We start from the raw sequence: 114,680 nt of genomic DNA, 5'->3' as shown, positions 1-114,680 counted from the left end.
AAAAAAAAAACAATCACATTTAACTATACATTACACAATCATTTATTAGAACATGTAACAACACCAAAACATCTGAGGGTCACAATCAGTTCGAACCTTAAATGGGATGTGCTGCGCGTTTTGTTACCAACAAATACAGAAACACCTCAAGCGTTGGTAACATGTTACAACATCTTGAATGGCGCAGTCTCTTTGACAGAAGAAAATACTCCAGATTGGTAATGTTTTATCAACTTGATTGAACAAGAAAAGGTTGCAATACCTAAAAATAATAAATTTATCGCACAAAAAAAGACAAACAAAACATTCTAATTCGAACAGCTTCCAAATTCCATCCTGTAAAACACAGTACAGAAAAGGATCCTATTTTCCAAGAACTATTACCGACTGGAACAAACTACCGGATAACATTTAACTCTTTCAAATCTTCAATTTCTATTTTTTATGCCCCACCTACGATAGTAGAGGGGCATTATGTTTTCTGGTCTGTGCCTCCGTCCGTCCGTCCGTCCGTCCGTCCGTCTGTGCCTCCGTTCGTCCGTCCGGTTAAAGTTTTTGGTCGAGGTAGTTTTTGATGAAGCTGAAGTCCAATCAACTTGAAACTTAATACACATGTTCCCCATGATATGATCTCTCTAATTTTAATGCCAAATTATAGTTTTTACCCCAATTTCATGGTCCACTGAACATAGAAAATGATAGTGCAAAGTTCAGGTTAAAGTTTTTGGTCAAGGTAGTTTTTGATGAAGTTAAAGTTACATCAACTTGAAACTTAGTACACATGTTCCCTATGATATGATCTTTCTAATTTCAATTCCAAATTAAAGTTTTTACTCCAATTTCACGGTCCACTGAACATAGAAAATGATAGTGGGAGTGGGGCATCCGTGTACTATGGACACATTCTTGTTTTTAATTGTATTAACTATGTCTTGTTGTGAGTTTCCTCCTGTGACATAAATCTTCAATTTGTTGAAGGCGGTCACTATATGCACAGGCACTCGTCTCAGAATTACACCCCTTTAATATATACCTTAATATAACACGTGCCTGTGACTATATGGTAGAGTAGAGACTAGAATCAGAGGCAGATTACCCTGCCCCCCCCTTTTTTGGACAAAATTTGGTTGCTTATATTGGGAATCACTGAAGCGTGACTGGAGCGGGTCCTCTCTTAGGTCAGTCAGTGGGCCCCCACTTATGAAAATTTCTGGATCCGCCAATGAGAATAGTTTGCACGTGTAAAATATTGGACATCACTTAATCGTTGACATCCCCTTTCTCGAATGGTACTTCAAACAAATCACTTCAAACGGGATAACGTTTCCACACTCAAAGTGCCGCTGGTATCTATGGGTCACTTAAGGAATGTCAAATATGTAAATAGAAGGGGGCAAGTTTACAAAAGAAATATGTCAGTGAGTAGGACTGATGTCAATGAAACATAAAATGTTCATCTTGTTTTGATGTTCTGATTTTTTTTATCAATGATTATTGATTTGAATAGTAAACTACTAGAACACACCCGTATATCGCGGGTCCGTGACTGAATTAAAGTATATAACTATGCGCAAGCCTTTTAGTATTAGTATTGTCATCTGATAAAGTCATGCTGATTATAAGATACACAGTTTTCTCTGCTTTCAAATCTTTCTGTTTGAACCGTCGAAATGGAACTTATCAATTATTGATAATATTAATTATTTGGAAAACAAAAGGTCCTGGAATGGAGTATTTTTTAATCAACAGCATTGTCCTATCATTAGTTATAAATATTGAATTCTTTGATTCGCTGTTTTACGTCATGCCCGCTAACAAATTGAAAACTGTACCTATACGCCTTATTTTAGTCCAGATTTTTAGTATTCGTATTGTTATCTTAGAAAGTCTAACTGATTAAAATACTACAATAGGTAACAATTTGACAATTAAGTAGTGTCAACCCTGTGATTATGACCCGTGTAATACTATATAGCATATTAATCCTGAATACACCGTTTGGTGGTGCGCCTGTCAGATGCAGAACGTACAGATAAGGTAATCGGTAACAGGTGAATATACTATTGGTGTCGGTATCGGACTCGAGCCGGAACTTCTTAATTATTGGCAATATTAATTACGTGGAAAACAAAAGGGCCTGGAGTGGTGTAATTTTTAATCTACACCTTTGTACTATATTAGTTATATATAAAGTTGAATTTTTTGATTCGTCGTTTTTACGTGATGACGGCTGACAAATTGGACCTCGTAATTTTAGTATTATAGATATATATACAAATCCCTGTTTTTATTTGACAATAGTAAGACGATCAGAGACATATTGTATTATATGTCTCTGACAATATGAATGATCCAATGTGATTAATGTCTATGTAGATGTCAGGCTGGGGTTTGATATCCTCTGCATATACATTTGTATTTCATAGGAAAATAAAAACACCAATTAATATGAGGGGGGGCTAGAGGGTGTCTCATCCCGATTTCCCGGTTTATATATCAGAAAATCCCGAAATCCCGGACATATTTTGTTAAAAATCCCGATCCCGATAAATTTGTTTCAAAATTTAAAAGTTTAAAGTTTCAATGCTTACGATTTAAACGTCTCGGATATGATTGATGTTCAATGTCTTTCAGCGTAACCAATCCGAATATGTATTATCAATATTACTGTGATGTCAAGCTGCATATAAGCATTTTTGTTCACATAAATCTTCAGTAGCCAGTCAGAAAATTGGCCAAATTTCAGTTCAAGTCAATACAAGAATTTGGCTTGATAAGAAACTGGATGCACACGTTTAGGGAAAAAAAGGGGGATAATGTTTTGTATATATACAACTTTTATAAAAATTCAAACGATATTTTCAAGTTGATTAAACATGTTAAATGAATACTTATTAGTACTATAACAGAAAGAGATAATTTTCTACATGCACCTATCAAATTTGATCTTTCAGTTTGAAGGAATGTTTTCTCGTGATCCCATTGATGCTGTGTATAAATGGAAAAGTTTATTACTTTTCCTTTGTCATCTTTGTATTGCCGTCCTATCTTTGTATGAACATTTCTCCCCATCCTTTTTTCACAGGCCGATTCATTAATTCCAAAATAATTGATAACCTGATAACATATTTTTTAAATTTGTTTAAGTCAGTGACTGAAGCTTTTGCTGTCCTTTTAAGCACAATGTTTGTTTTTTCCTTAAGGAAAGGTCAAAGAATGTTCGTCTTTGTGGAACAACAAAAGGGTTCTAATTGATATATTTTGAAAATCTTCTGTCATGATGACTTTCAAAAATGCATCGTCTGCTACAGGAAGTTTATATAGTGTAATTAAATCAAAATCGTTTAACTAACGGTATAATTGAAGACCTGATCCGAGCTCAAAGCTTATCTCTAAACTTACTGTACTCTTATTGATTTGATTGATTGTTGGTTGCTTAACGTCCAGTGGCAAATACTTCATGCATATTCAGGACGAGAACAAGTTCACAATAAATACAATATGTAGGTCTTGTCATAATAGAGGCCCTTTGGAATGATGGTCAGAGATATTTGGACTGCCACTGGAAAATGAGGGTAGATTGGATAGGCACAGAAATTTTGCCTTGCAACAGGCCTCAAAGAGTTGGTGCAAGGGTTCTTAACGTGCAAAGAGCGTGGCACTCTCTTTACACAAGGCATTCGATTTAACGTCCCCATTCTGACCGACGTGACTGCGAACTTTGATACATCTCGCACAGCCAAACGGACGCCCAACTTCCTCAAGCGTTTTTATGCCAGTCGGGAGAAGACCAAGTAACCTCAGTCCGCCTTGGGGTTTATATATACTCTGATCTGGATCTACTCTGTTTCTAAATGCGATTCTGATTGAAGTATAATGAAAATGGCACTTTTATCTGTCCAAGGAACAGTTGTTTGTCAATCCCGTTATATTTCAACATAATAATTAAATCCCAATTTCCCGTGGCTAAAAACGTGGCTTTCCCGTATCCCAATGTTTTTCTATCCCGAATTCCCGATCTTGAAACAAGGCAATCCCGATTTCCCGTTGCTAAAATCGGCCGATCCCGGCGTTTCGAAAATGGTCTAACCCCCCCCTAATATAGATTTTCCAGCTATCAATGAGGCCAGGGTTTTTTGATTTGTTGGTTTACGGATTTCCCCCCGGAAAAGTTGGGTTGGTCGGTCGATTTTGTAAGGGATTAATGCATTTCATTTAAAAAAAAAATAATAATTAAATTATTTTTTAGGGATATTTCATTTGTTAGGGTCTGCGGGAATAAAAAAGCATGAAAAGGCAATTTTATTTTTATTCTGGAAATTGGCAAAATTGGGTTGGCGGATCCATAAACCAACAAATTATAAAATCCTGGCCTGATAGTATCATGACGTCTTTACACTCAAATTTATATGTCAAGAACTCTCCCCTACCTTTGAGATTGGTTCTTAGCTCATGATGGCTGTTGTATAAGCGCAGACTCTTTGCATCAGTACTAATTGATAGCAGCAAGGAATTGTATACATGTATTTAAAAGGAATGGAAACAAAGCTTGAGACAAGCTATAAATTCAGAATGTTATAAAATTAGACATAAGATCGTCAGTTGAAAAGTGTGAGTGTTTTGTTCATTTTTGAAAAAATCATGTATGTCCATTGCCATGAACAAAATTTACATTGTTATAACCTTTGAAAACCATCAATGACCTAAGGAATAGCCAATGGAAATGCCTAAATATATCGTCTTATGATGGTGAATAAGCCAATCTAGTATTTAACACAGATATTTGTAATTGTATCACTTTTTTGTATCACAGCAAGAACATGAAGAAACAGATGACAGGCGACAACCATAAGAGAAAGGCATATATCCATTGTAAGTTCAGTTATTTGTTTAATGTAATAATTGCTAATAAATGAAATGCCAATTATAAATAGCTCACAAGTGCCTGTGAACTTTCTTATGAGAAAAAGAAACAGATACAAAGAATGTTATCAACTTTTTTCTTCCAAGTTGGTAAGACTATTGACCATTGACCTTTGATTTTGTCTGTCACAATTATTTTCAAAAAGTTAAACAAACCATATATTTATCATAAAATGAATCCAATATGTACTTTTTAAGCTAATAATCATGATAATAGTAAAATATTATATAAGTTGATATGGACTCTGAGAAAATAAACAGCTTTTAAGTATATATATATTTAAATTGATGACATTGCAACTATTATAGAATATTGATTTAGATTAATTTCAAAAAAATTGAAAAGTAAAGTGTAGCTTTGATTTTATTGGTTAAAACATTTTCATTGATAAAGTTTATTGGACTAGAAAAATGTAAAAGAAGAATTTGCGGAACTAGAAATAAAATATTTTTTCTTATTATTGTGCAATAAATTAAATTTTAGAGGTAAAGTACTGATAATCTGTGTACTAACCATATAACTGAAGGAGATTGATGGTTTTAAATCATCAATAAAGGTAAGAAGACCATAAGTTAATCTTGAACTTTTGAAGTACTGTTATTTCTAATTTTATACAAGTCAATTAAGTTATCATCTGGTATGCTTCTTCATTCATGACAGAATTTTATATGAAATCGATTTATTTGAACTTTAAAGGTAGGCTTAGTTTCACTTTTAAATTTCACCTGTATCCTATATACCAAATTAGATTATTATAAAAGATGGAGTTATGATTCTAGAATAAAAAGGGTAAATCAACTTTACTATCAGTTTTAATTATATTTTCATTTGATGGCGTTATTGTACTGTTTTAGTATTTTAGTGTGCATATAGGAATCAATAGACAACATAGCAACAATTTCTGTGTTTCTAACCAAATTAGTAACAGACAAACCTTTTGAATAGTAAAAACCCATTTCACTCATATCAAACATATACATTCATGACAGTTAAGTTATAGGCAATGTAGAAAAAGAAATATTCATGTTTTCTTTTAAATAAGAAGATAAAATGTAAATTAATTAGAATCTTCTTTATAAAACTTGTTTGATATTTAATCATCTAAAGGACTTGTCAAATGTTCTCTAAAGTACTTATGTTACCGAATAAACAGTGCAAGAGAAAACTGACCAGTTGTAAGAGAGATGACCTTAACCTTTGAACTGAGGTTTAAAATGCATAGGTATTATATTCACAGGTGACGAAAAGAGTGTTACCTGACAGGCTTAGAATACTATAGATCTTCATAGGCCACTCAGCGCCAGTGAGGGCCCCTTATTATACCTGTAAAAATTTGATTTATTAAAAAGTTCAAAACATATTACAGGAAAACTTATAAATCATCAAATTTTAAAAATTCTATTTTAATTTCAGAATGGAAAGGTTGATAGAAAAGTATGATTATGCTAATTGTACTGCTGAAAACAAATTCACATTTGAAGCAGAACTCAAAAACCTGAATAAAGATGAGCTGGCAGAAAAGTTAATATTGTCAGACCTAAAGAACATCATAAATGTCTTCATTAAGAAGATTTGTGTACCAGAATATGCAGTAAAAATATCAAGAGATTCAGCAGGGAGATGTATGACTATTGGTACTTGCCAATGTATCTGTAGAATAGCAGAGTAAGGAAAGGAAACATTACTACAAGTAGCACATATTTATGTTTAAGTCCCAATGGACAAGTAGCACACATTTATGTTTAAGTCCTAATGGACAACTTTTACATGAGTTCTTTGCACTTTTTTTGTCAATTTTTTATTATTATTTATTGAAACTTGCAGTAGGAGTTAAACTAATTTCTTAATACACATCTTAATGGTCTTAAAGCTTTATAATCTTTGCAGGATGTCTAAGTGTTGCATAATATACTTTTATATCAATTATTAATTTTGAGGGTTTATGAAGACTCAGATTTTTTATATGATTAAAAGTTAAAAGGATTTCCATATTCCTTACTTCTTAGAACTTAATCAACACATAATGACAAAAGTATGAAATCTGAGTAATACAGAGTTCAAAATATGTCTGTCTTAAATAGTGTACCCCATCAACACATGTATCCTAGTTGAGAATAAGGGAGTACAAACCTTCTTTGAAAAAACTGACTGATTGGCGTTCAATTTTTTGGAATCAATGTGTTTATACGTAGAATCTTACACCGACTACCCTAGACTCCTATCATAATTGTAGATACCCCACCACCTATGAAAATACCAATATATGGATGGGTTGTTCATTGCTGTCTCTTTTTATCTCAATTTAACCATAATCTATAGCCACCACTTCACATTTGTCATTGTCTGCTGTTGTGCTCAGAATTTATAGATTCTGCCTTCTACTGATGTCCACCAATATAATATGATGACTCCTTATAGTGGAATTCAAAGTTTCCCCTAAAAACTGACCATCAGAACATACACCAGTCCCATGACAGAAACTATCAATTGATTGAATATCAGAGTTATTTCCCTTTAGACAATTTTAATATTTTTAGATATTTTCTTGAAAACATTATGTAAAGAAAGAAACTGTCTTAAAAATCTGAAGAACAGACAAACTGATTTCTTCATCTCTGATATTGTAATAACATTTCAAGTAGTTGCTTGGATTTTTATACGACCGCAAAAATTGAAAAATTTTTGGTCGTATATTGGTATCACGTTGGCGTCGTCGTCGTGTTCGTTGTCTGAATACTTTTGGTTTTCGCACTATAACTTTAGTTTAAAAGTAAATAGAAATCTATGAAATTTTGACACAAGGTTTAACACCACAAAAGGAAGGTTGGGATTGATTTTGGGAGTTTTGGTTCCAACAGTTCAAGAATTAGGGGCCAAAAAAGGGCCCAAATAAGCATTATTCTTGGTTTTCGCACAATAACTTTAGTATAAGTAAATAGAAATCAATGAAATTTAAACACAAGGTTTATGACCACAAAAGGAAGGTTGGGATTGATTTTGGGAGTTGAGGTCCCAACAGTTAAGGAATAAGGGGCCACAAAGGGGCCCAAATAAGCATTTTTCTTGGTTTTTGCACCATAACTTTAGTATAAGTAAATAGAAATCTATGAAATTTAAAGACAAGGTTTATGACCATAAAAGGAAGGTTGGGATTGATTTTGGGAGTTTTGGTCCCAACATTTTAGGAATAAGGGGCCCAAAGGGTCCACAATTAAACTTTGTTTGATTTCATCAAATTTGAATAAATGGGGTTCTTTGATATGCAGAATCTAACTGTGTATGTAGATTCTTAATTTTTGGTCCCATTTTCAAATTCGTCTACATTAAGGTCCAAAGGGTCCAAAATTTCAAGTTGGTCCAAATCGGGGTCCAAAATTAAAATTTGTTTGATTTCATCAAAATTTGAATAAATGGGGTTCTTTGATATGCAGAATCTAACTGTGTATGTAGATTCTTAATTTTTGGTCCCATTTTCAAATTCGTCTACATTAAGGTCCAAAGGGTCCAAAATTTCAAGTTGGTCCAAATCGGGGTCCAAAATTAAAATTTGTTTGATTTCATCAAAAATTGAATAATTGGGGTTCTTTGATATGCCAAATCTTACTGTGTATGTAGATTCTTAATTTTTGGTCCAGTTTTCAAATTGGTCTACATTAAGGTCCAAAGGGTCCAAAATTAAACTAAGTTTGATTTTAACAAAAATTGAATTCTTGGGCTTCTTTGATATGCTGAATCTAAACATGTACTTAGATTTTTGATTATGGGCCCAGTTTTCAAGTTGGTCCAAATCAGGATCCAAAATTATTATATTAAGTATTGTGCAATAGCAAGAAATTTTCAATTGCACAGTATTCAGCAATAGCAAGAAATCTTCAATTGCACAGTATTGTGCAATAGCAAGTATTTTCAATTGCACAGTATTGCGCAATAGCAAGAAATATCTAATTGCACAATATTGTGCAATAGCAAGAAATTTTCAATTGGAGTTATCTTTCTTTGTCCAGAATAGTAGTTGAATCAACTTAAATCATTGTCAGTGGCGGATCCAGGGGGTGGTCCCACGGCGCACCGGACCACCCCCATGACGAACCTCAAATTGTTTTAAAGTGTCTATTTTTTCAATAACTAGCTAATTAACAAATTAACACTTAAGATTAATCCTTTCATCGCACTAATTGGTTATGGATTACCTGGAAACCTGGAGGTGTCACATTGATAGAATACGGATCAATGCGTTTCACCTGTATACATGTAATTTAAATTGTCAAAACAGCTCGTCAATATGAAGAACTGTATGGCGTTCACCAGAGGCTTGAGCACAAAACTTCAGGGACGGACTTTAGACATCATAGCAGCTTATAAATTTGTCTCAGTTGTCAAAGAAGCTCTAAACGATGTACGCAAAACTATCGACGAACGGTTTATTGAATGGTTTGCAGAGACCAAAGAACTTGCAAAGACCGTCGCTGTAGAGCCCTCAATACCTAGACGGTGCGGTCGACAAATTCAACGGGAAAACTGTCCTGCAGACACACCAGAAATTAACTACAGACGTGTCATCGGTATCCCATATCTTGACGATGTATTGAGTGGCATGGAAGCAAGATTTTCACGCCTTACATCAACAGCAATTCAAGCACTGAAGTTAGTACCGGCATTTGTACAAAGCGCAACATTTGATTAAATTAAACATTTTGTAGACTTTTACCATACTGATTTGCCGAGTCCATCTACAATGCCGTCCGAACTGCGTTTGTGGCAAAAGACTTGCGAGTCAATGCTTTCAAAACCAGAAACTGTAGCCGGTGCTCTGAAAGTATGTTGCAAAACAGACTTTCCAAATATTTCGGTTATCTTAAAAATCATAGCTACCATGGGGGTGACGAGTTGCGAATGTGAGCGATCCAACAGTGAGTTATCACTTTTAAAAACCCACCTGAGAACAACTATTGGACAATCGCGTTTAAACGGACTTGCGTTGATGCATGTGCACTACAGTTTGGAACTAAACATAAAACATATTATAGATAACTTTGCAAGGAAACACCCGCGACGCATGATGTTGAATGACCTGATAAACGACTCTTTGTTAAATTAGTAAATTTTGAACAATTTTACGTAGAACTATTTTTACCGATTCGGAACATTTTAGCTAAACTTTTTTTTACAGCTTGCCTAATTCAGATGACAGTTGTATGTTGTGCTATTTTAGATTGCAAGATATTGTATAGAGTCTTAAATAAAAATCAGTTTTACATGTCTTTAAATTCCTTTACCTAGGAATATGTTCATTGCATGGTGTTGTCCAAATTCATGATCTTCCATAATGTCGAAGGTATTTTTTAACCTTTTTCATACCATTCAATATTCATTTGGGACCACCCCCAAAAATTTTTCTGGATCTGCCACTGATTGTTTTATACAATATACAATGTATATTCACTTTTACTACTAACTGATAAATTAAAACAATCTTTACCATTCAGTGATAACAAGCACTTTTTTACATTTTAATATTTTATGATGTATTTAAATGTGTAGTTATTGTTGCAAACTCCATTAGAAATTAGAATTGAGATCAGTTTTGGAATAAGGTATAGGTGGATGTGAGAAAAAAAAATTGGGGGGGGGGGGGGGGGGGGGTTCAATTTTTCTCATTTCAGATTTCATAAATAAAAAGAAAATTTCTTCAAACTTTTTTTTGAGAGGATTAATATTCTAAGCATAGAGAATTGCTCAAAGGCAAAAACAAATTTTTGAGTTCATTAGACCACATTCATTGTGTCAGAAACCTATGCTGTGTCAACTATTTAATCACAATCCAAATTTAGAGCTGAATCCAGCTTGAATGTTGTGTCCATACTTGCCCCAACCGTTCAGGGTTTAACCTCTGCGGTCGTATAAAGCTGTGCCCTGCGGAGCATCTGTTTTTTTTTTATTCTGTTTTTTTTTTTTTTTTTTTAAATAGACAGCACTTAAGAAAAACGATGGTTTTGAATTCATTAGAATGGGGTTGAAAAGCTGCATTTAGAAAAAGAATAAATAATTTATTTATCTCAAAGGCATTAAAGAGTCTATAGTTAATAAATAAAATAAAAATTGTATGTTGAATTTGATAATTTTGTTTGTCTGTTTTACAGAAAGAGTATTGAAAATGGCAGAATAACCCAGTCAGATTGTCACGATTGTTTGTTTGATCTTTACTTGGCCATCATACGAGCAGGACCTGGAACATCTCATTATGAAGTTATAGAAAAGATAGAAAAAACAGCCGAAATGAAGGAATTTCTGAAGGTTTGTTATTGATATAAATGTCATGAATGTTGTTTATAAGTATTTAAGAATTAATAAGGAGATATTTTGATTATACCCACACTCTAGAAGTGGAGTCTATATTGCATTTACCTTGTCCATCTGTCCAACAATTTTAATTTTCAGACTTCTTTCAGGTATTAATGAACAGAATTGCTTCTAATTCAGTAAGCAGCATGACAGTGATTAGCTTTAACAAGATAGCACAGTGACTAAGCACTTATTTTAGATCTATTCAGACACATGCTTCTTGTTTGCTAATACTTTGAAATTTTTGATCTGTTGAATGAATTTCTCAAAAAGTACTGACCAGAATGATTCTGTATTTGGTAAGCAGCCTACAGTGATGATTTTGTAAGGTTTAGGTGCTCTTCACATCTATCAGTTAATTGCTTCCATATTTAGTATTGCCTCTCAGTTTATATGTATAAATTTTTGAACAATATCATATTTCACATAATTCTTTATTTTCTGAACAAATTTATACCATTTGAGGAAAATCTGAAACTTTTAACATCACAGGTGTAAAGTTTGATGTTATGTTACTTAAGTAGTAAAAATAAGTCATTTCATTTTAAAAATTTCAGAATTTGAAAGGTGAAAAATTGGAAGAAATGGCCTCAGCGCTGAAGGATCAGAAACATGTTAAAGAAGACATAGATATGGAAAGTTACACAAGGTTGATGAACTCGTACATGACACGTATTCCTAATGCATTTGCTCAGTAAGTCAACATATTTGCTGAATCAAAGGGATATAATGGCTTAAGTTTTTTGCAAAATTGACATTAAGGATATTAAATGCATTTCATCTAGATACTGATAAAAAGTTGCAGTTGTACATTTATTGCATGGATAAAAAAAAAATTGGGGGGAATTTAAAAAAAAAATTGATATCGTCACCATCCCCTAATAGTATCCCAGTCATCTTTAGATAGTCAAAAGCTCAATATCAACAACAAACAAACCATGTACTCTCCTCTAGGACCAAAATACCAATCAGCATATTTTCCTCCAATGGATTCAGTGCAAACATGTCATATGCAGCCCAAGGAAATCATGACCCGGCCTGTGCTATGCAAAAGTTTAAGTATCAACAGTATGCAGGACCTGAAATGTAACTATCGTGACAGATTCACATGTCTACTCACATATCACAGTTTGAAAATAGAACCTCAAAAACCAAATGCTTGTACCCATTAAAAAATTAAGCAAAGGATTTAAAGAACATGTGGCTACATAATCCTGACAATAATTTAGCATACACTTATAACCCTACATAATCCTGACAATAATTTAGCATACACTTATAACCCTGTTGTTCACTGAAATATAAAGATTCACAATTGGTAAAATTTTATATGTGATGCATACCTTATCTGCTCATGCAACTCTGATTTTGTTTGCTAGTTGATACATGCTTTTTATAGTAAGATTTCAAGAACTTGATCATGTTGATATTCTGTATGTCATTCCAATATAACTTCCATTTGAACTTTTATTAAATGAATTATATTTTCAGGGGTAGAGATGATGCTAGAGACTCAGAAGTGTGGGATGTTTTCCTGGATTTATACCTTTTCTACCTCCTTCACACAGGAGATGTTCCAGATGAGTTACATGAAGGCATGAATAGTTGTGCCAGTACCTTTTCTAACCTCTATGACAGAAATCCATATAAAGTGAGAGAGCGTTACTACTATACTTTTCTTCTGTACTACTTTTAATGTGTTGTCTTGCATTTTGCAGCTGTAGGTATCCACACAAATGGGTTAGATTCTGTGTTGCTGTCATGTTACACTTTGATATTCCTAATGCTTTGAAAACTGTTTGACAGACACAAACATACACATTCTAATGCAACAACGTTTGTAACGTTCATTTTGATTGGATAACGTCACCTTTTTACATGGCATCAATTGACAATTGATGCTATGGGACTTATGCGCAAGCGCAGACGAAATATTGTAGATTTTAATTACATGTTTTAACGTTGATTTCTGTCAGTTTCATTAGAATGGAGATAACAATATTGTATTTTAAGCTCTGACGGCATCAATTGGGGATTTGATGGTCGCAAGTACCCGTTTACTGTCTCCGCTAACGCGTCGCCAGTAAACTTAATTTGCGACCATCAAATCCCCAATTGATGCCGTCGGAGCTTAAAATACAATACAGTTATCTCCTAAATGTTAATTACTGATATTTGACAAAGTAATCTTGTGAATATTTGATAAATGTATTAAAATATTAAATGTCTTACAACACCAAATGATATATGCTTAATTAAGAAAATAAGAGAAGCATACTAGACTATAAATTGAAGACCAATATGATATCAGCTTATTTAAAAAGTTTAAAGAAAGTACAGAGGACAGGAACTTATACACTGCCTTGTCAAGAATGTTGGGGGAATCAGGAATTTGGGGGAATCAGGAATTTTATTTCCAAATGTAATGAGATAATATAACCCATGTTTTTTCATCATTTGGTAATGAGCATGATCATATGCATTGTTGTTCCTTTTTAGGGATATTCAGACTTAAAGGTGATTGGTCAACACATGCAGAAAATATCCACTTTTATTACTTCTCCTGTCTTCCCAAGAGGTAGTCAACTGAAGCAAGTGAAAAAATATGTAGACAATTTTACAAGTATGGAGTAAGTCTACATTAATGATAATACATTCAGCAATATATATCTTAACTAATAGAATGGCAAAAGACACTTTTTTGTTCTTAAAAATCTTTAAGAAAAACCACCTTAAATTCTCAAAATATTAAAAATGTTAAGTTTTGCTTTTTTTCTGCTTTTGTTAGATGCTATATGGAGTACATTCTGTAATTGAAAGCAAAAAAAAAGGATTAACTTTGCATGTTTTGGGGAGGGAGCCATTTTATTGCAGCTTAATTTTATACAGAAAAATGAATCTCACCCTTATTGTGAATGATTGAATTATTCAAGTTACTTGCTATTTGGAAGTTGTTTGAACCAAGGAAAAAAATTAGATGTCTTAATTTTGACAGCAGCATGAATATAATCATTATGTTTTATTTTTAGAGGTGACCAGATAGAAGCTTTATGGCCAGACTTGATGACTTTACTTAAATCCATTTCTTTGTCACCAAAAGCTGAAGAAATGTATGCAGTGTTGGAAAGTTTCAAGTCCTTGTTTCAGAAATTGGGTGATAAGGTTATTGAGGTAAAGTTTCATGTATTCACAATTCTTGCATTAAGCTACAAAAAACATTAAAAAATACTATCATACTATCTTATGATTATTTTTTGCTCACTAGTAGATGTTATGGTTAAGTCATGTATGAATAGTTTAAAAGTCCTTAGACATGACAACATGAAAAAGACATTCAGTAGCTCATTAGATTTTTAAATAGGATAGACAAAGAATGGACACTTATAAATCAACAAATATATTATAGTGGTACTATTGAATAGAATATATATTACCTTAAATTTGGTCAGCACCTAAACATTGGTCATTTGCAATGTGTGTGCATCTTTTTGATCTGTTGGTCGCCATATTCCTTAAGTGTTGTTATACCACTGTTCCAGGTTAGGGTGGGGTTGAGCACTCACACATATGATGTTTAAGTTTGCCACATTTTGTATGTGCCTGTCACAAGTCAAGAGCAGGAAATTCAGTTTTTATACGACCCCAAAATTTTTTTTGGATTGTATAATGGTATGATGTCGTCGTCTGCGTTGTCATCTGAAGACACATTGGTTTCCGGATAATAACTTTAGTTTAAGTGAATAGATCTTTATGAAATTTTTTCAGAAGGTTCAATACCACAAAAGGAAGGTTGGGATTGATTTTGGGGATGATGGTCCAAACCGATTAGGAATTAGGGGCCCAAAACAAGCAATTTTCTAGTTTAGGATAATAACTTGTGTAGAAGTATTTCAATTGCTCTGAAATCATACCGCAATGTTTAAAACCACAAGTAGAAGGTTTGGATTCATTTTAGAGGTTATGGGGCCAAAGTTTCGGAATTAAGGGCCAAAAAGGGGTCAAAACAAGCACTTTTCTAGTTTTAAGACAATAACTTATGTGTATATGTATGGATCTCTCTGAAACTGTACCACAATCTACCATATAACAAAGGGGAGGCTGGGATTAAGTTTTTGGATTAATTGCCCAAAATATGTAGGAATTAGGGGCCAAAAAAGGGCCAAAAAGAAGCATGTTTCTAGTTTCCAAACAAACATGACAATAACTTGTGTTGAAGTGTATGGATCTCTCTGAAATTGTACTACAAGGTTCAATACTGCAATGGAAAGCATGGGATTGAGTTTAAGGGTTATTGCTCCAAGGGGGTTTCAAAAAGTTGGAGGGGGAGGGAGATTTTTTGTTTACCATTTTTTGAAGGGCTTCCTTTTTTTCAAAATTTTTCAAATTTCGAAGTTTGAAAAGTTTCAAGAAGAAATCTTCAATTGCACAGTATTGTGCAATAGATTTGTTAGATCTTTGACCACATTAATTTTGTGACAAAAACCTATATTATGTCAAAAATTTGATCACAATCCAAATTCAGACAAAATCAAGCTTGAATATTGTGACCAAATTTGCCCCAACTGTTCAGGGTTCAACCACTGGGGTCGTATAAAGCTGCGCCCTGCGGAGCACCTGGTTGTCATTTGTTACTCTTGTTTTATAGATTTTTGTTTCTTGTTTTGTCATTAATCAGACTGTTAATTGGTTAAAACTGCTTTACATTTTGATTTATTTATAGAAAAATCATGAAATAGTTGAAGGCTGGGTAGAAACTGTTAACACAGTTCTCGAAAAAATTACTGATGCCAAACTCCTTGATAAAGTGATATCTAGAATGATCTATGATCTAAATAAGAAGTACAAACCAACAAAGTAAGAATTTATATGTAGAAATCTGTCCACTTTCAAACACACAAAACAAAAGCTTTTATAAAAGACATAAGAGTCTTGTATTTTATGAGAACATATTAAAACTATCTATCTATTTAAATTTGATGCACAGTTGGTTCGAGACCACAATTGTCGTCCCTTGATTTTCATTCTTCACAAATATAGTCCCTAGTGTTGACAGTGGGTTACTTGCCATTAATTTTTATACCCCTTCCAAATTTATTTCTCCATGCTTAATGCCTTAAATTGCAAGAAGGGGGGGAAATTACACTGTAAAAATATTTGGGTCCAGAATTTTGAAGGAAAGTAGTAATTTGGTCCAGCTGAAAAAGGTTAAAAATTAGCACTTCGGAAGCTGTCAAAAGATTTCAAGACGCCCCTAACATAAAATTTTCCATATTTTGAGTTAGAGCCGATGAAGTTTTCTATAATTTTGATATAATTTAATTGTCCCAAAAGTAGTACAACACACTGAAAAAATTTCTTTGAGACAGCGCAGGTGGGATTTTTTTTATTTTCATTTATGTTCTAAAAGAAATGCACTACGAAATAATTGTGGTCTCGGACCAGTTAGTTATACCCCATTTGGGTTCATGGCATACATTAATTTAAAAAGAAGGTGGAATACAGTACTCCATGTATACGACATGTAAAAAAAATAGCAGAAGATTGTTTCAGAACAGACATTTTTTAGAGAAAAAAATAGTTTGTTAGAACATTGTTAATATATGTTGTGTATTCAAAGAGAATTTAAGTGAAATCAATTATAAAATATAAAAACAGATTTTGGTTTAAAAAAAAAAAGATTAATTAGAATTAAGGTAATAGGTGTAAAGTACATTTGTTCTAATATTATTGCAGAGGAGATGAAAAGTATTGGTTTCCACTGATCAAAGCTATGTGGCTGGTTCCAACAAAAGAGATGCAGCATAATGTAAAAGCCATCCTTAAAGATACTAAATTCAAAAGAATGTGGAATTGGAAGGTAAGAATGTCATAATTTACTTTATGTATAATAAAAGTTTAAAAAGTTAGGAAGATGCCCTAAATGCTGATTGTATTTAAGAAATAGATAGAAATTAAAGAAAACTCTTCTTTGCATTACTTTCCACATACACAAAGATATATTGCAGAATACTGGTAGTAACCTTTTGCTTTTGAAGTCCTTGGTTACAGGTACTAAAAAATGTGTGTTTTAAATGAAGATTTAGGATAACAACATCTTTATTTTAGTACCGTAATTAACAACTCTCACATTGAATAGTAAAACATTGCTGTTTCAATAGTTGTTTGTTAGAATTCAGAAAGGTCTCTTAACAAAATGATTTTTTGGTACTTCGTACCAGCAGACAAGGGACAAATAATATCATCAAAATGTCTGTATTATTGCCCATTGATGAACCAGATGGTATATTTAGAATAATTTCAATTTCAGGAAAATATTCATCAAGCCAAAGAAATGATAGCTAATGTAGAGAAAGTAGATCTTCCAACAGAAGGAGATGAGTGGGAACAGAGAAACAGTAATTCGAAATGTGGGGATGCTGTCAGAGAACTCATTAAAATGTTAAAGTATGCTATCTTTATAACTACATAAAATGTATGTATAGGGATCATCATAGCCATTAAGTCAAGTGTTTGTCGGTTTTGTGGATGTATAGCAACATATTGATATAGGAAGATGTGGCCTGTGTGAGTGCCAATGAGACAACTCTCCATCCAAATAACTATTTATAAAAGTAAACCATTATAGGCCTTCAACACGGAGCCTTGGCTATAACTGCTGTGAATTTTTGACTTTCAGAATTGTTTTTTTTTTATTAACTTCCAGTTCACCGTATTAGTATATATTTTTTTCTTAACAATTTCTTAACAATGGTTGTATAGATGAAACAAGCATATTAATGCCATAAAGGTAAACTAATAAGCTGCCAATATGAGTGCTTGTTATTTTCATTGTATGAAGATTGATCAGTTGTTGATTGCCTAATCTTCAGTGGCAAATATTTCATTGTATGTTGAAATTTGATATTCATTTGTATTACAGAATACAGAAACTAGAACACCACATCATGCCAGATATTGGTAGAATGTCTATGACCCACATGGAGAAGGGAACTGTCCTTTCTAATAGTATGGTGACACAATATAGTGGAGAAATTGACTTTCAGGTACTTTATGCATGTGTATAAGTATTGTGTCTAAAGGGTTGCAAAACTTATATGTCCTTTATTTAAGTTATTAATAAAGATAAACATTGGTTTAGATGTTGGACTAACCAACACTAGTATATAAGAGTAAATCGAGATCATCATCTTCTTAGATGATTATTGTATTTGCTACACCTTTACAGAATATTACATAAAAATGATATAAATCACAATTAAAAAAAATATATTGGACAGTACAACAGACAACTCAGAACATACATTAATAATAATAGCCTGACTTGGTTCAGCCACAAAACATTTTTGGGTTAATTTGTTTTATTGAATGCACATGAGTCATTGTTCTACATGCCTACATCTAATAACACTTCAAACAAGTGTACTAATGACTCTGCTACTCTTTGTCAATTGCCCCATGCTTGCAAAAACTACATCTTATTTGGATTGAGTTAGCAATAGTGGGAATCCATACTTAGAAAGTAAATAATAAAGAACTCTATTTGAAAGATTACATATGATATGTCAAAGGTGAAAATTTAAGGATACAAAAGATAAAAAATAAAGAGTTACATAATGATTATGTGTTACTGAAACAAATATAAAATGTTACATTAAAATTCATAGAAACAAAACAAAAAAGATGTATTAGGTTACAAATAGCAAAAAAATAATATAAATTTTAGGAAATAATCATAAGTAAACAAACTCCTCACTAAAGTCTGACTACTTATAACTTCTTCTCCAAGTCAGCATCAGAAAGATTGGTAAAACTTCCTTTGATGCTAAAACAGTGTAGTTAATTAGAATTAACTTTGTAGAAATGTACAGAGGTTATTCCAGAGATAGCAAAACGTCTTGAACCTCTTGTAAAAAATGTTGATTATCCATGGTCAGATGGTTGGTGTAGTGGAAATTACATTAAATTGTTTAAATGCTTGATAGAACCATACAAGTAAGTCAATATTATTGGGATCTCATAGTATTGTAAATATCTTGTGATAGAGGATTCTTATAGTGATTTCATATTTATTTTAAATATCTTGGAATAGAGGGAACATTTTAAAAGAACTTAATTTGTGTATCATTATGAAACTCAGTAATGCTTTTGATGCATAAAATATATTATTGTACATTTTGTCCAAAACAAAATCACAAAATGACTATCAAGATGTGCTTGATTGAAGAATTTAAATTACTGCTAATAATTAAAAGACTTTATTTCTTATTTTGAGTCAAAATTTTGTGAGGTAAATGAATTCACAACCTATTAGAGAAAGGTTAAGAGAAAGTTTGGCTGAATTAACAATATGCCAATTTTTTGAATCAAAAAAGATGTCTGACCTTCCAAAGGTTTTATACGTCCATCAAAATTTTGACGGGACGTATTATGGTATACAAATGTCCGGTGTCCATCTGTCTGTCTGTCCGTCTGTCTGTCCAGCAAAACATGTCGCACCGTAACTTGAGAACGACTCACCGAAATTTCATGAAACTTAATATAGTTGTTTCTTATGATGGTCAAATGATCTGTATACGTTTTGGTGAAAATAAGATTAAAACTTTTTTAGTTACGGCACTTTGTAACTAAAACAGGGGTGGTTTTTAAAGGCAGTGCTTTAAGGCCTGACTTTCAAGTCATGAGGTACATCTTTTCATACGCGACATCCAACAAAATCTATGTAGGGGGTCTTTTGGCCAGAAATAGATCCGTAAATGTTCAATTTTCTCCTCTCCTCTTTATGGTATGATATGGTTTTTGTTTCTTTCATTTACATTGGGAAATAAAGAAACGATCGATGTGTATTGTTCGTTTTAAAAAACTTGTTATAAATGTGTATTTTGCATTATAAGCAGTCAACCTGATTACAAACTATCATTATTTGTATTCCGTGTGGAAAGAGGTCGGGTCAATTTCGAGTGTTATCTGACATCTAAAGATTTTTTAATCAGTTCAGACGTTGATATAACAATGAAAGTTCGACTGAACATGATAAATATTGCATTTTCTATAATTCAAAGCAGAATTCGGTTTATGAACCAGATACATTTTGTACCGTAAGCGTTTTCAATTTCGTTAGTTATGTATGTTGTCTACGTATTATCCTGGTTCCCGCTACTACGTTCCGGGAGTTAGCTGTTTGATATATGTGTAACATTACGATCGGTTACCAGTCGATCTACGCGTGTATGTGTATATGACACTAGTACAGTACGTTCTACGTTGGTGTTGGGGAGAATTTTGATTAAATTCTAGATGCTCATAGAATAAGAAATATAATCTAAACTGAATTATGTACCTCCTTCTGAATAATGTATTGCAATATAAATATAAATCCCTTTTGACAAGAGAAATCTCACTTTTGTCAGAAATATGTTTTTCACATGTGCAAAGGTAATCACGTGTGGCGGCCATATTGGTTTGTTGACAAATTTTTGAAGAAGCCTCTAGAACTATGACCTAAACATTGATAGTCTTCCGAAAACGTAAACTTTATGTAATACTATTTTATCAATCATGATTATTTTCATAAATTTAAATTTTATAATTTAAAGAAATAAAATTATAACAATTACGATTTTAGATTAGAGATTTTACACAGACATGCTTTGATCTATTTATAGCCAAATTAGTTTACCTGTGTGAAAATGTAAATAATGGATATTAATTTTTTTACTAAACAAGTAAAGACAAACTATGGATGGAAGATAATAATTCACAGAATATTTCAGGACATTTGATTTATTTTAAAGAATATAGGATTTAAAAACTGCAAGTGCAAACAAATTTAATCATAACATAATCAGCTGATAATTTTTTAAGCAAACATCGCAAACATCGTGGTGATGTAACTGATACAAATCACTCTATCAATCCTCCAGCCCTTTCACATATTAAGGTTCATGTGGACCCTATGGCTAAAATGGCTGTATTTTCACCTCAAAATTTTCTCCGAGTACAGGAAAACATGTGCATCTGGAAAAGTTTTAAGGGTATCGGGACCGTTCGCCCTAATAACATGTTCGCCCTAGGTCCGTTCGCTCTGAGTTCGTTCGCCCAGAGTCCGTTCGCCCTACTATAAAAATATTAATAAAATATTCAGGGCATTGAAGTTGAATAAACTTATTCAGATATTTCTATGGTATATATATCATGTATATTCTTGAAATTTATGGAAACATTGAAATATTTAAAAGTTTATGGCTTGTTTATGATCATTAATTGTTCAATGACAAAATAATTCGGATAACTGATTATTGTGAAACTTGTCTTTTGATGGATTAATAATAAAAACAAATGTTTTATTTTGATAAAATATTCAGCTTGAAATTAATAAAACCAATGATGTACGAACTGTAAATTATGAAACGGATTTACAAGTTCATTAATTTATACTGCATACTTTCGTGATTGACTGATTACAATGATTTTGTTAACAAATATCAATAAAGATAAATACATTGTATTCCAGTATTCTACTCTGCAAATCAAAGGGAAAATGATAAATTGATTGCGGCAATATTAATATTCTGTCAATTTTTCAACAAACTTTAACATATTTTGTTCAAATACTTAAAATAATGCGACTAGACAACAATTAGAAAAAAATAATAATCAGGGCGAACGGACCCTGGGCGAACAGGTATCAGGGCGAACAGGTACTAGGGCGAACATGAATCAGGGCGAACGGACCTGGATTCAGTTTTAAGGCATAGCATGCCCTAGATAAAATAGAATTCAAATGCATTGTTTGATTTAGAAAATTCGTAACTTAACTGGATTTTGCCGTACACTTTTTTTCGTCTGTGCAGAAGATGATAAAATTTACAAACAGTTGAGTTTACCTTGATATGGTCCACTCCGGTACACAGTTTAAATAACAAGTTATTGTCAGGTATCTATTGTCCATCTAATGTCCATGTCAATTAAAAAAGCTCACTTTAATTTTTACCTGTGGGGAAGTTCTCAAACCTGTTTCCCAACTTAATTTATTTTGGCACCTTCTGGAGGAATGAAAAAAGTGCACGGCAAAATCCTGGTAAGCTTTTATTTTTCTAAAACATAAAACATATTTAAAATTCATTTATCTAGGGCATGCTATGCCTGAATTTTTTTTACAGATGCGCAGGTTTGTCTGTACTCAGAGTAAATTTTGAGGTGAAAATACGGCAATTTTAGCCATAGGGTCCACATGAACCTTAAGCAATAGATCTACTTATTATTGTAGAATATTCAATGAATAAAGATTCATCGGGTAATCAGATATTTTTAGCTGAGTATTTTTGGGTACAAGTCAAATCGACACCTGGTCAAATCGGCACCCATAGAAAGTCAAATCGGCACCTGGTTAAATCGGCATCTTGTCAAATCGGCACCTATTTAAAGTCAATTCGGCATCCAATAATATTTGATATAATATATGGGACTGGGACTATTATGCTAATTTATTGACATAATACTTGTTGTAACATATTATATTTTTGTATGCAATTTAAAAATCATTTAAAGGACAATGCACTATTCTTTTTTTTCACAAAGACCAACAAAGTGGGAAAATTCATTATATTTGGAACAACTTTTCTAAATGAGGGGTCATATATATATTAATAAAGAAGATATATATAAGTTTAGAAACATCACAAAATTCTTTTGACATGTTTAAATTTTTGAACATTTAATACTTAATAAATGCATAGTTCTTTGGCTGGGAAAAGTTTCATCAAATAATAAGAATATAAAGGTGCTCATTTTTAACAGCGGGTTGTAATGTTCTTCAAATGAGGGTTACCTCTCATTTGGAGTGTTGTTCCCAACCTGTTAAAGGTCAATCTTTGTGCATAATTCAAAATTGGAAATTTCAACAAGCATCTAATATTCTTTAATACACAAATAAATAAACCCTGGTCTGCTAGCTACATGTTCATCTTTTCTACCGATTTAATAACTAGAAACATGCAAACAGACTTAAGAAAAAGGCATGTAAGTTCATTATACAAATATGACACTTTTTCTAGACAATCCAGATCGTGCAAAATACTTTGCTAAAAATTGTAATGTTTGAAATTGTTGTTGCGCACTAAAAAAAACATGAAAACTTTCAAAAGTTGTTGGGTATCTATGTTACAAGTCTTACTATCTTTATGTCCCATTTATGGGCATTATGTTTTCTGGTCTCTCCGTTCTTCCTGCTTGAGGTTAAAGTTTATGGTCGAGGTATGTTTTTATGAAGTTGAAATCCAATCAACCCAAAACTTAGTACACATGTGTTCCTAATGATATGATCTTTATAATTTTACTGCCAAATTAAAGATTTTACCTAATTTTCACAGTCCACTGAACATAGAAAATGATTGTACGGATGGGAAATCCATATACTTATGACACATTCTTGTTTGAAGAAAAAAAAATACATCATAACGATAATGGAACAAAGCAGCCTGCTTTTATGGTAATTCAAGTTACCTTTTATTCACCTTCTTCCACCTCAGAGCAATCAGCTCTTTGATTTGTATCTGTTAAGAGTCGTATACTAAATATTATTTTTATATAAATAAATTTATATTGTGTAATTTAAGAACTTGTATTTTGCCAAAGGATGCATAAATGAAAGTGGTGCAATTCATTTTGCTTTGATATCACAGGCACTTGTCTCAAAATTTTTTTTCCCTACATATACCTTAATGTTAAGGTATATAGGAATTTTATTTTTTGAGACAAGTGCCTGTGTTTGATATATAGATTTGAATTACAGTTGTAAATGATATTGTAATGCATATAAAAATAAGGAGATGTGGTATATACATGATATTTAGTGGTTTTATCAAACTAAAGTGCATAAAAAATGGATATAAGCAGTTACAGGTACTACTGTACAATCACCAACAATGAGAAAAACTCATACCGTAAAGAGAATTTCATAATTTACAAGTAAGTTTTGTTTTTGCATTGCATCATTATCTTCTATTGTCATGTTAGTCTTAATTGCAAATATGGGAAGTGGTTAAAATGCTAATGAGACGACTATTATATATGACCACCAGATGTCATTGTTTTCTAAATGAAAAACTCCTTTTTCAATCATACCGGTAAATTACTTTACCATGTTTATACTGAAATATAATTTTGCTTTGAGTTAAAAAATATGGTCATCAAAAAAGTTGACATGTAACTATGCACATTTACCATTATGTTTCTTGATGTTCTTGCAATACATACAGTACGGTGACTAGTCAGTCTTTGTCAACTACTTTTCATAGGATGGGAGTCATTGAATATGTGTATATAATCAATAATTAAAAGACGTCTATTTATGTAAATAAGAAAAAAAAATCTATGTCTTAAAAAATTCATTTCGTGGCGAGGTACAGAAAATATACTGAAACAGTAGACTATGAATATAGGTGAACTAGGTACAAGAGAACTCTTAATCTTAAATACTACAAACCACCTCTGTACTATGGAAGATAATGATATACTATAGTATCTAGACTAGAAATACACACAACCTGTAATTAACTGCCTTTACAGCGCCTTCGCGCTTTGATTTTTCACATGTCGCACCGTATCTCAAAAACGATTCTTGATTATTGCTTAAAACTTTACACACTTCTTAGTTATATTAATCTTAAGATCTGTATACTTTTTGGTGATGATTCAAAATTTCATTTTTAAGTTATTGCGTATTTTGTAAAAAAGGGGGAGGTTTTTTTACATGTCGCGCTGTATCTCAAAAACGATTTATAATTCTTGCTTTAAACTTTACACACTTTTTTGCTATATTAATCTAAAGATCTGTATACTTTTTGGTGATGATTCAAAATTTAGTTTTTGAGTTATCGAGGGTTTCGTTTACATGTCGCGCCGTATCTCAAAAACAATTTATGATTATTGCGTAAACTTTACACACTTCTTTGTTATATTAATCTAAAGATCTGTATACTTTTTGGTTTTTATTAAAAATTTAATTTTAGTGATATTTAGTTTTTTGTATAAAAAAAAGGGGGGAGGTTTCACATGTCCCGTCGTATCTCAAAAACAATATATGGTTATCGCTTAAAACTTTCTCAGAAACTATTTATGATTATTGTATAAAACTTCCACACAAGACGTCGGGCGTATCATGTGCTCATGGCGCAGTTGTTTATTATTATTTATGAGAAACCATCAATTTTCCAGGTCATCAGAAGAAATACCAAATGAAGTAAACCAGGTTGTAGTTAGAATTCTAGAGTTTTGTATGGAAGATGACAGAGAGATGATCCGTATAGAGGATGGAAGACAAACCATTTGGGGAGTTCTTATACAACTTTCTATTATGTTTATTGCTAAGGTAAAAGGATTCATGTCAACCAATAAGTTAGTAAAATTTAGTATTTAAAAGCAATAATTTCAAGAATAATGATCGATAATAACTTTATACTTTTAAACCACTTGTTTGAATTTTTTGCTACGGTGTTCTTTAAGTCAAAGGTTTCTTTAGTCACAATCTTTTCTTTTGTAAGTTTATGCTATTTAGCTTGTATAGTCCATTTTATGAAACCAGTCAATGCAACAGTTCCAGGAAAGTGGCTGTTTAGCATGGAAGTTGAAAAAATTATATATATTTTTAGCTCACCTGGCCCGAAGGGCCAAGTGAGCTTTTCTCATCACTTGGCGTCCGGCGTCCTGCGTCCATCGTCGTCCGGCGTCGTTAACTTTTACAAAAATCTTCTCCTCTGAAACTGCTGGGCCAAATTAATCCAAACTTGGCCATAATCATCATTGGGGTATTTATTTTAAAAATTGTGTGGCGTGACCCCGCCAACCAACCAAGATGGCCGTCACGGCTAAAAATAGAACATAGGGGTAAAATGCAGTTTTTGGCTTATAACTCAAAAACCAAAGCATTTAGAGCAAATCTGACAGGGGTAAAAATGTTCATCAGGTCAAGGTCTATCTGCCCTGAAATTTTCAGATGAATCAGACAACCTGTTGTTGGGTTGCTGCCCCTAAATTGGTAATTTTAAGGAAATTTTGCTGTTTTTGGTTATTATCTTGAATATTATTATAGATAGAGATAAACTGTAAACAGCAATAATGTTCAGCAAAGTAAGATCTACAAATAAATTAACATGACCGAAATGGTCAAATGACCCCTTTAGGAGTTATTGCCCTTTATAGTCAATTTTTAACCATTTTTTGTAGATCTCAGTAATCTTTTACAAAAATCTTCTCCTCTGAAACAACTTGGCCAAATTAAACCAAACTTGGCCACAACTATCATTGGGGTATCTAGTTTAAAAATGTATGGGGTGACCCGGCCAACCACCCAAAATGGCCGCCACAACTAAAAATAGAACATAGGGGTAAAATGCAGTTTTTGGCTTATAACTCAAAAACCAAAGCATTTAGAGCAAATCTGACAGGGTAAAATTATTCATTAGGTGAAGATCTATCTGACCTGAATTTTTCAGGTGAATCGGACAACCCGTTGTTGGGTTGCTGCCCCTGAATTGGCAATTTCATGGAAATTTTGCTGTTTTTGGTTATTATCTTGAATATTATTATAGATAGAGATAAACTGTTAACAGCAATAATGTTCAGCAAATTAAGATCTACAAATAAGTCAACATGACCGAAATGGTCAGTTGACCCCTTTAGGAGTTATTGCCCTTTATAGTCAATTTTTAACAATTTTTTGTAAATCTTAGTTATCTTTTACAAAAATCTTCTCCTCTGATACTACGTGGCCAAATTAAACAAACTTGGCCACAATCATCATTTGGGTATCTAGTTTTAAAAATGTGTGGCGTGACCCGGTCAACTAACCATTATGGCCTCCACGGTTAAAAATAGAACATAGGGGTAAAATTCAGTTTTTGGCTTATAACTCAAAAACCAAAGCATTTAAAGCAAATCTGACATGAAGTAAAATTGTTTATTAATATCTGCCCTGAAATTTTCAGATGAATCAGACAACCTGTTGTTGGGTTGCTGCCCCTGAACTGGTAATTTTAAGGAAATTTTGCTGTTTTCGGTTATTATCTTGAATATTATTATAGATAGAGATAAACTTTAAAATACAATAAATGTTGGCAAAGTAAGATCTATAAATAAGTCAACATGACCGAAATTGTCAGTTGACCCCTTTAAGAGTTATTAGGGCCCAGCCATAGGCGGGTCCCCCTATAGTGATCAGTCTGTCCGTCCGTCTGTCCGTCTGTCTGTCCGTCTGTCCGTCTGTCCGTCTGTCCGTCCGTAACACTTTCGTGTCCGCTCCATATCTAGAGAACCATTATGATTTCATACTTTATACTTTACATGTATATTAACCACCACCAGAGGGCGTGTCATGATGTATGTACAACTTCCTAGGTCAAAGGTCAAGGTAAAAAATCTTTGGTTTCAGTTGACAACCCTGTATCCTGTGGTGAAGATCGTGTCCGCTCTATATCTTGAGAACCATTATTATTTCAAAGTTTATACTTGACATCCATTTTAACCAACACCAGAGGGTGTGTCATGATGTATGTACAACTTCCTAGGTCAAAGGTCAAGGTCAAAAACTTTGGTTTCAGTTGACAACCCCGTGTCCTGTGGTGAAGATCGTGTCCGCTCCATATCTAGAAAACCGTTATGAATTCAAGTTTATACTTTACATCCATTTTAACCAACACCAGAGGGCGTGTCATGATGTATGTACAACTTCCTAGGTCAAAGGTCAATGTCAAAAAAACTTTGGTTTCAGTTGACAACCCCGTGTCCTGTTGTGAAGATTGTGTCCGCTCTATATCTTGAGAACCGTTATGATTTCAAATATTATACTTGACATCCATTTTAACCAACACCAGAGGGTGTGTCATGATGTATGTACCACTTCCTAGGTCAAAGGTCTGTCTGTCTGTTGGTCTGTCCATCGCTAACAAATTTGATCCACACTATATTTTGAGAGGACAGCTGTTATTATTTCATACTTTATACCTGACAAACATTTTCAACTTAACATATATATTAACCAACACCAGAGAATGTGTCATAATGTATGCATCCTAGGTCAAAGGTCAGTCCGTCGGTCTGTCCATCCGTTCGTTGTTCTTAACAAATTGTGTCCGCTCTACCTCTCGAGAACCGTTAATATTTCATACTTTATACTTGGTGGGTCATAATATATTGAAGGCATAATTCTAAAAATATGTGACAAATATCAATTGGGCAGCACCTTTAAACATATTGTTCAAACATCAATCCATATATCCAGAAGTCACCTTAGAGTAGTCAACAATGAGTTCACATCATGCAGTCATATCACTATTATACTATGAAAGTAAGTTGAGAATATTTATCAGTTTTAACTTAAAATCTTAGATGAAAATCACAGTGAGACTATGTAATAACTTCAAATAATGCTTCATATCAGATTATCCATACAACTTATTTACCCCACGTTATTGACAGCGGGGCCCACAGAGATGGCTCCCATCTCAATGATATCTAGTTGCCCTTTATAGTCAAGTTTTAACCATTTTTTCGTAAATCTTAGTAATCTTTTACAAAAATCTTCTCTGAAACTACTGGGCCAAGTTAACTATAGATAGAGATAATTGTAAGCAGCTAGAATGTTCAGTAAAGTAAGATGAACAAACACATCACCATCACCAAAACACAATTTTGTCATGAATCCATCTACGTCCTTTGTTTAATATTCACAAAAACCAAGGTGAGCGACACAGGCTCTTTAGAGCCTCTAGTTTTATTCATCTACCTATTTACAGGTAAATAAAACAAATTGAATAATTTTAGCATATTTCCCTTAATATTTGACAACACTTTTTAGCTCACCTGGTCCGAAGGGCCAAGTGAGCTTTTCTCATCACTTTGCGTCCGACATCGTCGTCCGGCGTTGTCCTCGACGTCTGTCGTCGTTAACTTTTACAAAAATCTTCTCCTCTGAAACTACTGGGCCAAATTAAACCAAACTTGGCCACAATCATCACTGGGGTATCTAGTTTAAAAATTGTGTCCGGTGACCTGGTCAACCAACCAAGATGGCCGCCATGGCTAAAAATAGAACATAGGGGTAAAATGCAGTTTTTGGCTTATAAAATAAAAACCAAAGCATTTAGAGCAAATCTGACATGGGGTTCAATTGTTAATCAGGTCAAGTTCTATCTGCCCTGAAAATTTCAGATGAATCGAACAACCCGTTGTTGGGTTGCTGCCCCTGAATTGGAAATTTTAAGGAAATTTTGCTGTTTTTGTTATTATCTTGAATAATATTATAGATAGAGATAAACTGTAAACAGCAATAATGTTCAGCAAAATAAGATTTACAAATAAGTCAACACGACCGAAATTGTCAGTTGACCCCTTTAGGAGTTATTGCCCTTTATAGTCAATTTTTAACCATTTTTAGCTCACCTGGCCCGAAGGGCCAAGTGAGCTTTTCCCATCACTTTGCGTCCGTCGTCCGTCGTCGTTGTTAACTTTTACAAAAATCTTCTCCTCTGAAACTACTAGGCCAAATTAAACCAAACTTGGCCACAATCATCATTGGGGTATCTAGTTTAAAAAATGTGTGGCGTGACCCGGCCAACCAACCAAGACTAAAAATAGAACATAGGGGTAAAATGCAGTTTTTGGCTTATAACTCAAAAACCAAAGCATTTAGAGCAAATCTGACATGGGGTGAAATTGTTTATCAGGTCAAGATCTATCTACCCTGAAATTTTCAGATGAATCACACAACCTGTTGTTGGGTTGCTGCCCCTGAATTAGAATTATCTTGAATATTAATAATATTATAGATAGAGATAAACTGTATACAGCAATAATGTTCAGCAAAGTAAGATTTACAAATAAGTCAACGTGACCGAAATGGTCAGTTGACCCCTTTAGGAGTTATTGCCCTTTATAGTAAATTTTAAACCATTTTTCGTAAATCTTAGTTATCATTTACAAAAATCTTCTCCTCTGAAACTATTGGGCCAAATTAATCCAAACTTGGCCACAATCATCTTTGGGGTCTACCTGTCCTGAAATTTTCAGCAGAATTGGGTAACTGATTTTCAGGTAAAATGCCCCTGAATTGATGATTTTAAAGAAATTTTGCAGTTTTTGGTTATTATCTTGAATATTATTATAGATACAGATAAACTGTTAAAAGCAAAAATGTTAAGCAAAGTAAGATCCACAAATAAGTCAATTTGACCAAAATTGTCAATTGACCCCTTCAGGAGTTATTGCCCTTTAAAGACTTTTTTCACAATTTGTTCATCATGTTGACTTACTTTAAAAAATCTTCTCCTTTGAAACTGCTGTATCAATTTCAGCCAAACTTAGGCTAAATGAGTTTCAGAGTATCTAGTATAAATTTATATTTTATTTCCTTGTATGTCAAGAAACATAGCTCCTATGGCTAATTTAGAACATAGGAGAAAATGATTTTTTTTTTTTGCTTTTGAAGAAAATAGGACGATTCAAAGAACATTTAAATAAATTGAAAAGCCAAAATAATCATTGATGAGAGATTTAACCAAAAAAATTAAGGTGAGCGATTCAGGCTCTTGAGAGCCTCTTGTTCGTAAATCTAGTAATCTTTTACAAAAATCTTCTCCTCTGAAACTACTGGGCCAAATTAAAGCAAACTTGGCCACAATCATCATTTGGGTATCTAGTTTAAAAATTGTGTCCAGTGACCCGGTGAACTAACCAAGATGGCCACCATGGCTAAAAATAGATAATAGGGGTAAATTGCAGTTTTTGGCTTATAACTAAAAAATTAAAGCATTTAGAGAAAATCTGACATGGGGTTAAATTGTTTATCAGGTCAAGATCTGCCCTGAAAATTTCAGATGAATGGAACAACCAGTTGTTAGGTTGTTGCCTCTAAATTGGTAATTTTAAGGAAATTTTGCTGTATTTGGTTATTATCTTATCAAATGATAATATATAATATTATAGATAGAGATAAACAGTAAACAGCAATAATGTTCAGCAAAGTAAGATCTACAAATAAGTCAACACGACTGATATGGTCAGTTGACCCCTTTAGGAGTTATTGCCCTTTATAGTCAATTTTTTACATTTTTCATTAATTTTTATAGATTTTTAGAAAATATTTTTCACTGTAATTACTGGGCCAAGTTCATTATAGATAGAGATAATTGTAGCAACAAGAATGTTCAGTAAAGTAAGATCTAGAAACACATCACCATCATCAAAACACAATTTTGTTATGAATTTATCTGTGTCCATTGTTTAATATGCACATAGACTAAGGTGAGCGACACAGGCTCTTGAAAGCCTCTAGTTTACTTCCTCACCATGCTGAAAACTTATGGTCAGGTTACACTAGCCATTAGATGATATTAAGGGCATACGATAAAGTTACAGGGGAGGTTATGACGTTGTTAACGTAAAGTGTTATTTTCGCGACGTCAAACCAAGGCTTCCAAAACGGTCATATATTCCGGACATGACCGAAACTTTTATAAAAAGTCCGGCTGCTCTCAGCCTCAAACGGTCAATAGAATTGGTTTGCCACTTTTTGTTATTCAAGGCATTTTTCATAAAACGGTCATTTCAATTTTGACCAACTATCGATCATTAAAAATGTCTGTTTGGGTTTTGGACATGTCCGCTTGGGCATACTATCTCACAAAGATATTTCGGTCATAATTGGGTTTTTTACAACAGATGCAGCATATTTAAGATGCTTTGAAGTGTCTCAGTTAGTCTAATTCTCTAAGCTTGGTCTTTAGCTTGTGTACATCAATAAAAAGTAGAAAAAACATGTTTTCTTTTATTTAAATAACAACAAGCTGTCAAACAAGTATCCCTTCAATAAGTTATATTGAAGCCATAAATCATTCACTGATTACAGGTTTGTTACCTTTGATGAGGTGTTCTTTATCAATAGAACTAATGATGCATAACAATGTACATAAAGGTGATCAGGTAACGAGGTCAAATATGTAAGCGTGTACGGAACAACATCCTATTTAATTACACTTTATAGATATTATTTTAAATGAGCATTCAGTTTATCAAAGTTTCCTGATATTTAAGAGTTATTCTTCAAATAAGTATATTTATAAATGAATAAGTATGATATCAGATATATATTATTTATTTAACACTGTACATCGTGTTAAATACTGGGGTACTCTAAAGGGGAAAATTAATTGTAATATATAGTAAAAACATCAAGAATAGCTTTGCTTGGGTATACCAAGCTGACTTGTCCTATAAATAAGAGGGGCGTCGAAAATGTAAATATTACTATTCTTGTTTTCATATTAAAAAAATATTTTTACAATTGAAATCATAAAGAATAATATCCAATCATGACTATCTCCGACTCTTATAAACACTTTTTCTGAAATTGAACTTTATAAATCTGCCGTCATGGGCAAATGTGTACAAAGAAAAATGTTATCACTGTTCAGTAGAATTTACATGGTTTAAAACAATATCCTTCATTGGGCCTCCTCAATGTTATCTCTAAATACCGCATCAGTTGTAAAAGTCATGTGGTCAAGTAATCAATACACAAAAAGAAAAGTATCACTTGTATCAAGTTGTACTACAATTAAAGCCAGTTGTCATCAACAGTTTCAAATAAGATGGCCTTAATTAACAAAGTGTGAAGTACTCACAGAGAGAAGATAGATTATTTAAACAAAAACAAAAACATGAGAAAAGTCAGGTACTCAGAAGCTGACTGATGCAATGATGGTTCCTGTATTACGATAAACACAGAAAAATGACACAATACCGAGGATAATATTTTTTTAATTTTTAGAATGAAGAAAACAAAACAGGTTTTAATAATTAATTACATATAACACTTCTAATTACTTAAACACATATATCTATGCATCCTCTCAGTTACATTTAAGTATCCAGCTGATCATTGACCGTCAAAAATATTCTTTGTTAAATGTCCGGCTGTCGTCAGGAAATTTTGGAAGCCTTGCGTCAAACTGTGACATATCAGGAAAAGATGCATTTTTCGACTGATTTTTATCATTCAAACTGATTTAGTTTGAAATCGAGTGCATGGACCCCTATTTTTTAAAACAACATTTTGTTTCCTTTTGCAGGGAGATTATGTGGACCAAATTTTATAAAACTGTAAATAGTGCAATTTTTTTTAATTTTGATAAATAATACAGCAAAAAATTATGTTTTTTCTCAATTCATGACCATTTGATAAGTATGAGTTATTTGTGAATAAAAAATGCATAAATTTTTAGAATACTTATAAAAATCAGATATTACAAATTATTTAACCGAAAACAATTTGTATTTATCTTTTAAAACAAAAAAGTTATGTCTTTCTTTGAAAGAGAAAATACGACCACAAATCCAAATTTGAGTAAATAAACAAAATTTCAACCTCATTTAACAAAAAAATTGCACATGAAGGTATATTTTTTATTCCATATTTGATTTAATCAGGCAAAAAATAGCCTATATGGAAATTTTTATCAAACTTTAAATACAGGATCAAAACTGTATCGTATGCCCTTAAACAATATTTTAATGTAAAAATATCTATATTTCATTTTGTTGCTAGCATTGTAATGGAGGTACTGGCCATGTCTGTACACCAATTCTGAAGGGATTAATGAAGTTCCGACATGCAGAGGAAGAATTTTTAAGATCAGCTTGTAAAAATGGCATGCAGATTGTTGGTAATCGTTGTCCTGAAGTATGTGCAGACTTCTTTGGACCATTGTTGGATTGGTATATTGAAGAACCATCCATGGATTTGATGCGTATGTATTTCTAAATGATAACTGTTCATTTTATGTATTTATGGAACTAAATATATTAAGATGTTTCTAGATATCAATCAGGAATATACAGCCAACAGTTATCTGAAACACAAAAATTTACCAAAGACGCAATGAGCTCAATGAAGTTGTCAACTGTGTCTTGTGAAAAATATGCTTTTGAAAAGATTGTTTTATGGTCAAGCCAAGCATGAGAAGAAAAGACAGATTAATGTGAATGTCGTTATTTATACCTAATATTTATAAGCAATATATATTTATGGGTATAAAAAATTTACAGTTACATATTTACAGTAGATATTCATAACTTTGAAGCAATTTTGTATTGAAATATATTTTGTGAAATTCATGGCAGAAGCCTGCAATAATAATTATGTAACCCTCTTGATAATTATAACACTCATTGAATCAATGAAAATATTTTTTAAAAATATCCCTCATGATTTCTGTGAAAATTCTAAAGCTAATGGGGTTCTTTTTTCAGAGATATTTCATAGAATTATTGAGATTAATCCTGATGCCTTGAAAAATAGAATGGATGAATTCCTTGATTCTTGTAAAGAGGACAAAGGAACATACAACATGCAGATTCAAGTATTTTATGGTCTGTCTAATAAACACCCAGAGGTTTGTTCAGATGTTATTATTGATGAATATGAAGAAGTCTTTAAAAAAGCTATTATTAATGTATTAGTATGATAATTAATCCCCCCCCCCCAAAAAAAAAAAAAAAACACAAAAAAACACAAAAAAACTGCAGAAATTCATCCAACAAATAAAGACAATTATGTAAATTGTTTTTTATGATTGCTGTATAATTTCTTCATTTTTTTTCAATGTCCAATTTTGATAAAAGTGTATATGTGTTATAAGTTACAGGGCTTAGTTTTATGACTGGTCTCTGTTGTCAATTTAATTCAACTTGTACAAGTAAGATCATCTGTAATATATTTTCTTTTATAATATAATTTTTGCAATTGACATTTTAGCTAATATAGATAGGGATGCCTTTTCTATATGTAATGTATGCCCTTATTTGTGATAAGATGATATAACAATAAATCTTTCATTAGTCTTGCTTTTATTACATATTAAAATTTGGTAAGACACATAAGAATATCAGTAAGTTTGCACTCTGACATTTGTTGCCAAGGGAACTAACTGGAATTATTTTTAATTGAAAACTATCTATTGGAATTAATTAATTTTCATGTTATTTTCTCAATATTTTGTTGATTAAGTGTTTAATTTACTTAAAAAGATAACCCATTATGTACAAGTTTAAAATATAAAAGCACATGATGTTTAAGATAAAGTTTGAAAAACAATAAGAGATGAGATGTTTAAACTTGACTATTGTATCTTATCCTTTATATGTTTTAAAAGTGACTTCATGCTCAAACATTTTTTTTACAACAGATGATAACAGATAAAGTGGTGGAAGTCATGATGGATAATCATTATGGTGATGGGAATATCAGAATACAGGTCTTGATGGCTATAGAGAAAGCTACAAAAGTTAACACTAAAGTGTTTGAGAAATATATGGACAAACTAATGGCAGAGGACACCAAGCCATTAGAACAGCATTTTGTTAATGGTATCCTAGTAAATGTTGCAAAAACCATTGAGGTATGTCTTTTATATATATATATCATATACCACATATAACATTGTCAGTGCTATTTTGCAATCACTTTTATTTATATCATCTCAATATGGTCCATCACAAAAATATTTTCTGCTCTCTAACTTTTAACCCCATTGAAAAAATCTTATTTTGATATTATTTCAAGAGTTGATTGAGCATTATTTTTCTTTATTTTAAACCTGCTAATCTTGCTACACAGCTACTTTTGCATAGGTACTATTTCTGTACTAAAAATTTGTAGTACTGGAAATCTACTTTTAATATTCAGTACTATTTTTTTACTCTAAAATTATTGTAATATTTAGGTACCTGTATCTTACAGTATTTGTACTTGAAATTTAAGTACTACAGATTTTTGGTTACTACTGTTACATTTTCAGCATTTTGAAAGTTTTTCTATTTCAATTCCTTAAAGTTATGATTTTCAAACATGGAATATTGTATTATTTCTGTACCAAAATATTTAGTACAAATCAACTACTGTAAAATACAAGTACCTAAATATTACACTAGTTTTAAAGTAAAGAAATAGTACTAAATATTAAAAGTAAATTTCCAGTAGTGCATTTTTTTAGTACAGAAATAGTACCTATGCAAAAGTAGCTGTGTAGGGGACACAGCCATGCAATTTCTTATGAATTCCCCAAATTAAACAAAAATGTATAAAAATGACAGATGTATTATACATTTTCAGATAATGTTTTTGATAGTATGGAATATTTCTAAAATTGCTCGTTTCATATATGTTTTTACAGAGGTTCAGAAATCCAGTGTTCAAGTACCTGCTGGGTGTACTGAAGGTAGCAAAAGATGACACTCAGATTTCAAGTACATTAACAGGTCTACGAGATTTATGTGGTATATATGGACCTGGAATGTTTGGACCACACAAAGAATATCTTGTAGAAAGAAGAGATACTGAAGAAAAAACAAATATTAAGGGACAGTTGTCTGCATTGGTAGACCAGATAGAAGGAAGAAGGTATTTAAAATACATTAGAAAATTTGGTACTGTGATGATTCAATTAAATATAATTACAGGAGCATATCTAGAATTTAAAAATGATTGAAGCATTTTCAGGATGGATTCATTTAATGAGAGTGCCACAGGTTAATCAGCTGGTCGCCTATAGTAATTAGCTTTTCCATGGATACATGGGTTGGTGGGTCTGTCACATAATTTTTTCTGCTCTAACTTTAAAATGCATTTGAATTGGGTTATGAAACTTGGCACAGATATTCACCACTGTTAGAAGTTGAATCTTGTAGAAGATTGAAAATAATACTATAAAAGTCATTTTCATCACAATTTGCCCATTTATTCAAATGGACGTTCTATGATGACCCCAACACTGTCCTTAGTTAATTTATATAAAACATTTTGTATCAACATAAAGTTTGCATATTTTTATTTTTAAGTTTGGAAACAGTAGTCCAAGATGTGAAAGAAACTAAGGATAATGTTGAACAATTAGACCAAAGAGTGACCGGTACAAATGTGGCTGTAGTAGGGCTGACCACTCGAGTGGACATACATGATGAAAACATTGAGGAGTTAGGTGAGGGGCTTGATACTGTCACTCAGAGGGTTGACTTTGCTGAGAAAGATATTGAGAAGACTAAAATCAAAGTGGAAGAAGTTGATATGAAGGTATTTATATTTGTGCTTTTAAAACTCATTTCCTGGACACTATACTGTTATTTTTATAAAGAATGAAACTGTAAACTTTTATTGTTATGATTCAAATGATAAGGCAGCTGTAAAATTCAATTTGTAGTTTTATACAAGGAAATGTGTCTAAGTTTTCTATCTATGAATTCGAAGGAATCAATGCCCTTTACCGTCAGACATCAAACAGTCATTTATAACTTACTTAGCTTCAAATTGGTTAAAAATTTACCATGTTTCCTCTAAATATCATTATCATGATTCGATCAGAGGTCTAAAAAAATTAAAGATACCGTTTTATTTCGCTAAAATCTGACTTGATTTGTCAAAATCAGTTGATTTTTTTCGTCTTAATAAAAGTGTACATTTCATTTTCGTGCACCAAAAATTACCTTCAACTTCAATTTACAAGAATTTTTATGAAGGTACTCCCTATTTGACCCTCATCTATTTTCATCATGTCCATGTCATTTGATATGTTAGAACCATTTTCGTCAATAGATGGCATTTTTCATATCATCCTTTATCATTGCTATACATCTCAGGCAAAAGGGTAATATCTGTTTTGAATAGAATACAGGTTGAGGAATGCTAAATACTGAATAGAAACAAAAGGATAAATACTCTACTTATGAAAAAATTATAGTAGCCAACATTTTTGGTTTGAAATAATAGTGTGAAGGTAAAAAGTATGGACCACGTACAGCACATATAGCGCCTATACAGTATAAAATTGTGTATATATCTAAATATTTTTTCAGACAATGACCAATGCACCACGATGGTCAAGAGATTTAACAAAAATAATGAATCCACAAACAGAACATGATTGGAGATTAATGGCCCAACGTCTTGGTTACGGTAACGATGACATCAGAGCATGGGCATCACAACATGATCCTTGTATGGCTGTTCTCAGTGAATGGTACGCTACACACAAAACAAGGGAGGCAAACTATGCTGTCTTAACAGCACTACAGGAAATGAACAGAATGGATGGTGCTGCTATTGTAGAGAATGCTATGAAAGCTGTAGGTAAGGGAAGTCATCATACTTTGGTACACAAACTATGCTGTCTTAACAGCACTACAGGAAATAAACCGAATGGATGGTGCTGCTATTGTGGAGAAAGCTATGAAAGCTGTTGGTAAGGGAAGTAACTCATACTTTGGTACACAAACTATGCTGTCTTCACAGTGCTACAGGAAATAAACCGAATGGATGGTGCTGCTATTGTGGAGAATGCTATGAAAGCTGTAGGTAAGGGAAGTAACTCATACTTTGGTACACAAACTATGCTGTCTTAACAGCACTACAGGAAATAAACAGAATGGATGGTGCTGCTATTGTGGAGAATGCTATGAAAGCTGTAGGTAAGGGAAGTAACTCATACTTTGGTACACAAACTATGCTGTCTTAACAGCACTACAGGAAATGAACAAAATGGATGGTGCTGCTATTGTGGAGAAAGCTATGAAAGCTGTAGGTAAGGGAAGTAACTCATGAACAATATAACTAAATACCATGTGTGTCAGTATGTGGCAAAGTCATTACGGAAAATGCTATGAAGTAAGGCAAATAACACAGTTCATAGATGAGAGGCAGGTATTTGCAGTATTTATTTGATCAAAATAATGCGACCAAAAAAAAATTGAATCATCATTACTTGTCAAATTTCCAGTGACAAATATTTTTCATGTATATTCAAAACAAGAACAAAGTGGCAAGGTTGATTCTGTGAAGTTGATCCACCAAGATAAGTGAATAAATTTGTCCTATATGAATAAATATAGTGATGAAAAGATTTTAACATTTATTTTCAGTTGATGTTGTAGAAGATGAGGAAGTAGAGTACACCTCCCCTCCTGCAGTGTTCCTTAGTTACCAGTGGGGTCATCAGGAGGAGGTCAAACTAATCCATAACCACCTACAAATGGCCGGATATGAATGTTGGATGGACATTGGTCAAATGGGGGGAGGAGATAAATTATTTGAAAAAATTGACAATGGCATCAGAGGAGCAAAAGTCATCATTTGTTGTGTGTCAGAAAAATACGCCAAGTCTCCAAATTGTAATAGAGAGGTACATAAAAAAAACAAGGAACACAGTGTATAAGAGTTTCTTTTTTATGCTGTTGCGATTTACCACAAAATCAGATCAAGTTCAAATTAAGGCAGCATCACTTTTACAGTTCTTGAGTTATGTCCCTTTATAACATTTTATGCAAATGGGGGCATCCATCATCTGTGTCCCATGGACACGTTCTCCATTTATTTGCTGAAATTTTCACATTACTTTTTAATATCTCTGTGATAACATTTTATTTATGAACTGAATCTTTTTTTCAAACTAGAAAATAGATTATGCAATGTGGTATTGCATTTCTTTGTTGCAATATTTTTAATTCCTTAATTTGTATTTAGCATTAATTCTCTGCATAATTTGTAGAATGCAAGAATGTAAAGTTGGCTTAACGTTTTAATTATGTTGTGTTGTAAAAAGAACAGTAAGCTTCTCAATGATCAAAATTGGTGTTTGTCAAATTGCTATATAACCAGTGTAATTTTTCTGACAAAACAGTTGGTTCAAATTTTTTAAAATTTTTATATTTTTGTTAAGTGTCAAAGTAAAATATTTGACAAATTTTATGAAAATTAAACGAGCCAAATTAATTTTAGTGAAAGTGTTGGGTACCACCTTAAAGGAACTTTCAGCTCTTCAAAAGAACATATTGAATACTAAAGCTTTTGATCTTTTAGAATTTCTATGATTTCTTTCAGGTAAATTTATCAGTAAACTTAGGTAAACCAATGATACCACTGCTAATGGAGAAAATGGCTTGGCCACCTAAAGGATCTATGGGACCTATCTTCAGCGAGTATCTTTTTGTCAGATTTTTCCAAAGAGCTGGAGAAGAGACTGATGATAACAGAATTTGGCCTGTTGCCAAGTTCCAGGAAATGTTGATGCAGCTGAATTGTTATGGTATACTGCCTGATGAAACATTGATTGATGATAGTAAGTTAATTGTTTTCTCTTAGATTGTTCGAAAGAAAAAAAAACTTTTTCAACATAATTCAATAAATAAGAATAAATTTATATCAGAATTGGTAATTTAGTTTTTTTGCTGAACATCTATCGAATAATGAAGTGATCCTCATTTGTCATGGAAAAGAATTTCTGTATGATATAAGCATAAAAAGTTCTGAGCTTATGTCCTGTGTAATGAACATATATATGTAAAAAAAGGATAAGCAAGTATAAGCTAATATCTCAAGGAGTCATTGTTATGATTATTTGGAGAGCTCCAGATTATTTTACTGAACTCATTAAGTCAAAGTTTAAAAAAAAAAGGATTTTTAAAAAATAAATTGTGCAAATTGGTGAATAAGATGAGACCCAATCTATATGAAATGACAGAAATTATGTTTAAAATTAAAAAAAAAAAAAATTGAATCAAAATCCAAATCTCTTTATAATTTCCATCATTGAATGTTTAGATTAGATCATTGTAAAATAATATTAAACAGTGACAGGAGTTTTCTTTTATATCAACAGTGTACAAAGATTGGTGGATACCAGTGCAAGAGATAATAGTAATAGATAAAACAAAGAAAAAACAGAACCAATCCCAGTCCAAACAGACAGAAATCCAAGAGCAGGTACATTGTTTTCTGATTATAGTGATGCATATGAAATGAGGATCTTTTTTGGTGTTCAATTTGACTTCATAGGAAAGATTTTGATATTTTGGATCTGCTGTCAACAGATCTTGTAACTAAAATTGTAAGTTTTGATGTAATAATTCAAGACCAAATCCGTAAATCCCTTTGATAATTCTAAAATCAAGGAATAGGTCATGTTTTGCTGTTATATAAAAAAGGTCAGAGTTTTTTCTTCAGCATGGAATAAATGTTCACACTTCACTGCATGATTCTCTACCACTTGTTTGAGAAGATATTGGATAAATATACAAACTGAAAGATGAAAAGAAGAAGTTTTCTTAAGAAAACATACACACACCTGTTTTCTCTAGAAAAATCAGGAATTTAAAGCTTGGTTTAATAAACAACAAATTTCATACCCTTGAATTCCAAGTTAAGTTTTATGACCATAGGCCCTGCAGTTTAAATTTTTGAAACAAAGTTCCTGTAGTTGCCATATATTCTTAACTTCTTTGAAATCACATATTTTTCTTTATTGTTCAAAAATTTTCTTTTAAAAAAAAACCCAGTTAAATATAACAGAGATATGGAGAAGACGTTCTAAGTTGCAAAACTTGTGTCCAATCCTATTGTCAATGTTTTTTTGGACAATAAAATATGTTTAAACTAACAAAGATGTGGTTTTAAGGAAATTAATGTCATCCTCATTAAATGGTTTTACCTAGATACTATTCTAACTCTTTTTCAAAAAGACTTTAGTGATTTTATTGTAGCCTGCTTACAGCTAGCTTGAATTACAGGTATAATTTAAACCAAAGCTATAACTTTTTTATGATAATTATTTGTTTGTCTGCGTCAAACCTTCCAAGCAAAAGCAGTACATGCAAGCATTACATATAACATGGAAAAATAGTTTTACGAGTATTACTATTTTGTGTGTTTTATAGTCATTAGAACTTTATCTTCTTCTTTTTATAATAGGAAAAGAAGTGTCCAGATGTATTCATATCTTATCAATGGGGTAAACAGAAACAGATTATGGCCTTTTATCAAAGGTTGACAGGAATTGGTCTAAGTTGTTGGATGGATATCTACCAAATGGGTGGTGGAGACTCATTGTATGAGAAAATAGATTCTGGTGTGCGAGGGTGTAAAGTAGTACTAACGTGCATCACACAGAAGTATTCCCTCTCAGCAAACTGTCGAAGGGAAGTGAGTTTGGCCGATGCTTTGAAGAAGCCAATTATTCCGTTGCTATTAGAGAAAATGGACTGGCCACCTTCTGGGCCAATGAGTATGGTCTTTACTCAGCTCCTATTTATTAACTTTTATCGTGACGAAGAAGAACAAATGACATGGACTGGACCAAAATTGGATGAATTAATGGAGAAAATAGGACTGCATATTCCGATGAATTTGTCAATTGAAGAAAACAAGGATAGAGAAGTTACAAAGAACAGTCAACATTCTGATCAAGAAATTGACAATAATAAATCAGTTAATACTAATGATGAGAGAAATCTTACCAACCAGAATACAGTTCAAAGATCTGTAAGCTCAGAGAATACCAGAAGTGCAGGTAGTCCACAACTGACAAATAACAAGCCATCTTCTGTAATACCTGTGGCTGTCACCAACATGAAAGCTGAATCTTCACCAACACAACAGAAAGGTTCTCGGGAAAAAACACAATCTCAAGACAATAACAAACCACAGGAACTAAAATCTAAATCTTGTACTGTTTTATAGAATCATTATACAATTTTCATGTACAGCTTTAGATAGGCTGATAAATTTTCATTAGATTTTTAGAGGGTGTTACTGTAAACCAACTTATTATCACGCATACTTTATTTTTTATTAAACCCTTTCTATTCCATTTTAGCGCAATTTAATTTCCTGATTTTCAAATTTACTTGAAGTAGTTGAATAAGGAATTAACTTAGCTTTACATATTTGCTGTGATTTAATTTAAACATATTTATTTATAGTGGATTGGGAAACTTATATTAATCCCTTTCCACTTTGCTGGTGCTAGTGCTGCCTTGTAGCAGCATTAGCCTACTCTTTTTCGAAATCTACAAGGGTGTCTTTAATGTGCAAGAGATGTGCAAGAGATGTGACTCTCTCTTAACACGTGTCAGCCATTCATTGTCCCCTTCCAACGAACTTTCATCATTTCCTCACGACCATACACCCAATGGTGTCAAAGGAGAGCTGAAAATTCAGTCCCTGAAATTTTCATCCCGAAATGGGAATCGAACCAGGAACTTTTGTGTTAATAGTCTGATGCACTAACCACTACACCACGGCTCTCTGATTTATATTCCAGTTATTTTTCTACGGGCAAAAGTCGCGAAAAATAAGTTGGTTTACAGTAAATTATTTATCTCGAAAGCATTTTAACTGATGATGTAACGTCATGATTTTATTAACTTATAAGGTTAAAACTCTTTATCATATTCAATTTAATGGCAATATTAGATAATAATGAAATAGAATGATATTCATGAAAATGAATTTAGTTTGACAAAATTAATGGTCATAATAGACAATCTGTGCAAATATTTTAATTACTACAAATGCTGATTTTTTTTACTTGTTTTTATCATTGTTGCAATTTTATTTTGATAGGTCTCGCAAAAATTAATCTGGCATTTATTGTTGAACAATTGCAAATTTTTTTATTTATTGTTTATTATTTTCCTTTGTTTGCAGACAAATTCCTTAGTTTACCAAATTTCTGTTTCAAGTTTTTTTATAACATATTTTTAATTATTTGCAGTGATCATTAGGTCAGTTTTTGACAAAAACTTTTTGTTCAGATTCCTGAGGATACTAGTTAACATTTTTGAGTTGTTTTAACTGTAAGGATTTTATTTTTGCCTATAACTTAAAAAAAATCATAGATATATAGAAACTTCAACTAACAAAAATGGACAGTAAAACAAGATCTACCCTAATTCAACATGGCAGAAATTGTCAGATAACTCTTTTCAGGAATTTTTGCAATTACAAGATGATTTTTACCAATTTTTAGTGTTAAGCAAGTCAATATTGTTAAAATATAATAATTTATTTAATATTTTTCACAATTTCAACCATATTGTGACCTTTCTATTTTGTCTTTTTACAAGAATCTTGTTTGAGATTTGAGCTGTGCTGAGGACACAACATTTTAAAGTACATTTGCTTCTTTATTTATTTCCTGTTATACAAATACATGTTAATTTACTAACTGTGATAACTTATTACATATACATTTGTTACATTCTGTAGATGCCATATTTTATGCATGTAATAGTTAAATTTAATAAAAAAAATAATCAAGTGATGATTAATGTTATTTACAGTTCATTCCATTTTCAGCCAATTGTCATTAAATGTAACGGCTTGACTTAGTATGGGAATTAATATGCTTTAAAAAAGGCACATTAGAAATATTAAAGTCATCTTTGTTCTCGTTAGATCCTCAGAAAACAGAAAGAGCAAAATATTGCCAAAAAATGATTGTCCAATCTTACAAAATTTTAATCTATTTTGAAGCCCAATGCAGTAATTTTCTCATTTATTTATGCACAATCTAAATTTAAGTGCAAAAATCGAAGATAATTAAAGGCATCCAGATATATGGTATCATATTATTAGACAATTTGGAGCTTCTGGTATTGGATTTATGAGGTCAGATATTCAACTATTTGAAGAGTCATAGTGTTGTACAGATATGAAAATACAATGTACTGTCATTTAGATGGTTCATAAACCGGCAAAAAATTATATTTCTGAACAGTAGAACCAACACAAGACTTCTTTGAAAAAAGTGACATGTAAACAAAGGCAAACAAAACAATAATGCAATGTCTATAAAACCTGATGTGGTTCATGGATAAAATGTGGTTGTATTAAACAAGTCTTATGTGCACACATTTAATCTTCCTTCTTTCCTTTGTCTTTCTATACCTTAAGTATTCAACTGTTGACACTAATAACTAGAAATGATAGTGTCAAATGTCTTATTTATACAGGTTTATAATTTGAACATTTCATTAATCTATTTGGACTCAACCCTCATATTATTATGTCAATGGACTGTGGATGACAAGCTACAAATTATTAGTGTAAACAAGTAATAATGGGTGCCACAAGTTGACCAGGAGCAGAATCTGCGTAACCTTCCGCTATTTTTTTTTTATAAAAGATCACTTCTGGTTATTAGTGTGATTTATGTTGATCTGTCTTTAGTTTTATGTGTTGTTTTGTAACAACCAAAATATGGTTAAACTTTGTACAAGTTGAATAAATCAATTAAATTAGAAAAAAAATAATTTTAAAGTGTATAATTTGAAATAATTTCAGTCTTCATGAGCTATCACATTTATTGCCTGCTAATTATTGAACTCTTAGGCTAAGCTCTATGATTCTATAGTATAGTCTTTGCCCTCCAATCTTTTAGTTTTGAATTGAAACCTGGTTGCTTAAGTAATGCACCATAAGTGTTATTTATGCTATCAGGAATCTATACTAGATAAAGTGTTAAATACAAATCAATATATCAGTCAAGAAAATAATCCAACTACTACAAATAGAACTTTGAGAAAACTCAAAATAAATATGATTATCTCCCCTTTAACATGTTGGACAACAGTTATATTCTTTCATATGGTAAGGTTGATAATTTTAAGAGATGGGCATAATAAAAGAACATCATTTGGCAAAAAAACAATTTTTAAAAATTTTTTTGCACTCTTACAATTGATTTGTGATTAATGATTAGAGGTTTTTCAGTTGTATTGTATTCATAATTTACCAAGGATAAGGATAAACCAAAAGCCTATATTTAGTTTCTCTTTGAAACAAATGATGAATTCATTTTATTTGACAAATGTTTGTTAGAAAAAATGTTGATGGCATGCAATGATGACAAATATATTTTGAGAGTTGTTGAAATGGCCTTACAGTAATTTTCTGGAATGTTGATTTTATTCTACTAAAGTTAACAGTTATATTAAAGGAAGGAAAAGTGTTTTTTTTTCAGTTTTGTTAATGTTTTTTAAATTTTAACAACTTTATGTAAATTATCTTATGTACACAAATGTTAATGAACAAACAAATAGAAAGGCACAATTCAGGAGATTTAAGCATAAATAGTCCATGAATAAAAATCTTATCATGACCGAAGTATTTAAATTTACATTTTAAACATAAAGCAAATAGACAAATTCTTTTCTCAATTACAAAATAGCTGATGTGATCTTTCAAGACCAATACCTCCATATAAAGTATTAACTCTTTGATAAATAATAAATACATATAAACATGTTTCTGTCCCCACAGATTTAAACAGCATAAAGTATTAGAATTGCTGCTATTCTGTATTGCTGCAATTAAGTTAAGAATCTGTCAAATCTGTTTTCATTCTGTTAAATTCTTTTAAATGATAATCTTTATTTTTATCTGAGAAAAAAAACCAGTAATTGAAATAGTTTAAATTCAACCTTGAATGCAAATTTGAATTCAATAGGTTTGTTTAAATTAGCTGAGGGTTTAATTTCTGACAATTCCTGTGTACTATATACCTTAGTAGGTACATTATTGGAAAACCAAACTTTGAAGAATAATGTACACGATTTGTATTTAAATAGATAGTGTATGTATGTTATGCTATTGAACATGTCTCAGCTTAAATGATTTTGAACTATTTAAAAAAAAAATAGGGTAGGTCTTGAATTAGATCTTATTGGTAATATTTGAACTACATTTTCAATGATCTATTTATTGAACTCTTATAGACATTTTTAATGCTGACAGACTTTTTTCATTTCAGATACTTGACCACTTTTTCTACTATGGCATGCAATAAGACTATTTTAGTTACTTACAGAAATAATTAAGGATATATGATTAACAGAGAGAATTGATTTAATAAAGGTAAGTAAAATATTCTGATTATTGTTCAGTTTTTGTAATGCATTCAAGGTATTCATAAGTCTACAAGTAAGGTTTAAAAATAGACTAATTTATTCTCAGGTACATTATAACCCTGTACTTAATTTAAATCGATCAACAAGATCTTTAACTCATAATTTTATTGGTTTCACTTCATAAATGTGTCTCTTGATGATATATTGGCATAGGACATGTATAATTGTTTTAATTTAGTATTTTAATAATAACTCAGGTGGAGGTGAAATACCTGGTTTAATTAGTTTGCCTTGATTTGTATTCTTTTTTTTATTTTATCAATGCAATACTTGAGGTATAATGTAGAGACAAAAATCAATAAATATATTAAATGGTTAGAAACAATTTTCCTATGTTTATACCCAAATAGCAACAGGCATTGTACAGAATTGTCACCTTTTTGTGTTAGGAACAAAATACCGAATTATCTGTTTACTTTTCATAATGCTTTCATCACAGATAATAATTTTATGTCCTTTTATGAGAAATAAATGAATCTTCCATATAAGGTTTTAAATTGACAATCAACCTGTAAAACCAACTTAACCTATATAAATGTTGAACTTTAAAGTGAATTTAAGACAATTGAATCGACTAATAAAATGCATGCTAACCTATATTAATGATGAACTAGTGCAAAATAAGACCATTTGTTACTGTAAATTCAGAAATTATTGCGTGCAGAAATTATTGCAATTTTGTCATTTTAGACTAAAATGCTGTTTTCATTATTGCGATATTGAGAAAACCCTGTTTATTTCATATGCCAGTTAAAATTATTTGCGATTTTAACCCTGTCGCATTTTTTCGCAATAATTTCTGAATTTACAGTATAATCTATTTTTCATTTTCAGCATTGAGTACTTACTAAATCAAGATGGAAAAAATAATATCAAAGTATGATTATGCCAATGGTAATGATGATACTGAGTCTGCTATTCAAGATGAACTGAATGACCTTGACATAGATGAAATAGGGGAGACAATCAAGATATCAGACATTAAAAACATCATAAATATTTACATCAAGAAGATTTGTGTGGAGGAATATATACAGAAAGTACCCAGAGATTCTCCTGGGTGTTATATGGCCACCACAACTTGTCGGCATCTCTGTGATCTTATAGAGTGAGTTCCTAATTAATTTCTTTTACTTAATTCTTTTGCAACCTTCCAAAAAAAATATTACTTATCTTTAGAAGACTATTGGCCTTAATTTTTTATACCACCGCAAAAATTGAAAATTTTTTGGTCGTATATTGGTATCACGTTGGCATCAGCGTCGTCGGTCTCCTTGTCGTCGTTCGATTACTTTGGGTTTTCGCACTATAACTTTAGTTTAAGTAAATAGAAATCTATGAAATTTAAACACAAGGTTTATGACCACAAAAGAAAGGTTGGAATTGATTTTGGAAGTTTTGGTCCCAACAGTTTAGGAATTAGGGGCCAAAATGGGGCCCAAATAAGCATCTTTATTGGTTTTCGCACCATAACTTTAGTATAAGTAAATAGAAATCTATGAAATTTAAACACAAGGTTTATGACCATAAAAGGAAGGTTTGGATTGATTTTGGGAGTTTTGGTCCCAACAGTTTAGGAATAAGGGGTCCAAAGGGTCCAAAATTAAACTTTGTTTGATTTCATCAAAAATTGAATAATTGGGGTTCTTTAATATGCCGAATCTAACTGTGTATGTAGATTCTTAATTTTTGGTCCTGTTTTCAAATTGGTCTACATTAAGGTCCAAAATTAAACTTAGTTTGACTTTGATTTAAACAAAAATTTAATCCTTGGGGTTCTTTGATATGCTGAAACTAAAAATGTACTCAGATTTTTGATTATTGGCCCAGTTTTCAAGTTTGTCCAAAATTAAACTTTGTTTGATTTCATTAAAAATTGAATAATTGGGGTTCTTTGATATGCCAAATCTAACTGTGTATGTAGATTCTAAATTTTTATACGACCGCAAAAATTTTAATTTTTCGTCGTATATTGCTATCACGTTGGCGTCGTCGTCCTCCTGCGTCGTCGTCTTGCGTCGTCGTCGTCCGAATACTTTTAGTTTTCGCACTCTAACTTTAGTAAAAGTAAATAGAAATCAATGAAATTTTGACACAAGGTTTATGACCACAAAAGGAAGGTTGGGATTGATTTTGGGAGTTTTGGTCCTAACATTTTAGGAATTAGGGGCCAAAAAGGGCCCAAATAAGCATTTTCTTGGTTTTCGCACTATGACTTTAGTTTAAGTGAATAGAAATCTATGAAATTTTGACACAAGGTTTATGACCACAAGAGGAAGGTTGGGATTGATTTTGGGAGTTTTGGTTCCAACAGTTTAGGAATTAGGGGCCAAAAAAGGGCCCAAATAAGCATTATTCTTGGTTTTCGCACAATAACTTTAGTATAAGTAAATAGAAATCAGTGAAATTTAAACACAAGGTTTATGACCACAAAAGGAAGGTTGGGATTGATTTTGGGAGTTGAGGTCCCAACAGTTTAGGAATTAGGGGCCAAAAAGGGCCCAAATAAGCATTATTCTTGGTTTTCGCACCATAACTTAAGTATAAGTAAAAAGAAATCTATGAAATTTAAACACAAGGTTTATGACCATAAAAGGAAGGTTGGGTTTGATTTTGGGAGTTTTGGTCCCAACAGTTTAGGAATAAGGGGCCCAAAGGGTCCACAAATTGAACTTTGTTTGATTTCATCAAAAATTGAATAATTGGGGTTCTTTGATATGCTAAATCTAATGTGTATGTAGATTCTTAATTTTTGGTCACGTTTTCAAATTGGTCTACATTAATGTCCAAAGGGTCCAAAATTAAACCAAATTTGATTTTAACAAAAATTGAATTCTTGGGCTTTTTTGATATGCTGAATCTAAACATGTACTTAGATTTTTGTTTATGGGCCCAGTTTTCAAGTTGGTTCAAATCAGGATCCAAAATTATTATATTAAGTATTGTGCAATAGCAAGAAATTTTCAATTGCACAGTATTCAGCAATAGCAAGAAATCTTCAATTGCACAGTATTGTGCAATAGCAAGAAATTTTCAATTGCTCAGTATTGCGTTAGCAAGAAATCTTCAATTGTACAGTATTGTGCAATAGCAAATATTTTCAATTGCAAAGTATTGCGCAATAGCCAGAAATATCTAATTGCACAATATTGTGCAATAGCAAGAAATTTTCAATTGATTGGAGTTATCTTTCTTTGGCCAGAATAGTAGTTGAGTCAACTTAAATCATTGTTTTATACAATATACAATATATATTCACTTTTACTACCTACTGATAAATTAAAACAATCTTTACCATTCAGTGATAACAAGCACCTTTTGTTACATTTTAATATTTTATGATGTATTTAAATGAGTAGTTATTGTTGCAAACTCCATTAGAAATTGAATTGAGATCAGTTTTGGAAAAAAGGAAAGGGGGACGTGAAAAAAAATGGGGGGGGGGGGTTAAATTTTTCTCATTTCAGATTTCATAAATAAAAAGAAAATTTCTTGAAACATTTTTTTGAGAGGATTAATATTCAACAGCATAGTGAATTGCTCAAAGGCAAAAAAAAAATTTTAAGTTCATTAGACCACATTCATTCTGTGTCAGAAACCTATGCTGTGTCAACTATTTAATCACAATCCAAATTTAGAGCTGTATCCAGCTTGATGTTGTGTCCATACTTGCCCCAACCATTCAGGGTTCAACCTCTGCGGTCGTATAAAGCTGCGCCCTGCGGAGCATCTGGTTGGTCCTGTTTTCAAATTGGTCTACATTAAGGTCGAAAGGGTCCAAAATTAAACTAAGTTTGATTTTAACAAAAATTGAATTCTTGGGCTTCTTTGATATGCTGAATCTAAACATGTACTTAGATTTTTGATTATGGGCCCAGTTTTCAAATTGGTCCAAATCAGGATCCAAAATTATTATATTAAGTACTGTGCAATAGCAAGAAATTTTCAATTGCACAGTATTCAGCAATAGCAAGAAATCTTCAATTGCACAGTATTGTGCAATAGCATGAAATTTTCAATTGCACAGTATTGCACAATAGCAAGAAATCTTCAATTGCACAGTATTGTGCAATAGCAAGTATTTTCAATTGCACAGTATTGCGCAATAGCAAGAAATATCTAATTGCACAATATTGCGCAATTGCAAGAAATTTTCAATTGGAGTTATCTTTTTTTGTCCAGAATAGTAGTTGAATCAACTTAAAGTATTGTTTTATACAATATACAAAGTATATTCACTTTTACTCCCAACTGATAAATTAAAACAATCTTTACCATTCAGTGATAACAATCACTTTTTTACATTTTAATATTTTATGATGTATTTAAATGAGTAGTTATTGTTGCAAACTCCATTAGTAATTTGAATTGAGATCAGTTTTGGAATAAGGGAAAGGGGGATGTGAAAAAAAATTGGGAGGGGGGGGGGGTTCAATTTTTCTCATTTCAGATTTCATAAATAAAAAGAAAATTTCTTCAAACATTTTTTTAAGAGGATTAATGTTCAACAGCATAGTGAATTGCTCAATGTAAAAGATATAACTTTATTTTTTTGATATAACTTTATTTTTTTCTAAAATTTTAACCAACTGCCTAATAAAACAAAAAACCTGAACAAATAAGGAAAAAATAATTAACTTAAAGTATAGTTTTATTGTCTGTTGGGACATAATTGACACATCCATTAATGTTTTTACAGGTGTTAGTGCTCACTACTTCCATTTTTTTTGTTTGAAATTTTTTAATACTTGATCTGATTAATAAATGATAGAATTATTGTCAGGTGAAAACACAAAACAGCTTTGTAACTTAGGAAAGTATATTCATTTCTCTTTAAATTAAATGTTAGAAACAGTTTATTGTAATAAAAGATATTTTGTATTGATGAAACTTCTGACGTCACCTATTGTTTACTATGCATATTGTTTGTAATATTATGCCATATGTATACACTGTACATGTACTTGTTTATACTGATGAGCTGTAAGGCTCAAAGTTAATAAAGAATAAAAATTAAAAAGCACATATTATACACGAATTTATGGGAAACCAAATTTATTTAATTTGTCAATAAATGGAATCTGCTTTTAACTTCCATTTTGAATTAAGTGGGCTCCTATATTTATGTCAACCATCAAAGTCAAATTGGAACTAAATGTTTTTTTGCATTTGATTTTCAATGTAGTTATGTAAAAATATTTGGTAAACTTATATGAAATTGGAGTTAATATCAGAAGTTTTCAATCAAGGAAAAAAAATGCTTTCAAGGCATATTCTTGTATCATACGAGCTCAATCTCACAAAGAAATATTGGAGAGGCAATTTCCTGTAGTAAACTGTTAACAAAATAAAACACTTGGTTATAAAAAATTGTTATATAGGTGATACATTTTATCACATAAACAAGGTCGCATCATTGTTAATACTAGTTTCATGATTTTTCGTTCAAGCTTTACTGTTTCTTATTTTCATCTGGTCTTTCAAAAATTATTTTCATATATATACAAGATTTGTAATCAGCAAGTAATCAAATGAATTTTATCTTACAGTGACTTGACTGTAAGTGTTGCTATCCACCAATTGCAATTCATTCAAAATTTTGACCAAATTGCAATTTGTTTTATTAAACCAAATTGTTCAACTGGTCAGAAATTTGAACCAACTGCTGTAGAAAAACACAGTCAAGTCGTGAAAGTGCAAGGTGATAAAATAAAACATACTTACAATCCTATAAGACTTTAACTCCACTTTATTGATGGTATTACTAAATCAGTCTATCAATCTGTATAGTTATATTATAGCCATTACAATACTAAAGGTGAACTGTTTTATTTTTAATTGCTATAAAAATGTCCAAACTAAGCTTTTATATAGTTTTTCTTTCGAAAAGTATTCTATATTCATAAGAATCACACATTATGTGAATAAAAACATTTCATATTCAGTAAAATATTTGTGAAATTGCAATATGTTTGTAGGAAGGGGAGATAATCTTTTTTGGTTTCAAAAAATCTTTATTCAAAAGAATAGTATTTTAGGTTATCTCCCCAAGTAAACTTATCAATAGCATATTGTTATTTCACACGTATTTTACTGAATATATGATGTATTATTTTAAATGATATATGATTCTTATAAATATAAAATCCTTTTCGAAAGAAAAACTATATAAAAGCTTAGTTTGGACATTTTTATAGCAATTCAAAATAAAACATTTTACCTTTAGTATGGTAATGGCTATAATATAACTATACAGATTGATAGACATATTTAGTAATAACATCACTAAAGTGGAGTTAAAGTCTTATAGGATTGTAAGTATATTTTATTTTATCACCTTGCACTTTCACATTTTGACTGAACAATTTGTTCAATATTCTGACCAGTTGAACAATTTGATTTTACAAAACAAATTGCAATTTGGTCAAAATTTTGAATGAGTTGCAATTGGTGGATAGCAACACTAACAGTCAAGTCACTGTAAAGTAATCTAAAAGTAATCATGATTACACCTGTTTTTTGCAATGTTTGCTGCAACCCAGATTTGGTTTTTATTCTGACACACAGAAGGGTTTTTTTAATTGATGTTGTTTTTTCCTCATACATTTTCTTAATTTTTTTTTTGTGTCAAAAATATGCTTGTGCTGGTGCATCATATAAATTGATGTAGAGAAGAATTTAGAAATGCATATTCTCATGTAAAAAAAAAGTTGTGCACCTGAAAAAATAAAGTTTTTAACATAAGTTCTAAATATTAAGCATTGAAAAGCTATTGCTGATCGAAAACTAGGTCAGTGGATTATTGTTTAAATTTTTCAGACAGCTCAGAAAGTAGAATTTTGCATACCTCAATCTTAATTTTATCCTAAGAAAACTTTATAGAAGCAGAAACAATGGCAGGAGGTTAATAAAGTATTCTGGACACGGATTATTAGAAATTTAGAATGCAAAATGAATATTGTTTTGATATTCTATCTTTCCAAAAAGTGATTGACGGGTTACAAAGTTAAAGAGATATTTTGCAAACTGGTTGAAGGCAGTAAGAATTTCATCAACCTTGAGCTTTAACTTCAAAGGATAATTGGTATTTGGTTGGAGGCAGCTACCACATGAAAACTAATACACAAAACAAAATATGTGTTAAACTAACTTTATCAATAAGTTTTTCTTATAAGCATGGAATTCTGAAATATTCAAAGACAAACATATGCTTATATCAGGTTGAAGGAATATCTACATTTTAATAATAAAGAAAGAAAAAGAAGACACAAAATTTTTGAAGAAAAAGTATTTGAATTATTTGCTGTTATTTGATTTACAGAATAAACATTTATATGGATTTTTTTAGCACTGGTGTAGAGAAAGATAAATTGTCAAAAACAGAATGTCATGAATGTTTGTTTGATCTTTACTTGGCCATCATACGAGCAGGACCTGGAACATCTCATTATGAAGTTCTAGAAAAGATAGGAGAATGCATTGACATGGACAACTATTTAAAGGTTTGTTGTGTTCAAAAAAATGTTGCAGAATGATTTAACTAAAGGGGTCTAGTAGAAAGAATACACCGGTAATTGAAAGAGAAAAATTACTTATTTTAAAAACTAAAGTTCCTACACATAGCTTTAACCAAAAACAATTGTAAATGTTATGTAATTTTTTTATTCAAAAGGAATAGGGATCGCTGATGAACTTTTGATGATGAAAAAAGTTATGAAGTTAGTTAAAGGGAAAATAAGCAAAAGAGCATATATTGCTTATTTTCCCCTATCAGAAATACTTGTTTTGTAATTCCAAACATACATGAACTAGTGTAATATATTATTACATGTAAAAGAAATTTAAGGTGCTGTGATTACTTCAACACCAACTAAGATATTAGGTCTTGTATTTTAGTAGCTTTCTTTTTTACAAATTTGCATAAAACTTTGGCGACTTGTTTATATCTATTGACTTGAGCTTTCTTTCATTTTTTATAAATTTTAGATTTTACTTTTACAAGTTTTGGTGTTTTATACATTACAAAAAGGGGGATTTTCCAGGTTTTTTTTGGACAAAACCTCAAAAACACTTTAACCTATTTGCAATAAACTTGGGTGAATTGTTTATATATATTGACATGAGCTCCCTTTTGATTTTTACACATTTTTAACCGGATTTTTGTGACAAAAATGTCGGTTATTGATTTGGGGATGTACGGCGGGCGGGCGGTCGGTCGGGCGGGCGGTCGGGCGGGAATCAAATGTTGTCCGTGCATTAACTCATGAACCGTTCAACCGAAGCTTTTAAAATTTTAATATGTTGTTACTGACTACTAAGTGAAGGTCAAGTTCAATAATGGTGATTTTGACTTTTACCGGTCAGGAGTTATGGTTCTTGAAAGATTGAAAAATGGAGTTTCCAGTCGTGTCCGTGCATTAACTCATGAAAAGTTCAACCAAAGCTTTTAAAATTTTAATATGTTGTTACTGACAACTAAATGAAGGTCAAGTTCAATAATGGCGAGTTTGACTTCTACCGTTCAGGAGTTATGGTTCTTGAAAGATTGAAAAATGGAGTTTCCAGTCATGTCCGTGCATTAACTCAGGAACCGTTCAACCAAAGCTTTTAAAATTTTAATATGTTGTTACTGACAACTAAATGAAGGTCAAGTTCAATAATGGCGATTTTGATTTTTACCGATCAGGAGTTATGGTTCTTGAAAGATTGAAAAATAGTGTTTCGAGTCGTGTCGGTGCATTTTCTCATGAACCGTTCAACCAAAGCTTTTGAAATTTTTATATGTTGTTACTGATGACAAAATAGAGGTCAAGTTCAATAATGACGATTTTGACTTTTACCGTTCAGGAGTTATGGTTCTTGAAAGATCGTAAAATGGCGTTTCCATTCACGTTGTTGCATTTACTCATGAACCATTCAATCTAAGCTTTTCAAATTTTAATATGTTGATACTGATGACAAAATGGAGGTCAAATTTGATATTGACGATTTTAACTTTCACATTCATCAGTAATGGTTCTTGTGATATTGCCAGGACACAAATAAATGTTAATAAATCCGGTTTGCTGTCGTTGTGACAGCCTCTTGTTTATTTTGTTTCAGACTTTTGAGGATTTATTCATTACAATAAGGGGAATTTTCTAGTTTTCAAGACAATAAATCAAAAATGCTTTGAGCAGTTTTCCAATAACTGTAATCCTTTTAGTGTTTTGAGCTGTTTTCAGTTAACTTTGGTGACTGATTAATATTTATTAAGATAAGCTCCCTGAAGTTTTTCTCATAAATTTCGGATATGACATTGAGAAGTTATTGAACTTTATTCTTAGAAAATTTGACGGGCGTATCATGCTCTCGTGGCGCAGCTGTTTATTTTAATCCATTACATTTCAATAGTGCTGATTATATTTATAACAGAATTTAAAAGGAGAAAAACTTCAACAAATGGCTTCAGCTGTAAAGGAACACAAATACACCAAAGAAAGTATGGAGATGGAGGATTATGCAAGTTTGATGAACTCTTACATGTCCCGTATTCCCTCAACATTTACTGAGTGAGTATAGAAGTGTTGACCAAATAGTTTGATGAACTCTTACATGTCCCGTATTCCCTTAACATTTACTGAGTGAGTATAGAAATGTTGACCAAATAGTTTGATGAACTCTTACATGTCCAGTATTCCCTCAACATTTACTGAGTGAGTATAGAAATGTTGACCAAATAGTTTGATGAACTCTTGAATGTCCCGTATTCCCTTAACATTTACTGAGTGAGTATAGAAGTGTTGACCAAATAGTTTGATGAACTCTTACATGTCCTGTATTCCCTTAACATTTACTGAGTGAGTATAGAAGTGTTGACCAAATAGTTTGATGAACTCTTAAATGTCCCGTATTCCCTTAACATTTACTAAGTGATTATAGAAGTGTTGACCAAATAGTTTGATGAACTCTTACATGTCCTGTATTCCCTTAACATTTACTGAGTGAGTATAGAAGTGTTGACCAAATAGTTTGATGAACTCTTACATGTCCCCTATTCCCTTAACATTTACTGAGTGAGTATAGAAGTGTTGACCAAATAGTTTGATGAACTCTTACATGTCCTGTATTCCCTTAACATTTACTGAGTGAGTATAGAAGTGTTGACCAAATAGTTTGATGAACTCTTAAATGTCCCGTATTCCCTTAACATTTACTAAGTGATTATAGAAGTGTTGACCAAATAGTTTGATGAACTCTTACATGTCCTGTATTCCCTTAACATTTACTGAGTGAGTATAGAAGTGTTGACCAAATAGTTTGATGAACTCTTAAATGTCCCGTATTCCCTTAACATTTACTAAGTGATTATAGAAGTGTTGACCAAATAGTTTGATGAACTCTTACATGTCCTGTATTCCCTTAACATTTACTGAGTGAGTATAGAAGTGTTGACCAAATAGTTTGATGAACTCTTACATGTCCCGTATTCCCTTAACATTTACTGAGTGAGTATAGAAGTGTTGACCAAATAGTTTGATGAACTCTTACATGTTCCGTATTCCCTTAACATTTACTGAGTGATTATAGAAGTGTTGACCAAATAGTTTGATGAACTCTTACATGTGCTGTATTCCCTTAACATTTACTGAGTGAGTATAGAAGTTTTGCCCAAATAGTTTGATGAACTCTTACATGTCCTGTATTCCCTTAACATTTACTGAGTGAGTATAGAAGTTTTGACCAAATAGTTTGATGAACTCTTACATGTCCCATATTCCCTTAACATTTACTGAGTGAGTATAGAAGTGTTGACCAAATAGTTTGATGAACTCTTACATGTCCTGTATTCCCTTAACATTTACTGAGTGAGTATAGAAGTGTTGACCAAATAGTTTGATAAACTCTTACATGTCCTGTATTCCCTTAACATTTACTGAGTGAGTATAGAAGTGTTGACCAAATAGTTTGATAAACTCTTACATGTCCTGTATTCCCTTAACATTTACTGAGTGAGTATAGAAGTTTTGACCAAATAGTTTCAAAGTATGGTATAGTAAAATAAATGCCAATCTAAAGCAGTTTAAGGAACTTTATAATGAGTTTTCCAGACATTTATGAAATCAATACAACAAAAGTCTTTTTGTGTGTATCAAAAAGTTCAATATGTACAATTTTATACATTTATTCATTGAATGTTCACATGTCCTTGTAAAAAGAAGTCTATTTTTTAGCTACATGTATAGGCTGAGAAAAAATGGGCTGTAATAAGTTTGGTTATGTTTGTTTATTTTATTATATATTTATTTTATATATTGTTTCCAGTGATAGAGAAGATATTAGAGACCCAGAGGTATGGACTGTTTTCTTAGATTTATATCTTTTCTACCTCCTCCACACAAAAGATGTTCCAGATGAATTACACGAAGCCCTTAATTACTGTGGTAATACTTTCTGGTACCTGTATGACAGAAACCCATATAAGGTGAGACTTACTTTTTGTACCTGATTGTCCTAATTATGCAAGAAATATTTCCTACTGAATGTTTGGCACAAAAAAATCCTTTTTTCTGGCATGTGTCTGATTATTGGACACCAGAACGGGTAGCTATTAGGTTGTTTAACAGGTTGGGTATAAGTACCTGAATAACAGAAACCTATGTAAGGTAGGAATTTCAAGGTCAGCATAAAGTATTATGCCAGTAAGAAAAAAAATGCTGTGAGACTTATAAAGCAAAATAATTGTTCACCTGTGTTGAAATTTTATGAAAATTTTGAAACTTGACAGATTTGGATTGCTTGGAAATTATGAACTCTACTGAATGATTGACATGTGAAGTTCAAACTATTTATTGATGATGTTTAATGAACATTAATTTGACAATTGTGGGGAGAACAAATCGTAAAAATTTAAGAAAGCTGCAGTTAACGATTATTATTATTAATTTTATCTTTAATGACCTGTTCAGTGGACAGTGGTACAAAATGAGGGGGACATAGTATGCACATAGAGAATGGAACAGTTTATTAAATGATATTAAGGTTAAGAAGTCTATTTTTTGGTTGTTGAACTTTCTCAGTAATATACTGCTTTTTATTTAACTGTAAATGTTTTTTAGGGATTTCCAGACACAAAGGTTCTTGGACAGCACATGCAAAAAATGGCAGCATTTATCCTTTCACCAGAGTTTCCCAGGGGCAGACAACTTGAAGTGGCGACAGATTATGTGGAATATATGGCACAGATAGAGTAAGACAATGACTGATTATCAGTATTTCAGTTTTTGGTTGAGTTTTTTTAACTGCATGGCCAAGATTTTTCGCAAGCAAAAAAGTAATGGTAATAATGCTATACCAATACTCAATGAGCATTGGTATATTTTATACTCGATTTTAAGATCTTACCTAAATAGCAAAAAAATGTTCTTTCTCTATGTACGAGGGGGATAGGACTTTTATGGGGACATCGGGATGGGGTGTTTTAAAGTTCTGGATTTCGGGATTTGCCCTTTCAGGATCCAGGAATTCTTGTTTTGAATTTCGGGATGTCAGGATTCAAATTAATTTAATTTTCGGGACTACTGGATTTCGTGTTATTAAGTTATGAAGACTGGGATTTCGGGATCAGGACCCCTCCAACCACCATCCCCCCTTGTAAGGATCTAGTTTAGTATAGTGAATATGTTTCTCCTCTTACTATGATTCTGCTGTTGTATTCACATGGATTTGATTAGTATAGTGAAGTATACCTTCTCTTTCTAATGATCTATAGTCATATATCAGCACTATAAATGGGGAATGTGAGTGCAGGATCTTCTCACTTAGTACTGAAGACCCATAATGGTGGCCTTCAGTTGTTTTCTGCTCTTAGGTTAGATTGTTGTCTCTTTGATACATTACCCATTTCCATATTCAATTTCATATTGTATATATTTCAGAGGAGACACATTAGTAGAAGTTTGGCCAGACATGATGGCTTTATTCAAAGCTCTTAGCTTGTGTAAGAAGGCCAATGAAATGTCCAAGATGATAAGAGGATTCAGATACCTGTTTGATAAGCTGGATGATAAAGCTATTCAGGTAACTCAAAGCACCATTGGCTTTTATTTTCCTTGTTGGGTCTTTAATATTGCATTAATCTGTGTTTAGAGGGCTGTACTGGAGTCCATGTCATGTATTTGGAAAAGTTTGATATAAATTGAAAATTCCAAGGAATGAAAAAATCATTTTGTCCTTTGAAAAGTGTAAAAAGCCTATGTTCACGTCAAATTGAAGTTTTTAACAACCTTGACTGGCTATACAGCCTTTGCACAGTTAATGTCCATAAAATATGTTAGATTATATAAAAATAAAGGTCAAGCACTGGGACATGTCAGATATAAATGAGCAAATTGGTCAAATGAAAATAATTCTGTTTCTCCTGCTTATGATATATAGACATTTTGAAGGGAAAAAAATGTCATAATATATCTTCTAAAATCAGAAAATATGTGCCTTTGTTATACATACTTCTTCAAGTTGCAACTATTTATATATATCAATTTTTGTATTATAAATATGTCTCCAATAATATTTTTTATCACAATTTTCCATACTTAGCATATCATGATCAGTTTGGTAGGTTTTGTTGAAAGGAATATGGTTCCTTTGATCAATGCATATGATGACACAGGTGCTTAAATATTTGAGCTGTGTGGAATAGAAATCAAATATATACAATTTCAAGTACAAATTAAAACAAATTAGACTTTGGTGAATTTGGGAACATTCAAACACGAAATAAAAGATGAATTTGGGCCTATTTTAAGGGTTTGATAACAATTAAATTTTCAAATAGTTACAGACTTTGCATAGAGAGTCTGTCAATTGTCAATCCGAAATAAGTAAGAAGATACATGTATTGATATTCATTTGTATAAGGTCGTTTTCTATCCATCACAGCTCATTTGTAGCTGTGTCCATCTTTTGATTTTAATTCTACACTTTTAAAAATGCAAAAATATCTAGTTACAATTTTTCCTCAAAAATCACTTTATGTGGTAATTCTGACACAATGCCATCAAATTGTATATTTATTTTATTTTGAATAATGCATTACAGAAGAATCCTAAGATCTTACAGTGCTGGTCAGAAACTGTAACTGAGGTGGTAGAGAAGATAGAGAATTTCAGATTGCTTGATGATGTAGTTCCTAGAATGATTTCTGATATGGATGATAAATATAAGCCAGCCAAGTAAGAACACTTTACACAATACATATATAACCATCATGTTTTGGATACAGTGGATTCATTATTATTCATTGGATACCAATGTTCGTGTATTTCGTGGGTACATGGTAAACCACGAAATTTAATGTTCAACAAATAACAAATTTTCTATCGGATTGTATGCATACTTCAGCAAAACCATGAAATCAAATATCCACGAACTTGTAAACTTTCCTCAATTCCTGAAAACTGATACCCATGAAAATAAATGAATCAACAGTATTCATAGCTTCTAAGGTGTCATAATTGTTTTGTTATGTATACCTAACAGTGGAAGGCCCTTTTGAACCGTTGAAGAAGCAGTAGTAACACTAAAAAACTAGGTAGGATCACAAGTGCTGTGTAAGCGAAAGCAGATCATGTTAGTTGTAGCTTCTTAAAAAGCTTCTATATAAAATAAGAAAATGTGATATGATTGTCAATGAGACAACTATCCATTAGAGAACAAATGATTTAGAATTTAGAAACTAGAGGTTGCTATACAGCCTTCAAAACCTACACTGTGTAGCTGGGGAACCGTAGCTCATAGGTTCATATGTTATTTTTTTACTATTAGGGGACCACAGATCTTTGGTCTACAAATGGTCAAAAAAATAACATAAGGACCTATGAGCTACGGTTCCCGAGTTAGTTCATTCATAATTCATACAATTTAATGAGGAAAATAGAAATTCAAATGTAAATAAATGTATGGAGGTATTTTTTTTAACTTTATTCTTAAGAATTCATAAAAAATAGATTTGATAAACTTGTGTCTTTTGCAGTTACTGTCTGAATATAAAATCTTCTTTTAATTACCGGTATATACAATATTGTGATGTTATCATTACAGAGGAGATGAGAAGTATTGGTTTCCTCTGCTTAAAGCTATGTGGTTAGTTCCTACCAAAGAGTTTCAGTATAGAGTTAAGAACGTATTGGATGATACCAAGTTCAGACGGATGTGGAACTGGAAGGTAAGAATTTCTCAGACAACTGCTTCTGACTTTGAAAAATTGCTTTGTGGATTATTAAAGTAAAATTCAATACTGCTAAAGAGTGGGACGTTTTATAGGTGTTTATAAAATTAAGGAGATGTGTATCATGTGTTATGAAGACAAATATCAATCAAAGTTCATTTGAGGTAGATGTAAACAATTATAGGCAACAGTACAGTTTTAACAATGAGAAAACCTATACTGGCAGTCATCTGTTGATTTAATATTTATTACAATCATGTAATATGTCTAAGTCACAATAAACTTTTTACCCTAAAACAATAAAGACTAGTCAAATCATTGTTTGAAAAATGGAAGTAAAGATGAAATGAAATTTTAAAATTTCTTTAAAATAGTTAATTGAGCTTTCATTTTGTAAAACATCTTTGAAATATTTAATCCATGCCACAGCCACATTTTTTCTCCATATTACTCAATCTCTACTTAAAGGAATGATTATATACAATGTATTTGGTTTGAAACTTGATTATGTATTTAACATTGAGTGACAATGTGTAGGGGATTTTTAGATATGTCTTTATGCTGCTTTCTGATATGAGATATTTATTTAGATTCATAAATTTTTAAATAAGAGCCATTATTAAGCCCCTGTCAGAAATTGCAAAAAAATGATAAAATTCTTCAATGGTATTCACATAGCTTTAGGAAAAATTAGTTTTGAGCCTTTTAATAAACTTTTGAAAAAGCCAGATATATGACAAAATGAGAGACAGAAGATACATAAATGTAAAACTAATTTCAGGAAAATATTCAAGAGGCCAAAGACATGATAGCTAATGCAGAGAAAGTAGACCTCCCACTAGAGGGAGATAGTAAAGAGAGAGATGTTAATGCTGGATGTGGCAATGCTGTCAAAGAAATCATAGAAATGTTCAAGTAAGATGTTAATTCTGAATGTGGCATTGCTGTCAAAGAAATCATAGAAATGTTCAAGTAAGATGTTAATTCTGAATGTGGCAATGCTGTCAAAGAAATCATAGAAATGTTCAAGTAAGATGTTAATTCTGAATGTGGCAATGCTGTCAAAGAAATCATAGAAATGTTCAAGTAAGATGTTAATTCTGAATGTGGCAATGCTGTCAAAGAAATCATAGAAATGTTCAAGTAAGATGTTAATTCTGAATGTGGCATTGCTGTCAAAGAAATCATAGAAATGTTCAAGTAAGATGTTAATTCTGAATGTGGCAATGCTGTCAAAGAAATCATAGAAATGTTCAAGTAAGATGTTAATTCTGAATGTGGCAATGCTGTCAAAGAAATCATAGAAATGTTCAAGTAAGATGTTAATTCTGAATGTGGCAATGCTGTCAAAGAAATCTCATTTCTCATTGTTAAAACTGTACTGTTGCCTATAATTGTTTACATCTACCTCAAATGAACGTGATTGATATTTGTCTTCATAACACATGATACACATCTCCTAAATTTTATAAACACCTATATATATAGATGTTAGAGAATATTATTGGAGTGCAGTCTGTGAAGTGCAAAATTTGATTCCAAACTGCTGGACAGGTTTCAATCTAATATGCACAAATTCTTCAAAAGTTGTGAACCTGCATTTTTATGCCCCACCTACGATAGTAGAGGGGCATTATGTTTTCTGGTCTGTGCGTCCGTTCGTCCGTCCGTTCGTCCGTCCGTCTGTCCGTTCGTTCGTCCGTCTGTTCGTTCGTCCGTCTGTCCCGCTTCAGGTTAAAGTTTTTGGTCAAGGTAGTTTTTGATGAAGTTGAAGTCCAATCAACTTGAAACTTAGTACACATGTTCCTTATGATATGATCTTTCTAATTTTAAAGCCTAATTATATTTTTTATCCAATTTCACGGTCCATTGAACATGGAAAATGATAGTGTGAGTGGGGCATCCGTGTACTTTGGACACATTCTTGTTTTAATCAAAAATTTATATACATATGCTTTATTTAATGCTATAAATTGCTTCATCGTCTGTGTGCATTTGTTTTAGAAGAATATGAGGTGCCGCCATATTAATCGTATATCACTGACTATGAAATGTTATTCACTGTGTAGTAGTCGTTAAAACAAAATTTTATCATGTTAATTGATTTTAAATCTAAATTTTATGAAAAAAAATCCAATCTTAATGGGAGAAATACTACCACTTTTGAGAAAATTTAAAAAAAAAATGTATCATTAGTCTTTTAAAAATAATGTTTGCTTCTCAAGGCCTGCATTGTTCCACTTTACTATTTGGAAAGATAAAAATATATATAATTTTCTTTTCATTTGAAAATCCACCAAACATTTTATCAATAGCTTCAGGTTAGAGTTATTTCCAGTTGTTAAACAAAAAATTTCTGAAACGTTAATTTTATGGTTCAGGTCAATTCAGGTGATAAACTTTCTTTAAAATGACAATTTGAAAGATGGAAAAAAAGGTATACATGCTCCTAGAGAATTGTTTTTACAAAATTATTTTAGGAATTAGAAACCAAATGGTTTTATACCAGATTAATCCTCTCTTTACCAAATTTACTGGTATTTGTTTATACACAGATCATGTTATTATGAATCAAATTTAAAAATATGGTTTTTAAATTAATCATTACTTTTTATGGCTTTTTGTGAAATTTTTTAATTAAATTTGTTCATGTAGAGACTTAACATTATTTCTTAATGTCTGCTGTGTATTGCAGGATTCTGAAAATAGAGCACCTTATAATGCCTGACATTGGACGAATGTCTTTGTCACGCATGGAAAAGAGGTCAATTCTCCAGAATTATATGGTCGAGCAATACTTTGGAGATATGGATTTTCAGGTAAAGTTTGTTAACTGCTCATCTGTAACTACTTTATAAAGGATTTTGTTATATTCGTTGATAAATAAATATGAATTGATTTAACCAGAGAAGGAACCTGTAATAAAATTTAATATTGCAATCACTGCGACCATAAATATCTTTCCCCTTTGAACTTTCCCTATATGTTAGTTCAAACTAAAAGTTGAAGACAACATAACAAAAGTTTGTGGTTTATGAAAACATTGTTGGTTTTGGGGTTTTTGAATTTGTGTTGTTATGATTAACATATTCAGGAACAATCAAAATAATTGTTTTCATTTCGTACTATCTTAAAGGCACCATGAATGAAACAAAATTCATAAGCCTTACAGACTTACAGTAGTAGGGAAGCATATTGTTGTCGTTTCTGGGATTCTGATAATCAGTCCATCCTTTTGATCTGTTTCAGTTTTTTTTTAAATGACTTGATAAAGTTGTAATCAACGAAGTTGAGGTCACACATTAAATTGAAATTAATTACATATGCTGATTTTTATCGAGCCTGCGACTTTTGTTGCACAAAGCTAGACATAGCGGTCCTGCAATCCTTGATCGTAGACGTCCACAAGTATTTACTCTGTGGTTAAAGTTTTTGAAATTTTAATAACTTTCTTAAAATAACTTGGATTTCTACCAAACTTGGACAGAAGCTTGTTTATGATCATAAGATAGTATCCAGAAGTAAATTTAAAAAAAACACTTTTTTTATCAGTATTTTACTCATAAAAGGACTTAGTTTTTCTTCCGGTTAACATAACATTTACTCTGTGGTTAGAGTATTAAAAATTTTAATAACTTTCTTAAACTATCCTGGATTTGTACCGATCTTGGACAGAAGCTTGTTTATGATCGCTAGTATCTAGAAGGAACCTTTTTAAAAATTTATTTCCTGTTTTTCAGTGTATAACTTATAAATGCACTTAGTTTTTCTTCCAGTTAACAATACATACAGTCTGTTTTTAAAACATTTATTAGATTCATAAACCATCCTGGATTTTTACCAAACTTGGACAAAAGCTTAGTACCTAGAGGGAAATTTTTAATATTTTTTTTCCCCATTTTTGTTGAGCCTGCAACTGTTTTACAAGCTTAACTTTTTTCATACATTTCAAACATTTTATTCTGTAAATCTATTAAGTGCATTCCCTGATCACACTGAAAACATAAACAACAGCAAAAGTAGGCAATAGTTATCAAAAGTACCAGGATTATAATTTTATACGCCAGACGCGCGTTTCGTCTACATAAGACTCATCAGTGACGCTCAGATCAAAATAGTTAAAAAGCCAAACAAATACAAAGTTGAAGAGCAAGATACTGGGTTCTGTTGAACTCTTACAATTTTTTCATGTGAACTTTATTTTAGATGTAAGGCAAACAGTGTCCAGTGAACACATATTCTTGTTTGATTATCAACCTTCTTAAACTTTGATATATTTTACAGAAATGTACAGATGTTCTTCCAGAGTTAGCAAGACGCTTTGAACCTTTGATAACAGATGAAGACTATCCATGGCTAGATAATTGGGTTCGCAGTAATGGGGTTGACTTATTTAACTATTTAATAGAATCTTACAAGTAAGTTGTTTTGTTATGAATTTATCACTTGTAAAAAGTCCAATATATGTGTAAAGACTCAAAAAGCGTTTAGTTTTTTTTAAATATTTTTATCAACTCTAGTTATTTGATTTATATAGAAATAATAAACTTGCACTGCTTGTTTATTATTATATTCTAATTGAATATCTCTAGTTGATATTAAGCGATATCTTATTCTCATATGTTATGAAACTTACAAATGTTGTTATCAACTTTAAGAATTATGGTTGGTAATCCAAACCTAAAATATTACTGAGAATGGATAATTTGATGAAAGATCAATAGATAATTAAAGAAAAAACTTAGCAAAAAAAAACAATTGCTTGACATAACAAATCATAAATAATTATAAACCAGAGTCAGAACATCCAAAAATGTCTTGCCAGCTTTGATGGTCATGATGGAATTTTATGTTGAAAGTCTACTTCAGGTATGTAAAATGAGTTCAAAGTCAGATGAACCTTGGTGGACATAAACACCTTACAACTCATTCTATACACATTATAAAGTTGACTGTATGCTTTAAGTATTAGAGAAATATACTTGCTAATGTCCAATTCATTTGAACTTTGGTGGATATTCGTGTCTCTTATGCAGTCGTTCCAAATCCTGTTTTTATATTATTATGTTAAATAAAACACCTTATAACACCCCATCTAGAATATAAAGCTATTGCATAAGAGCTAGCCATTGCTTTGAAACAAAATATATGTGTCTCCTTGATAAATGTCTACAATACATAATAGATTATGATTATGTTTTAAATTTTTTTAATGCCTATGGAATATGATTAAGATTGCTGTTTAAAAGTTAACAGGCTGCTCTCAGCTATACTATTACTAATTATAGATATTAGGTTTAACATATTGCCTTCAACAAACAGTAAAACCCCTACAACAGACTTTATTAAGTGAATTTTACATTTCTTTTGTTGTAACTTTTAGATAAAGATTTAATATTTGTGATTTAGGCTCACAAAAAGCATCTGACAATCAATTAGATCCCTGAAATTTGTTTTATTTACTTCTCAAAATATACCACTGTTATACTCTTTTGATTTTGGTTGAAACAATTTCAAAATTATAAACAGGCAACTTTTAATTAAATCATTGGTGACAAAGATTGTTGGCTGTAGATTCTGATTGGTATTTTCAGATCCTCAGAAGATATACCAGATGAAATAAACCAGATAATGATTAGAATTCTTGATTTCTGTATGGAGGATGGGAGAGAACTGGTCAATTTAGAGGATGGGTCAGATACCGTTTGGGGAATGTTAATTCGTAATTCACCTTCATTAGTGGGAAAGGTATGAGGTAGATAATTTAAGTTCAAAGTGAATAATAAGTTTGATAAATATTGATAACAATAAATAAGCTTTATTTAGACTAAAATAAGTATACAAAAAACAAGGACATAACATAACATAATATCACAAACTAGTCAAAACATTTACTAAATTTTATCATTGGTATAAGGACATCATTCTGAAATATAGCTCAGCATGCAGACTCCTTATACGTTCAGGTATTTCACATCCAATATTTTATGGAAATATTCTTTAAAAAGCACAAAAATGTCAGTATTCACCTCAGAAGCTAACAAAACCTTTAAATAGACTTATTAAGAAGGGTTATAGTTATGATACTGTTGTCAGGTCAGTAAAGATTGCATATTTTGGCGCTAATATTGATTCACTTATAGGGTCTTTGCATCGGAACTAAACACATTTATTAATAATAAACCAGTTGACACGGGTTATGTTCTTCTCATATATGTTATGATGGTATGATACTAAACTCCTCACTGGGAGGATTGTGCCTGATATTCATATGATGAAATCATAATTTTTCAATCAGTTTAATTGAAGTCTGGAGCTGAAATGTCAGTTAACTGCTAGTAGTCTGATGTTATTTATGTATTATTGTCATTTTGTTTATTTTCTTTGGTTACATCTTCTGACATCAGACTCGGACTTCTCTTGAACTGAATTTTAATGTGTGTATTGTTATGCGTTTACTTTTCTGCATTGGCTAGAGGTATGGGGGAGGGTTGAGATCTCACAAACATGTTTAACCCAGCCGCATTTTTGCGCCTGTCCCAAGTCAGGAGCCTCTGGCCTTTGTTAGTCTTGTATTATTTTAACTTTTAGTTTCTTGTGTACAATTTGGAGTTTAGTGTGGCGTTCATTATCACTGAACTAGTATATATTTGTTTAGGGGCCAGCTGAAGGACGCCTCCGGGTGCGGGAATTTCTTGTTGCATTGAAGACCTGTTGGTGACCTTCTGCTGTTGTCTGCTCTATGGTCAGGTTGTTGTCTCTTTGGCACATTCCCCATTTCCATTCTCAATTTTATAAGGTCTATTTAGCTTTTAACATACATGATGTTATGGTATTTGTTTTCTCCTCTTAAAAGTTATCAATATCATGCAGTTCTTACATATTCATAGCTATATTGTCACCTACTGTCAACAACTGGGATGTTTTAGTGTAAAAATTAGATCATCAAGCATTTATGTAAACATACTAAATACTGTGTCATGTATTCTCACATTCACATTACTTGTCAATTTTCTGTTTTCCAAATACTTACCGGTATATATATATATTCCTACACATAATAACCATGAATGAAATGTTCGTCACATTTTTCTTGTGAATTGCATATTGAAGCTTTTTCATAAATTTTATTTTGCTTTGTGACAATTTTGTCCCCCTTCCAATAATTTTTTTTTTAGCAGTGCTTTTTATTGATCAATTGAATAATAAATTTTGTTTAGACATACTATTATCGTTTGTTTTTAGCATTGCAATGGTGGTACTGGTAAAGTTGTGATACCTGTTTTAAAGAAATTGCTTAAATATCGTCATTCAGATGAGGAATTCTTGCGAGAAGCATGCACAAATTCAATGCAAATAGCTGGTCATATATGTCCTGAAATATGTGCTGATTTTTTTGGACCATTGTTGGATTGGTATATTGAAGAACCTTTAATGGATTTGATGAGTAAGCTAATTTCACTCCAAATAGTTCACTTTATTTAAAGGCTTTGATGTACACCTGTACATATGACCATTTGAAAAAAGTCACCTGCATATCTGTACCGTTCAACTGTTTGCATAGATTGTTTTTCTTGTCTGCCATATTCAGTAATTTTTTATATCTGATATTTAATTAAACAAAACCAAACATAGTGGAATTCAGTAGCAAATAGTTTTCATTGAAACCCTACAGAAAACACTTTAAGGAACTGATAGCTTCATTGAGTACCATGCTATTTTAACATAACATCTGGCATTGCAGCAATTTAGTCAATATTATGTTTAGATACATCAGAAGAGAACTACAGGCTGCTATAAGTCTCTAAATTTATATATCAATAGTTAAAACACAAATTTAGTATAAAGGATGCATAGTGATCTTATATTGGAAGAAAAAGTTTGGCATTTTAAATTCTTTCATGCTACATAATAATGGAAAGCAACATCCCTTGCCTTATGCTATATATACAAGATGTTTTTTTTTCTTTTCAGGTTTTTTTTATAGAGTTGTTGAACTTAATCCTGATGCCTTGAAAAGCAGAATGGATAAATTCCTTGATACCTGTAAAAATGACAAAGACACATGGTCTCTTCAGATCCAAGTATTTTATGCTTTGTCAAATAAATATCCAGAGGTATGTTAGAAGCATCGTTAGAAATGCTTTCACTTAAAATACAGACATTTACATGTAGGAAGTAAATTGCAAATTGTTAATGAAATGAATTTTTTTTTTTGGTTTAAATATTTGAAATGAATTAAAGTATTTCAAAACTCATGTGTTTTGAATATATAATAAATATATATATGCAGTGTCTAAAATGTCCAAGGACAGAAGACAAAATCCTTTACGAGAAGATGATGAAAAAGGTTAATTTGAAGTTTAAATACTGATGATTCTTAGACGAAATATGCATCTGGCATACAAAATGTCAATCCTGGTATCTATAATAAGTTTATTTAGCCAGTTGTATATTTAACACTAATAAATTTCACCTTAAAAATGTATTCCAGTGATTTAAGAGCATAGGTCACTATTCCATGTTTACACTGTTTTTGAGTGTACTTTTAAGTACTAAACTTAACAAAAAAAGTGGTTTCTGATGACTTTATATTTTATTTGTCAGAAATTGATTTATAATAACAATTATATATTATAATAGTGTTTATCTTCTGTCTTGGTTCTATTTGCTGAAAGGTGGTAGAAATACCATATCATGTTATCTTTAGGATCGTCTTTGTAATTTATTAATTTTTTGGTTTTCACAATAGATGATAACTCAGAAAGTGGCAGACACGTTGATGAACTATCATTATAGTGATAGCAATAGCAGAATACAAGTCCTAATGATTATGGAGAAAGCCACTAAAGTCAACCCAAGCATTTTTGAAAAACATATGGACAAGTTGATTGGAGACAAATCAGTTGCACCAATGGAACAGCATTTTGTGAATAATACAATCGTGAATGTGTCCAAGGAAATTAAGGTTGGTAATTTGTCATTTGATCCTAAAAACATTCAAGATAAAAAAAAACGTCAACTTGCATTTATAGTATCTCTGCTCTGTTAACAAAATTTGATAAATCATACAAAAGTAAGGAGATTTTATTTAAGGGCCAGCTATAGCCCACCTCTTGGTGTGGAATTTTATTGCTGCATTGAATACCCATTGGTGGCCTTTGACTGTTATCTCCTCCTTGGGTCCGGTTGTTGTCTCTTTGACATATTCCCAATATCAATTTTATTGGTATGATTGCAAATGAGACAATTATCTACCAGAGATAAAATGGTATGGATATGTAAGCAATAAAAAGCCACTGTACAGCTGCTGCCTTCAACAATAAGAAATAACCATACCATAGTCAGCTATAAAAGGCCCCAACATGAAAATGTGAAACAATTCAAATGAGAAAACTAACTTCCTAATTAAAAACAAAACAATTATGGTAGACAAGAAACAACTACAACCACAACTAAAGTCTCCTGACTTGAAACTGGCACATAAAGAATGTGCAGGGTCAAACATATTGTGAGCCCTCAACCCTCCCCTAACCTGGAATAGTGGTGTTACAGCCCAACATAAGAACAAACTATAAAAATCAGTGACAATTGGCTTTAATGGCTTGAAAGATTTGTATGAGGCACAAAAACTACTAACAAAAAACAATAGACATAAAACAATGAAAAAAGAGTAATCAAAGTTACTGAAAGCTAGTGCAAAGCCAATTATAATTTTGGAAAAGATAAAATGCCTGATTTTAAGGATAAGCTTTAAAGTGAGTTCATGGACTCCTCTTTTGGAAAATGTAAATGAAAATACATTATCCATGAAAATACAAATTTTCCCTATTCGTCAAAAAATCGTGTCTGCACTGATATTTGGCACAGCTGTAATGCTGAAGTCTTGGTCTTTTAAGTACATTAATGATTTTATCAATTGATCAGTTTGATAAGATGCTTCAAACTTTTTTTATCTTGTCACAGAGACAAGTGTGCATATCTTACAGTCAAGTAACAGATTAAGGATTACATTTTAATATTGTTTTGCTATGTAATCCTATAAATTTCTATCAGTAGATCCATTTATAAATAACTAGAGATTGCAATGTAAAATGTGTTTTACAGAAATTCAAAGATCCTGTATTCAACTATCTTATGAGTGTGTTGAAGGTAGCTACAGATGTTACTCAGGTCTCAGTAACATTGATAGGACTACGGGATCTGTGTGTGGTCTATGGACCAGATATGTTCGGTCCACATATGGACTATCTTACACAAAGAAAACAGAATGAGCAAAGTACAACTATTCAACAACAGATAGTGGCATTGATTGATCAAATAGAAGGCAGAAGGTAAGCTTAAGCTAGAAAAATGAATGACAAAAATTTTATGCAAGTTGTAAGAGGATAGCCTGGTACAACAACAGCCTTATTGGCTCCATTTATGTCTTATATAAAGTTGATTGAATTTAAAATTAGACACATTAGATTTGGATAAATGACAACACAGAAAAGGCAATTTGTGAAAATGGATAGGGATGCTGCCTCAAATTTCTGCATTTTTTTTTGCTGCCGAGAACAAATAAAAAATTAAGCACACGAAAAAACCAGCTATACATTGTTTACATTTACACCTTTTATGGTTACATTTTTTTAGATACTTTCACGTGCATATTCTTGCTATTGATATTTCAATGTATAATTTACAACTTCAGTTTGGAAACAGTAGCCCAAGATGTGAAGGAAACTCAGGAGGATGTGGACCAATTAGATGAAAGAGTGACCAATACAGAGGGGGCTGTAGTAGGGCTGACCACTCGAGTTGATGAACATGATGAAAACATTGAAGAATTAGGGGAGGGGCTTGATACTGTCACTCAGAGGGTAGACTTTGCTGAGAAAGATATCGAGGAGACTAAAATTAAAGTGGAAGAAGTTGACATGAAGGTATTTATATGTATCTTGAAATTAGGTTTTAAACTAATAGTATTTGGATATTTTAAAAAGAACATGAATATTTTGAAAAAAACACCTATATAAGATTTTTTATAGCAATATTATGGGAAGACAAAAATACTGAATCATTGCCTTCATAACTTTACAAATATCATTTAAAAATTTAGATATTAATGGCAGTTGTTTAAATTCATCTTTTTAGACAATGACCAATGCGCCACGATGGTCAAGAGATTTGACAAAGATAATGAATCCACAAACAGAACATGATTGGAGATTACTGGCCCAACGTCTTGGTTACGGTAACGATGACATCAGAGCATGGGCATCACAACATGATCCTTGTATGGCTGTTCTCAGTGAATGGTATGCTACACACAAAACAAGGGAGGCAAACTATGCTGTCTTAACAGCACTACAGGAAATGAACAGAATGGATGGTGCTGCTATTGTGGAGAATGCTATGAAAGCTGTTGGTAAGAGAAGTTATTCATACTAGTTTCACAATATAGGGTACTGCCTTAATAGAATAAGTTGTAAAGGCAGGAGATCTGTTAGTTCATTTTTTCATTGAATAATAAAAAAGGGCACCTACTTTGATTCAACTGTATCTCAAATAGTGTCGGGCAGCCAAACAAAGTTCTGCGTTAAAAATCATTTTTTTTTTTTTTCAGTTGATGTTGTAGAAGATGAAGAAGTAGAGTACACCTCCCCTCCTGCTGTGTTCCTTAGTTACCAGTGGGGTCATCAGGAGGAGGTCAAACTAATCCGTAACCACCTACAAATGGCAGGATATGAATGTTGGATGGACATTGGTCAGATGGGAGGAGGAGATAAATTATTTGAGAAAATTGACAACGGCATCAGAGGAGCAAAAGTCATCATTTGTTGTGTGTCAGAAAAATATGCCAAGTCTCCAAATTGTAATAGAGAGGTAATTTATAGACAGGTGTTAATCATTTGTTCATATAATTATTTAATTATCGCATAAGAAACCAATAGAGCTCATGGCTGTACCAGAATTGACATGCTCTTTTTTTTTTAACAAAACCACCCATGATATAAAATTCTAAGAAAAATGCAACATGATCTACAATTAATAAATTTGAGTGCTTTGCTTCTCTACCCTTTCTCCCTGCCCTATCAAGACCATTTTTACAGCCTCTAATCATAATTCATTAATTCTTGATTTGTTTCAGGTCAATTTATCAGTAAACTTAGGTAAACCAATGATACCACTGTTGATGGAGAAAATGGCTTGGCCACCAAAGGGATCTATGGGGCCTATCTTCAGCGAGTATCTTTTTGTCAGGTTTTTCCAGAGAGCTGGAGAAGAGACTGATGATAATAGAATTTGGCCTGTTGCCAAGTTCCAGGAAATGTTGATGCAGCTGAATTGTTATGGTATTCTGCCTGATGAAACATTGATTGATGACAGTAAGTTTAATTCATTACAAGAACTATACAATAAAATAAAACATTTCTCACTTTTCCAAAGAAATTGTAAAACAAAAATGCAGTGTAAAGACAAATCAGAAAATGAAATTTCCATGAAAGTAAACAAGTGTACTTATTTTAGTATTGCCTATTTGTTTGATTTCTTTTGATGTTTTATGTTTAAACATCATTTGAGAATAAAAGTTTGTTATTTGAGTTGTTGATGAATTCACACTTGATTTTTTTTCCCATAAAATATGAAACTTTTAAAATGTAATTATAAGGTAATATTACAATCTGATTTATGGAAATGTTTGGTTTTGTATGTAATCATATTTTATATCACTTTTGTGTATATGAAAATGGAGAAATCAAAGGTTTTGAAATTTAGCAAACCCCATTCCTTTTTATAGTCAAAGAAAAAATTATTGGTAATAATGACCGGAGTCATTTATGGTACAGTCCATTTCAAAGTTATAAAGAAGTGACACACTGAATGTTTTTATACCCCAAATTTTTCTTAAATTCAGTTATTTTGTATTAACAGTGTACAAAAAATGGTGGATTCCAGTACAGGAAGTAATACTGATAGACAAAAATAAAAAGAAACAAAGTCAGAGTGAGGCCAAACAGAAAGAAATCAAAGACGAGGTACTATAGCAAGTGTTTTTATATGCATTTTAACCACATAATTTTATCCCTTGAATTTTAAGTCTGTTCAAAATAATTGAACAGCCATTTCATAAGTAATACTGGAGGGTGGTAATGGGGGTACCTTCATGACAAATAAGGGTAAAGTTCTTGCCAAATGACGTTAACGGTAGTTTTTGGTGCATGATGATAAGATATGCACTTTCTTTTAGAAGATAAAAATTTGGAATGATTTTGACGAATCATGTTAAATTTTTTCCAAAAACAATTAAATGGTAAATATTTGAGACCTCTGACGAATCACGATAAGGATATTTTGACGAATCAATGTAAAATTGTGATCAATTTGATGCTAATGGTAGCCAAAAATTGCTGTTTGACCCCTGACGGTAAAGGACATTACTACCCTCATACTGATGTTTGACTTTTCTTGACCTTAATACACATACATCAAGTTTACAAGGCTTCAATGAATACAAGAAACAGATTTTAAGATGCATATAGTAAATATTATTACTGGTTTTTTTATGGAATGTATAATGTTTCCTGTGTTGTAAACCTAACCATTATGGAGCACCTCTTTGCATCCTAAATTTTAAATGGTGGTTTCAAATTGGAAAAGCTATATATGCTATACTACTCGAAATATAATTGTACACATTCTGAGTGAGTCAAAAACTCAGAAACTGCTTATAAAGTCCAGGAAAGATGGAAATACTTATAATGGTGACTGGTCATTGATTCAAGTAAGGCTTATTACTTTTTGGCTGACAATTTTTCCATTTGTTCAGTTATTAGAATCTTTGCCTTTCCAAATGGAATGCATGGGGAAAAAACATGTTTAACAGTAAACATTAACAGTTTTTGTCATCACACTATGAATACTTGATAATACTGGATGTTCAAGACAGGACATTTTGATTTGGCAAACAGTGCTTGTTTGTCATATCTTGTTCTGAATGTAATTTGCAACACATGTAAATGACATTTACAAATATTTATTTGTTGAAGCTGAACTATGCCTTATTTATAATTTTAGGACAAGAAGTCACCAGATATTTTTATATCCTACCAATGGGGTAAACAGAAACAGATTATGGCCTTTTATCAAAGGTTGACAGGAATGGGTCTAAGTTGTTGGATGGATATCTACCAAATGGGTGGTGGAGACTCATTGTATGAGAAAATAGATTCTGGTGTACGAGGGTGTAAAGTAGTTCTAACATGCATCACACAGAAGTATTCACTCTCAGCGAACTGTCGTAGGGAAGTGAGTTTGGCTGATGCTTTGAAGAAACCAATTATACCATTGTTGTTAGAGAAAATGGACTGGCCACCTTCTGGACCAATGAGTATGGTCTTTACTCAGCTCCTATTTATTAACTTTTATCGTGACGAAGACGTACAAATGACATGGACTGGACCAAAATTGGATGAACTAATGGAGAAAATAGGAGAACATATGCCAATGATTACGCAAAGTGAGGATAAAAATGGAGATAAACAAATCACTAAGGAAGAAGATGATAATAAAAAATCTGAAAGTGCAGAACCAGAGTTGAAACCAGCAAAGGAAGAAGATAATAATAAAAAATCTGGAAATACAGAAACAGAGTCAAAACCAGCAAACCAGAGTATGTCTCCACGACCTGTCAGTTCCAGAAATACTAGAGGGGCAGGTGGTCCACAACCAACAGAGAATAAACCATCTCCTGTAAAACAACCTAAACCTCTTGCTGCCACCTTCACAGCTGCTGCATCTCCACCAGAGCCAGCCCATCAAAATAAACAGAATGCTGCTCCAAAACAGGAAAAAGAACAAAAGAAGTCAAAATCTTGTACAGTTTTGTAATTTTTTTAGGAGCAGCTTTAAATGATACAGTTTTAACATCACATAGACTGGTACCTCAAAATTATTGAACAATTGTTATTCTGTAAAATTTTAGTACTAATACACTAATATGATTAAAAAGTACTTTTTCAGTACTATATTATGTAGAAACATTTTCAGCATTTCAAAACTATTGTACTAAAAAAGATAGTGCATATTCAAAAGTAGCTATGAAAGCATTTAGACTGTTTTGTTAATGACCTTCTTTATATATAAAGCATTTCTGAAGATTGATAAAGGTGAGCATACTATTTATTTGTATAAATACTTAATCTGTCAGGTTTTATTTACAACCACCCAAGTGTCATTGACATGTTTGGGTCAATCCGTCCAAATAGGCATTTTGATTGCAAATTATGGGGTTAATAATTACTTGTTGAGACCAATGGTATATTTTTACTCAAAGCAGAATGCTTTTGGATTTTTTTAAAAATTTAATATACATATTAATTTCAGGGATTTTTTGGAGGGGATTGAAGGGGGTAATTTATTTTATAATTTATAATATAAATACTTGGTTTGTATTTATTATGTTATTGATATTGACTTCTCAGAACATTGTTGATGGATTGTCTGTGATATTTTTCTAGAATAAAGCATTATCTGTTATATATAGTATTTTCATATCTAACAAATATGATAAAAAAAAACTTCAAGCAGCCATTGGAAGCAAGATTGATGGTTGTCACTTTAATAAGTTTCCTACCAGTTACAGTGAGTTGACTATGGGTGTTACTGTAAAACTTTACCTATAGCTCAACGTGTTTTTAAAATTGACAATACAATAGGGACATTTAAATTGACCAGTTGGTATTGTTAGATTTAAATCTACCTTGATTCTACCTGTAGTTTTTTTTTCATTTACCAGTTTCAACCTTACAGCATGCTTTTTTCATGAATTTTTTCTTTACCTAAGATTTTTCTTTTTAATAGGGAAGAAAAAAGTTTTGGTTTTCATTGTTTTAAATCCCCAATATATATGATTTATCTCTATTTTACCTAAAATTCTAAATCAGTAAAAGATTTGATAAATATTTCTGTGTGATTTAAAAAAAAAAATCACTTTCCTTGTTTTTTGTTTGAGAATCCTTAAACAAGTAAAGCAAATAAACATTGCAATTACAATCTTTTTATTATTGAAATGAGTGTAGTCATAGAAGTAATTGGTCATACAATTGCCAAAGAAACAATATTCAGAAGGAAATAGAGAGATTTTTATTTTTGTCATTTAAAATATTAGGAGTGATCAAGCCAAACATGAATGTCTAGGTATATGTTATTTTCTTGCAGTGTATTTAAAATTGCATGGCCTAAAATGTTTCACTCACTTTAATCGCTACATTATTTCATTTGTATTGTTGAAAAAAAAACTTCTTTTTTATCTTTCTTTGGCCTTTTCTAATGGGAGATAACTCAATATAATTTGCTTTTGCTCTTGTGGAAATCTTAATAAATTTATTATTTCCATAATTTGACGAATACTTATTGACATGTTCCTTGTACAAATTGTTTATGCATATTGAAATATCAAAATCATAGTTGAATAAACAATTTTATTTATTTATTGAATAATATTGACACTGATATTTGACATCTCATCCAGAATTCCAAAGATTTTAAATAATTCCCAATTTTATTCATTTTTCACTACGTCACTAGATTTTTTTCTAAATCCATAGTATATATTCTGATTAACTTCCCATGATAATACATCCTAATTAAACAGGTGCAGAATCTTTATATAATTCAGAATCTTGTAATTTTTTTTATCATTTCCATCACTATATTCCAAAAAGTTATCCTACTTTACAAATATTTTGTTAAATATTATTCATATTTTTGCTATATCACTTTATTTAACTATATCCAGAGTATACATTTTTATTTCATTTCCTATGATAAATTTCCAAATTAAGCAATATTTGATCCAGAATTTTATAATGACTATTTCCAATTTCACATTCACTTAAAACTTATCCTCACGTTAGGAATATTTTACTTTCATTTTTCACTTTATCACTAGATTAAGACTATATCCACTGCATTAATTCAACTTTTATTTCATTTCCAAGATCCCGTTTAAATGGTGAATTATCTTAAGTTTGTAATAGATCCCAAAATTAATAAATGAATGTTTTTAAAATCACATTTAAAGCCACAGAAACATGTTGGATGAACTCGCACTATATCTCCTACTTGAATTCCAGTTTTGAAATTTTTTAATCTTTAACATAACTAAATCCCATCTTATGAAAATTGAATTTCTTTGTGTGAACACCTCATTTTATGCACTAACGTCCTACTAATATAATAGTAGATTTCAAAGAAAAAACACTGCAAGGTATACTCCAAAGTTATTTCGAATGAATTATTTCCTTCTTGATACCTTCATGGCAATAAATTCTTGAAAAAAACGAAGCAAAATTACTATAAAAATTCTGAGAAGTGAATTCAAATAAAATAAATCCAATATTGTATGCACGATGATACCAATAGATTTCAAACATTGCAAATAATAATCCTAAATGGAAATCTTGAAGGGTCATGTGAAGAAATGAACAACATATCCATCTGAAAATTTAAACTGTAAACACCTGAACAGCTATTTTTTGTTTCACTGGCAGCTGGACAATACTATGTATAAGGGTTAGAATTTTAAAGAAAGATTCAGCTTGTAAAAACAGTTTAAATTTTCAAACATATTAACACGTAGTTAATTTAATCTTTTACTGATATAGACATTTAGGTAAAAATTAGATGAATCATATATATCAGGGATTTAAAACAATATAATTACATTAGATGTATGTTTCATTATAATACGTTACTCTGATTGGCTAACTGCACATCACGTGTTGTTCCTTAAGCAGTTGTATCACACAATAAAACTTATCATTCATGATGACACGAGGTCCCATAATAAAGTGCACAGGTAAATTAAATAAAAACTTGATGTAAATCGTGTTTTCATGATCCTAGCTAAAAAATGTAATTATAAGTATTGAATGCTTCTTTTTGTAACTTCATAGGGTTGTAAAAGCGTTGACCGTGCGCACATTTTTAGAATGAAGCGCGGAAACAAAATGTACTTCGGTCAACGCTTTTACACCCCAATAAAGTTACAAAAAGAAGCATTCAATTCTTAAGTAAACCAAAACTATTTTCTTCCCTATCAATTTTTTAATAGAATAATCCAAGGTAAAGAAAAACTTCATGAAAAAAGCATGCTGTAAGTTTGGAACTGGTAAATAAAAAAAACTACAGGTAGAATCAAGGTAGATTTAAATCTAACAATACCAACTGGTCAATTTAAATGTCCCTATTGTATTGTCAATTTTAAAAACAGGTTGAGCTATAGGTAAAGTTTTACAGTAACACCCATAGTCAACTCACTGTAATAGCACTGCTAGTTGACTGTCATTCAAGCTAATCTTTAGAGCTACAATATTGGAGATCTACCTCTTCCAAGTTCCACCTCTGGGGAGAGAAAGCCTGACAACCCTTTTTTATTCAGAATTTTGTATTAAGATACAAAGAATTTAAATATTTAAGCACAAGTTCTGTACCAATGTATAGATATGCAGCCACATCTAGTCATAGGGGAAAGGAATATCAGATGCCTTGCGTAGAATGAGTGCCACACTCAGCACGTCAATAAATAATTCTGTGGGGTCTTCGAGTGGCCTGTTGCATGGCAGAATGTCTGACTCTATCCAACATACCCTCAATGTTACAGTAGCAGTCCAAATATATGTCCTTTATCCAAATGCAGAACTTACCTTTCATATTATTGTTAAAACTGAGAATAGAAACAGGAATGTGTCAAAGAGACAACAACCAGACCAAAGGGTCCAAAATATCTGCCACTACACAATACATGACATATTTTGCCACTAGACAATACATGAAATATCTGCCACTAGACAATACATGACATATTTTGCCACTAGACTATACATGAAATATTTGCCACTAGACTGTATGAATATTTGCCACTAGTCAATGCATGACATTTTTGTCATTAGACTATACATGAAATATTTGCCACTAAACAATGCATGAAACATTTGCCACTAGATAGTACATATCATATTTGCTACTAGACAATGCATGACTTATTTGCCACCAGACAATGTTTGAAAAATTTGCCACTAGACAAGTATTGACATATCTTACTAGACAATACATGAAACATTTGACACAAGAATTAAATCACAATCAATTAAGGTGGTACCTAACACTACAGGGAGATAACTCTGTAAAATCAGCTAAACGTTTTAATTACGTTGTGTTGTAAAGGGAATATTAAGCTTCTCAATGATCAAAATAAGTGTTTGTCAAACTTCTATATAACCAGTGTAATTTTTCTGATAAAACGGTTGGTTCAAATTTTGGGAAATTTTTATATTTTTATCAAAGAGTCAAAGTAAATACTTTGTCAAAATTTTATGAAAATTAAACGAGCCAAATTAATTTTAGTTAAAGTGTTGGGTACCACCTTAATCATGAACATGACACCTGTAGCTACAAAATTGGTGAACTGCATGGTGTTATGATGGAAACCTTTTAGATTTTGTTTGGTGACCATTCTTGTAATTGTGTAAACTATGTTTAGTGGATGAAATTGAGACTGGAAATGGGGAATGTGTCAAAAAGACAACAACCCGACCAAAGAGTAGACAACAGCCGAAGGCCACCAAAGGGACTTTAATGCAATGAGAAACTCCTGAACCCGGAGGCGTGCTTCAGCTGTCTCCTAAACAAAAATATATACTATTTCATTGATAATAAACGTCATAATAAACTCAGAAATATACACAAGAAACTCAAATTAAAGATTTAAACTATTTCAAAAATTAATTCAAAGTCTATAATGTAAAAGTACAAGCAATGAAAATATTAAAAATCATACAAGACTAATCAAGGCCAGAGGCTCCTGACTTTGGACAGGCGAAAACATGCGGCTGGTTAAACACGTTTTTTTTAGATCTCAACCCTCTCCCTACCCGTTATACATGTACCTCTAACCAATTTAGAAAAAACAAACACACAACAATACACACAGTTAAACTCAGTTCAAAAGAAGTCTGATGTCAGAATAGGTAACAAAAGAAACTAAACAAAATGACAATGATATATAAATTAACAAAGGACTACAGCAGTTACTGACATGCCAGCTCCAGACCTCATCAAAACTGATTGATAGATTATGTCTTCATCATATGAATATCAAGTACAATCCCCAGGCCAGTAGCCAGGAATTTCAAAAGGGGGGTTCGTTTGACTCAAAAACTCGACTTTAACAGTCACAATTCGAACAGAACATTGACTTTAACAGTGCTTATTTGTTTTCAAGGGGGGGGGGGGGTTCGTCCGAACCCCCCGAACCCCCCCTGGCTACGGGTATGATCCCTCCCATTAAGGGTGTAGTATTATACTAACAAAAAATATATGAGAAGAACATAGATGCAGTTCTTTGATTTCAAATTATGTATAAAACTACAGAATAAACATCCAATTAGAAATCTATTTCTTTTTACATTGAAGTTATGTCTTTAGCTTTGTTCCTCAGTGAAAACCATCTTCAATTTTAGGTCAGCAAAAAAAATATGCGTAGGACCAACCTATATTCATCCATGTCAAATAGATATACTAAATATATATATTTATGTGTTCCAAGGAAAAGCTGTTCCAAATTTTGTACTGAGGCTTGTATAGGGTATATTGGGATACGGGATATTTGCCATTTTAATTTTAGGGATATGGAATATTTGTCCTAAAAGTAAATGGGATATGGGATATTGATGCATTTATAAGGATATTGAATTTTTAACATGAAAAAAAATAAGTGGAATTTAAAAGTTAAGTACAGAAATATTTACATCTCACTTGATAAAATTGCCCAAAAAAGTTTAATATTAAAGGTCATTTTAGTGCTTTGTTGATTTTAATTGAGTTTATGGTCGTTTTATTTAAAAGTCATCCAAACCCAAGCGAAAAGTATTGATCTATTTTCGATATTTATATGCTCATATGTACTGATAATTTTAAAAGTATTTGTTTTGCTTTCCATACTTTGTTCTTTATTGTTAATTTTCCTTTCTTGGATGGTGATGTTCCTTTGGCACTATCTTACGGTGTTTGTATATCACAACACCTCCGCTATGCCCGTGTCTGTTGTAACGTTTTGGATTTTAATGAACGAAATCTATGTATTACTGGTAAATTATTAAGTCAGGGATTTTGTTACCACAAATCACTTAAAATCTTTACTAAATTCTAGATTTGGTTTTGAAGTTTGGTTCTACCTGTAGAAAACTTATTTCATTTTCACGGAGATGTTGTTTACCGTGCCATTGGATGCTGGATGTGTAATGATTGATAATTTAGTCTCAGATGCATTACTTTTTATTAGTTGTAATTGGCTTTGAACTAGCTGTCCGTAACTGCGAGTACTCTCAGATCTGTGCTTAGTGTCTTTTTGTTGATGGGATGTACAAGTACTCGGTCACGTCCACTCTCTGTTTTTGTCAGATGTATTTCTATTTGTATCCATCTGATGAGTTAAGCCTTTTTCAACTGATTTGTATAGTTCGTTCTTATGTTGTACTGTTACACCACTGTCCCAGGTTAAGGGGAGGGTTGGGATCCCGCTAACATGTTTAACCTTGTCACATTCTGTATGTATGTGCCTGTCCAAAGTCAGGAGTCTTTAATTCAGTGGTTGTCGTTTGTTGCTGTGTTACATACTTGTTTTTTGTTCATTTTTTATACATAAATTAGGCCGTTAGTTTTCTCGTTTGAATTGTAACAGTTCTACATTTGTCATTTCAGGACCTTTTATAGCTAACTATGCGGTATGAGCTTTGCTCATTGTTGAAGGTCGTACGGTGACCTATAGTTGTTAATTTCTGTGTCAAATGGTCTCTTGTGAAGAGTTGTCTCATTAGCAATCATACCACATCTTTTTTTATATTTTAATTCTGCTCATTTGCATTGATAATTTTCTTGAAATAATCATAGATTTTTGTTAGATGTATCCATCTGATGATTTAAGCCTTATTGTTGTCAATGTTTTTATTTGTTTTGATGCTTTATATGATTACAGGATATTTTCTTGTGTTTTACCTCTTATTTTTTACGTGGCGAGGATCTTCAGAGGTCTCCACGTTTCACAGATTGCTCTGATGTGCAACGGCTGTTGCCAGACAAGCTGGGGCCGAGGGACGTCAGAGCACGTCCCATATCAAAAAGTAGATATTTCGCCGTATAAACTATGTTAATAACGAATAATTACTAAATAATCAATGTAAATTAATATATTTTCTTTCTATTACTGGTGTTGTGAGGAAGGAAATTAAAAAAAAGTAACAAAAATATTGGGATCTATGTAATTCATAAAGTTCAAGATCACAGAGTCAAATGTTGTGTTATTTCTTTGCAAAACGAGGGCTATGCAAATTTTGCCTGCTGTAAAAATATTGCAACAGTTACAGTTAAGTGTAATGTAGGTACATTAGCAGAAAGCTTTCTTGTATTAAATTTTGAGTTATTGAACTTGCATGCTGAATATCCACTTTTTGATATGGACGTGCTCTGACGTCCCACAGTCTCAGCTTGTCTGGCAAAACAGCCGTTGGATGTCAGAGCAATCTCGGACAAGAGACAGAGTTGAGTCCTTCTGTTCTTTCCAACATAGGTTAACGTGTAGGATGAAGTTTCTTATCAATGAAAGAAGAATGCTATCAAAATGAAATTTTACAGTCATATGCATCACGGTTTGAACAATTAAGAAAAAAGTCTGAAATTAGACCCCTTACACTAAATTGATCGTTTAAGATCACATAAAAAGAGATTGTTATACAAGGCTCTAAGATGGAACACTTCATCGTTTGAACACTGGAAGTATGCACTGTAAATTTCCTTTAACACAGTTTGTTTTCCCAGTCAAAATTGTTGACGTTGTGATGATGAGGAAAAAAATGGGCTTGGGAATGAATTTATAATGATTTTTTGGGAAATTTCAAAATAGTTTTAGGGATATGGGATATTTTTAAAAAATATGTATTGGGATATTAGGGGTAAACATTATATGGATACGGGATATTGGGATAAAAACTTAATGGGATATGGGATATTGATACCACCCCTAAACAAGCCTCTGTACGGGTGTAACTAATTCTGTTAAAATTACCACTTTTGATTTCAACCTTTTTGCTGAGACCTACATGAAAACTATTTTGATATAAAAGGTAAAAAGAAGAAAATCTAGTAATCATCTCTTAAGGAGTTAATTTTACCCATTAGTTTCTAAGAAGAAATTTAGTTTTATGTAGCATTTCAGAAAAGACTATTCATATATATTATCATCATCTCTGATTTTTCTTATCAGGGACAAAATCACAAATTACATAAGTAGGACTATCATATGTGTATAATGTTAGTACAATCTTTCAAACAATTGCTTGGGAAAAAAATACCAATTCAATCGGTACCATGTTTTCTGAAAATGTCTCAGTTTTCTGCATAACAGAACCCATGATTGGAAAGAAACAATTTGTTATTGCACTTGAACAAAAACGAATTCCGGTAAAGCTTTCCGAAAAACATTTAAAGTCAGGGTTTTGAGAGTCACTGTTTATGAACAGCAAGGTAGCAGAAGACTTACACTTCACTTTAAACTAGCTGGATTTGACAGGAACATTGTTTTGCACAAAGACAAGTTATGTGTATTAAAATCAAACTAAATATTATTCTTAGTATAATAGTCCCAGCTTGAATGGATATAAATTTTACTACAAAAATGTGTATCATGATATAGACTTTCCTATAGAACAAGTATTAAAAAGTAGATCCTTAGTATATGGTGACATTTTGTCCCTTTTATATGAAAGAAGCAACGAGTCGATGGTTTATAAATTTGAGTTATGGACCTTTTATATCGTATAGTGTAACTAAACTGAAAAACTGTAAATAATGGTGAAACTGTCACATACCCCAGAGGAGGTGATTACTATCTCTTCAAGTTATATTTTTTAAGAGTTATACCTTTGAAAAAGCATAGATATAATCTGAGACTACTATAAAATGTGTTACAGTAGTCTCAGATATAATAAGCTATTTTATTGGTAAACGGAAAAAAGTTACAGGAAAAAAAGTCACTGGAAAAAAAGTCACAAAATCCCTAGGAAAAATTGTCACAGGAAAATAAGTCACAAGAAAAAGAGTTACAGGAAAAAAAGTCACGATATATATTTGTTAACAAAGTGGGTTAAAACAGTTAACAGCTTTAATTTATCTCAAATAACAGTTAACAACACCTCGAAAAGGACCAAAACAGGTTAACATAAAAAGGTATTGCCCCCCCCCCCCCCCTCTTGGTTGATTTACACAAATACAGTGATATACGGACATAATACATTATAAAAAAGTTGGAACAAATTGTTAAGTCTGATTAATAATAAACTAAACAGTTGGAACAAATTGTTAAGTTTGATTGATAATGAACTAAATCAGTTGGTACAAATTGACCATTAACTTGGTACGAATTGTCCAAATCTGGAACGAAGTGGCTTGGAACGAATTGACTAGCATTCTTTTTTTATATGCATGTAGTAAAAAGTCATAACATACTTGTATCAACCCCCCCCCCCCCCCCCCCTCTTGGTTGATTTACACAAATACAGTGATATACGGACATTATACATTATAAAAAAGTTGGAACAAATTGTTAAGTCTGATTAATAATAAACTAAACAGTTGGAACAAATTGTTAAGTTTGATTGATAATGAACTAAATCAGTTGGTACAAATTGACCATTAACTTGGTACGAATTGTCCAAATCTGGAACGAATTGACTAAGTTTGATTGATAATGAACTAAATCAGTTGGTACAAATTGACCATTAACTTGGTACGAATTGTCCAAATCTGGAACGAATTGACTAGCATTCTTTTTTTTATATGCATGTAGTAAAAAGTCATAACATACTTGTATCAGATCAATTATCTTTTTTTTTCAAAACTGATCTATGGTAAAAGTTAGTTCTCATGATTTTATACGGATTCATAAGTCTGGTGGTTCTCCTGTCATAGGAGGAATTTGCATTACAGGTGAAAATGTAATAGATAATAATGGTTTCATTCCCCTTATTGAAAAGATGCCTGAACTTTTCTTACATAAAGTAAACAACAGAATGAAGCATGAAACATCTTGTTAAGCAGCTTCTTTGGAAAAATGTTAATCAAGGCACCCGTTTAGCATGTAAACCTACTGTCTGCATTTTCACCTCAAAATTCAAAATTTACTCTGAGTATAAACCTGAGACTACTATAACACACGCCTCAACTGAAGAAGTACAAAAACATGTATTTTTGGTGAAGTGTATTTCTTGGTGTAACAAATCTAGTTGTATTCCATTAAATGTATAGTGCAGTTCCAGGTTTAATGACACAAGATGTTCTATATGAAGAAAGCTTCCAGGTTGCATGACTAAATAATCAAAATATCATACAAATTATATGTGTGTAAACAACGAGATTTTTTCAACACGAGAAATATGGACCCTCTTTCGTTAACCCAAACCAGGAGCAATCTGCTGACAGTTTTCCATGTTAAAATTCTGAGAAGCAAAAACATTGCAGAATGTATAAAGATGAAGCAAGGTCAGATCTAAACAAGAATATAAAATATGATAGTACATGATGATGTCACTCTTTCTGTCAATTCAAATTCAATTCACAACTCAGCTGTCAATGATGAATATTTCATGTACAGTCAGTCTGATGACCCCGAAATGAAACATTTTACAACTTGTTTAAAGTTAGTTCTGATTGTGTTGTTTCACCTATGTTTCAAGTCAGCATACTGTATTTCAGTGGTTTTTCAGTGGTTGGGTGTGGTTCATGTCTGTCATATCTGATTTTTTATAAATTGCTTTGTTAATGTAGACTATTCGTTTTCTCTACTGTAATATACCAACAGCTCCTCTTTTAATATTATAAGTATTGCTTAAAGTGGCTTTCCCTTTAATATATCAAGATGTGTGGTTACTTGTGTGTTTTTTAATTGACCTGTCATTCAGACTGAGCATGTTTGTAAATTTCTGCAATCCAGTCTTAGAAATCATCGACATATAAATAAACATGTATATCAAAATACATAAATATTTATTTCTCCATATACTGAGACAAGCATAACAATATGACAATGAAATTCTAAAAGATAATTATTTTTTTCACTTTGCCCAGTAGACTTCAACGTTCTTCCAAATCCAATGCATGATTTCTTTCTGGGATAATCCTACAATAAAGAATATATTATCAATGAAAATGTATAGAACCTTTATCATTATAAGATCTCATAATATAAAAAGAAGATGTGGTATGATTGCCAATGAGACAACTGTCCACAAGAGACCAAAATGACACAGACAATGTCCCATTAACAACTATAGGTCACCATACGGCCTTCAACAATGAGCAAAGCCTATATCGCAAAGTCAAAAATAAATGTCTGAATTTCTTAAATTTAAAATTTTAAATGAACCTATCATTCATTATCAGAACTCATGTTGTGTATGGACCTTGTCACGTGTGATTCAGAATTTCTCAGTTCTGCATCATTCATGATTGCAACAAAAACACAGAGAAAATGGTATTCCATAAAATTACAAATTTTACATACTTACAACGTTTTATTACAAAGGCTTGCATTGCAATTATCCAAAAACCGATTGTTCATCTGATTTGAAAGTTTTAGCGAAGTTGCTCATTGACCCGGTCGTAGGACCGGTAAAAATTTGAGGTTACATTCCAGTTTAGACAGTAAATTCAAGTCTATAACTGCACTTTTTTTATTCAAAGTGTAAATAAACAAACATTAATGATTATTACAAATCTTATATTCACACTTACCGAAACTTAAACCTCTCTAAACAGCCACATTTGCTTTTTAAATAATTCTCTTCAGCAGTCAAAGATGGCGGATCTTGTTCACCTTGTCAATCACCTCAGATTACGTGACTCGGATGTTATCGATGACCACAAAATAATTACGTTTTGACTGGTCAGTGTAGGAAGTGACCAATCTCTGTGTTATGTAGTAGTCTCAGGTATAACAGACAAACCTGTGCACGTGCATCTGGAAAAAAAATTAGGCATAGCATGCCCTAGATAAATAGAATTCAAATGCATTGTATGATTTAGAAAATCATAAATTAGCTGGATGATGTAGTGCACTTTTTTTCGTCCCTGTAGAAGATGATCAAATTAACAAACAGTTGAGTTTTCCCCGATATGGTCCACTCAGGTATACAGTTTAAATCGCCAAGTTATAATTGTCAGGTATCTATTGTCCATGTCAAACAAAATAGCTCAGTTCAATAATTGCCTGTGGGGAAGATCTCAAATCTCTTTCCCAACTTAGTTTATTTTTGGTACTTTCTGGAGGAATGAAAAAAAGTGCACTGCAAAATCCTGTTATTAAAATTTTTATTTTTCTAAAACATAAAACACATTTGAAATTTATTTATCTAGGGCATGCTATGCTTTAAAAAATTTCCAGATGCACAGGTTAATCTGCACTCAGAGTAAATTTTTGGGTGAAACTCAAGTGATATTTTAATTTTTTCCTGTGACATCCAACTTGTGTATGAAAAAAGTAAAATCACAAAAATACTGAACTCAGAAGAAAATCCAATCGGAAAGTCCATAATCACATGGCAAAATCAAATGACAAAACACATCAAAAACGATTGGACAAGAACTGTCATATTCCTGACTTGGTACAGGCATTTTCAAATGTAGAAAATGGTGGATTGAACCTGGTTTCATAGCGCTAAACCTCTCACCTGTACGAAAGTCGCATCACATTTAATAATATTGATAACGATGCCTGAACAAAACATTTTGAGTGTCTGTGTTATGAACTTATGACTTATGAGAGATATTCTTAATTTGGCATAATTCTCTCCTCTAGGGACACAGAAATTATCCCCAATACACCTTATTGGTATTTGGAAATCTGCCCTGCTTGACCCGAGAATCTGTCCAGCTTTAACTTTTGATGTCATACAACGATCACTTTATTTTCATTGTGGCGTCAGATATATTCTATTATTGTCCTTCCCTACGCCTATATCATCCTGCTCTGTTGCTCTGTAATTCTCGTATCAAGGCTTCAAAAGGAGACCAAGCATTATCGGTGACGTCACAATGTGAGAGGAGAAGTTATCGGTGACGTCACAATGCCAGGGGAGACGTTATCAAGCTTGCTATCGCCAAGTGTAAAACTGTCTTGGGTAGAGGGAAAGGACCAGTAATAGAACAATAAACAGATAATCTGGTTTTCTTCATAAAATTATGTAGATATCGTAAAATATCAGCCGCTCGACACAAAGTGAAACTTTTTCCATATTTTTTTCCTTGATAAAGAAGAAGACTCTGAGTATTCCTACGCGTAGAATAAAAGATACTGTTGAAGTCTCAGTTGGTCATTTACATGTAGCTCCTAACATTTTGGCTTCGACGCATCTCTGGCTTTCATTATTGCTCAAATGCTTAGGTTTTACTTTTAGTGTTCCTGATGAAGATTAATCTTAAAAGTGCTTCAGATGAACACAATTTAGAATCTGTTTATTTCATTCAATGCTTACATATGTACATGACATACATTTCTTTTATCTGATTGCACATTTATTTCTCATGTATTAAAAACAATTATTTTCCTAGGTAGAAGATGGTTAATGGCTGATGTCACCCTAGGGTTAGACAGATTTAGAAAAAATGTTGTGAAAACTTGCTCAAGTTTTAAGAAGGAAAATATGAGGAAAGGTAGGGATATTTTTTTTTAAATACATCTGAATACATAAACAACATAAACAGAGACATCAAATAGAGAATGGAAATGAGGAATATAATAAAAAATAATAAATAAATAAGCTTTATTTAGAGTCGACAAGGTATACAAACAGAGACAAACATAAGCTCTAATGAGCTTTTAACCGACATAAAAATATGTCAAAGAGACAACAACCCGACCAAAGAGCAGACAACAACCAAAGGCCACTGATGGATCTTCAAGGCAGCTAGAAAATCCTGCACCCGTAGGTGGGTCATCTGACCCCTAATTAAAAATGGTACTAGTTCAGTTAAAATGGACGTCATACTAAACTCAAAAACATATTACTGAACTAAAAACATACAAGACTACCTAAGGCCAGAGGATCCTGACTTTTTGGACAAGTGCAAAAAATGTGGTGGGGTTAAACATGTTTTTTTGATATCTCAACCCTCCCCCTATACCTCTAGCCAATGAACATAGGTCCTGGTTATTATTTACCTCATGCACTTGTTATCAGTAAATTAGAAAAACAAACTATGTATAAATTATAACTTTTTATTGATACTCAATATCCAGCATGTCTAACATCCACTTCACCTCTAAATTTAATTTAATTTATGTACACAATGGAGTATAACACGCCTACTTCTGTTGTCGGAACCATTCATAGCAGGCCTTCCCAAGTATGTCAACCATACTTACTTCGTCTACTCACAGCTGATTGGAAACAACTAAAGCCCTGGTCACAACAAGCCCACGACACATATATGCAGCGCCACGACATGAAATTTGGTCAAATCGTGGGTCATCTGTGATCGTCATACGACAGTCGCACGATATATTTCAGCATCGTGGCGTCTGTCGTGGGACGAAAATTGAACATGCACCTTTTTTGCTCTACAATATTTTGTCGTGTCACTGTCTTGTGGCTGTCGTGGGAGTGTCTTACCACAGTCGTGGGACTGTTGAGCAATAAACACATTGTCATGGGTACCAAAATAAACCATTTTAATAAAAACCATCGTAGGACTTTGGCACAACTGTCATACGACAATCTCACGACTGTCGCAAGACACTCGTAATACAATCGCACGATTGTCTGAAGATTACCAAATTTCATACAATGCTCACACAACATTGATTGTCTGCCGTACGACAGTGGTACGTTCATCTTGCAACATATTTTCGTTTTATTTAGAAAAATACAATTCAGCGGGGATGTCAGTAGACTATTCCACTCCTGTCACAGTGACAAAATTATCAGCAGGGTCGTCTCAAGCAGTTTCCGAATCATCATATGTTTCAGCTTGTAGCAAGTCCTCCGTCTGGTCAATATCACCCACTTTTACTGCTACCACATTTCTTTTGTTAATTTTTCTTTTCGGGGGCATCCTGGTTTAAATTCGCTGAACAATTTTAATATAAACTAATACGAAAAACGTCGTTTATTTGGACTGAACTTAGAATGACACTGAACAATATTGAAAGCAAATGGCAAATGGCACTCAATAAATCGGACCTTCTTTATATACAAGCAGTTTGAAGTCAAACGCACGAGTGACCGACGACTGTTGTGCAACAGTCATTCACGACGGTTACACACCCATCCCATGACATGAAAATCTGGAAATAGACCCAAACAACTCATGATTGTTGTACAACAGTCGCACGACTTTCACAAGACTCACTTGCGACAAACCCACGACATTACAATTACAATTCTTTTTTCCTTTACTGTACCCATCGTGGAACCATCGTGGACATGTCGTAGCTGATGTGACCACTCGAAATATTTTTTTGACATTTTGCACGACAACTATTTTATAGATCTTCCATGACAAAAAATCGTACGATCTGTTGTGACCGGGCTTAACAGATATCTTCTTTATTTTAGTAGTATAATTTTATCAGTATTGCCATTTAATTTATATGTAATTTTTTTCAGACATTTTATTTAAAAATAAGAAAGCAATTCCAGAAGATGAAGTAGATTCACATCTTCTAAACATGATCTACATAGCAACCACTGACGAAGAGGTCAAGGTCTGTGCAGAAATAGCAAACAGATTAGTCTTTGAGAGTGGTCAGCATTTAAGGGTACTATAGTGTTTTTAGCTTTGTCTACCCATTTAAGAAGTAGGAAACTGTGTATTACAATTTATTGTAGATTGTCAACTCAAATAATGCTTTTTTAATATCAGTTTTTTTTAATATCAGTTCAGCTTTGAATCTAAACCTTTTTGATTTTATGTTTATGCATCTTATTTTTCCAAGGAGAGGGTCAAAACAGTTTCTCTTTGGTTCAAGTTTGAAATCTTTAAGCCACTCCTTATTGAAAGAATTTCCCTTGAAAGATGTTATTACCATTTTTTGGAGTCTTTGTGCTTATTATCTTGAAAAGTGCAATAGACATGATAGATGCAAATTTATGTAGATAGAAAATTTAAAAAGCAACAATGATCAGAAGGTCAAGATCTACAAATATGTCAAAATGACTGAAATGGTCAGTTTACACTTTATAGGGTTATTGCCCTTCATGATGATTTTTCACCAAAAAATGGCTATTGAAAGGATGTAGTTGAGCGAAATAAGCTCTCTAGAACCTTTAGTTAAATAGAAAAGTTTTACATATTTGCCAATTTGATTGGTCAAATATGTCTCTTCTCATACCTCATACCTCCTGCTTTTCTGTGAAATTCATAGATATAATATTTATAAATTGCTGTGACACAATAACAAAAAAAAATCTATTAAAAATAAAAATTCATAATGTTCTGCTTGAATGTTCATGTTTACCTAATACATGTAACTCAAGAAAATCTTCCCTTTAAAACAAAATTTCTTCACTGGATTCTTTAATTGGACTTCACATGACCTGAGTAATATTTTATGTGATTTTCAAAAAAGAAAATAGCTTCTCTTCAAATTAAACTTCTACCAAAAAATTAGTTATATTTTTGTTCATTTTACAGAACTCAATACAACAGACCAAGAATTCCAAACAAACCTACAATGACTGATCAATTCAACTATGGTCCGTTACTGATGAGAATGGTACATAATTTGAGGAAACCTCATATAGCTGTTTCTTTCATGGAGGACAAGGTACAATCATGACAATGTAGATACAAATTAAACCTGCTTAATCATGATGACAAAAGATGACACTATACAACTCTTATGATAAATCTAGAGAATATTACATTTCCGTTCTCTAACTTAAGTTTTCCTCAATTAAATGTTATGAACTTTATATACACAATGCTTATTACCTGAAAACACAGATAATGTTTGAATTTGGGTTACATTAACCATTCTAGAGTTTTGCCCCTTTACAAATGGATAAATAGGAAATTTTTGGTTTCTGTTCTCAAATTTAGTTTGCCCTAAGAAACAGTACCCTGCTACAATGCTTATTACCACAGTACACTTATCAAGTTTGAGATTTCTCTAACTTAAATAAGTTTCCCTCAACAAAATGTTATGAAACTTATACACAATGAATATCACCTGTGGTCCACAAAACTCAGATTTATAAAATTTGAGTAGTGTCACTTTTACCATTCTTGAGTTGAGTTCCTTTATAACATTCAATTCAAGCGGGGACACATTCTGCATTTTTATAACAGTGCAATTTCAATTCCTAATTAACATACGAGGCATAAAATATGAAGAAATAAATTTTAAAATGGTATGAAAAAGATTGCAACTAATACAATGTACACAGTAAAAACTATATTTGTAGACACACAAAAATTAAAGAACTATAACTATGTTCTCAGACCTAATATGCAAAATAATGGTCCTGATAAAAATTTGACATTTTTGCTGAACATGGAAATTTAAAATGTGTTAGTGGTGCAAAGTGTCCTATGGGCACAGATTCTTGCTTTGAGAAATGACACAGTTCTCATGTTAAATTATATCATATCTGTTCAGGATTTAAAAGAAATGTTGCATCATCCAACCACATGTCTTATTTACATGGATCTTCTCTATGAAGCTGGATTGTATGAGAAAGTCGTAGAATTTTACGAGAACACATTCAAAGAGATATTCAAAAGAGCCAAAAGTAAACAGAAAAGTGCTGGTCTACTGTTGTATGACATGAACCATACTACAATAGCAGTGGCAGCACTGTACAAACTGGTACTTATATATTTTATATACTTTACTGTTATTGTATTGGACACTTTAAAATCTAACATTAATATATCAAGTAAAAGGAGATACCGGTAGTGAAAAAGTCAATGAAAGCAATAAACATTATAAATGAATCCAATTATGAAATAAATCATGTGAATCAATAAAAGGAAGAAGATAAAACAGGACAATTACAACTTAGAAAGATAGAAAACCTCTGTAGCTAACTCTTTCCTTCACAATGCATGTTAGTGTTATTTCATTTGTCACCAGATTTGACAGAACACAGTACTAAACCAAATGGAAAGCAATCATGTTTTAGTTATGATTTTTTTTTCAGAATTCACAAGAATCATTACAAAAAGTAGTGAATTTACTTAAAGGAAAATTACATGATGATGAAGGATTTTTATCCAATCGCACAAGGGCATTTGCAGCAGCTTTGGCACTAAATCAGGTATGAAGTTATGAACATAATCGCACATGAATTACAGCATCATACATACATAATTAAATGATGAAGGCCTAGATCTGCTGTTTCCTGCAGCTTTGATTGTCAACAATTCAATAGAGATTGTAATTATTGACCACTCTCCCTTAGTCATATAGTCTAGTGACATTAAACTTTTGTTGCATTGTTCTCTTTTTGATCTGTCCCCCTTTTAATTTTATCATTTACATATAGTATTCAGAGGTGAACTTTCAGTCATTTTGTATGCTTGTAAGCTTTTCTCTTTCTGATTCCCCAGACAGACACATTGAGATTTAAACTTCCATGTGTATACATGAGGCAGTAATCTGACCAGTTACTCCTCTGTTCCATGATCCAACTACTGAAATTGTTATTGCATTTTTCTTAGGAGCTTCAAAAGATCACAGCTAATTTGGTAAAGCCTTTATAGTTTTTGCTAATTCAAGCTTATATCATAAGCTAGAGCTCACAGTTGTTCTATTTGTTTTACAGAATGAACCAAAATTGGCATTAGATTTTATAGACATTGCAGAAACCAAACCTTCTGTATTTAACAAAAGTCTTAAGGTGAGTTTGTTTTGACATGCATGGTTTTGTTGAAATAAATCAGTAACTAGCAATAGCTATTTACTTTAAAATCTCAATAATGCCACTGATTAGGTTTATTTTGCACGGGGGATGGGGCAGCAAACTTAACTTTATTGAAAAATGTGATACTATATAAATAACACATAGCTGAGAGGTTGATAGAGCAGATTGTTACCCCGAGAAAACATTGTCAACCGCGGCGAAGCCAAGGTTGACAATGCTTTTCCCAGGGGTACCAATCTGGTCTATCAACCTCTCAAATATGTGTTATTTAATTTATTATACTGAATGTCCTATCATTATTGTCTTTTAAAGATTAATTTTATTTCAAAAGTATTTTCTATAACGTCACGTACATAACAACAGTACAGGTATCAGAAAAAACAAAATAAGTGAGGCAAGATGTTTATTTTTTTTTTATTTTGACAGTCAAATAATAAAATCTGATCCAAAAAGTAGAACTTAAGCATTGCGTTTTATTACTTTTTTTTACACATTGTCCTTCTAATGATCGATTTTTGATTGGTCTGTACGAGAGGGTGATATTCCAAAAAATTGTCACCCCCTCAGCTATGTGATAGAGTAAATTAGCACCCTCGTATTAGCCAATCAAAATATGGCATTTTAACGTGAAGTATAATTATAAAATATTTCATTTAGTAACATAACAAAAATACGGGACTCTGAGGAAAATTTTAAAATACATAAAGTCCAAAATCAAATGGCCAAATCAAAAGCTCAGTCACACCAAACAAATGGATAACAAATATCATATTCCTGACTGACTTTTGAAGCACAGAATTGACACATTTATGTAAATTTGAGGATGAAAAGTTTGGGTTTTTTGCAATAAACATGCTATATCAACTCTTTTCTCATCAACCTTTTGTTGATGAACAGGGCTTTCCATTGAAGCCAGTAGCCGGCGGAAATCCGCGGTTTCAGTGGCTTCAAGTGCCGGCTACTTCACTGACAAAAATATAAATTCAAAAAGAAAAAAATATCTTTTTCAAATGTTTACAGGCAGCCGAGGGACATATTTTTGCAAAGTCGCAGTCACGATAAACCAGGATGAAAAGTCAGTGTTTACCTTGGGCTAAATATAGTTCACATGAATACAGGTCACTGATTGGTTGTCTATTTAAAGTCAGAATGCATCGTTTCTTTTCAAAGATAACAAGAGAGACGTTCCGGTGGTCATTGGACGATAACAATAGAGACGTTCTGATAGTCATTAACTCATTGGCTTTTTTTTTTTGGCTTTTTAAAACGTGATGACAATCAGATAGGATGACAATCTTATGTTATGATTAATAATATCAGTCAAATTAAAGAAAGTGTAGTAGATCTTATTTTTCAGAATCTGGAGAACAGTATCTTTTGAAGTTCATTTTTCAAAACCCATGTGGTGTTCAGAGAATCAAGGTGCACGAAAGTAGAATATTGTCCACTCGACCTCAAATAAATAACATTTCCAAATGATTTATGTATCCGACTTATTGAACAGTTTACAAAAAAAAAGAGAAAATCAGAGGATATATCAATTTTCTGTCAATGCTTGAGCAATTTTTGTATGATTTAAATATGCGTAACAGTCTTTAGAGAGAAAAGGGGGGGTCATTTGTTTAAAAATACACGTAGTTATGCAAAATAAATCGATCAAGATTTCTAACAAACGGAATTATTATATATATAAAACTCCTTTAAAAGTAAATGAATTTTAAGCATAAGGTAATAAAAATAAAAAAACTATAACATAAAAAAAATGGAATTTCTTTGAGATTTTTTTTTATTTCTTGAAGCATAAGGTAATAAAAATAAAAAATGAAATTTCTTTGAGATTTTTTTTCTTTCTTTAAGCATAAGGTAATAAAAATAAAAAACTATATACATAAAAAAAATGAAATTTGAAAAATAAAGAAGTTCAAGTCCAAGAACACTTCAAAATTTTTGTACATGTGTTGAGCATATAATATATCTGAATTTCAAAGATAAAAAAATGGTCATTTGAAAGATGAAATTAGGTGCCAGGAGATTACGAGAATGCAGGATTTTTCTCTATTTATGCCAGAGCTTCTGGGGGCCTTGAGCGGCCCCCAGACCCCCCACCGTAAGGCACCAAGCTTACAGCTTGGTGGGCGTCCAGCTTCGCCGAACGCATGTTGCAGCCGCCTATAATTTTAATTGAGCCTTCTACTTCAATTTCAAGGGAAAGCCCTGGATGAATATCATAAACAAATTTTTGAACAGCTAACAGTAACTTGACAAATAAAGAGAGGCATACGAAAACTGACAATATCTAGATACTTTTTGGTTAACCTGTAGTAAACCTTTTCAACAACATATCTCTGTAATAGAAACAAAAAAAAAACAATTGTAAAATTAAAACATTATTTAGTGTAAACTCATTTTTTTTCCAATTTCAGATAATAATCTTGTCAAAATTGGACAGAGCACACCAAGCTTTAGATCTACTAGTAAGGATGACATCTGTAGGGATGGTGGAACAACAATTGTATATATTCCCAGACTGTGTAAGACTGCATTTAAGTTTTAATTCCGAAAAAAACATTTACTGACGATGGGATGAACGAACAACTTTTTTATATATACATTTATACCTAATTTTTTCACAAATATTTCATTTGAATGAACATGTGGTTAAAAGACCTCTAAAAAAATTGCATGGAGCAGGATCTATTTACCCTTCCGGAGCAACTGAGATCACACCAGTTTTTGGTGGGGTTTGTGTTGGTCAGTCTTTAGTTTTCTATGTTGTATTTTGTGTACTATTTTATGTATGTTGGTCTTTTCCTTTTTAGAAATGGCTTTGTCAGTTTAGTTTCAATTTATGAGTTGGAGTGGCCCTCTACTATCTTTTGCCTCTCTTACTGTATCTTCTATGAAGATTTAACTCTTTTTGATTAATTGATGATACACTGAGTTTCAAACTAAGTCAAATTTTTTTATTTTCAGCTTGAAGCTCTGAAGGAAGTTGTAGACAAGTCAGAAGACATGGAACTTATACAAATATATGAAGAAAAAGTCGAACATTTACAGACCAATGGAAAAATACAAAAACGATCTTTGTTTGAAGCTTTGAATGAAAATCTAATGAATTCTAAGAGAGGGGCAATACGCTATAGATTTACACATGTCTCTGGAAATAAGGACATGAGTGAAAGCAGAAAAATTGATGTAAAATCATTTACACAGGAGTCAGAAATGTCTTTAAAGTACCGTCAGATGGACAATGTGTACAGATACCAACCAAAACCAAAGCAAAAACATAGTAAAACATATGATAATCTGTTGAAAGTACTGAAAAGTGATAAAAAATAGAGTAATGTTGTTTTCCTTTTACTGTAAATTGATAAAGCGAGCATGATGAATGAAGTGTCTTGATACATCAGTTTATATTGTCATGGTTTTTAAGAGTGATACATTGTTATTGAAATATTAGTAGATACTTTTTATGAACTGTCTAACATATAAATTCCATATAAAATGCTGACTCAACATTTTGCAATCAATATTCCATATTTTATTTATTAAATTATAATCCTGGTACCTTTGATAACAATTTAAAGTAAATATGAAAAACTTTTTCTGTGATCATGATTAATATTCTATTGGTATAATTCGAAATTTGAAATTTATTTAAGTCTTAGATTAATAAAAAACATCAACTTTTAAAAGGAAGGAATTCACAAAGTGCACAAGATGGTTTGTCCTGCAGTAAAAGTTTTACATTATACTTTTATAAAATTTATGCAGATTTTGTTTTTAACAATAACTTAGGTCAGTTTGAATTTGAAAACTTTTGTTTGTAAATACAATGTGTGGACGAAGATGGTAGTTTTTAATGATCTTGACTGGCTATTAAGCATGTGCATGGTCGGCTAAACTATGTTTTGTAATATGTTTTATTTCTTTTATACCTTTTCTCTGGATAGTCTTTATATATTTTAAAACTTTTTTTTTTTTAATTTTTTTATTAAATTTTATCATTGATCATTTTTTGTTGTATCAATAAATTAAAACTGTTATATTTCATTTTTTCACTCCTATTTTTATGCTGCATCATGATTGTAATTAGGACATCTACATTAACTATTGTAAACCTGGCTAAATAAGTGGAAGAAGATCTCAAAGGGATATCAAAATCTTATATGTCAAAGAGAATCTCTCAACCCATGGCAAAAATCGAAATTGACAAAAAGACCAAGGCTTCAAAGCACTCTGAAACAACTAAAAACTAAGTGACATGAACCCCATGAAAAAGGGGTGATGTCAGGTACTCAGGAAGAGTAAGCAGATCCTGCTTCATGGGTAACACCTGTCGTGTTGCTCATGGTAAGTCAAACTCGAGGGTACCTCTCAAAACTTGATGTCTTACAATCAAGGAAAAGAAGACAGTGCGGTTGTAACAAACATTAATATTGGAACCTATTTGTGGCTATCTGTTAAATTTATTCCTTAACAGTCAACTACATCATAATGGCTTCAGTAAAATGGTTAAATGGCTGACTTAAACTTTACCACTTAACTAGAACCTTGATTCAACGCTTTTTTGTTGGAACAATTCTCTATCAAAATATCCATGATAGGAAACCGAAGCTTGGGAATATTAGATCAATTGGAGGATGATATTCACTCCATATTCAGGAGCTGCAGGAATGTTGGTGCATAGACATGGAATGTTAACAATTTGAAGCTGAAATCATGTCTTTTGTAGTAAAGTGTTTTGTTTTCCACCGACCATTGTTGTCTATTTCTAGATGTAAGTCAACATATGAGGCTTATACTCCAGTATTGTGTCATGTTTGATTCGAAAGGTCTTTAAAAAGGGAGGTGTTTGATTCGAAAGGTCTTTAAAAAGGGGGATGTTTAATTCGAAAGGTCTTTTGAAAAGGGAGAAAGGTCTTATAAAAAGGAAGATGTTTGATCCGAAAGGTCTTTTAAAAAGGGAGATGTTTGATTCGAAAGGTCTTTAAAAGGGAGATGTTTGATGGGAAAGGTCTTTAAAAAGGGAGATGTTTGATTTGAAAGGTCTTTAAAAAGGTAAATGTTGGATTAGAAAGGTCTTTTTAAAAGGGAGATGTTTGATTCGTAAGGTCTTTTTTAAAGGGAAAAAGGTCTTTTAAAAAGGGAGATGTTTGATTCGAAAGGTCTTCTAAAAAGGGAGATTTTTGATTCGAAAGTTCTTTTGAAAAGGGATATGCTTGATTGAAAGGTCTTTTAAAATGGGAGATGCTTGATTCAAAGTTCTTTTTAAAAGGGAGATGCTTAATTGAAAGGTCTTTTGAAAAGGGATATGCTTGATTGAAAGGTGTCTTTGAAAAGAGAGATGCTTGATTGAAAGGTCTTTTAAAATGGGAGATGCTTGATTCAAAGTTCTTTTAAAAAAGGGAGATGCTTGATTGAAAGGTGTCTTTGAAAAGGAGATGCTTGATTCAAAGGTCTTTTTAAAAGGGAGATGCTTGATTCAAAGTTCTTTTTAAAAGGGAGATGTTTGATTGAAAGGTTCTTTTTAAAAGGGATATGCTTGGTTGAAAGGTCTTTTTAAAAGGGATATGCTTGGTTGAAAGGTCTTTTTAAAAGGGAGATGTTTGATTCGTAAGGTCTTTTTAAAAGGGAGAAAGGTCTTTTAAAAAGGGAGATGTTTGATTCGAAAGGTCTTCTAAAAAGGGAGATGTTTGATTCGAAAGGACTTCTAAAAAGGGAGATGTTTGATGGGAAAGGTATTTAAAAAGGGAGATGTTTGATTTGAAAGGTCTTTAAAAAGGTAAATGTTGGATTAGAAAGGTCTTTTTAAAAGGGAGATGTTTGATTCGTAAGGTCTTTTTTAAAGGGAAAAAGGTCTTTTAAAAAGGGAGATGTTTGATTCGAAAGGTCTTCTAAAAAGGGAGATGTTTGATTCGTAAGTTCTTTTGAAAAGGGATATGCTTGATTGAAAGGTCTTTTAAAATGGGAGATGCTTGATTCAAAGTTCTTTTAAAAAAGGGAGATGCTTGATTGAAAGGTGTCTTTGAAAAGGGAGATGCTTGATTCAAAGGTCTTTTTAAAAGGGAGATGCTTGATTCAAAGGTCTTTTTAAAAGGGAGATGCTTGATTCAAAGTTCTTTTTAAAAGGGAGATGTTTGATTGAAAGGTTCTTTTTAAAAGGGATATGCTTGGTTGAAAGGTCTTTTTAAAAGGGATATGCTTGATTGAAAGGTCTTATAAAAAGGGAGATGCTTGATTGAAAGGTGTCTTTAAAATGGATATGCTTGATTGAAAGGTCTTTTTAAATGGGAGATGCTTGATTCAAAGTTCTTTTTAAAAGGGAGATACTTAATTGAAAGGTGTCTTTGAAAAGGGAGATGCTTGATTGAAAGGTCTTTTTAAATGGGAGATGCTTGATTCAAAGTTCTTTTTAAAAGGGAGATGCTTAATTGAAAGGTCTTTTAAAAAGGGAGATGCTTGATTGAAAGGTGTCTTTAAAAGGGATATGCTTGATTGAAAGGTCTTTTTAAAAGGGAGATGCTTGATTGAAAGGTCTTTTTAAATGGGAGATGCTTGATTGAAAGGTCTTTTTAAAAGGGAGATGCTTGATTGAAAGGTGTCTTTGAAAAGGGAGATGCTTGATTGAAAGGTCTTTTTAAAAGGGAGATGCTTGATTCAAAGGTCTTTTTAAAAGGGAGATGCTTGATTCAAAGTTCTTTTTAAAAGGGAGATGTTTGATCGAAAGGTTCTTTTTAAAAGGGATATGCTTTGTTGAAAGGTCTTTTTAAAAGGGATATGCTTGATTGAAAGGTCTTATAAAAAAGGAGATGCTTGATTGAAAGGTGTCTTTAAAATGGATATGCTTGATTGAAAGGTCTTTTTAAATGGGAGATGCTTGATTCAAAGTTCTTTTTAAAAGGGAGATGCTTAATTGAAAGGTGTCTTTGAAAAGGGAGATGCTTGATTGAAAGGTCTTTTTAAATGGGAGATGCTTGATTCAAAGTTCTTTTTAAAAGGGAGATGCTTAATTGAAAGGTCTTTTAAAAAGGGAGATGCTTGATTGAAAGGTGTCTTTAAAAGGGAGATGCTTGATTCAAAGGTCTTTTTAAAAGGGAGATGCTTGATTCAAAGTTCTTTTTAAAAGGGAGATGTTTGATTGAAAGGTTCTTTTTAAAAGGGATATGCTTGGTTGAAAGGTCTTTTTAAAAGGGATATGCTTGATTGAAAGGTCTTATAAAAAGGGAGATGCTTGATTGAAAGGTGTCTTTAAAATGGATATGCTTGATTGAAAGGTCTTTTTAAATGGGAGATGCTTGATTCAAAGTTCTTTTTAAAAGGGAGATGCTTAATTGAAAGGTGTCTTTGAAAAGGGAGATGCTTGATTGAAAGGTCTTTTTAAAAGGGATATGCTTGATTGAAAGGTCTTTTAAAAAGGGAGATGCTTGATTGAAAGGTGTCTTTAAAAGGGATATGCTTGATTGAAAAGTCTTTTTAAAAGGGAGATGCTTGATTGAAAGGTCTTTTTAAATGGGAGATGTTTGATTCAAAGTTCTTTTTAAAAGGGAGATGCTTAATTGAAAGGTGTCTTTGAAAAGGGAGATGCTTGATTCAAAGGTCTTTCTAAAAGGGATATGCTTGATTCAAAGGTGTCTTTAAAAGGGAGATGCTTGATTGAAAGGTGTCTTTGAAAAGAGAGATGCTTGATTGAAAGGTCTTTTTAAATGGGAGATGCTTGATTGAAAGGTCTTTTTAAAAGGGAGATGCTTGATTGAAAGGTGTCTTTGAAAAGGGAGATGCTTGATTGAAAGGTCTTTTTAAAAGGGAGATGCTTGATTCAAAGGTCTTTTTAAAAGGGAGATGCTTGATTCAAAGTTCTTTTTAAAAGGGAGATGTTTGATTGAAAGGTTCTTTTTAAAAGGGATATGCTTGGTTGAAAGGTCTTTTTAAAAGGGATATGCTTGATTGAAAGGTCTTATAAAAAGGGAGATGCTTGATTGAAAGGTGTCTTTAAAATGGATATGCTTGATTGAAAGGTCTTTTTAAATGGGAGATGCTTGATTCAAAGTTCTTTTTAAAAGGGAGATACTTAATTGAAAGGTGTCTTTGAAAAGGGAGATGCTTGATTGAAAGGTCTTTTTAAATGGGAGATGCTTGATTCAAAGTTCTTTTTAAATGGGAGATGCTTGATTGAAAGGTCTTTTAAAAAGGGAGATGCTTGATTGAAAGGTGTCTTTGAAAAGGGAGATGCTTGATTGAAAGGTCTTTTTAAAAGGGAGATGCTTGATTCAAAGGTCTTTTTAAAAGGGAGATGTTTGATCGAAAGGTTCTTTTTAAAAGGGATATGCTTTGTTGAAAGGTCTTTTTAAAAGGGATATGCTTGATTGAAAGGTCTTATAAAAAGGGAGATGCTTGATTGAAAGGTGTCTTTAAAATGGATATGCTTGATTGAAAGATCTTTTTAAATGGGAGATGCTTGATTCAAAGTTCTTTTTAAAAGGGAGATGCTTAATTGAAAGGTGTCTTTGAAAAGGGAGATGCTTGATTGAAAGGTCTTTTTAAATGGGAGATGCTTGATTCAAAGTTCTTTTTAAAAGGGAGATGCTTAATTGAAAGGTCTTTTAAAAAGGGAGATGCTTGATTGAAAGGTGTCTTTAAAAGGGATATGCTTGATTGAAAGGTCTTTTTAAAAGGGAGATGCTTGATTGAAAGGTCTTTTTAAATGGGAGATGCTTGATTCAAAGTTCTTTTTAAAAGGGAGATGCTTAATTGAAAGGTGTCTTTGAAAAGGAAGATGCTTGATTGAAAGGTCTTTTTGAAAGGGAGATGCTTGATTCAAAGGTCTTTTTAAAAGGGATATGCTTGATTCAAAGGTCTTTTTAAAATGGAGATGCTTGATTCAAAGTTTTTTTTAAAAGGGAGATGCTTGATTGAAAGGTCTTTTTAAAGGGATATGCTTGATTGAAAGGTCTTTTTAAAAGGGATATGCTTGATTGAAAGGTCTTTTAAAAAGGGAGATGCTTGATTGAAAGGTGTCTTTAAAAGGGATATGCTTGATTGAAAAGTCTTTTTAAAAGGGAGATGCTTGATTGAAAGGTCTTTTTAAATGGGAGATGCTTGATTCAAAGTTCTTTTTAAAAGGGAGATGCTTAATTGAAAGGTGTCTTTGAAAAGGGAGATGCTTGATTCAAAGGTCTTTTTAAAAGGGATATGCTTGATTCAAAGGTGTCTTTAAAAGGGATATGCTTGATTGAAAAGTCTTTTTAAAAGGGATATGCTTGATTGAAAGGTCTTTTTAAAATGGAGATGCTTGATTCAAAGTTTTTTTTTAAAAGGGAGATGCTTGATTGAAAGGTCTTTTTAAAAGTGATATGCTTGATTGAAAGGTCTTTTTGAAAGGGAGATGCTTGATTGAAAGGTTCTTTTTAAAAGGGAGATGCTTGATTGAAAGGTCTTTTTAAAAGGGATATGCTTGATTGAAAGGTCTTTTTAAAAGGGAGATGCTTGATTCAAAGTTCTTTTTAAGAGGGAGATGCTTGATTGAAAGGTGTCTTTGAAAAGAGAGATGCTTGATTCAAAGGTCTTTTTAAAAGGGAGATGCTTGATTCAAAGGTCTTTTTAAAAGGGAGATGCTTGATTGGATGATGTCTTTGAAAAGGGTGATGCTTGATTCGAAAGATGTCTTTGAAAAAGGAGATGCTTGATTAAAAGGTCTTTTTGAAAGTGAAATATTTGATTCAAAAGGTGTTATATAAAGGGAGAGTGAATTCATTACAGAACATTGATTTTTATCTTTGTTCAATTATATCTCTTGTTAAACAGCAGTTTGTGCAATAAAGGATTTATTTTAGTGCTAAAAACAACATATCTTTTGCAGTTTCAAAGCAGAAATATAACTATCATAAATAGTCAACATACACCAGAAATAAAATGGCCATTGTTTTTATTTTATTAAAAATTATTCGATATGTGTTATAAAAGTAATCACAATGACTATGCCAGAATATATATTTTTTTGCAAAAATGTTGACACATGACTTTACATTAGAAAGTATATTTAAGGAAATCCTTTTTATAATTCTTATCAGACTCCTAAATCTCTTATCAGACTCGATAAAAATGTCGCTGATATTCTCCATTTAATGCAATTGTGCACCGCTATTTTGTTTTTATTTCAATTATTTTTTGGAGGTCTGTTCCCAAGTACTTCTCAAGTACTTTATACGAGGAGAGGGTATATAAATGCGTGAATTGCTTGCATTACCTGTAAGACATGTAATACAATGGAGTGAACATACAAAATACTCATGAAATGCATTTTAAGTTTGCATTAAGGCCAAATCGAACACAAATGTAACTTCTGAATAAAATATTTTTGTAAAGACTAATGTTATCCTGGTAAACTGTGATCAACAATATAAGCAGAACTTTAGAAATACTTTTTATCGTATATATGTGAAAGTAGGAAGATGTGGTATGATGAAACAACGCTCCTGTTGGGGTAGCAAGAGTGTTAAGATGTTCAACGCACTTGTCCTTAAAGTACTGTGAATTATAATTTTCATTTAATAATTTCATAGCACAGTTTATGTAAATAGTATTCAAAAGCACAATATGAATTTATAGCTTAATGACATGCACAAGTATTTGCAATTATTTACAATAATATATATAAGTAAATGATATCATTTGAAATATCAATGTTAAATCATTCTTTAAACCAAAGCACTAAATTTTGAGTCACACTAAACAAAGCACCAAAAGTATACTAAATTGACATTATTCATAGCACTCACATAGTAATACATTGAACATGATTGAACATATAAGAGAATACAAAGTCTTAATCAATGTGCAGGAGATGAGAAGCAGCATCTCCATACTCGACTGGAGTAAGTTCATCATTCTGTAATCTTATCTTCAGTGTTTGGAGTCTGTCATCTATTTCCCTATACTTCCTCTTCCTTTTTTTCTTGGCATCCTTACGAAGGATTTTTCAAAAAATAAAATCGGTTTAAGAACTTTTAACCAAGTATCAATACTCTACACAAACAAATAAAACTTGAAATTTAAAGATTGAACTATAAAAAAATAAACATTATTAATTAAGTGTTATAAATATTTCAGAAACAATTCTTTTAAAATCCAGGACAGAAAATTGTATTCAATTTGATTGGACAATTTGCGTCTTTTTGAATGTCAAGACGAATAGTCTCGTGACCCACCTCAAACGAAGTACTAGACATATTATATACAATTGCAGACACTTATAATAGTATGACGCATACCCTTCTATATACTTAGTATGTTCGTTGGTCAAACAACACAGAGTGTCAGAGTGCAATGTACTTTAAGAGGATTTTTAATATATTTTGATTTATGTGCATTTCCAACGTTAATTCATTGTTGACGTTTTATCGAAACACATATCAAAGATAAAAAAATGTCAATTGAATGCAAGAGCAATCGAGACGTAAGTATATTCTTGTAGGTTTTCTAATTCTTTTAAAATATTATTTTCAACTGATTTTTTTTCTCAGTTTTTTGATAGACTTGAAAATTGTTTTGCGTCAGAGGAGCGATGGTTCATTAGTTTTTTTTTACCATGATGTAGAAAATATTTTATTTTGTACATTATAGATAATTTATAATTTCTTTTTTAACATCCTTTTTGGTTATGTTGCAAAAATACCCTTTTGGTTTTAAACTATTTTACCAGATAAAGCCCCAAACAATATCGTTTTTGTGTGTAAAACTCATTACATTAACTGCTTGATAAACGAATTAGTTATTGACAAATCACTTGGAAACTACATATACCCTAACGACACTTACCAAAGAGGAAATCCTGGATAATCATAGGACGTTCTATGTTCCTTTGGAATTTCAACCAAAGATGAAGAACTGGATCTTTCATCACTGTATTGGATGCCTTAACTCCATAAGTGTCCTTACATACAACGGTATATTGCTGGGTCTTCCAAGTGCTCAACGAAACCTCTTTCTAAATTATTAACATCTATTTTATCAGCAATCAAAGCCGGGCATCAAAGTTATTGTGAAACTGTTTTAGTCTAGAGGTGGCGTGAATCAGATGCATGTGGATACTAAAAAAATTCAAAGATCTTTTAGAGTACATACAATCTAACTCTCTTTCATCTTGCAATAGTATTAAAACATTTGACTTTTCTACACTTTACACAAGTATTCCACATTCCAAACTAAAAGACAAATTGAAAGAGTTGGTATTTTTTTTGTTTCATAAAAAAAAATGGCCAATGTAGATACAAGTATCTTGTCTAAGGGAGGGTAGTGGCGTCGGCGTCTTCGTCTTTTAAATTGTTAGGTTTCCCGCCGATGTAGTTTATATGTCAATTCGGATTCTTTCATAGCTTACTATGCGGTAAATGTTTTGCTGATCTCCTTATTTTATTTAGCTACCGGATCCCGCCCCGTGCTCTTCCTTCGATATAATTCACTGCGATTCTACATAGATACTAGGGAACAGGACAATTTTTTTTTGCAGTAAGTAAAACTGTTTTGTAAATCTCCATGAATTGTTACAGGAGTTAATATTTTAGATCATACAAGATTTTAAAAAATGGGTTTTTTTTTGTAGATGCTTTGATTTAATAAAACAAAATGAAGCATCTACAGAAAAAAAAACACTATTTTTTAAATCTTGTATGTTACAGAAAAATTGACTTTTTATAGTCAACATAAATGATTACAATTTTACACTGACAGCAGCAATCTTATACAACAGAAGGTTACGTTGAATCCTACACGAATTTATCATTATACTGATTCCATTTGAGAACTAAGGAAAATAAACAGCCCGACTAAATGATGAGGGTATATCCCCCTTTTGTCCAACATAGAATGAAATTCAAAACAGTGTAGCTGTGGCCATTGATTGACACATTAAAATCATCCATTGACTGGGACAATTTACTTGAACGTTTGTCTGTAACGACGACTGTTCACGACGTACATACGATAGACATTTAAACTGTGGGGTCACCAAAGGTTTCTTAACGCCTTTAATTATAAAATAATTCGAAAAATTAATCAGGAATAACCTTTGTGTTTTGATTTATATAATTGATATAAATCAAAATATCGTGTTATTTCTGATTAATTTTTCGAATTACTTTATTTAGGTGTCGAGAACCTTTGGTGACCCCATAGTTTAAGTATCTTTAAAAAGTACATAGTGAGCATTGGTCGTTACATACAAACGTTCACCTAAATTGTCCCAGTAAATGGATGATTTTAATGTGTCAATCAATGGCCACAGCTACACTGTTTTGAATTTCATTCTATTGTTATTTTTTTAGTACTTTTTTCTGATATTGAAAATCATCATGTCGACTTCTTATTACTATGTCATTACATTTATATTAGCAAGTCGACATTGTAATGCAATTATTTCTTCATCATTCCGACAAGTTGACTCAACATGATGCTTAGATTCCAGCTTATAACACACAACATAAATAATAATTCCGACTTATTAGCAACAAAATAACTTTACAAGGGGTGTACCATATGCGCTTCCATATTATAGATACATCCTACTTTGTAAAGGATCACTCTGATTCAAACAAAACATTCTCTAAATCTGACATTATCAAGATGTTTGATTTCTTTATTGACAACATATTTGTTACGTTCGGAAGACGTGTTTTTCAACAGACTGTCGGCATTCCAATGGGAACTAATTGTGTCCCTCTTCTTGCTGACTTGTTTCTTTATTATTATGATGCTGACTTCATACAGGAACTTCTTAGGAAAAAAGATAAGAAGTTAGCAATATCCTTTAACTTTACTTTCTGCTATAAAGATGATGTTCTTTCAGAAATAGTTAAAAATTTGGTGACTATGTTGAACGCATCTATCCAATCGAACTAGAGATAAAGGATACAACAAATACAGTTAAGTCGGCCTCACATCTTGACTTATATCTAGAAATTTACAATGAGGGTCGGTTGAAAACAAAACTTTACGACAAAAGAGATGATTTCAGCTTTCCAATTGTGAATTTCCATTTTTAAGTAGCAACATTCCAGTTACGGGGTATACATCTCCTAATTGATATGATATTCCCGTGCTTGTATTTTCTATCATGATTTTCTTGATCATGAGGGTTGCTGCTCACAAGGAAGCTATTAAACCAAGAGTTCCAAATGGTGAAGTTGAAATCATCCCTTCGCAAATTTTACGGACGCCATCACGAGTTGGTTGACCGTTATGGAATAACCGTTTCACAGATGATATCGAATATGTTCCTTACGTTGTAACTACAGTCCCCTTCCCTTTCATGAATGTGACCTACCGAATTAGACTATTTACCGGATTTGTTATAACATGAGCAACACGACGGGTGCCATATGTGGAGCAGGATCTGCTTACCCTTCCGGAGCACCCTAGAACACCCCAGTTTTTGATGGGGCTCGTGTTGCTTATTCTTTAGTTTTATATGTTGTGTCATGTGTTTGTTTGACTGTTTGTCTTTTTCATTTTTAGCCAAGGCGTTGTCAGTTTATTTTCGATTTATGAGTTTGACTGTCCCTCTGGTATCTTTCGTCCTCCTTCTTAACCAAGTATCATTCACTATACAACAGACATATCTTAATTTTAAGTAAGTGTCGTAAAGTGCCATAAAAATTTGCAGAAAAAAAATCTATAAAAATCAAGGACAGATAATTATATTGTATGAAATTGAAAATTTCTAGTTAATGGTTTTTTTTTCTCAAGAAAATATGGACTATGAATAACCTCAATGGATTATAATAAATATTAAATAAAAATTCAAGAAATTTATGACAGTATGATACAAAACCTTCCTTATACATTGACATAACACAAAATGTCAAAGTACAATGTTCTTTAGCATTTCCTATTAAAGAGGAAGAAGACTTATAATATATTTTGATTTATGTGTATTCCCATGTGAATTCTTTGCTTACGTTTTATCAGAACAAATATCAAAGATAAAACTGTCCATTTAATGCAACCAGAGCAAATGAACTGTAAGTGAATTCTTTTAGTTTCTAATTCTTTTAAATGTTATTTTCAATTAATTTTTTTGCCAAATCTAGGGGAATCATGTTTTTTCGGTCTGTGTATCCGTTCATCCGTCCGTTCGTCCATTTGTCCGTCTTCAGGGTAAAGATTTTTGTCTAGGTAGTTTTTGATGAAGTTGAAGTTTATTAGCTTGAAACTTAGTACACATGTTTCCTATGATATAATATTTCCAATTTTAATGCCAAATTAGAGTTTTGACAACAATTTCACGGTCAATTGAACATAGAAAATGGTAGGGTGAATGCGGTATCCGTGTACTTAGGACACATCCTTGTTTTATTCTGTTTAAGTGATGTAGACTTGCATTAAGCAGCGACAGAGATAGATTTTTAGTTTTTCATTTTCCCTTTTCTCCATGATGTAGAAACTATTTAATCCAGTATAACTAGACTATGTAGCGGATTTGTAATAACATGAGCAACACGACGGGTGCCCCATGTGATACAGGATCTGCCTACCCTTTCGGAGCACCTGAGATCATCCCAAAGTGGGGTTCGTGTTGTTTAGTCTACAGTTTTCTATGTTGTCACGTGTCTCGTGAAGTTTTATTTGTCTGTTTGTCTTATTTCTTTTAAAGCCATGGCGTTGTCAGTTTCTTTTTTAATCTATGTGCTTGAATGTTCCTCTGGTATCTTTCGCAACTCTTTTATAGATTTTTAAGTTACACATTTCTTTCTTTGAGCATACTTACTGGCCATGTTGCAAAATAACGTTTTGGTTTTAAACCATTTAGTATCAATTAATATAGAACATAAACATATAATACATATAATTCAAAGATTAAATAAGCAACAAATAACGTGTCGTTTTATTAAAAATTCAAGTTAAAAAAAAATCATTTGAAATCAAGGACAGATTATTATATTGAATTTGATATGACAAGTAGTTTCTTTTTATTTCATCGAGAAAAATAAGTCCCGTGACCCACCCTAGACAAGCATGATGATAGATTTTGAATACAAATTGCAGAAAATAATGATAGTATTACGTAAAACTCTCCAAAAACGTTGTTAAAACAAAACAAAGTGTCAAAGTGCAATGTACTTCAGCATTTCATCTCAAAAGAGGAAGTGGACTTATGATATATTTGGATTGATGTGTAATTCCCATGTGAATTCCTTGTTGAAGTTTTATGATAACAAAATTCAAAGACAAAAAATGTCAATAAAATGCTACAAGAGCAAAAAAAAAAACGTAGTGTATTCTTGTATGTTTCTAATCTATTTAAATATCATTTTCAATTTATATCTTCTCTGTTTCAAATAAACTTTAAAAATGTTTGTGGCAACGGTGATGTTATTTAAGTTTATTGTTCATTCTTTTTCAAAATGCACTTCTGGCGTATTAAAATTTTAAACTTGTTGCCTTTTGTTAGCTATTATTCGTGTGTTTCTTTGTTAATTATGTTCTCCTATTTATTTGTATTGTAGTCCTGTAATGTTGTGTTGTCATTTTAATGTTATATTTCACATGGCCATAAAAGAGGGTGGTTTGGCATGCCACAAAACCAGGTTCAACCCACCATTTTTTCCTTTAAAAATGTCCTGTACCAAGTCAGAAATATGGCCATTGTTATATTATAGTTCGTTTCTGTGTGTGTTACATTTTAACGTTGTGTCGTTTGTTTTCTCTTATTTTTGAGTGTGAATTCACATTACTATAAGACGTGTCACGGTACTTATCTATCCCAAATTCATGTATTTGGTTTTGATGTTATATTTGTTATTCTCATAGAATTTTGTCTACTGCTTAGTCCGTTTCTGTGTGTGTTACATTTGAATGTTTCTTATATTTCATGCGTTTCCCTCAGTTTTAGTTTGTTACCCCGATTTTGTTTTTTGTCCATGGATTTATGAGTTTTTAAGAGCGGTATACTACTGTTGCCTGTATTTGTCATTTTGTAGAAAATATTTAATCCTGTATATTATAAATAATTTATATTTACACACTTCTTTTTTATATATATTTTTTTTGGATTTGAACATCTAACACTTTTAAATCTTAAAATCTAAGTATCAAGCAATAAGTTGCAGATATTTATATTGAGTTTAACTGGACATTTTATGTTTTTGTTTTTATTTGTTCAAGTAAATAAAACCCTAGATCCACCTTAAAGGATTACGATAAAAATTGAAAACAAATTGCAGAAAATTATACATTTTTTTTGTGTTATAACCCTAAATATCAAAGTGCAATGCACTCCAGCATTTTTTTTTTCAAAGCGGAAGAAAACTTTATAATATATTTTGATTAATGTGTAATTCCCATTTGAATACCTTATAAGCGTTTTATCATAACAAATATCAAAGATAAAATAATTCAATTAAATGCAACAAGAGCAAATGTAACGTAAGTGCATTTTTGTATGTTTCTAATTCTTTTTAAATATTATTTTCAATTTAATGTGTTCTCTGTTTCAAAGTGGCTTGAAATTTTGCATCAAAGATCGAAAAAGAGTAGGTTTTAGTTTCTCTGGTCATTTTCTTTTTTGACATAAGTAATTTAGAAAAAATATCAATCTTGTATGTTAAAGATAATTTCTCTTTACACATTTCGAAAGTAAAAAAGAAAATAGAAATGATTAAACTCAAATAACAGAAATCATATTTCTTGATACTACACATATCATATAATCTCTTGCAGGATACTATGGAATTTCACAACATATTTCTGGTGATGCTTTTGATAAAGTATATCAAGAATAGTAACCATGCAAGTGACTATCCATGCCCATTTGATAAACGTTGTCGTTGTTTGAATAGAAAAGATTTATTAGAGGTAACATGTAGGTATGTACTGGACAAAATTCCGATATTTCCATCGAACGTATGTAGCCTTGATCTTCGTTACAATGCTATCACAACAGTTCAAAACCGATCTTTGGAAAATCTAAGCTATTTAATCACACTGGATTTAAGTGACAATATTCTGGATAAATTAGAACCAGAGGCTTTCTTAGGACTTAAAAACTTGCAACAGTTAATGCTTAAATCGAATAACTTACACTACAATTCTACATCATTTCCAAGTAAAATATTTGAGCCTTTGTCATCACTAGTATATTTAGATATAGGTTCCAACAATTTGTACAACACTAATAACCACTTCAAGTTTCCCGACGATGTTATCTCAGAATTAACCTCGCTAGAAAGTATAAGTTTAGATATAATATCTTCTGGACGGAAGTCAGTGCCGTTCGGCCGAAGGTTTTCAGAATTAACTTCGCTGAGAAAAATTAAAACAGCTTTCTGTAGCCTGGCCACTTTGAGTATCAACACGTTTGCTGACCTACCATATCTAGATTCGATCGACTTGAAAGGATGTTTAGTCTATGTGCAATGCGTGGTAAAAAGTTAAAACTTTTAAGTCTGGCATCGGTAGAGTT

At 31.9% G+C, this 114,680-nt stretch overlaps 3 protein-coding genes and 1 long non-coding RNA gene across 7 annotated transcripts; 3 read left to right on the top strand and 1 right to left on the bottom strand.

Annotated features, from left to right (window-relative positions):
* Nucleotides 1–1,298: 1,298 nt before the first annotated feature.
* On the top strand, nucleotides 1,299–44,400 carry LOC143073259 (uncharacterized). Its single transcript, XM_076248671.1, has 24 exons — nucleotides 1,299–1,418; nucleotides 4,814–4,872; nucleotides 6,338–6,589; nucleotides 11,065–11,218; nucleotides 11,824–11,960; nucleotides 12,758–12,917; nucleotides 13,766–13,896; nucleotides 14,296–14,437; nucleotides 15,987–16,120; nucleotides 17,000–17,123; nucleotides 17,574–17,710; nucleotides 18,186–18,309; nucleotides 19,125–19,258; nucleotides 25,481–25,634; nucleotides 33,864–34,065; nucleotides 34,568–34,710; nucleotides 35,503–35,715; nucleotides 36,490–36,716; nucleotides 37,154–37,385; nucleotides 38,165–38,438; nucleotides 39,227–39,486; nucleotides 40,185–40,422; nucleotides 40,963–41,066; nucleotides 42,051–44,400. The coding sequence occupies exons 3-24, from the start codon at nucleotides 6,339–6,341 to the stop codon at nucleotides 42,816–42,818; spliced, it is 4,443 nt and encodes a 1,480-aa protein (XP_076104786.1). The 5' UTR covers nucleotides 1,299–1,418; nucleotides 4,814–4,872; nucleotide 6,338; the 3' UTR covers nucleotides 42,819–44,400.
* Nucleotides 44,401–46,846: 2,446 nt separating this feature from the next.
* Nucleotides 46,847–77,783, top strand: LOC143073258 (uncharacterized). 3 transcript variants are annotated; one of them, XM_076248668.1, is made up of 23 exons: nucleotides 46,847–46,997; nucleotides 47,885–48,158; nucleotides 54,399–54,552; nucleotides 56,465–56,601; nucleotides 58,355–58,514; nucleotides 59,149–59,279; nucleotides 59,968–60,109; nucleotides 61,130–61,263; nucleotides 62,132–62,255; nucleotides 63,040–63,173; nucleotides 64,954–65,077; nucleotides 66,543–66,676; nucleotides 67,853–68,006; nucleotides 69,504–69,705; nucleotides 70,233–70,375; nucleotides 71,011–71,226; nucleotides 72,366–72,592; nucleotides 72,955–73,186; nucleotides 73,398–73,671; nucleotides 73,870–74,129; nucleotides 74,395–74,632; nucleotides 75,180–75,283; nucleotides 76,323–77,783. In XM_076248668.1, exons 2-23 carry the CDS (start codon nucleotides 47,908–47,910, stop codon nucleotides 77,133–77,135), a joined length of 4,488 nt encoding a protein of 1,495 aa, XP_076104783.1. In that variant the 5' UTR covers nucleotides 46,847–46,997; nucleotides 47,885–47,907; the 3' UTR covers nucleotides 77,136–77,783. The 3 variants fall into 3 exon arrangements, with proteins under 3 accessions (XP_076104783.1, XP_076104784.1, XP_076104785.1); XM_076248669.1 differs by lacking the exons at nucleotides 46,847–46,997; nucleotides 47,885–48,158; nucleotides 54,399–54,552; nucleotides 56,465–56,601 and adding an exon at nucleotides 56,731–56,745; XM_076248670.1 differs by lacking the exons at nucleotides 46,847–46,997; nucleotides 47,885–48,158; nucleotides 54,399–54,552; nucleotides 56,465–56,601 and adding an exon at nucleotides 58,036–58,041.
* Nucleotides 77,784–87,310: 9,527 nt separating this feature from the next.
* On the top strand, nucleotides 87,311–100,276 carry LOC143073256 (pentatricopeptide repeat-containing protein 2, mitochondrial-like). Of its 2 annotated transcripts, none has more exons than XM_076248667.1 (9): nucleotides 87,311–87,438; nucleotides 90,906–91,007; nucleotides 92,963–93,084; nucleotides 93,991–94,122; nucleotides 94,957–95,166; nucleotides 95,501–95,617; nucleotides 96,125–96,199; nucleotides 98,647–98,754; nucleotides 99,197–100,276. In XM_076248667.1, the coding sequence occupies exons 1-9, from the start codon at nucleotides 87,378–87,380 to the stop codon at nucleotides 99,560–99,562; spliced, it is 1,293 nt and encodes a 430-aa protein (XP_076104782.1). In that variant the 5' UTR covers nucleotides 87,311–87,377; the 3' UTR covers nucleotides 99,563–100,276. The 2 variants fall into 2 exon arrangements, with proteins under 2 accessions (XP_076104782.1, XP_076104781.1); XM_076248666.1 differs by lacking the exon at nucleotides 87,311–87,438 and adding an exon at nucleotides 87,637–87,839.
* Nucleotides 88,327–89,264, bottom strand: LOC143073257 (uncharacterized). Its single transcript, XR_012977442.1, has 2 exons — nucleotides 89,091–89,264; nucleotides 88,327–88,476 (listed from the first exon to the last, which is right to left on the bottom strand). It is a non-coding gene; the product is annotated as an uncharacterized LOC143073257 (long non-coding RNA).
* Nucleotides 100,277–114,680: the final 14,404 nt, after the last annotated feature.

The sequence above is a fragment of the Mytilus galloprovincialis genome, chromosome 4 (assembly GCF_965363235.1).
Source record: "Mytilus galloprovincialis chromosome 4, xbMytGall1.hap1.1, whole genome shotgun sequence".
In the NCBI taxonomy this organism is placed as follows: domain Eukaryota; kingdom Metazoa; phylum Mollusca; class Bivalvia; order Mytilida; family Mytilidae; genus Mytilus; species Mytilus galloprovincialis.
This window is presented reverse-complemented; position numbering and strand designations above follow the sequence as displayed.

Bases quoted from the DNA above. Each gene is read 5' to 3' on its own strand.
- LOC143073258 (XM_076248668.1), top strand. From the start codon at position 47,908: ATGGAAAAAATAATATCAAAGTATGATTATGCCAATGGTAATGATGAT. The intron at 56,602-58,354 runs GTGAGTATAGAA...TATTGTTTCCAG, and splicing joins ATTCCCTCAACATTTACTGA to TGATAGAGAAGATATTAGAG. The intron at 73,672-73,869 runs GTAAGAGAAGTT...TTTTTTTTTCAG, and splicing joins GAATGCTATGAAAGCTGTTG to TTGATGTTGTAGAAGATGAA.
- LOC143073259 (XM_076248671.1), top strand. From the start codon at position 6,339: ATGGAAAGGTTGATAGAAAAGTATGATTATGCTAATTGTACTGCTGAA. The intron at 38,439-39,226 runs GTAAGGGAAGTC...ATTTATTTTCAG, and splicing joins GAATGCTATGAAAGCTGTAG to TTGATGTTGTAGAAGATGAG. The intron at 41,067-42,050 runs GTACATTGTTTT...TTTTTATAATAG, and splicing joins AGACAGAAATCCAAGAGCAG to GAAAAGAAGTGTCCAGATGT.
- LOC143073256 (XM_076248666.1), top strand. From the start codon at position 87,734: ATGGACCCTCTTTCGTTAACCCAAACCAGGAGCAATCTGCTGACAGTT. The intron at 87,840-90,905 runs GTCAGATCTAAA...TTATTTTCCTAG, and splicing joins ATGTATAAAGATGAAGCAAG to GTAGAAGATGGTTAATGGCT. The intron at 94,123-94,956 runs GTACAATCATGA...ATATCTGTTCAG, and splicing joins TTTCTTTCATGGAGGACAAG to GATTTAAAAGAAATGTTGCA.